Here is a 144,179-nt window from a genome sequence, read left to right as displayed (position 1 = left end):
AAACCATTTCTGGTGGAAGAACCAGGGGACGGGCTTGAGTGCTGTATAGCAAAAGAGGATTGGGAGCGGCATATTAAAACTTTGTATTGTTCAGAGGACACCGTAAATGTGGGGTTAGCCACAGGGGATAGGGGAGGAACCATCAAGTTTGATAACAGGGAGGTGATTGAGGCCATAGAAGGTTTAACAGCAAACAAGGCACCAGGCCCGTATGGGATTCCCCCAGACCTGTTTAAATCAAAGCCGATTTTCTGGGCACCAATTTTAGTGGCAGTTTTTAATGCTGCTGGTCGTGCAGGTTGTCCAGTGGCCTGGGGACTGTCGACTATTGTGCCGGTTTTTAAAAAGGGAGATAGGGGTAGCTCCCATTGTTATCGGCCAATTTCTTTAATTGACTCGATGGTCAAAATCATGGGGAGAATCCTTCTGCGGAGAATTACATGCTGGGCAAATGATAATAATATTATATCTATCTCCCAGTATGGGTTCTGTGTAGGGCGTTCCACCACAACCCAGTGTCTTAACTTGTTTCTTATTCTTAGTAAATATACGGTGGCGCAGAAGGGAACGGTCCATCTCGCCTTCATGGACCTGTCATCAGCCTTCGACTGTGTCAACAGGGGAAGGCTGTGGCAATACATGAGGGAGAGGGGAGTTGACACAGGGATTGTCGACTTCCTGGTGGACATGCACAATCACACCAGCGCCAACGTTAGATACTCTGCAAATGGTGATACCGCTGATAAGTTTGACATAAAGAAGGGAGTACGCCAAGGATGTATTCTTGCCCCTTTTCTTTTTAATTTCTATATAAATGAATTGGATGCTGCTTTACAGACGGTACAGTCAGACTGTCCGAGAGTGGGCAGGCGGGGTATTCCTGTTCTTTTATATGCAGATGATGCTGTTTTAATTTCAAGGACGGAGAAGGGGCTTCAGCTGCTTTTAAATGCTTTTAAGGCTTTTATGACCGACAGGGATCTACTGGTCAATAATTCTAAATCGTATATTATGCATGTTGGCCGGCAGCCAAAAAGGAAATTTGTTTTTAAACTTGATGATGTGCCTATCCCGGTTACAGAAACATTCTCATATCTTGGCGTTTTATTCGACTCTAAACTTAGTTGGGGCCCGCATTTGACCAAGAAAAAAGGGGAAATGTTGAGGGTCAACGCATCAATTTTTAACCTTGCAAAAAAACTGGGGAAGAAACCAGTTAGGGCAATGGTTAAATTGTATAACGCCAAGTCAGTTGCTACTGCAGTGTATGGCAGCGAACTATGGGGCTACGTATCAGGAGAACAACTACAGGTTTCTGAAAATATTTTTCTTAAACGCCTTCTATGTGCCCCCCCTATTACCCCTAACTTTGTGGTTCATGAGGAACTAGGGACACGGTACCTACGTGACAACTTTGCTCTAAGGCCACTGATTTGTTGGGTTAACCTCTGGTTAAATGAGGAAATACCTCTTACACATCAGATTGTGAGAGATCTCGTATCTCAGGATAACTCCATGTGCATCCCCTGGCTAAAATACTTGAAAAACTGTTTTGTAAAGCTGGGGCGTTCAGATCTGTTTACTCGCCCCGGTGGGATTGTAAAAGGGGATGTAACAGCAATTAAAACTGCTTTTTATAAGTATCAGCTGGCCGATGGAGAGAGTGTGGAACTGTTAAAGCCAAGTGTTAGGAAATATGCTATGATAAGGACATGTGCTAGCATAGAGCCCTACCTGGCAGGATCATTCAGTTCGCATGAAAAATTTCTGTTGTCGAGGTTTAGATTTAACATCTTTCATCACCTTTTAATTAGACCCAAGTCGGATACTTTTAGCAAATGTGCAGCTCCCTGTGGCTGCGACGGGAAGTCTCCACAGGATATGCTGTATTTTATGTTTTTATGTAGGTTTTATGAATATCCCCGCCGACGTTATCTTGTTGCCCTACTAAGAAAACTTGGTTTTAATCAAATCAGACCAGCTCTTATTTACCTACAGCTTCTGCATCAGGACAGTGTTCTGCAAATAATATCGTTTTTAAAATTAACCGTTAGAATGAGAACCTGTTTGGATCAATGAGCCTATATACTTTTTCTGTCTAACTGTCAAATCCATTGAACTTCTTTTTAAATTACGCATTTTGCACTTCATTAAGCACTGTCTGCACTTTATAACTATCCTGTATGTATACTGATATTGGGACAAAGGAAATTTGTATTGCATAATGACTTTATATATGGCAATATTGTGTGTAATACTTTTTAACTGTTATTTATATGTACACTTTTATGGTTTGAAATATAACCGAAATAAAGTCTCTTTTGATTGATTTGAGTGACACAGAAGGAGATAGTGAGGTCGGGGGAGAGCCGGAGGAGGGGAGAGTGGGCTCTAAGTCTACTAAAAAGCGACTAGTACCCGGGGACACAACCATAAAAAATAAAGGGAAAAGACAGGGAAGAGGAAAGGGCTTACGTGGCAAAAAAACAGGCGCAACAATCATCCAAAGTAATCCTGAGGTGGAGATCCTCTCAAGATACCCAGCTTAGCTAAAGATAAGGCTGAGGGAGGTTGGGCTTCAGATAATTCCACCAAAAAGGGTAAGGGAGGACATGTGAGTAAGGAGATTGGAAAAAGAAGAAAGGGCAAGGATAAGAGTATACTAAATAACCCGGGCGTGTTACCCCATCACTTCGCTCTTTCTTCAAAGTGCTACCCCAGGTCCTGGCAATCAACCCCGAAAAACTTGGTAGCCCAACAAACCGGTCAAGTATGCATGAACTTAGTCAGCCTGATCTATCTGCAGGTGTAAATAAAGGGGGAACTATAAGTAAGCCTCTTACCCCAGTACTGCCCTCGCCTCTACATGCTCTTGCTTCAGGGGCATTGGCTCCCCCTCTTCCCCTCTCTGCTCTCCCCTCTCACTCTGCTTCTCTTACCTCTGCCCCTCCCGGTGTCATCAAAAGAACTATCGAAGGAAATCATGTTCAGGATAAGGAGGGTATAAACTCTATTCCAGATACCCGAATGGAGGACGGGGGGGGGGGGTCAAATAACCCTATCGAAACTATCTTGACTGCTATGTCAGCTATGAGGGAGGAGATTAGGAGTGATTTCGCAATATCTAAGGCAAACCAAAATGAAATAAGAGCGGCCTGTGAAATACTGGAAAGAAAAGTGGATCGATTGTTCGAGAGAACAGAGAGTTTGGAGGGAGAGGTGGGGTCCATAAAAGCGAATTTGGAGGCGGCCGAGTGTAAGATCCAAGGAGGATGGAAAAGCTCAGGGCAGCTGGGGCCACGGTCCAGATGCGATTCCCCGCCTTTTTGCGGGTAATGTACAACAATAAGATGCACAATATCCGCTCCCCCTTTGAAGCGGATGAATTTCTAGGGAAAATAGGGGAGAGTTCAAGGGGGGGGGGGAGCTAATAGCCTGGGCCAGCTGGATGTGTTTGCATTTTTTTCTCTATAGAAAATTGGTATATCACCGGGTGGGTTAAGGTGTTAGGGGTTTAAGTACTACTTAAAAAGGAGAAAGAGGGGGGAAAATAGTTAAAGAAAGGAAAAAAATAATCCAAAGACAAAAGATACAAATAAAAAAAAAGGGGAAGAAAAAAATAAATATATATAACATATATACTACTATTGGAAATTTAGCTTGAGCTTTAAATAAAGTTTATAACCCAAAATGGAGAGAGGTGAGACAGTAAGAGAAATTATATTCTCTATATGTTATTAGCTTAATGCAATCTTTTTGTGGGAGTAGCTCACTCTATTTCCTACTTTTGTTTTTTTTTTCTTCTTTTTTTTCCTTTTTATGTAGCATCTGTAGTAAGAGGAGGGTCCAAATGAGAAGAGTTTGAACCGGCATATATTATTTATCACAATTTACTACTACTTAATACTTTAAACCGTAAGGAAATCAGGGTGCAGTAGGGTAGGAGGGAGCGGGATGGGGGGAGACGTAAACCTTGCCATTCATTCGGCAAGAGTAAGGAAGGAGGGGTTTTCCAGGGGTGAGGGGAGTAGGGGGGTACCGGGGGGAAGGGGGAAAGCAATAAAATTCCTCAGGAGTTAGACCTCACAAAGGTTAGAAAGTTAGTCTGTCAAGTTTTTCATCATTAGATAATTGGTATATCCTAGCTCTTGTTAAAGTTGTCCCTATGGCAGGGGAAAAAAGTGTAGGGGGACGGCTAACAAAAAAAAAATATATATATATATATAGATGGTCTCTTCTAATTTTTTATCTTGGAATGTCAATGGCCTGCGTGTAAGGATTCGAAGGCATAAAATCCTACAATATTTGAGAGACTCCCCTGCGCAGGTCATTGTCATCCAGGAGACGCATCTACTTAAAGTAGAGGTCTGTGAGATCTTAAGGAAACAAAGATGGGTAGAAAAGTTTCTATGTATGGACCAAACAGCTAATATTAGAGGGATACTAATAATTTTCAAAAAGCCGGTAAAAGTTCAAATTTTGGATTGTAAGGAAGACCGTAGCGAGAGATGGCTAATTTCGAGTATTGTAGTGGAGGGCACACCCTTGACGCTGGTGGGATACTATGGCCCGAATCAAGATGACCCCTCCCATTTGAAAGCAATCCAGAACCATCTTATACTTTTCCAGGATCCAGTTATCTGGGTTGGCGACTTTAACATTGTGCTTAACCCTTTGCTAGACAAGTCCTCTAAGTCAAGAGCCGTTATTCCATCTAGATCAAGGTTGGCTCTGCTGGACATAATGGAAAATTTGGGTCTAGCTGACGTATGGCGGGAAAGGGCAGGAAACAAATTGGGGGTTTCCTTTCAAAACCTGAAGTATAAACACAAATCAAGAATCAATTACACCCTTTTTAGCTATACTTTAAAAGACTCCCTAAAGGGGTTGGCTTACCTCCCCTCACATATGTCAGATCATATGGCTATCACTTTTGATCTCCAAAGGGTTAACTATAAGAAAGAATCCTCCTGGTCTTTTGACCATATGATCCTATTAGAGGAGGAGGAGACTCATTTTTTATTATTGGAGGCAAAGTTATTTCTGGAATCAAATTTGGATTCGGCAGACATTAACGCAGTCTGTGACGCCATGAAGGCTTATATGAGGGGTTGTATAACTAACAGAGCCACCCACAGAAGGAAAGTATATCGGGAGAAAATTCAAAACATTAAGCAGGAGCTGGCCAAAATAGACCAGCAGTTGGGTTCCGCTATGGCATCCCCGTGGGTGGCAGAAAAACAGGCCAACCAAAGAGGTCAGCTAGAAACTATACTACAAGCACGTTTAATTAAAAGATGGGAGGCAAGCAAAATTTTGCATTTCAAATTTGGGGAAGCAGCGGGAATGCTAAGCAGGCCTTGAAGTCAGCAAAACAGATAGCCAAGACTTGCAGACCTTGGGTAGCCTCACCGAGGTCCTCTTCCGGGGCACAGCTCAATGACAATGACCGATCCTTACCATTACATCCCATGCAGTCGACTTCATGGCGGGTGATGGGAGGAATGGAAGTGCCACAGTGATAATGCACATATCACTTCCAGTACTGTTTGTTTAGATGTTCTTGATGCTACTGTTATGTTTAGGCTATGATACATATCTTAGCATGCTGTCAGATAACATCGGAGCCAATGGAGGCTCAACAGCCCGGCCATCCAGCCGTTAGGGTAGGGTGTTAGCCTGGTATCACCAGGACCCTGAGGGATAATTCCCAGTAGTGTTTATGGGATGGGATTGCACAACCTGTTTGGGGGGTAAATGTGTGTGGAGGGTGGGCTAGGACTGGTTGTTTGGAGTCTGGGGAAGGAGGGTGGGAGATTGTTACAGTTTCTGAAAAACTTGGCAAAAAGTCAGGCAATGCTCCTTTGTTGCACATCTCTCTTCTGAACTGAGCACTTGTGAAGCTGTTGGTCCCATTACCAAGAGTCTAACTATATACTCCTCCTGCTATCCCCTAGCTACTCTCAGCAGGATGACTAGCATGTCCCACTTGACATTGAATATACACGGGCTGAATGGTGGCCAGAGTGCTCGACTGGTACACGCTTATCCTATCAGACTCACAATTTACATATGTTTCCTACTGGAGACCTACCTGCTCCGGGCTTTCTCACACAAGGGTGGGGAGGAATATACTCCTCAACATACTCTAACTATGCCAGGTGGGTCACCATCCTGTTAAGGAGGGGACTACCGTGGCAGGCATCACACTGTATCCGTGACAAAGATGATTGTTATGTATTATTAGTAGAGACACACTCTACAGGCATCCCGTTACACTGGCCGCAATTTATGGGCTGAACACTGATGACCCAATCTCTAAAATCGGACCCTCGACTGTACTATGGGGGAGACTTCAATGTTCCCCTAGAGGACTTGAGGGATTGATCCAGCAACTCTCAGCACCGCCAACCCCAGGCAGCTAAAACATTACATGCACTGATTTCTGATGATCACCTGATAGACATTTGGCAGCTCACACACCGCAGTGTACTTGCGAGGGTACTTGTCTCGCCTCGCAACACAATGAGTGGTCCAGAATAGATTTCTAGCTGACTACTAAAGATGTACAGCAATGGAACAGCAATGGTAGGCATCTACCACATGCCCTCTCCGATCACACCACTGTAAGGCTCGTCCTGCTGCTCCCCCAGGCTACGCCAAGCATAGAGACGAGGTCCGTATGGCCATTGTGGAATATTTTGAGAAAAACACGAGTTCTGTGAGCTCCCTCTCTATACTATGGGAAGCCTTTAAGACAGTTATAATGGGGGGTCTGAATTGCCAAGCCAAACAGTATCCTCAAGGCCATCCGAGGGTCACTTACTAAAATAGAAACCAACATCAGGGCCCTGGAGACGGACCTATTCCACTCAAATGAGCCCATTACAATAGCAAGTATTTGAGACAAATTGACGAGTGTTAAGAAAACGTTATACATGAAAAGCACTACCCTGGCAAGGGAACTCTGGCTCTGTAATAGGGAGAAGGGGATTGCCTGGGCTGGACAATGGCCTGGTATATCTGGAGGCCACTTGCCTCAGACTATATTTTGGAACTCTGGGACACGGAGAGTAGGCCCTGCACATTCCCCTCTTATCTTCTGCACGTTATGTCCTCCTTTTACACTATATTATAGAGCACAGGGTTGAACCCATAAAGTCTGTGGGACCTGGGTAGTTAGTTATTATGGACAGAGGGGTCCCAGACTACAATATTAAGTGATTAATATAAAGATAGAGATAGAACATTAAATTCAAAACACGAAAATGAATTGTAGTGCAATGTTTTATTCACAGTGCACTCTTATAGCATTGGTTAGACAATGTTATTTAAACACATATTCAATACCATTTTGTGCCCATAGAGAAAAGAAGGGGAAAGGGAAGGTGTGTGGGGTATAGTTCGGGGTAAAGGAAATTGTGACTCAATTTTACAAGTAGTATGGCATGAGCATATACATTTAGAAATCATGTATAAATTATTAAATGGTCTCCATCTGACGGGACCTTAAACAATGCGCAAACATCTGAAACATTGTTATATGCGGTCAAACCCCTAAATGGCTGTACAAATCACGCTAGTATTAAGGGTTGATATAGAAGATGTCGGTCTACGTTTCGACCCAAAGATGTGTAGGATTGATCATCCTTACAGGGCGGGTCTTCGTCAGGACAAATGGGGAAGGGCAAACCTCCTGCACCCTTGTCGGTAAGGGGAGAACAAGCTTAATTGGAGAGTAGCAGTAGTGGTTCGTCTGCGATCTGATTCAGTAGAAACGGAATGATACGGTGGCTCAGCAGAATTAATCGTTTGGTTTCAGATCCGGGTATTCCGTCTAAGTGTCAGCAGGAACGGCTGGAAACCCGGTAGCGCTGATTTTAGAAGCTTGAGCACGGAACAATCCGTCCAGTGGCTCGTCTGAATTCCCCGTATTCCCCGTTCCTGCTGACACTTAGACGGAATACCCGGGATCTGAAACCAAACGATTAATTCTGCTGAGCTACCGTATCATTCAGTTTCTACTGAATCAGATCGCCGACGAACCACTACTGCTACTCTCCAATTAAGCTTGTTCTCCCCTTACCGACAAGGGTGCAGGAGGTTTGCCCTTCCCCATTTGTCCTGACGAAGACCCGCCCTGTAAGGATGATCAATCCTACACATCTTTGGGTCGAAACGTAGACCGACATCTTCTATATCAACCCTTAATACTAGCGTGATTTGTACAGCCATTTAGGGGTTTGACCGCATATAACAATGTTTCAGATGTTTGCGCATTGTTTAAGGTCCCGTCAGATGGAGACCATTTAATAATTTATACATGATTTCTAAATGTATATGCTCATGCCATACTACTTGTAAAATTGAGTCACAATTTCCTTTACCCCGAACTATACCCCACACACCTTCCCTTTCCCCTTCTTTTCTCTATGGGCACAAAATGGTATTGAATATGTGTTTAAATAACATTGTCTAACCAATGCTATAAGAGTGCACTGTGAATAAAACATTGCACTACAATTCATTTTCGTGTTTTGAATTTAATGTTCTACCTCCTTTTACACTAGGCTGTATTCTGCTATCCCTGTAGCGAGCCCAACGGAGCTCATGACGTTCCTAGATACGATACAGCCGGTCTGGCTGTCTAATGTGTAATTGGAATTCTTAGACTCCCCCATACAATTGGCGGAGATAACTCAGGTGATCACCAGTCTCCTCGGTGAAAGGGCCCCGGTCCTTGATGGGTTACCATCAGCCGTCTACAAAAAATACTCTCAGCTTTTGTCCACCTGACTCCTGGAGATGTACCAGGATTCTATGGAGGCTGGGTCGCTCCCCCGTCGCTAATGGAAGCCGCCATAGTCACAATATTCAAACCTGATAAGCCAGCGGACCAATGCGTCTCCTATTGCTCCCTGTCTCTCATAAATGTTGAAAATAAGATATTTGCAAAGGTACTGGCAAATCGGTTAATGCTACTGCTGACAGTGATGGTGTGGGCTGACCAGTCCGGTTTTATACCGGGGTGGTCGGCATCCTTCTGACTTTATTTGCATCATTCACACCTGCAGATACCCGCCACTTGTGTACTGCTGGATGCAACTAAAGCATGTGATCCATTAGAATGGGCCTATCTTTTCTCACTTTTGCGACAACTGGGAATCAGCACCCGATTTACAGCACCAATCCAACTCCTGTACACACTTTCCAGTGCTCGCGTGTGGCTTAATAGCCATATTTCTGAGCCATTCCCCATCACGTGTGGCACGAGGCAGGGGTGCTCGCTCTCACCCCTACTATTTGTCATTGCCATGGAGCCCCTCACTGCATGACTTTGCCAACGTCATGCAGACATAGGACTAGGTTTTGCATCTAGGGGATTACTGATATCATTATACGCAGGCGATATTACCCTCTATGTACGGAACCCCTGGACCAACCTGTCCCCAATTATGTGAGAGGTTTTGTGGTTTTGAGGCTATTCTGGCATTATAGTGAACTGTGCCAAATCGGTCCTTTTCCCATTGATAGACGCCACATTAACATTCGCCACCGAACACCTTCTGAAAGGGGCCACTGGCCCGATTAAATATTTGGGCATCTGGCTGAGCAGAGATCTTGAGAAACTATAGTAGACCAATTATGAACATGCAGTGGACTGGCTGGAAGATTGAGTTTTGGTATGGTCCAGACTTCCATTGTCTGGTAGGCCACAAAGCCCTGACCAAAATGGACATACTTCCCAAATGTCTTTATTTATTGACCAAAATTCCAATAACACTCACCATGGAGTTCTTTAAATGCTTACGATCAAACCTGAGCTCGTTGGTATGGGCCAGACGGCATCCACGAGCTGCTTACCTATCCACAGCCACAGGTTGGCATGGGAGCTCCAGGCATGCACTTTATATGCCCTGTGACGCAGGCCCCATACCTACACTACTGGATGCATCCCACACCATTCCAACCACATGTCGCTATATAGTGCGATAAAGTGTCCTCCTGGCCGCTCATGACAGCCTTGTTCCTTCCCTATAAACAACCCAGGCTGGAGATTGACACTACACAGAATATGTGCTGGGCAAGGGCAGGGCTCCAGATATGCGCTGGTATCCCTACATTATATGCCTCTTCTGTTCCTGTAGCCAACAATACCCTACTCCCAGCACTGCAAGATAAGGGAGTGATTAGGCATGGAGGCATAATGGGCATACTCACCTTTGGGGATGTGTATCATGGTGACTACTCCCTTTCTCCACTGGGACAACAGACTGGTTTGCTCCTACACTGCTTGAAACTTTTCTATATTTTCAGCTACGAGCCACCTGCAGCCCACTTGATGGGACCTTCCCTACACCCCGACGACACTTACTGTGCTGGATGATGTATATACCAGCTCGACACAGCTCAAGCTGATAACCCACCCTTCCACGCACACATGCAGCAGACCTTAAGGATTCTTACACCAAGGGCCTGTGAGGCCTGGTATCCTCACCTGGACAGCCCCCTGACAGATACCCAGTGGGCCTTCTGCTGTAGGCAACTTAAAATGTTGTCCATGAGTTACTGGCTCCACCTAATACATTTCAAATGTATACATCGAATATATATTAAACGGCAGCACTGCTATGGCACATGGGATTGACCACAGACTCTCACTGTCTGCGATGCCACTCACCACAGGTTGACTCCCAGAGCGGCGATCTTCTGAACCATGTTCTTTATCATTGTGCACACAACACTTTCTGCAGCTTCGCTGATCAGTCTGCTTGGGTATTTGAAGGATGTGCCACACAGCTCTCACAGATTTGTCACCACATTGCTTTCATTGGCCAAACGTAGGGTGGTGATACATTGGGGAAGGCAGCGGGTCCCCACAATCCAAGCATGGCTCAAAGATGTCTCCTACTGTCAAGAGAAATTATCCACATTTTGGGAACTTATGCCACCAAGGTCCCACCCCAGAGATATTTGGGAACCCTTTACCACCTATTTTCAATGCAGAGACTCGACCTCCACCATGATGGTGGAGCATCCGCCGGACAGATAGGATGCCACAACTTGGTCTATGCCCTCCCCACATAGGTATTCACCCTAGTATTTTTCAGCCTCAGCCCTAAATATATGTCAATGTAAAAGACAAGATGTCTAATGTTACCCTGATGACCTATTACATTTGTGATGTGAATGTAATTGGACTGTACTAATTTTCCAGCTGAACCGCAAGTACTATGGGGCTGATTCTGATGTCGGGCAGACTCAGGTCCGTCTGACATCGGTCGAGAGCCGTAACCGACCGACCTGCTGTCGTCCGTTATGGCATGCAAGTATGATGCGACCAAACCCTGTTCGGGCGCACTCGTGTACCTCACAATGGGAGCATACATTCCGAGCGGAATGCATTCCTGCATTGTGAAAAGCAGGGGTGCAGTTCATCCCTGCACCCTGTGGCCGGCATCCCAAGGTGCCTGCTGCCGGAAGCAGGGATCAACAGAGGTACAAAAGGGGGTGGTAATAGACGGAGCATCTGAACCAATCAAACACTCACACCCAGTCAAAAGATCTGGGTTTGACCGATCACCATTCTTTAGCCCACTCTGCCACCCTAATTCAGACATGGCTATATGCAAATCAGTCTGACCCTGGGCCTCATGGGAACAGACCAGCGCGAACTGCCAAGCCATGCCTTCCCTGGACCGGAAACAAGCTTCCGAGGACCGGTTTCTGGCACTCCAGCCGTCTTCAGCCCGGCTTGATTGAATCCAGTAGCAAAGTGAGCAAGGGACTCACGTCTGAGCATACCCTGCCACACTTATGGCGGCCAAAGCGGTACAAAAAGGGGTGGTGATGGACGGAGCATCTAAACCAATCAAACACTCACACCCAGTCAAAAGATCTGGGTTTGATCCATCACCGTTCTTTAGCCCACTCTGCCACCCTAGTTCAGACATGGCTATATGCAAATCAGTCTGACCCTGTGCCTCATGGGAACAGTCCAGCCCGAACTAACAAGCCATGCCTTCCCTGGACCGGAAACAAGGTTCCGAGGACCGGTTTCTGGCATTCCAGCCGTCTTCAGCCTGGCTTGCTTGAATCCAGTGGCAAAGTGAGCAAGGGACTCACGTCTGAGCATACCCTGCCACACTTATGGCGGCCAAAGCAGTAAAAAAGGGGGTGGTGATGGACGGAGCATCTGAACCAATCAAACACTCACACCCAGTCAAAAGATCTGGGTTTGATCCATCACCGTTCTTTAGCCCACTCTGCCACCCCAGTTCAGACATGGCTATATGCAAATCAGTCTGACCCTGTGCCTCATGGGAACAGTCCAGCCCGAACTGCCAAGCCATGCCTTCCCTGAACCGGAAACAAGCTTCCGAGGACCGGTTTCTGGCATTCCAGCCGTCTTCAGCCCGGCTTGCTTGAATCCAGTGGCAAAGTGAGCAAGGGACTCACGTCTGAGCATACCCTGCCACACTTATGGCGGCCAAAGCGTTACAAAAGGGGGTGGTGATGGACGGAGCATCTGAACCAATCAAACACTCACACCCAGTCAAAAGATCTGGGTTTGATCCATCACCGTTCTTTAGCCCACTCTGCCACCCCAGTTCAGACATGGCTATATGCAAATCAGTCTGACCCTGTGCCTCATGGGAACAGTCCAGCCCGAACGGCCAAGCCATGCATTCCCTGGACTGGAAACAAGCTTCCGAGGACCGGTTTCTGGCATTCCAGCCGTCTTCAGACCGGCTTGATGAATCCAGTGGCAAAGTGAGCAAGAGACTCACGTCTGAGCATACCCTGCCACACTTATGGCAGCCAAAGCGGTACAAAAGGGGGTGGTGATGGACGGAGCATCTGAACCAATCAAACACTCACACCCAGTCAAAATATCTGGGTATGATCCATCACCGTTCTTTAGCCCACTCTGCCACCCCAGTTCAGACATGGCTATATGCAAACCAGTCTGACCCTGTGCCTCATGGGAACAGTCCAGCCCGAAATGCCAAGCCATGCCTTCCCTGGACCGGAAACAAGCTTCCGAGGACCGGTTTCTGGCATTCCAGCCGTCTTCAGCCCGGCTTGTTGAATCCAGTGGCTAAGTGAGCAAGGGACTCACGTCTGAGCATACCCTGCCACACTTATGGTGGCCAAAGCGGTACAAAAGGGGGTGGTGATAGACGGAGCATCTGAACCAATCAAACACTCACACCCAGTCAAAAGATCTGGGTTTGATCCATCACCGTTCTTTAGCCCACTCTGCCACCCCAGTTCAGACATGGCTATATGCAAATCAGTCTGACCCTGTGCCTCATGGGAACAGTCCAGCCCGAACTGCCAAGCCATGCCTTTCCTGGACCGGAAACAAGCTTCCGAGGACCGGTTTCTGGCATTCAAGCCGTCTTCAGCCCGGCTTGCTTGAATCCAGTGGCAAAGTGAGCAAGAGACTCACGTCTGAGCATACCCTGCCACACTTATGGCGGCCAAGCGGTACAAAAGGGAGTGGTGATGGACGGAGCATCTGAACCGATCAGACACTCACACCCAGTCAGAATATCTGGGTTTGATCCATCACCGTTCTTTAGCCCACTCTGCCACCCCAGTTCAGACATGGCTATATGCAAATCAGTCTAACCCTGTGCCTCATGGGAACAGTCCAGCCCGAACTGCCAAGCCATGCCTTCCCTGGACCGAAATAAGCTTCCGAGGACCGGTTTCTGGCATTCCAGCCGTCTTCAGCCCGGCTTGTGGGAATCCAGTGGCAAAGTCAGCAAGGGACTCACGTCTGAGCATACCCTGCCACACTTATGGCAGCCAAAGCGGTACAAAAGGGGGTGGTGATGGACGGAGCATCTGAACCAATCAAACACTCACACCCAGTCAAAAGATCTGGGTTTGATCCATCACCGTTCTTTAGCCCACTCTGCCACCCCAGTTCAGACATGGCTACATGCAAATCAGTCTGACCATGTGCCTCATGGGAACAGTCCAGCCCGAACTGCCAAGCCATGCCTTCCCTGGACCGGAAACAAGCTTCCGAGGACCGGTTTCTGGCATTCCAGCCATTTTCAGCCCGGCTTGCTTGAATCCAGTGGCAAAGTGAGCAAGGGACTCACGTCTGAGCATACCCTGCCACACTTATGGCGGCCAAAGTGGTACAAAAGGGGGTGGTGATGGACAGAGCATCTGAACCAATCAAACACTCACACCCAGTCAAAAGATCTGGGTTTGATCCATGACCGTTCTTTAGCCCACTCTGCCACCCCAGTTCAGACATGGCTATATGCAAATCAGTCTGACCCTGTGCCTCATGGGAACAGTCCAGCCCGAACTGCCAAGCCTTGCCTTCCCTGGACCGGAAGCAAGCTTCCTAGGACTGGTTTCTGGCATTCCAGCCGTCTTCAGCCCGGCTTGCTTGAATCCAGTGGCAAAGTCAGCAAGGGACTCACGTCTGAGCATACCCTGCCACACTTATGGCGGCCAAAGCGGTACAAAAGGGGGTGGTGATGGACGGAGCATCTGAACCAATCAAACACTCACACCCAGTCAAAAGATCTGGGATTAATCCATCACCGTTCTTTAGCTCACTCTGCCACCCCTGTTCAGACATGGCTATATGCAAAACAGTTTGACCCTGTGCCTCATGGGAACAGTCCAGCCCGAACTGCCAAGCCATGCATTCTCTGGACCGGAAACAAGCTTCTGAGGACCGGTTTCTGGCATTCCAGCCGTCTTCAGCCTGGCTTGCTTGAATCCAGTGGCAAATTGAGCAAGGGACTCACGTCTGAGCATACCCTGCCACACTTATGGCGGCCAAAGCGGTACAAAAGGGGGTGGTGCTAGACGGAGCATCTGAACTAATCAAACACTCACACCCAGTCAAAAGATCTGGGTTTGATCCATCACCGTTCTTTAGCCCACTCTGCCACCCCAGTTCAGACATGGCTATATGCAAATCAGACTGACCCTGTGCCTCATGGGAACAGTCCAGCCCGAACTGCCAAGCCATGCCTTCCCTGGACCGGAAACAAGCTTCCGAGGACCGGTTTCTGGCATTCCAGCCGTCGTCAGCCCGGCTTGCTTGAATCCAGTGGCAAAGTGAGCAAGGGACCACGTCTGAGCATACCCTGCCACACTTATGGCGGCCAAGCGGTACAAAAGAGAGTGGTGATGGACGAAGCATCTGAACCGATCAGACACTCACACCCAGTCAAAATATCTGGGTTTGATCCGTCACCGTTCTTTAGCCCACTCTGCCACCCCAGTTCAGACATGGCTATATGCAAATCAGTCTGACCCTGTGCCTCATGGGAACAGTCCAGCCTGAACTGCCAAGCCATGCCTTCTCTGGACCGGAAACAAGCTTCTGAGGACCGGTTTCTGGCATTCCAGCCATCTTCAGCCCGGCTTGCTTGAATCCAGTGGCAAATTGAGCAAGGGACTCACGTCTGAGCATACCCTGCCACACTTATGGCGGCCAAAGCGGTACAAAAGGGGGTGGTGATGGACGGAGCATCTGAACCAATCAAACACTCACACCCAGTCAAAAGATCTGGGTTTGATCCATCACTGTTCTTTAGCCCACTCTGCCACCCCATTTCAGACATGGCTAAATGCAAATCAGTCTGACCATGTGCCTCATGGGAACAGTCCAGCCCGAACTGGCAAGCCATGCCTTCCCTGGACCGGAAACAAGCTTCCGAGGACGGTTTCTGGCATTCCAGCCGTTTTCAGCCCGGCTTGCTTGAATCCAGTGGCAAAGTGAGCAAGGGACTCACGTCTGAGCATACCCTGCCACACTTATGGCGGCCAAAGTGGTACAAAAGGGGGTGGTGATGGACAGAGCATCTGAACCAATCAAACACTCACACCCAGTCAAAAGATCTGGGTTTGATCCATCACCGTTCTTTAGCCCACTCTGCCACCCCAGTTCAGAAATGGCTATATGCAAATCAGTCTGACCCTGTGCCTCATGGGAACAGTCCAGCCCGAACTGCCAAGCCTTGCCTTCCCTGGACCGGAAGCAAGCTTCCAAGGACCGGTTTCTGGCATTCCAGCCGTCTTCAGCCCGGCTTGCTTGAATCCAGTGGCAAAGTCAGCAAGGAACTCACGTCTGAGCATACCCTGCCACACTTATGGCGGCCAAAGCGGTACAAAAGGGGGTGGTGATGGACGGAGCATCTGAACCAATCAAACACTCACACCCAGTCAAAAGATCTGGGTTTGATCCATCACCGTTCTTTAGCCCACTCTGCCACCCCAGTTCAGACATGGCTATATGCAAATCAGTCTGACCCTGTGCCTCATGGGAACAGTCCAGCCCGAACTGCCAAGCCATGCCTTCCCTGGACCGGAAACAAGCTTCCGAGGACCGGTTTCTGGCATTCAAGCCGTCTTCAGCCCGGCTTGCTTGAATCCAGTGGCAAAGTGAGCAAGAGACTCACGTCTGAGCATACCCTGCCACACTTATGGCGGCCAAGCGGTACAAAAGGGAGTGGTGATGGACGGAGCATCTGAACCGATCAGACACTCACACCCAGTCAGAATATCTGGGTTTGATCCATCACCGTTCTTTAGCCCACTCTGCCACCCCAGTTCAGACATGGCTATATGCAAATCAGTCTAACCCTGTGCCTCATGGGAACAGTCCAGCCCGAACTGCCAAGCCATGCCTTCCCTGGACCGAAAACAAGCTTCCGAGGACCGGTTTCTGGCATTCCAGCCGTCTTCAGCCCGGCTTGTGGGAATCCAGTGGCAAAGTCAGCAAGGGACTCACGTCTGAGCATACCCTGCCACACTTATGGCAGCCAAAGCGGTACAAAAGGGGGTGGTGATGGACGGAGCATCTGAACCAATCAAACACTCACACCCAGTCAAAAGATCTGGGTTTGATCCATCACCGTTCTTTAGCCCACTCTGCCACCCCAGTTCAGACATGGCTACATGCAAATCAGTCTGACCATGTGCCTCATGGGAACAGTCCAGCCCGAACTGCCAAGCCATGCCTTCCCTGGACCGTAAACAAGCTTCCGAGGACCGGTTTCTGGCATTCCAGCCATTTTCAGCCCGGCTTGCTTGAATCCAGTGGCAAAGTGAGCAAGGGACTCACGTCTGAGCATACCCTGCCACACTTATGGCGGCCAAAGTGGTACAAAAGGGGGTGGTGATGGACAGAGCATCTGAACCAATCAAACACTCACACCCAGTCAAAAGATCTGGGTTTGATCCATGACCGTTCTTTAGCCCACTCTGCCACCCCAGTTCAGACATGGCTATATGCAAATCAGTCTGACCCTGTGCCTCATGGGAACAGTCCAGCCCGAACTGCCAAGCCTTGCCTTCCCTGGACCGGAAGCAAGCTTCCAAGGACCGGTTTCTGGCATTCCAGCCGTCTTCAGCCCGGCTTGCTTGAATCCAGTGGCAAAGTCAGCAAGGGACTCACGTCTGAGCATACCCTGCCACACTTATGGCGGCCAAAGCGGTACAAAAGGGGGTGGTGATGGACGGAGCATCTGAACCAATCAAACACTCACACCCAGTCAAAAGATCTGGGATTAATCCATCACCGTTCTTTAGCTCACTCTGCCACCCCAGTTCAGACATGGCTATATGCAAAACAGTTTGACCCTGTGCCTCATGGGAACAGTCCAGCCCGAACTGCCAAGCCATGCATTCTCTGGACCGGAAACAAGCTTCTGAGGACCGGTTTCTGGCATTCCAGCCGTCTTCAGCCTGGCTTGCTTGAATCCAGTGGCAAATTGAGCAAGGGACTCACGTCTGAGCATACCCTGCCACACTTATGGCGGCCAAAGCGGTACAAAAGGGGGTGGTGCTAGACGGAGCATCTGAACTAATCAAACACTCACACCCAGTCAAAAGATCTGGGTTTGATCCATCACCGTTCTTTAGCCCACTCTGCCACCCCAGTTCAGACATGGCTATATGCAAATCAGTCTGACCCTGTGCCTCATGGGAACAGTCCAGCCCGAACTGCCAAGCCATGCCTTCCCTGGACCGGAAACAAGCTTCCGAGGACCGGTTTCTGGCATTCCAGCCGTCGTCAGCCCGGCTTGCTTGAATCCAGTGGCAAAGTGAGCAAGGGACCACATCTGAGCATACCCTGCCACACTTATGGCGGCCAAGCGGTACAAAAGAGAGTGGTGATGGACGGAGCATCTGAACCGATCAGACACTCACACCCAGTCAAAATATCTGGGTTTGATCCATCACCGTTCTTTAGCCCACTCTGCCACCCCAGTTCAGACATGGCTATATGCAAATCAGTCTGACCCTGTGCCTCATGGGAACAGTCCAGCCTGAACTGCCAAGCCATGCCTTCCCTGGACCGGAAACAAGCTTCTGAGGACCGGTTTCTGGCATTCCAGCCATCTTCAGCCCGGCGTGCTTGAATCCAGTGGCAAATTGAGCAAGGGACTCACGTCTGAGCATACCCTGCCACACTTATGGCGGCCAAAGCGGTACAAAAGGGGGTGGTGATGGACGGAGCATCTGAACCAATCAAACACTCACACCCAGTCAAAAGATCTGGGTTTGATCCATCACCGTTCTTTAGCCCACTCTGCCACCCCATTTCAGACATGGCTAAATGCAAATCAGTCTGACCATGTGCCTCATGGGAACAGTCCAGCCCGAACTGGCAAGCCATGCCTTCCCTGGACCGGAAACAAGCTTCCGAGGATGGTTTCTGGCATTCCAGCCGTTTTCAGCCCGGCTTGCTTGAATCCAGTGGCAAAGTGAGCAAGGGACTCACGTCTGAGCATACCCTGCCACACTTATGGCGGCCAAAGTGGTACAAAAGGGGGTGGTGATGGACAGAGCATCTGAACCAATCAAACACTCACACCCAGTCAAAAGATCTGGGTTTGATCCATCACCGTTCTTTAGCCCACTCTGCCACCCCAGTTCAGACATGGCTATATGCAAATCAGTCTGACCCTGTGCCTCATGGGAACAGTCCAGCCCGAACTGCCAAGCCTTGCCTTCCCTGGACCGGAAGCAAGCTTCCAAGGACCGGTTTCTGGCATTCCAGCCGTCTTCAGCCCGGCTTGCTTGAATCCAGTGGCAAAGTCAGCAAGGGACTCACGTCTGAGCATACCCTGCCACACTTATGGCGGCCAAAGCGGTACAAAAGGGGGTGGTGATGGACGGAGCATCTGAACCAATCAAACACTCACACCCAGTCAAAAGATCTGGGATTAATCCATCACCGTTCTTTAGCTAACTCTGCCACCCCAGTTCAGACATGGCTATATGCAAAACAGTTTGACCCTGTGCCTCATGGGAACAGTCCAGCCCGAACTGCCAAGCCATGCCTTCTCTGGACCGGAAACAAGCTTCTGAGGACCGGTTTCTGGCATTCCAGCCGTCTTCAGCCTGGCTTGCTTGAATCCAGTGGCAAATTGAGCAAGGGACTCACGTCTGAGCATACCCTGCCACACTTATGGCGGCCAAAGCGGTACAAAAGGGGGTGGTGCTAGACGGAGCATCTGAACTAATCAAACACTCACACCCAGTCAAAAGATCTGGGTTTGATCCATCACCGTTCTTTAGCCCACTCTGCCACCCCAGTTCAGACATGGCTATATGCAAATCAGTCTGACCCTGTGCCTCATGGGAACAGTCCAGCCCGAACTGCCAAGCCATGCCTTCCCTGGACCGGAAACAAGCTTCCGAGGACCGGTTTCTGGCATTCCAGCCGTAGTCAGCCCGGCTTGCTTGAATCCAGTGGCAAAGTGAGCAAGGGACCAGGTCTGAGCATACCCTGCCACACTTATGGCGGCCAAGCGGTACAAAAGAGAGTGGTGATGGACGGAGCATCTGAACCGATCAGACACTCACACCCAGTCAAAATATCTGGGTTTGATCCATCACCGTTCTTTAGCCCACTCTGCCACCCCAGTTCAGACATGGCTATATGCAAATCAGTCTGACCCTGTGCCTCATGGGGACAGTCCAGCCTGAACTGCCAAGCCATGCCTTCTCTGGACCGGAAACAAGCTTCTGAGGACCGGTTTCTGGCATTCCAGCCATCTTCAGCCCGGCTTGCTTGAATCCAGTGGCAAATTGAGCAAGGGACTCACGTCTGAGCATACCCTGCCACACTTATGGCGGCCAAAGCGGTACAAAAGGGGGTGGTGATGGACGGAGCATCTGAACCAATCAAACACTCACACCCAGTCAAAAGATCTGGGTTTGATCCATCACCGTTCTTTAGCCCACTCTGCCACCCCATTTCAGACATGGCTAAATGCAAATCAGTCTGACCATGTGCCTCATGGGAACAGTCCATCCCGAACTGGCAAGCCATGCCTTCCCTGGACCGGAAACAAGCTTCCGAGGACCGTTTCTGGCATTCCAGCCGTTTTCAGCCCGGCTTGCTTGAATCCAGTGGCAAAGTGAGCAAGGGACTCACGTCTGAGCATACCCTGCCACACTTATGGCGGCCAAAGCGGTACAAAAGGGAGGGGTGATAGACGGAGCATCTGAAGCAATCAAACACTCACACCCAGTCAAAAGATCTGAGTTTGATCCATCACCGTTCTTTAGCCCACTCTGCCACCCCAGTTCAGACATGGCTATATGCAAATCAGTCTGACCCTGTGCCTCATGGGAACAGTCCAGCCCGAACTGCCAAGCCATGCCTTCCCTGGACCGGAAACCAGCTTCCGAGGACCGGTTTCTGGCATTCCAGCCGTCTTCAGCCCGGCTTGCTTGAATCCAGTGGCAAAGTGAGCAAGGGACCACGTCTGAGCATACCCTGCCACACTTATGGCGGCCAAGCGGTACAAAAGGGAGTGGTGATGGACGGAGCATCTGAACCGATCAGACACTCACACCCAGTCAAAATGTCTGGGTTTGATCCATCACCGTTCTTTAGCCCACTCTGCCACCCCAGTTCAGACATGGCTATATGCAAATCAGTCTAACCCTGTGCCTCATGGGAACAGTCCAGCCCGAACTGCCAAGCCATGCCTTCCCTGGACCGAAAACAAGCTTCCGAGGACCAGTTTCTGGCATTCCAGCCGTCTTCAGCCCGGCTTGCTTGAATCCAGTGGCAAAGTCAGCAAGGGACTCACGTCTGAGCATACCCTGCCACACTTATGGCGGCCAAAGCGGTACAAAAGGGGGTGGTGATGGACGGATCATCTGAACCAATCAAACACTCACACCCAGTCAAAAGATCTGGGTTTGATCCATTTTCTTTTTTTTTTTTTAAACTCTTTATTCAGGACTGTGGCAGGCATTACATTGTACATTTAATCATCTTCCATATTATCAGTCTTTTCCGTTTTCTGTACCTTATCTTTGGCATATTATTCCTTACATCAATTTGTTCGCCATACCTCGTAACATTCCCAGATAACATTTCAGTATAACATGTATTACGCGTCTGTAGAATACTGTATTGCCCATTTACATCCCACCCCTCCCAACTCCCCCCTCCCTCGTCCCGTCTCCTGGCAGTTCCCGTGTACATAGGCCATAAGGTGGATATATCAGCTTTATGTCTGCATGAATGAATACTACAATGGATAGGCGTGGTTATCGGTGTAACTAGGCTAGGTAGCCGCGCATGCAGGCATTCCTCATATCAGGTGTGCGGTCAAACAATATTTTCCAGTGACATTTCTGGGTCAGCATCCTCCAGCTCTATTAACATACGGTCCCAGTCCTGTGCAATAGGGTATTTACGGTGGCCCTTCTCTTCCTCCCTACGCAGCTCCGCAGCCTCTGCCTTTCCCCATTTCAGCATGTCGGACCTCCATACTTCTACATCCGGGGGCCTGGGTGACTTCCATCTCATGGTGATTGTTCGAAGTGCCAACAAGAGAGCCAAGTCTATAAATTTCAATTGTGCCTTACAGGCCTTGGGTCTCTTCCTGTTACCTATCAGGCAGGGCAATGCACCCTCAGGGATCTGCAGATCAGTTATAGTGAACAGTGTGTTTCTAATCGTCACCCAGTAATTACGTATTCTCGGGCATATCCATAACATGTGAATAATATTAGCATCATCTTCCCGACACCTAGGGCAGTTGTGGGGGGTGTTGGGAAACATCCTATGTAGTCTTTGGGGAGTGAGATTTGCCCTGTGTAAAACCATTGGCTGTATAAATTTGAATTTAACGTTCCTGGACACTCCCCTAGGGTGACCAGGGATGGTCTTCCAGTCTCCCCTGTGTCTGTAATCCAAGCCTCCCTAAGTGCGGTGAGGGACAAAGATGCGTGTTCTCTGACGCCCACATAGAGCCACTTCACTAAGTGACCGCCCGTCCCCATATAGTGGAGGAGATGGACCAGTTCGTGTTGGTCCGGTTTAGTGCGTTGTGGAGCCCAGGTGCGTCGAACATAGTGGGTCACCGAGGCGTGTAACAAGTACAGTCGTTGCGGGGCCCCTGTCGTTTGTGCGAAGGTAGCATGATCTAATAGGTTATCGTCACCAAATAAGACTCCCACCCTGTCTACCCCGGCGTCCGTCCAGGGTTGTAATCTGCGTCTTGACAGAGTCCCCTGTGGAGTCGGGAGGCCAATTAGGGGATGTTGTCTGCATAGGGAGGGGTTCCTGCAGTGTACTTTAGTGCTTTCCGCCAACATTTCAGAGCCACGAGTAGTAGGGAGTGACAGTCCCTGGGAGTCCGGGCCGCAGGCAGTAGGAGGGAATGGAGGTCTCCACGCGCCAGTTTGTCTGCCGTGAAGGCGATCTCGTGGAGGTTCCTGCCCGCCACCCATCTTGTCAGCCACTGGAGCTGGCTAGCATAGTAGTAGCTTCGCAGGTCAGGTGCCCCCAGGCCCCCTTGTCTGGTGGACAGCTGTAACTTCTTGAGACTCACCCGCCGTCTCCCCGATCCCCAAATTAAGTTGATTAGTAACGAGTTTAGTGTGGTGAATATGTGTTGTGGGAGGAGGACTGGTAAATTCACAAAGTAGTACTATATTCGGGGAAGAAGGACCATCTTTGAAATTGCCACCCGGCCCATTACAGAGAGGGGTAGGGACACCCAGAAGGTCACGCTACTCCGAAGGCCATTGATCGCTCTCCGCACATTGCCCTCAATCTGGTCTTCAGGGTTCCGCTATACGTTAATACCGAGGTATTTAAATGTAGTTGGAGCTACCTGGATCTCGTGAGCGCCAAATTGTATTTGGGTAGGCTGTTGTCCGTCTCGGAAAAAGAAACCCAGTGATTTTCGGGGGTTCACAGCCAGGCCAGAGATTCTTTCGAATCGAGTAAAGATAGTCGCTAGGTGTGTGTGGTCACCCTGTAGATTTCGAAGGAACAGTATTATGTCGTCGGCGTATATGGAGATCAGGGTATGAGTATCTCCAACCATAATGCCCGCCTCCGCTGCCCTAGTCCGGAGTGCAATCGCCAGGGGTTCTAGTGTGAGCACGAACAGCAGCGGTGACAGCGGGCATCCCTGTCGAGTGCCCCTATGAACATCATAGCTGTCCGAAGTGTGTCTGCCGGTGCGCGCCCTAGCCGTTGGATACGTGTACAATAGACAAATCCATTTTATCAGCGCATCTGGTAAGCCGAAGCGGCGTAAGGTTTCAAACATGAAGTCCCATGCCAGGGAGTCAAATGGTCATCGTAGGTCAAGGGTTATGCAGCCAGCGTGCGGTAACTACGGGGGGGTGGTCGACATTAGGGCGTGTAGTCGCCTCGTGTTCTGAGAAGTGCTTCTCTCCGGGAGGAAACCACATTGATCAGTGTGTATCAGGCCAGGGAGGTGGGCTTGTATTCTCATGGCGATAGCCTTGCTAAGGATTTTATACTCCGAGGGGAGCATAGACAGAGGCCTATAATTACCCACATCTAGGGCGTCTCTGCCGGGCTTCGGGATGGATATGACCAAGGCCTGCATAGTCGAGGCTGACAGGTGGCCGACCTCATAAGCAGTTTTGTATATTTTTTCCAGGATAGGCACCAACGTATCTGAGTAAGTTTGATAAAACTCCCCGGGTAGACCATCCATACCCGGAGTCTTGCCCCGATTTAAAGTGTGGATGGCAATTTTAATTTCCTGTTGCGATATGGGTTCGGCTAGGGCCGTCTGGAGCTCCCGGGGCAGGGCTGGGATTACCAACTCATCCAGGAAGTCCACCATGGCATCCCGATTATCAACAGGGGGAGGAGCATACAATCTCTCTAGGTGGGTCCTGAACACATTGTTAATCTCCATCTGCGTGTTTACCTGTCTGCCCGTGTCGTCCCGGACACTCGTAATTACTGGGGTCTCAGGGGTATCTCTGATCAGACGAGCCAGCAGTGCCCCCGACCTGTCCGACTCCGCCTGCTGTCGTCTCAGGTATTCCCTATAGTCTATAACCCGTAAGGTTTCTAGGAGTTCTGAATGCTCAACATTACAAAGCTGTAGGTCACCTCTGCGACCTGGGTCCGTTCCCACCGCGGTCTCGAGCTCTTTCAGACGGCTCTCCACCGTACAGAGTTTATCATGAACTTCCTGTCTGGCACCCACCAGCCGGCCAATCGCAGCTCCCCGTACCACAGCCTTCATTGCATCCCACACTACCAGGTTCGAGGACGCAGAGTCCCAGTTTTCTCTGAAGTAGCCGGTTAACGTGTCCTCAAGGTGAGCACGGAACGGGCCATCTTTAAGCAATGAGGAGTTGAGCCTCCAGGTGGGTACCGGTGAGGGAATCCTGCCCCACTGTAAATCAAGCGTTAGCGGTCTATGGTCCGAGAACGTTTTGGCAAGGTGGGCTGACGATACACACTGCGCCGTCAGGGAATTGGTGCAAGCGAATCTGTCCAGGCGGGTGTGAAGGTTATGTAGTGGGGAGTAGTATGAGTATTCTTTATGTGTTGGGTACAGTGTTCACCACACATCCACCAACCCCCACCCCTGTAGCCATGTGCCAAATGAGTCAGACAGTTTATGAACTCCTGCCGCCTGAAGGGGAGGGTGCGATCTATCTAGACCTACATCTAGGACCATGTTCCAGTCCCCTCCCAAAATCCACGGGATGTCCACCCAGCCTGCCAGGGCCCTGCCGACAGTTGAGAGGAATCTGTCCTGGTCGTAGTTCGGGGCATAAATACAACCCAGGACTACCATTATACCGTCTAGTGTGCCCTTTACCAGAAGGTAATGCCCTTGGTCGTCTGTTTTCCTCTCCAGCTCCACGAAGGGGACCCCATATCGTACCCATATCGTGGCTCCCCTGGAAAAGGCAGAGTACGTTGTGGAAAACACAGCTCCCCTCCATTTGGTTCGTAAAGTGTGCACCTCGGGCTGTGTCAGGTGGGATTCCTGGAGGAATACGATATGCGCTCCCTGGCGAATCAAGAAGGCGTGTACCCTATGCCGCTTCTGTATCGCCCCTAACCCCCTCACATTCCACGTAACCAGCCTATACTTCCCTTTCTCTTCAGCCATATCCAAATACAGATGTCCAAGGGGGCAACATTATGCAGTGCAGTATGTACCTCGGCCGTGTCAGCCCGGAGACGGTTCCCTCCCTACCCCAAACCCCAACTCTGGAGGCGCAGCCTCGGAACCTTGCTGTGCCGAACATGAAACTGTAAAACAAAAGCAAACATTTAACAGTGCATACGCTCTTGGGGGGTCTGCTAGGCTTGAGCCATATCCAATGGACCATGCCAATCTGTGCCGCCTGCTCAACGGCGCCGCCGGGAGGGTTATCTTTCAACCAATCATTGCTACTGTTCGCCTCTTGGGGGGGGGGCCTGTATCCCCGTATATTCAGTGTTGTATCCCTGTGACGGGTTAGAGTGTGGGTCCCACACGGGCCGCACGTCAGGGACAGTGCATAGTGGACAAGGATAGTTCACCTCAGGAGCTAACAGGTAGTACATAAACACATTTGCGCACTCCGTCCATAGGGCCGGTTTCCCCCCCCACATTTCGGTCGTGCATTAAGGTTACAAGAAAGAAAAAGGATACCAGTTTGACCTGACGATTCAGATCATATCAGCAACAGTCCTTATTCCAGGGCGGTGTCCAGAAGTTCATCCGCTGCTCTGGGTGTCACAGTCGGGAACAGCACCATACTGTTTTCTGAGTCCGAATGTACAGTGCTGTCTTCAGTGTCCGTATTTACTTGCCCTCGGTCTTCCCTGAAGGAACCCACCATCGCAACAGCGTTGTCTTGCCCTTTTTTCTGTTGGTGGACAGGAGGCCTACGTCTCTTCGGTTCCGCGCTACGCGCTCTTGATCAACTCTTTGCATGTTCCGTTCCATCTTTAGATCCACTGGTCGTTGAGCCCTGAGTTGGGTCCAGGTCCTTCTCAATGTCCATCACTTCCAGCCACTCTTCCACGTCCGTGGGGCTGTCGAAGAAGTGGGTTTTGTTATCGTGGATCACTTTGAGTCGTGCAGGAAACAACAGGGCGTATCGGAGTTTGGCTTTTTGGAGTCTCTTTTTAATCTCGTAGTAGGAAGACCTCTGCTTCTGCACTAGATTGGTGTAGTCCGGGTAGAGTGATATGCGTTTGTTTTCGTATTCTATAACGGATTTCAGCCGGGCTTGTCTAAGCAATGTGTCTCTGTCTCGATAGTTGAGGATCCTCACAATCAGGGGTCGTGGTGGCCGGCCCGGGCTCGGCTGACCCGTAGGGATCCTATGAGGTCTCTCCACACAGAAGTACGGGGACAATCCTTCTGCAGCAACATTATCTCGGAACCAGTGCTCCATAAAGTCCGTTGCGTGGGGCCCCTCACATCGTTCCGGCAGACCAATGACGCGTATGTTGTTGCGTCTATTGCGTCCTTCCGCATCCTCCACCCTATCTATAAGAGTTTGTACCTGGTGTTGAATTTGTTGGATGGAGTCTGTATGTTCCGCCACCATCAGGGTAAGGTCCGCCAGCGCCATTCCATGGTCCTTGACTTTGTCGGACAGTTTGGCATGATCGGCTTTAAGCAGGGATAGGTTAGTAGTAAGGGTGCCCATTTGCGCCTCTATCGCAGCCCTAGAATCCCTAATTTCTTTAAGGATCAGGTCCAGTTTATCTCCCTGGTGGTCTTCTGAGGGGGTAGAATTCAATCCCAGAGGCGTGGAGCCACCCAGGGTCGCATCAGGGATAGGTCCCACAGTTGTTCCATCCTTGCCATCTGTCGCCTTCACGCCCTTTCGCCCCATGATGATTATTGCAGGACAGATTCCAACCACGACTCGAGACTCGTCCACTCGGGCGTCTGTCACTTCCCTTAGACTCTCCATGTCGCAGCAAACGGGCAGCTTCACAGAGGTCGTCAGCGTGGCACCGCTGGATGTGGAGACGCAGGCCGCAGTCGTGTCTGCCTCTCACTGTGAAGGCGGCAGGGGGCCAGCACACGGGCCGGCCAGGCAGGGCCGCTGTTTCGCAATTACCAAAGAGGGTCTTGTTACAGTCCCCACCCGGGAGGACGACGGTGGGCTTCTTCGCGCAGGCGGCTCCCGGGGTCCACTCTCACCTCCCCTCTATTTTCTGCGCCAGTTGGCCGTCATCCCAGCCCTCCAGCGCGGCGCGGGTCCAGGCCGGCAAAGCCCCTTCGTTCAGTCCCCTCTCCTCACCCAGGGTAATGGCGGTGGTCCAGTATCGTGCCCCCTGTCTCGGCCTGACCCAGTGACGCCAGCAGTGCGTCTCCGATCCGGCCCGCCGGTGACTGTAATGTCCTCGGAGGAAGAGGGGGAGGAAGAGACCAGAGAGAGGGCAGATGGAGTCAGTGCGGTGCCGTCCTCAGTGCCCCCGCGCCCATTTCCCACGATGGCAGTCCTCTGGGTTCCCACCCGGGCCGTCGGTGCCGCGCAGGTCCGGGGCCCCGCAGGCAGGGCACCCCCACGTGTGACTGCGCAGCTCCCCCAGGCCTCCTGGAGCGCACCGCCAGGGGTCGCCGAAGGGGGGGGTCCTGGAAGATGTGCACTCGCCCCCTCAGTCTCACCAGCAGCGAGGTCGCTCCCCAGGCAGTGATGGCCAGGCAGTCCTTCGGCGGTTCGTCTGGCGGCGCCCTTGCGTCTCGGGCGCAGACCGCACTCGAGTCCCCGGCTCACAGCGTGGGACTAGGCCGCATCTCTCTTTGTCGGTTTGTCTGGCGCTCGTGACTCCCAGGGTCTTAAAAACTCCGTCGAGGCGAGCAGGGCACCGTAGGATCAGGATCCAGTCCTCGATGGCACAGGGCTACCCCCCGAAACGGCGTTCAGGATCGTTTTGCTCCCGGCGGCACCGGAGCTTTAGCAGTGTCCGTCCGCCATGGTGGCTTGCTAGCCACGCCCCATCTGGGTTTGATCCATCACCGTTCTTTAGCCCACTCTACCACCCCAGTTCAGACATGGCTATATGCAAATCAGTCTGACCCTGTGCCTCATGGGAACAGTCCAGCACGAACTGCCAAGCCATGCCTTCCCTGGACCGGAAACAAGCTTCTGAGGACCGGTTTCTAGCATTCCAGCCGTCTTCAGCCCGGCTTGCTTGAATCCAGTGGCATAGTGAGCAAGGGACTCACGTCTGAGCATACCCTGCCACACTTATGGGGGCCAAAGCGGTACAAAAGGGGGTGGTGATGGACGGAGCATCTGAACCAATCACACACTCACACCCAGTCAAAAGATCTTGGTTTGATCCATCACCGTTCTTTAGCCCACTCTGCCACCCCAGTTCAGACATGGCTATATGCAAATCAGTCTGACCATGTGCCTCATGGGAACAGTCCAGCCTGAACTGCCAAGCCATGCCTTCCCTGGACCGGAAACAAGCTTCCGAGGACCGGTTTCTGGCATTCCAGCCATTTTCAGCCCGGGTTGCTTGAATCCAGTGGCAAAGTGAGCAAGGGACTCACGTCTGAGCATACCCTGCCACACTTATGGCGGCCAAAGCGGTACAAAAGGGGGTGGTGATGGACGGAGCATCTGAACCAATCAAACACTCACACCCAGTCAAAAGATCTGGGTTTGATCCATCACGTTCTTTAGCCCACTCTGCCACCCCAGTTAAGACATGGCTATATGCAAATCAGTCTGACCCTGTGCCTCATGGGAACAGTCCAGCACTAACTGCAGAGCCATGCCTTCCCTGGACAGGAAACAAGCTTCTGAGGACCGGTTTCTAGCATTCCATCCGTCTTCAGCCCGGCTTGCTTGAATCCAGTGGCATAGTGAGCAAGGGACTCACGTCTGAGCATACCCTGCCACACTTATGGGGGCCAAAGCGGTACAAAAGGGGGTGGTGATGGACGGAGCATCTGAACCAATCAAACACTCACAACCAGTCAAAAGATCTGGGCTTGATCCATCACCGTTCTTTAGCCCACTCTGCCACCCCAGTTCAGACATGGCTATATGCAAATCAGTCTGACCCTGTGCCTCATGGGAACAGTCCAGCCCGAACTGCCAAGCCATGCCTTCCCTGGACCGGAAACAAGCTTCCGAGGACCGGTTTCTGGCATTCCAGCCATCTTCAGCCCGGCTTGCTTGAATCCAGTGGCAAAATGAGCAAGGGACTCACGTCTGAGCATACCCTGCCACACTTATGGCGGCCAAGCGGTACAAAAGGGAGTGGTGATGGACGGAGCATCTGGACCAATCAAACACTCACACCCAGTCAAAAGATCTGGGTTTGATCCATCACCGTTCTTTAGCCCACTCTGCCACCCCAGTTCAGACATGGCTATATGCAAATCAGTCTTACCCTGTGCCTCATGGGAACAGTCCAGCCCGAACTGCCAAGCCATGCCTTCCCTGGACCGGAAGCAAGCTTCCGAGGACCGGTTTCTGGCATTCCAGCCGTCTTCAGCCCCGCTTGCTTGAATCCAGTGGCAAAGTGAGCAAGGGACTCACGTCTGAGCATACCCTGCCACACTTATGGCGGCCAAGCGGTACAAAAGGGAGTGGTGATGGACAGAGCATCTGAACCAATCAAACACTCACACCCAGTCAAAAGATCTGGGTTTGATCCATCACCGTTCTTTAGCCCACTCTGCCACCCCAGTTCAGACATGGCTATATGCAAATCAGTCTGACCCTGTGCCTCATGGGAACAGTCCAGCCCGAACTGCCAAGCCATGCCTTCCCTGGACCGAAAGCAAGCTTCCGAGGACCGGTTTCTGGCATTCCAGCCAACTTCAGCCGGGCTTGCTTGAATCCAGTGGCAAAGTCAGCAAGGGACTCACGTCTGAGCATACCCTGCCACACTTATGGCGGCCAAAGCGGTACAAAAGGGGTGGTGATGGACGGAGCATCTGAACCAATCAAACACTCACACCCAGTCAAAAGATCTGGGTTTGATCCATCACCGTTTTTTAGCCCACTCTGCCACCCCAGTTCAGACATGGCTATATGCAAATCAGTCTGACCCTGTGCCTCATGGGAACAGTCCAGCCCGAACTGCCAAGCCATGCCTTCTCTGGACCGGAAACAAGCTTCTGAGGACCGGTTTCTGGCATTCCAGCCGTCTTCAGCCCGGCTTACTTGAATCCAGTGGCAAAGTGAGCAAGGGACTCACGTCTGAGCATACCCTGCCACACTTATGGCGGCCAAGCGGTACAAAAGGGAGTGGTGATGGACGGAGCATCTGAACCGATCAGACACTCACACCCAGTCAAAATATCTGGGTTTGATCCATCACCGTTCTTTAGCCCACTCTGCCACCCCAGTTCAGACATGGCTATATGCAAATCAGTCTAACCCTGTGACTCATGGGAACAGTCCAGCCCGAACTGCCAAGCCATGCCTTCCCTGGACCGAAAACAAGCTTCCGAGGACCGGTTTCTGGCATTCCAGCTGTCTTCAGCCCGGCTTGCTTGAATCCAGTGGCAAAGTCAGCAAGGGACTCACGTCTGAGCATACCCTGCCACACTTATGGCGGCCAAAGCGGTACAAAAGGTGGTGGTGATGGACGGAGCATCTGAACCAATCAAACACTGACACCCAGTCAAAAGATCTGGGTTTGATCCATCACCGTTGTTTAGCCCACTCTGCCACCCCAGTTCAGACATGGCTATATGCAAATCAGTCTTATTCTGTGCCTCATGGGAACAGTCCAGCACAAACTGCCAAGCCATGCCTTCCATGGACCGGAAACAAGCTTCTGTGGACCGGTTTCCAGCATTCCAGCCGTCTTCAGCCCGGCTTGCTTGAATCCAGTGGCATTGTGAGCAAGAGACTCACGTCTGAGCATACCCTGCCACACTTATGGCGGCCAAAGCGGTACAAAAGGGGGTGGTGATGGACGGAGCATCTGAACCAATCAAACACTCACACCCAGTCAAAAGATCTGGGTTTGATCCATCACCGTGCTTTAGCCCACTCTGCCACCCCAGTTCAGACGTGGCTATATGCAAATCAGTCTGACCCTGTGCCTCATGGAAACAGTCCAGCACGAACTGCCAAGCCATGCCTTCCCTGGACCGGAAACAAGCTTCTGAGGACCGGTTTCTAGCATTCCAGCCGTCTTCAGCCCGGCTTACTTGAATCCAGTGGCATTGTGAGTAAGGGACTCACGTCTGAGCATAGCCTGCCACACTTATTTGGGCCAAAGTGGTACAAAAGGGGGTGGTGATGGACGGAGCATCTGAACCAATCAAACACTCACACCCAGTCAAAAGATCTGGGTTTGATCCATCACCGTTCTTTAGCCCACTCTGCCACCCCAGTTCAGACATGGCTATATGCAAATCAGTCTTACCCTGTGCCTCATGGGAACAGTCCAGCCTGAACTGCCAAGCCATGCCTTCCCTGGACTGGAAACAAGCTTCCGAGGACCGGTTTCTGGCATTCCAGCCGTCTTCAGCCCCGCTTGCTTGAATCCAGTGGCAAAGTGAGCAAGGGACTCACGTCTGAGCATATCCTGCCACACTTATGGGGGCCAAAGCGGTACAAAAGGGGGTGGTGATGGACAGAGCATCTGAACCAATCAAACACTCACACCCAGTCAAAAGATCTGGGTTTGATCCATCACCGTTCTTTAGCTCACTCTGCCACCCCAGTTCAGACATGGCTATATGCAAATCATTCTGACCCTGTGCCTCATGGGAACAGTCCAGCCCGAACTGCCAAGCCATGCCTTCCCTGGACCGGAAACAAGCTTCCGAGGACCGGTTTCTGGCATTCCAGCCGTTTTCAGCCCGGCTTGCTTGAATCTAGTGGCAAAGTGAGCAAGGGACTCATGTCTGAGCATACCCTGCCACACTTATGGCGGCCAAAGCGGTACAAAAGGAGGTGGTGATGGACGGAGCATCTAAACCAATCAAACACTCACACCCAGTCAAAAGATCTAGGTTTGATCCATCACCGTTCTTTAGCCCACTCTGCCACCCCAGTTCAGACATGGCTATATGCAAATCAGTCTGACCCTGTGCCTCATGGGAACAGTCCAGCCCGAACTGCCAAGCCATGCCTTCCCTGGACCGGAAACAAGCTTCTGAGGACCAGTTTCTGGCATTCCAGCCGTCTTCAGCCCGGCTTGCTTGAATCCAGTGGCAAAGTGAGCATGGGACTCACGTCTGAGCATACCCTGCCACACTTATGGCGGCCAAAGTGGTACAAAAGGGGGTGGTGATGGACGGAGCATCTGAACCAATCAAACACTCACACCCAGTCAAAAGATCGGGGTTTGATCCATCACCGTTCTTTAGCCCACTCTGCCACCCCAGTTCAAACGTGGCTATATGCAAATCAGTCTGACCCTGTGCCTCATGGAAACAGTCCAGCACGAACTGCCAAGCCATGCCTTCCCTGGACCGGAAACAAGCTTCTGAGGACCGGTTTCTAGCATTCCAGCCGTCTTCAGCCCGGCTTACTTGAATCCAGTGGCATTGTGAGTAAGGGACTCACGTCTGAGCATAGCCTGCCACACTTATTTGGGCCAAAGTGGTACAAAAGGGGGTGGTGATGGACGGAGCATCTGAACCAATCAAACACTCACACCCAGTCAAAAGATCTGGGTTTGATCCATCACCGTTCTTTAGCCCACTCTGCCACCCCAGTTCAGACATGGCTATATGCAAATCAGTCTTACCCTGTGCCTCATGGGAACAGTCCAGCCTGAACTGCCAAGCCATGCCTTCCCTGGACTGGAAACAAGCTTCCGAGGACCGGTTTCTGGCATTCCAGCCGTCTTCAGCCCCGCTTGCTTGAATCCAGTGGCAAAGTGAGCAAGGGACTCACGTCTGAGCATATCCTGCCACACTTATGGGGGCCAAAGCGGTACAAAAGGGGGTGGTGATGGACAGAGCATCTGAACCAATCAAACACTCACACCCAGTCAAAAGATCTGGGTTTGATCCATCACCGTTCTTTAGCTCACTCTGCCACCCCAGTTCAGACATGGCTATATGCAAATCAGTCTGACCCGGTGCCTCATGGGAACAGTCCAGCCCGAACTGCCAAGCCATGCCTTCCCTGGACCGGAAACAAGCTTCCGAGGACCGGTTTCTGGCATTCCAGCCGTCTTCAGCCCGGCTTGCTTGAATCTAGTGGCAAAGTGAGCAAGGGACTCACGTCTGAGCATACCCTGCCACACTTATGGCGGCCAAAGCGGTACAAAAGGAGGTGGTGATGGACAGAGCATCTAAACCAATCAAACACTCACACCCAGTCAAAAGATCTAGGTTTGATCCATCACCGTTCTTTAGCCCACTCTGCCACCCCAGTTCAGACATGGCTATATGCAAATCAGTCTGACCCTGTGCCTCATGGGAACAGTCCAGCCCGAACTGCCAAGCCATGCCTTCCCTGGACCGGAAACAAGCTTCTGAGGACCAGTTTCTGGCATTCCAGCCGTCTTCAGCCCGGCTTGCTTGAATCCAGTGGCAAAGTGAGCATGGGACTCACGTCTGAGCATACCTTGCCACACTTATGGCGGCCAAAGTGGTACAAAAGGGGGTGGTGATGGACGGAGCATCTGAACCAATCAAACACTCACACCCAGTCAAAAGATCGGGGTTTGATCCATCACCGTTATTTAGCCCACTCTGCCACCCCAGTTCAGACATGGCTATATGCAAATCAGTCTGACCCTGTGCCTCATGGGAACAGTCCAGCCCGAACTGCCAAGCCATGCCTTCCCTGGACCGGAAACAAGCTTCCGAGGACCGGTTTTTGGCATTCCAGCCGTCTTCAGCCTGGCTTGCTTCAATCCAGTGGCAAAGTGAGCAAGGGACTCACGTCTGAGCATACCCTGCCACACTTATGGCGGCCAAAGCGGTACAAAAGGGGGTGGTGATGGACGGAGCATCTGAACCAATCAAACACTCACACCCAGTCAAAAGATCTGGGTTTGATCCATCACCGTTCTTTAGCCCACTCTGCCACCCCAGTTCAGACATGGCAATATGCAAATCAGTCTGACCCTGTGCCTCATGGGAACAGTCCAGCCCGAACTGCCAAGCCATGCCTTCCCTGGACCGGAAACAAGCTTCCGAGGACCGGTTTCTGGCATTCCAGCCGTCTTCAGCCCGGCTTGCTTGAATCCAGTGGCAAAGTATGCAAGGGACTCACGTCTGAGCACACCCTGCCACACTTATGGCGGCCAAAGCGGTACAAAAGGGGGTGGTGATGGACGGAGCATCTGAACTAATCAAACACTCACACCCAGTCAAAAGATCTGGGTTTGAGCCATCACCGTTCTTTAGCCCACTCTGCCACCCCTTTTGTACCGCTTTTGGCCATCATAAGTGTGGCAGGGTATGCTCAGACGTGAGTCCCTTGCTCACTTTGCCACTGGATTCAAGCAAGCCGGGCTGAAGACGGCTGTAATGCCAGAAACTGGTCCTCGGAAGCTTGTTTCCGGTCCAGGGAAGGCATGGCTTGGCAGTTCGGGCTGGACTGTTCCCATGAGGCACAGGGTCAGACTGATTTGCATATAGCCATGTCTGAACTGGGGTGGCAGAGTGGGCTAAAGAACGGTGATGGATTAAACCCAGATCTTTTGACTGGGTGTGAGTGTTTGATTGGTTCACATGCTCCGTCCATCACCACCCCCTTTTGTACCTCTTTTGGCCGCCATAAGTGTGGCAGGGTATGCTCAGACGTGAGTCCCTTGCTCACTTTGCCACTGGATTCAAGCAAGCCGGGCTGAAGACGGCTGTAATGCCAGAAACCGGTCCTCAGAAGCTTGTTTCCGGTCCAGGGAAGGCATGGCTTGGCAGTTCAAGCTGGACTGTTCCCATGAGGCACAGGGTCAGACTGATTTGCATATAGCCATGTCTGAACTGGGGTGGCAGAGTGGGTTAAAGAACGGTGATGGATGAAACCCAGATCTTTTGACTGGGTGTGAGTGTTTGATTGGTTCAGATGCTCCGTCCATCACCACCCCCTTTTGTACCGGGATCAACAGTAGGGCACCATAGGTGCACCCAGGCCTCCATCCTGTGGCCTGGCACCCATGGGGGCCCTGCTGAGGGCCTCCATAGACAGTTTCCAATGGCCTTTTTGTGCCAGAAGCACTGGTATGAAAAGGCAGTGAAAAAATGCCATTGTACTCCCTCGGTCGTAAAGAGGCGACCGGGGGAGTACTGAAGGATTTCCGGACGGCGGACGAGCTCGTCGTAAGTATTCCAGAAATCGGAGTTGGATTCCTTTCCGACCGAGCCCATCGGAGGGACTCGATTGGAAAGGAATCCGGACGGCACATTCCGATGCGGTCGGAAGGGCTCCGAACATCATTTGGAGCCCTTCCGACCCAGATCGGAATCGGGCTCTAAGTGTTAATACTTTTTTAACGTCGCATGATTTTTGATACTTGAAGCTATGGTAATGCTCTGTCTAATGCCAACTACCAATAAATACACACATATTTTTTAAATGTCTTTAAAACATTCAGGTGGAAACCCATAATCTCCACTAGTTCTATACTATATCAACTTCCTCCAATGTGAGTAATTTAACCAATTCTATGTCAGGTCCGGAGGCCCCGATTATGCTATTCTCTCTTCACTTTAATAACAACATTTTTCCACAGCAGCTTCAGAAAAATTCATCAACATTTTTATCCCAATAAACGGAAAAACAATCCAAAAGAAGAAACCAACAGACTTCATCATCCATGAGTCCACAGGTAGCATTAGCCACAAGTCCTTCCACAGTGTCCATACATCCAAGAAGACCCCTCAGCAACATTGTCCTTCCTCTTTCTTCGCTGCTCCGCAGCACCAGATAACCCACTTTTTCTGGGAGCGTAATTTTGCTTGTGCTTGCAATGTATTGTTACATTAGGCGTTTGGGTCCGCTTTAGTTAAGCTCTCAGGTGTCCTGATATGTCCGTGGGGAGTCTTTGGTGGGGTTTATTCCCGACAGATTCCCCTGGCCGCGGGAGCTTTCTCTGCTCCTTTTGCGGCCTTCCCAAAGTGCAGTTGTAATTCAAGCCACTAGGGGGAGTTCCTGCATCTTGTTGGTCTTTGCGTTGCATCTCATCAAGTGAGGAGATGCGTGCAAATTCAACGGTCTGGTGAGCCTTGTCCCCGTTTTGCCGCTAACCGGAACGCCCCTTGGGGTCTGTATTCTTCATTTTCCGCATTGTCAACACTGTTTACACCCCGGCGGCGGTCCGTATAGTAGCGCAGCCACGAAAATCGCCTGATGGCAGGATTAATGGCACTGGCCTGTTAGAGCCTCTCGCGCGCTTAGGTGGCGGCCAGGTCTGGTCAGTTTTCACTGTGGGCCCGCGCGCTGGAGGTGTATGCTGCTTTACAGTCGGATTTTATTCCTGCCCTAAAGAGCTTTGCAGTCTTGTAGCCTGCCTACATTTTCATGCGGGGAGTGCACACGATCCTGGGGGTATATTATCAACAACTAGCGATAATTTTTGTCTCTAACTTGTTTAGAGACAAAAATTATCGCCGCACATCGGCGATTTTTATCGCAGATAAACCTTGCTATTAGCAAGGTTTATCGCAAATGCGATAAAAAACGCCCGCAATGCATGAATTTCGCTGAAAAGTCAGCGATATTCATGCATTACCGAGCTAATGCTCTTAGCCATGTTATCCACCTCCCATTGGATAACATGGCTAAGAACTGCTCAGGGCAGGTGTTAGCTTTTGGAGATATTCGCGCTTAGCGCAAATATCTCCAAAAGTTGGTAATAGGAGATAGCGATGTTAGCGACTGTTTCCAGTCGCTAACATCTTGGCACGCCCACTTTGCATATCATTAGTGATAAATATCACTGACATGCAAAGTGGGGCCCATGATGGTCGCTATCTCCTATTAGCTGTCGCTAACTGGTGTTAGCGACAGCTTGGTAATAGGGAGATAATTTTATCTCCGCTTTCTTGGCTTTTAAAGCCAAAAAAGCGGAGATAAAACCCCTTGATAATATACCCCCTGGTGATCTCGCTGTTTATGCCCCTGTGTTTTCACCCATTTGGCAGTTTTTGTAGGAATGTTTTGGGTTGACATTCAATTCCTTTATCTGCAGGCTGGTTGGAAGGAGACTGCAGGATTAGTGTAGGGGTGTTTCCCTGGGCCAACTCGTTCTTGGACAGACAGGGCTCAAGTTTGGTGCTAACTAGGTTGTTGATATATCCTTGGGTGCAGGTGACCTTGAGAGATAATGAGCAATGACGAGTATTATGAGAAGGAGCAGGTGCAATACTTACCCTTGGATGACCAGTTTTTTGACTCAGTGGATGAGTCCATTTTCAAATGTGTGAATGATGTGGTAAGTCCGATGGAGGAGCGTTTATCCAACCGCATTATCGCGGAATATGTCAAATTGGCATACGCACGCTTGGGTCTCCTAGGGACCAGCGCCTACTGTACCCCAGGGGGAGGGTCCCTCATTGCCTAAGAAGGGCCGCAGTGGTATAGCATTAGCAAAGCTTGTATCTTCTGCCCTGATAATGGCATGGCCACCCAGGAATAGATCTCCAGAAGTGTGCAATGCATAATGGTTCAGAGTAGGCTTAACAATGGTTTATGCCAATGGGAGCGAGCAAGCGGTTTTCTGCAAGCTGTAAGGCAGAGGAGTATAGCTGAACCCTTCCTAAGAGGCACATTGGACGGCACCATGCCCAACAGGTAGTAGAGAGTGGCTGTATGTCTGTGTGGTCCAATTGTAGCCCCGTGAGAAGGATAGTATTTAGTGTTGTATCTCCCACCAAATCCTGGTCAATACAGTCGTAAGGAAGGCAAGCGTCTCTGTGGTACCAATGATATGCATATTGACACTGGGCGACCAAATAGTAAAGATAAAAGTGGCACACAATATTTATTTTTTTATTTCTTTTTACAATTTGTTGAGCGCGAACGAATACCCGTGGGCGTCTCAGCGCTAGATAATTCCCTAACTTTCCCAAGAGGCTCGTGATGAGTGATTGTACAAAATTACTGATCGAAGAGTCAAGTTTTCAATCCTTTGCGAAACTGTAGAAGAGAGGGAGACATCCTGATATGCTGCCGCAAGGTGTTCCATAGTTTAGATGCCGCGACTACAAAGCGACGATCACCCCACGAAACTGTTTTAGATCGAGGGACCACTAGTTGGTTAAGAGTGGCCGATCGAAGCTGTCTAGCCGGTCTATAGGTATCAGCTGATCCTTAAAATAGTATGGTCCTTGGTCATGCAGTGTCTTGTATACTATGCAAAGTGATTTAAATTTGATCCGATTGCGGATAGTCAGCCAGTGGTATTTCTTGATGGTATCTGATATAGACGAAAACTTGGGTGTTCCCTTAAGCAGACGTGCTGCTGCATTCTGTGCTGTCTGAAGCTTATTCGTAACCCTGACTTGGGCATTTAAAAATAGTCCGTTGCAATAATCAAGGGACGATAACACTAAGGAGCTAACCAGTGTTTTAGCGGCAGTATCAGGCAAAAACGGTTTGATTTTTCTGATCAACCTTAATTTGTGATGGGCTATTGCCACTACCTTATTCGCATGTGCCACAAAGTTTTGGTACGCATCAAAGGTTACTCCCAGGTTCTTAACTTTGAGAGCTGGCCTGGGGGGGCTCCCATGGCTGATGGCCACCAGGTTGCTGACCAATCTGGTCGAAGGGGTCCAAAGATAAGCACCTCCGTCTTTTGGGAGTTAAGCTTAAGGCAATTGAATGCCATCCACTTTCCGATAGCAAGCCTTCCGCGTTGGAAACGGTCTGCCACCTCAAGTCCGTCGTCTTTAATTGTCAAAACCAATTGTGTGTCATCAGCGTAAGAGGTTATGCTCATCCCATATGCTTTGATGACATTAGCAAGGTCCGACACATAGATATTAAATAGTGTCGGACTTAGGGATGAGCCTTGAGGAACCCCACACGGTAGTGACATCTTGGCAGATTGATATGGGCCCAGAATGACTGCCTGTGATCTATCGGCCAGGAAGGATGCAATCAGGTTTCTAGCTAGGTGGTGAATGACTATCTTTTCGACACGGTAGACCAAGATCTTATGGTCGACCGTGTCGAAGGCCGCTGATAGGTCCAACAGTACAAGTACTGCTGTCCCTCCTTGGTCTCGAATTGCCCTGATGTCATCTGCAGCCTTAATTAAAGCGGTTTCAGTGCCATGATATCTTCGAAAACCAAATTGTGATTCATCCAGTAGAAGATGTTTCTCTACATGCTCGACCAACTGTTGATTCATGGCCTTTTCGATCACCTTGGCTAAGAATGTCAGGCTCGCAATAGGCCTATAGTTCTTTAATTCAGCCATATCAAGACTTGATTTCTTCAGCAAGGGCTTCACCAGCATTTTCTTTAAGGAGTCTGGAAAGATTCCAGAGCTTAGTATAGAGTTACAGACTAAGGTAATAACCGGGATGAGTGTGTCCATCACCGGTAGTAAGACTGAGAGTGGGCATGGATCTAGTGTTGATCCCGATTTAATAGAAGAGACAATAACCTTAGTCTGATCTACAGTAAGCGCCTCGAAAGTAGTCAAGGCCTTGTCCAGAGACAGATCAGAAGGACCTGAATTTGTAGGATGCGGAGAAAAAGCCTGATAAATATCATTAACTTTGGAAAAAAAAAATTTGGCCAATGCATCACAAAGTAATTGTGAGGGTCGCGGTGTGAGATCAGGGGCATTACCTGACAATGTTCTAGTGATGTCATATAATTGTCTGCTTGAATTTTTGGCTTTTTCTATTTTATCCGAAAATAATGTTTTTTTAGCTTCTGTAATCATAGCTTTATAGACAGTCAGTGACTCTTTATATTTGGCCTTGCTCTCAGGAGCATAGTTTTTTCGCCACTGCCTTTCCCTATTTCTATTCAGCTGTGTTTGCCTCCTTAGTTCCTCTGTATACCATCGGGCAGAGGGTGTGATTCTGTTCCTAGATAGAGTTTTAGTGGGTACTAACATATTGGTGGCATGGCCTAGCCAGTTATGAAATTGTAGTGTAGCAGTATTAGGATCAGATGACAGCGACGGACAGGTACTGTCCAGTAGCATTGTTAGTTCAGTTTCGTTTATATTTTTCCAAACTTTTATCGATTCTGGGATCAGGGTATCAACCTTTTTCTTCGAGGGTTCGCTTATTGTTAATCTGCTGAATATAGCATAATGGTCAGTCCAGGGCATAGGTAAGATGTTAAATATCTGTAAGCCTTCCTCATTTGAGAAAATACCATCTAAAATGTGTCCGCCTTGGTGGGTTGGGGAGGTAATCATTTGTCTAAGCCCCAGTGTGTCCAAGTCCATGATAAGAGCCCTTGTATCCTTATCATCTTCGTGATCCAAATGGAAATTCATGTCACCCAAAACAGAAAAAGATTCCTCCGTAACTAACGATTCCATTATTGTGCTTAGATCATTTAAAAACGCAGTCCTTGTGCCAGGAGGTCGGTATAAGAGTATTCCCTTAAAGTTATAAAGAGCAGTAAACTTAATGCTAAACTGTAAGGCTTCGCATGCAGTAGCTGGGATGGATGACGTTCTAATAGGAAACCGTTCTCTGGCTATGATTGCCAGTCCCCCTCCTCTTTTACAAACCCTATCCTGTCGATAGACATAGAAGCCTCCTCTTGCATAGAGAAAGGACTAGTGCCCACCAGCCAACCTGTGGTTTGTGACACGCCAATAATAATTCCAACAGGAGACTAAGCAGCGTGTCAAAGAAGGCATTGGTGAGTGTGACAGGGATATTGACAGGGATATTGAGAAACAAGTTAAAAATCGAGGAGGGTCGACCATTTTAAAGATGGCCACATGGCCGGCCACAGATAGCGCCAATTTTGATCCATTCTTCAATGTGTGAAGTTAATTTACTCACCGCTGGACCATAACTCAGTTGAAGGACCTGTTCCTTATCATGATAGATATGGAGACTGAGATTTTTGACAGTGTCATCTTGCCATTGCAATGGGAGATCACGTTGAGCCTGGTGAGTGGTTATCCATCAGTAGAAAGAGCTTGGATTTGCTTGAGTTGACCAGGAGACCTAAAAAAAAACAAATCTCTGGATCTCCTGAACAATGGGATGCAAGTTGACAGAGGGGTAAGGAAGGGTAATATTTCATTTGACTAAAGCGATAAGAGCAGCAAGTCTGTGTTGAACTGTGTAAACGTGCCCTGTGGCTCGCTTTAAGTTGGGGAATTAATTCTCTTTCAATACTGAGGGTCCTTGAGGGCCAAATAGGCCAACAGGTATCTCTAGTATGCGTCAGGGAGCTGCGGTGCAGACAGGTGTTCAGAGGCCACTCCCCTTTTTACACCTCGCTGCAACACAGCTCTGTGGCACTTACTGGAGGTAACTAGTGGGCTAGTTTGACCCTAGGGACCCTTAGGATTGAAGGGGACTTAATCTCTCAACTTAGAACCGTGACAGGGCACATTTACACAGTGGTGAAGGGAGGGGCCTGACGTGATGTGTGCAAACACGCCCTGTGCCGCGCTTTAAGTTGTGGAAAAAATTCCACTTCAAACTTGGGGGAGCATGGGGGCCAAGTAGCCCACCAGGTGCTACCAGGAAGCGCCACTGCGCTGCGTTGCAGAGAGGTGGTGCAGGCCGTGCCCCTTTTTATATCGTTCTGCTACGCAGCTATGTGGCGCTTACTGGATGTACTATGAATTCCGATTTGCTCACCTGTTATCAGGAGAGACCTCAGTGCAGCATCTTTGAGCCCAGTACTGATCCTGAAAAGTAATTCTAACCATACTTACCAGTAACTTGAATGTCCTTCCATAGGCTAACATTGACTGGTTTCACTTGGAAATCCCTCTAAGTGTGGAGTTTTGCAAATTTAAAATATTCACCTAAAATCATCCGAACAACAAATTCTGATTTACTCACCTGTTATCAGGAGATAACCTAATGCTGCATCTTTTAGCCCAGCACAGGCCCTGAAAAGTAATTCTAACCATACTTACCAGTAACTTGTATTTCCTTCTATAGGAATCCATTGTCTGGTTTTCACCAGAAAAGTTTCTGTCTATTTTCACAAACTACAAATATTCCTAAAAAATCGTAAAACGCTTTCTTTCAACTGTTTACAGGAGATGCACCAGGGATGGATCCAGGATCCACCACTGAGTAAGAAAAAGTAACGATAACACTACTTACCTGCTAAGTGAATTTCCTTCCACAGGGTAACATTGACTGATTTCACTTGGAAATTCTTCTAAGTGTGGAGTTTTGGAGCTTTAAAAAATTCCTCTAAAATCCGCCGAAATACGAATTAAAATTTACTCAGCCTTTATCAGGAGAGACCTCATTGCTGCATCTTTCAGCCCACTACTGATCCTAAAAAATTATTCTAACCATACTTACAGTAACTTGAATTTCCTTCTATAGGCTAACATTGACTGGTTTCACTTGGAAATTCTTCTTAGTCTGGAGTTTTGGAACTTTAAAATATTCCTCCAAATTCAGCCGAACTACGAATTCCGTTTTACTCACCTGTTATCAGGTGAGACCTCAGTGCTGCATCTTTCAGCCCAGTACTGATCCTGAAAAGTAATTTTAACTGTACTTACCAGTAACTTGAATTTCCTTCCATAGGATATCATTGTCTGCTATATAAAATATATATAAATTAAAAAAATATATATTACAATTTCAATATTTTTAAAAACATTCTTTTTCAATTTATATTAAAAATATGTAATGTAATTTAAAAAATTAAAATATCTAAAAATAAATAGTTTAAAACAAAGTAGTAAATCAGTATAAAAAAATATAACAATTAATACATTTAAAAATTATCATTTACAAAACCTTTGAAATTCACTGAAAAAACCATAGGTTTCAGCCACGTTATAGTTAGGAATTAGCATTTAAAAAACCTTAGAAATTCACTGAAAAAACCATAGGTTTCACACATGTTAAAGTTAGCTGGACATTTCACTCGTACAAAACCATTGAAATTCCCTCGTTATAGTTAGTTCAGCTAACTATAACTCGCGCGCCCGCAATGCACTGCTGATGACGTCACATATTACATCACTCATGACATGGTCAGTGACATCACTTATGACATCACTGATGACACTCCAATGACTAACTGTAACGTGGCTGAAACCTATGGTTTTTTCAGTGAATATATATATAAATATACACACAAGAAAAGATTGCAGCGCTCGGTTTCCAAACAGTTCAAGCCCTTACATTTTCACTTTGTCACTCGAGTCCTTACATGTTTCGGCTTTATAAAGCCTTGATAAAAGGTAGGAAACATTCGGCATAATTGCAGGTGCTCATTAAACCAGTCATATGACTTCAATTTTCGAACTTCAAGTTCCAAAATGCACCGGTGTTGGTAGTGAACTGGTAGGTAGTGTGGTTTTCTGCTACATAGCGTTGATAACCTTCATTGCACTGTTTAAGAATTGCATCCAGGAATTGGGTGCAAATAAATGAATCACAAAATGACAAAAATAACTGTGAACAGGCGAGTTGTTTGAAAACTGTCCAAGTGAGGTGTGCCCTCACTCATCTCCCTTTCTCACTGCTGCCGCCAGAAATAACACGGCATTCCAACTGGTCTGGTGTAGAGTGAGAGAGTCACGCCCCCATAGGTGTGAGCAGCACCGAAAAACAAGACTCCATACTGGGGGCCCCCAACCCTGCAGAAAAAATATCAGTGGAATATATTTAATTTATCTTATATTAAAACAATATATAAAAAATGTACTGCTTTAAACTCTAGTTATACTAAGAAAATGATATTTTCGTTTATTTTAGGACTCCATGAGTGTTAACAATATTTAATTTTTTCCAATATCTTTGTAGTTACCAACATAAGTATAGGATCACGATATTAGGGTAAACGATGTTTTTTTCTGATATTTTTTGCAACCATATTCTTTACCACGCTATTGTGTCAGTGATCCGATGATGATGAGGCGCTGAAGAATGCTTTCTTGGTCCTAAGGGTCATTTGGAAATTTAAAGAGAACTTAGCTATGTTTTGGAAATAAATGGTTTTTAAAAGACATTGTTAATCCTGGTAGCTCCAAACAATCCAGTGAGTCAAATTCCAAAACAGTGCACAATACATTGAGATTAGACTGTTACTTAAAATAAACATACTCAGTACAATAAATGGCAGAATGCACAATAAATTGTATCAGAATTCGCGCTTTTAAATGACAAGGAGCTAATGTAAACCAACCAGGAACTGTGATGCATGATCAAACTGGTAAACTCTGCAAGCAATATCAGTGGTAGCATTTTGCACCAACTGACATTAGATAACAGGGCCCTGATTACTTAAACAATAAAGCCAGATGCAAATTACTGCTGTGTCATAATTACCACATCCAAGGTATTGCAATTATGGACTACCTGTGGTATGGAAATTACTGCAGTGGTAAATACTTCTAAGAAAACTATTGCTGTCTGTAATATATAACCAGCTAAATACAACAGATTTACCATCTACCACCTCTAGTAACCCTACTGCTTTTCTTAACAAGAACCAAAGTGTTTATTTTCAAGCAATGTCTGTCAAAGGTCTCAGGGCCATATTATCAAGGTCAGGTGTTAGAATTATCGCCGTTTTATTGGCAGGAAACTGCCGATAAAACGGCGATAAGGTCCTTGATAATACGCCTTTGTTAATTCCCATAGAAGACCATGTTATGGTGTTAACATGGGCTTCTATGGGAATTAACAAGGGCATATTATCAAGCCCATTATCGCCGTTTTATCGGTAGTTTCCTGCCGATAAAACGGCGATAATTTTAACACCGGGCCTTGATAATATGGCCCTCAATTTTTCTGCAAGGTTAAGATTTTCATAAAATGTTCTAACATTCCACGCACTTATAAGTCAATAAATTGAGGTAACATTACTTTTGGCAGTGTTGTTATTTTCTAGACGTCTTTGTGTTGTAAAATGCTTGGTAATAGTCTACATTCAGAAGTAAATCTTTATTAACGAAAAGTACAAACAGTTTGCTCCTTCTCAATATAATTATTTTGATTTAAGACCAGCACTCCAGTGTTCATATCATAATACATGTAAAATTCATTTGATTAAAAATAACACGTAAAACTACATTCTCAGGTCAAATTGTCGCCATTTCATGTGTTCACAATTACTTGGAAAGCTCATGAAACACACAAGATCTCTTCCAGGTCGTGTCACAATAACCGGAACAAAGTTATCGTGCCTCATCGATCCATAGTGGGTATGCCAAAATACACGACCTGCTCTCAGCAACAAAAAATAACATTAGCTAACTGTAAATATTGCATGGCTTTTACCATTTAAAAGTGTGCAAAATGTTCAATTTATTAAAATCATTTATATAAAAATGGAATGCAGACAGCGGGCCCATGGGCAGTGCAGAGATGTTACAGGGTACGTGTCAGAGGAAAATTAAATGTCTTTGTGGATGAAACTTTTTGGGGCCTCCCTCATAAAAAAGTATGAGTTGCCAAAAGCTCTACCTCACAGGCCAGATAAGCCCTATTGATTCCCTATAAAAGCAGGTGAATCTTCTTTGGCCTCCATTCGCCGTCACCATGAGGGGAATCATCTTTGCCCTTTTGCTCGCTCTTGTGGGTAAGTTCACACCTCTTTTGATGAGTTGAGGGGTACTGAACAGGGATATCTTCTGTACATGGAATTGACGTCTCTGTTTCTAACACACCTATTTGATATTTTTCCTCACAGGCAGTGAGCAGTACAACTATGGTAGGTCTGTTTCTTATTGACTGAAGTGCATTTTTTACTGTTGGTAGCATGCTGCTAATGAATGCAGAATCAGGAGAGCCCTACAATTTAGTAACTGTTTTTCCTCCTTTCAGAACCCATCTTGAGTCAAAGTAAGACCTATGTGTACCAGTATGAGGCCTTGATCCTGAATGGACTGCCAGAGAGCGGCACAGCCAGAGCTGGAGTCAAACTGAACTGCAAGGTGGAAATCAGTGGCATCGCACAGAAGGCCTATCTCCTCACGGTATGGAGTTCTAGTGTACTTAGATTGCTTAAGGGGGCTGGCGTGAGTTAGCTAATAAGTAAAACACATTAAATATCAGAACTAGAACATGAAACACATTCATAGAATAGCATGAACTTTTTGTTAGGTTTGGTCAGGGGCGTAGCTTGTTCAGGAAGACTGGCAGGGTGGCGTTGGCTTCAGCCACGGCCCATGGAGGTAGTTCTGTGGGGGCGGAAAGGCCGGGCGGGGGAGGGGCAGGGTGCAAGGTACTAAACTCTGGAATATGGATAATTGGAGGTAAGTAAACGATTAAATAAATAAAACAGAGGGGCATATTACCAAGGGATTTATCTCCGCTTTTTTGGCTTTAAAAGCCAAGAAAGCGGAGATAAAATTATCTCCCTATCAGCAACAGGGTGCTAACACGCAAATTCGCATGTTAGCACCCTTTTTCTCTACGCTTCCCCTTGCATCTCTAATGAGATGCAAAGGGGGCGTTCCAGAGAAAAATAATAGGAGAAATGTTGTTAAGCGACATTTCTCCTATTATCAAGGATTTCGCTAACCCTGTTAGTGATAAAAAAAGCAGCGCTAACCGCGGTTAGCACTGCTTTTTTTACACCTGGCATTTTCCTGACTTAGCCATGATAACCTAAGGAAGGTGGATATCATGGCTAAGTTTGTGAGCCCCTATCATCAAGCTAACGCCAAACTTTGAGAGATTATCATTGGTTTTCCATCAATAATCTCTCATTTGGCAGTTAGCGTGAGGATTTTTATCACTACTGAGATAAACCTTGCTAATAGCAAGTTATCTCTGCAATAATTTCCGGCGATGCTTAGCGTTAAAAAATTCGTTGCCAAGCCTCGTTAGCGATAAATATCGCTAATCGTTGGTAATATGACCCAAAATTCGTTGGCAAGGAACTCTCTCCACGGGCGGCGGCTGGTTGGCTTTAGATTTTCAGACAACCCCGCTGGCATATCATGTTAATCATTATGTGGGAAACAGCGCAATGAGGGGGGCTTAAGGGCCAGTGGATAGGGAAAGAAGGATGGATTATGAGGGGTACTTAAAACACAGTATTTTGTAAAATAACTCTGTTTTAAGACCTTCAAAACAGAGACGAGTGTGTATGGGAAATTTTATTTGAGTTAGTATTTAAAGCTCCCAGGTGAAATCGAACCTACCATCTTACCATATCCGACTAGAAGCTCATGTACCCAACTATTTATTAAATAGTATATTTGTTACGGGGTGTAAAACTGCAAGCCCCCAACCCTTCCCGAAGCTACACCCCTAGGTTTGGTATGCATTAAGCAATATCTACTACAAACGAAGTATGAAGAAATATTCCCTTGCTAAGTAATCTAGGGGCATATTATCAAGCGGCAGCGATAATTATCGCTGGCCGCTCTTTGAGCGAGTATAATTATCGCCGGCTATCACTGGATTATATTGCAGAGATAGCGCGTTATTATCAACGCTTATCTCCAATGCGATATAAAATCCAGCGATAGCGGCAAAATTTGTGATCATCGCTGGAAATCCAGCGATAATCGCACAGCAATAGGCAAATCCTTGTAGATAGGGCAGGTTGGTCTCATGCTTATAATCCACCACCCATAGGCTATAATGGCTTAGTAAGATTTAGAGCAGGCGTAATGAAACCTGCGATAAGCACGGTTAGCGCTACTTTTATCGCCACTACCAGGTTAGCGAACAGATTGATAATTGGAGAAATGTCTGTTAGCAACATTTTCCACGTTATTTCTGTCAGTTAAACCCACTTTGCATATCATTAACGATGCAAAGCTGGGCGTTGAGGAAAGGGGCGCAGAGGCATAGAAACACGTGCTAGTGTGCCCTTGCTGATAGTGCGATAAAATTATTGCTGTTTTTTCCCGAAAACGGACGCTAAAGCAGTGATAATCTTATCGCGGGCCTTGATAATATGTCCCTTGGTTGGTTATGGTGGGTTTTAGAGTTGATACATACAGTCCTAACATTATATTACAAAGTCATAGAGCAGACATTCATAGAGGGTCTCCTCAAACCTAGCAAATGTTGCCCTTGTGAAGGTGAGAAGTAGGTGGGGAAAAAGAGGCCACGTCCAAGGGTCACCTTGCATAATATTTAAAAATCCTTCCACTGCACCTGCCCAATGGTGGTGTGTCTAATGCTGTAAAAACATATACCAGCAACAAATACTAGCACATGTATACAAAAGAAGAGGCCAAATGTAATTTATAGGCTCATATAAACCATCAAAAAGTAATGAGATTGATAGAAGAGAGAAGAGCTTAGACAAAGGTTGCTGGTCAATCAGCACAAGATATCAACTTTGACAAACAGAGCAGAAAAGAAACTAGTGTATGTATTTCTTGAAATGTACAGAGGCAGTAGTAAGTCTGCCAGTACGACAGAGGAGGGTTGATCTAGAGGCTGAGTTGGCAAATTTCACCAGTGTTTTTATCCCAGCGTCAGCACGACTGAAAATCTTGTGATTCTATGCAAATCTGATTCGTTTTAAGGCATGGACAAAGTGGGCTCTGGCCCGAGCCCCAGCCTTTGGGGAGGTGGTTCAAGTAAAGCCTTCAATCAGTGGCCATCACAGCAAGGAAAAAATTCCCTGTACAACATGGCCAGTTGATGCTAAATTGGCAATCTTTTAGGCCTTCGGTGCAACCACTTCATCAATGGTGCCAGGAAGGTGGGAACCAGAATTTCTAAATACACTGGGTGGTCCTCTGCCAGAGGAGTGGAGTGCCAGATATCTGCTGCCCTCTAGTTTCTCTATGAACCTGCATGTCTTTAGGTGAATAAAAATTATAGTGGACGCAAAGTGGTGGCAACTGCACAGCCTTAATTATTTCTCTTTGCAAATGATACCTCCAGAGCACTGAGGGGGTCATTATGATGCTGGAAGGACCGCCACCGCTGGCCCTGTGATTTACCCACTGCCAAATTTGGATGACAGTGGGACCGTGGTGGAAGCAAAGTCCATACGCTGCTTCGCCGCCAAAGGCAATCACACTGATTGCCTGGCAGACGGAGTAGGGCCATTAATATGGTGGTGGTGCCTAGCAGGCACCGACCACCACATTAGGATGTGAGCCCAAGAAGGCCTTCCCAGGAAAGGCTGGCGGGGATTGGGTTTGGGGTCCCGTTGTGGGCCCCCCTTGTGTGGGTGGGTGTCGCTGTACTGGGGCATACCCATGGTACCCCACCTCATTTCCATGCACCAAGTGGCAGGCACCGCATGGTGCCTCCCACATAGTGCAGGGAAATGCTGTGCACGCACTTTTGACAATGTTTATGGTGCTGCAGCCAGCAGTACCGCCTGCAATGGGAAAAGCCCAGGATACGCCCACCAGTATGGCGGGCGCATCCTAATCGGAGTGGTGGGACTGCCGCATGTCTGGCGGGCGGGTGGTCCCAAACTCCGCTATGATGGCAGGCCGACATCGTAATCACCTCCTGAGTTCCCCAAAACTGCTTCAGTTGTTAAAGCTGGGCCATTTTTTATATATTTTGATTAAACATAAACTATTAGCAAGTGATCTATTCAGTTTCCAGGAATGAGTAGAATCCAGCCTTTCCAGCAACTTCGCGTTTCCCAGCACATACAAAGGAAAGCAGACAGGGTGCAAGAGAATTTAGATATTTTCCATAAGCCATATGAAAGTAAAAATGTCCCACACAAATGTTAAAAAAGAAGATATAGTCAGTTTCCCTTACATTTGATTCATGAGCCCCGGAAACTTAATTCACTGCAAGGATGGATTGACTGTAACTGACTGGCTCTTCATTGATCTGTAGTTGTCAGCGCTTCATTTGTCAAAACCGTAAGTGCTTGGGCCCTTGTCAGGAGGCCACTGCAGCTTCCATCACCCATTGCCCCTGGAAGCATTGCCAATGACAGTATGAATACACTACTAATCATCACACTCCTACAGGTGTGAGAATTCAGACTATTCCGGGCCCGCAAAGCTATATAAGAAAGGCTTGAGTGGCAAGTATTAGTAATTTGAAAAGTATATTGAATTATTAAACGTTTGTCTCCTCATCTCAAAATTAGACAGACAGCGCCAAAGTGTGGTAGAATGTAATTAGTGACTGAGTTGAGCAATATATGCCCGTGCTGAACACCGGAAACCAATGAGTCAAATTATGCACTGGAAGTTGTGACATTTAACATTGGATTAGTAGTGGCGGAATGCTAATTCTCTACTTGCATATGTTCTCTAGTGTTGAGCATGATATGCAAAACAAGTGCATTGAGATGGAATTGAAACACAAACATGTGTCAATTTCTAAAAAGGTGCCTTTGACGAACACTTTCTTTTTGATACTAGTTATATTTATAGGATCTGTCCTAAACTGGTTCACCTCATTTCTCCACACACAAACTCAAAGAATCAGTCCCTGTCCAAATCCAAACTAGTCACTTTGGGGGGCCCTAAGGGATACTCGCTCTCACCCACTCTCTTTAATCTGTTCATGATGGCTTTAACTAAAGTTCTTAATATAACCAACATCCACTATCACATGTATGCTGATAACACAACTGTATCCGAAAATCTCTTCCTCTAAAAATATCATAGCACTACAAAAAAAGAATTGGCTGACAAGCAACCACCTCAAATTAAACACTCTCAAAGCAGAATTCCTCTTAATCAACCCACAAACGGTCACCCAAAATCAAAGAATGGGTGAAGCAACTTACAGCTCTTAACTGCACGCCATACATTATAGACTCCATGAAATCTCTGGGAATAGCGATTGACAAGAACCTGAACATGCAGGAACACATCAGTACAGCCACCAAAGGAGCGAACTTCCATATGAATATCTTAAGGAAAATAAAACCCTTCCTACCCCTTGAAGACTTCAAATCAGCTGTCCAAGCCTTAGTGATTTCCAGATTGGGCTAAGGAAGTGCAACCCTCTGTGGCCTACATAGACATAGGTTGGCTCCACTAAGGCCCTCCCTCCCTTAGCTCTGCTGCAAGACTCACCACAGGAACTTAGGGAAACAACTACATCACTCCCAATAAGAAGTCTCTAAATTGTTTCTCATATGAGGCAAGGATGCACTTAAAAATTGCTTGCATGACTCATAAATCTCTACACTTCAACACCCCGAGGTACCTTGCACACAAACTGGTGGCTGCAGATCCTCTAGAAACACCAGCGCCATATTGTTGCAACCACAGATGTTTTCTAAAAACAAAACCTACAATCGAGCATTCTTGGGTATTGCCCTGCGAACCTGGAACTCCCTGCCCCCTGAAATCAGACTGAATCCCTCAACTGCATCATTCAAAAAAGAAGACAAAGCTTTACTGATGAGAAAATTCCTGACCTAGAACCCACAAAGTCTACTCACCTGGCCTCGATATGGTACAGTATCTACACCCAGGTCTTTTGATTGCTTAATATTCTCTGACTTGTGGAACTATCATGCCGGCCCTTGTAGTTGTCTCCTCCCTCACCTGATCAATTATTCCTTATTGTACTGTTCTCAATTATGTTGTTGTTTTCTCAAGCTGCTTCTCCTTTTGCCCATTTGTAAAGTGCTCTGATACCTCCTAGGGTCATATTTGCGCTATATAAAACGTTATCAAAATAAACAAATAAGGTGGTATTACACCTGCAACAATATCATCAATATCAGGATGCCCATTTTCTATGTTCAGGTAGTAATTAGTTCCCTTGCTTAAACTCACCTTAACATTTTGCCACTTTTTTACATTTCAAATGCTCTGCATTAGCTAGGAAAATATCTACAATAATATTAGACAGCATCTGACCTCCAGGAAAGGTGTACTTAGTAAATACAGGGCATTGAGTGGAAACTCATGAAGGAGCGCCTCTCTTCATTTATATCATATAATGAGACAATAGAAAAGAAGGATATGACTATGGAGTGGAGACATAGGCCAAAAAATAACTCTGATTAATATTTGAGTCATTTCTAATTATACTGAAAGTATGCCCTGTTATCTTGAACATGTAATTCTTGCCCTAGACAAGACTTTATCATAAGCAAATAATACAACTAAGATAGCAACCTTAACAATGACCAGCCATGTTTTCTGCGCCATAATACCTTTGAAAAGATGGTGGCCAGCTGCTATTAAATATATGTATCTTAGAAATGTAGAATTAAAATGTTACACGGGAAAATAAGGGCCCAACACACTCATACAATTCCAGATTTATAACAAGGTAATGTTTTTCAATATGATCAGCTCACCTTTTCATCTCCGAATATATAGCTGCTTATGCAACATTTAGACTTCAAGGCAAGCTTTCTCAAAATTGATAACAGAAAAGAATGATGCAGATTGATTCACTGCTTCAAGTTTAACAGATTTTGGCAGTAGTCATTCATTTGTAATGTTACATGGAGTGGTCATTTCTGAAATACCTGGTTAGTCCCTATCCAGATGTTAAACAGGAACATCTTCAGCTCTTTGAAGGAGCCATTCAAACTATGTCTACAAAATGTGATGCTAGCAGGATTAACAAGTCGTCAACGAGTGAAACATAGGTGTTTTTAAAAATACCATAGCAGATGAGGCTGTACTGATACTGAGGCAAGTGCTCCAGTTTATATCAAGGTGCGAGGACCCTGTTTGGGGCATGTGGGTGCGTGATTGGTAGTAAAAATTAGCATGACATATTGTGTGTCTTAGCTATCAATGACCTGGTCTGCTCCAACATCAGACCTGTAAGAAAGTCATAAATGATCTTAGGACCAAAACGTGTGATAGGTCGCAGCCAACAGACCATTGCATGGCAATCTCCATGTTGCATGTGAAGGAGATCTCTGCAGTAATAGTGCACATACATACCTACAATTTCCCCTACAGTAAATGAAGATAAGAAATGGGTCATTACATTTTTAACAGTGATTACAAACTAAGTGATCTCAAATACAGATTAAAGTACCGAAATCTCCATGAACAGGCACATACTTTTCAACCAAATTAGGACCATGTAGAGGAGTGTCTCAGCATATCACATTAAACTCCAATGTTGCTTATGACAGCTCAGTTTATGATTGATATACAATATCCCTCAGTGGAATGAATAAAGGTAATTTTAAGCTGTCACGTTATGAGAAATAACCTCCTATCTAAGATACTCTTGCGCCTGTTGCCTGTAACACATACTCTTGGTAAAAGCCACTGTAGTTTCTACTTCACAAAAGGGGTGCCTTTACAGTGTTCATATCTTGAGTGTATGTCATTGATAAAGTATATTGCTCCATTAATATAAAATACAATCTCGTCCAAGGTTTTGTGTGAAGTCCTCTTTAATATTTAACCAATCTAGATAAAGCTGTAAAGTAAGAAAGGTGTCACATCATGGCAGGATGTAGTTTCTTAGGGCCTCAGCTCAGGTTCAGTTAGATGGCTGGTGTATGGGTGGTATAGCGAAGGCACCACCTCTGCCACCACAATGGTGGTCAGCCCACAGAATTCAGAGTTGTATGCCATGTTCGAGTACATTCTCCTACCGAAATGACTCCCATCATATAGGCTGGTGCCACTTACTGGCAGGTCTCTCATATCATGGCCCCATGATAGACTTCCTGCCACTTATATTACTTTGGAAGACAGGTGCCAAACTGGCAGTCTTTCTTCAGAAATAATTTAGACAATATTCGTCATGCCCTGGAGCTTTCTTTCAGCAAGTGTTATATCTTTATTGGTTTTAAGTACAAAACGGCACATGCATTTCAAAGATACAAATACATGACATCTTATGCAGTTTACAGCTTTTAAAGAGGTAGTATGGCCCTGGTGTAGCTTAGGTCCACAGCCTCTCGCAACCTGGTCATCCCTTCTGTTGGCACGAGTCTTGTTCATGTGGTGGTGTTTGTCTGTATGTGCACGTCATCACACCTGGTAAAGTTGCACAAGCCCATCTTGTCTAAATCCTACTAGATTAGTAAAAACAACATTACTACTAATAACTTAACTTTACCCAGTGTCGCGTTTTGTGTCTCTCAGTGCAGTTCCGCCGAGTGTGCTGCCCAAGCGGTCTAGGGCGTCTTCAGCCAGGGTGTATGACGGATGAGCCTGGGATAGAAGAGGGATGCGCCTCCAGGGCACCCGTACATTGTGGCCAGCTGTGGTATAGGTTGCAGGGCATATGTTTGGTAGAATTTGTCTGAGAGGCCATCCGTACAAGGTGTCTTGCCTTGGGCCATACCCTTAATGGCTTCTCGGAATTTCCTGCTCAGTTCATGGGGCACCCAGCACTTCCCGGTTCTCCTCAGGAAATCATGGCAAGATCACTCTAGTCAGGAATAGGTTTAATGTGTCTCTTGGTAAAAGAGCACCAGGCTTGTATATGGCCTGGTAGTAAGCTGTGAAAACGTCATAAATGTCTGTTTGGGAGTAAAGCTTTTCCTACATGGGCATCATCCTAATAGGGGTCCCCCCTACCCTATATCAAGACATCCATGCCAGCAGCCAGTCTGCGTATCCACAGTCAGTGTGCATTGTGAAAAAGTAGTCCCATCTGCTCATGGAGTGGAGTTTCTCCAGTTCCCTCACATCTCACGGAGGGTAGGAAGGGCCTCTGGGCACCCTTTATCTAGATACCTAATATCGTCCTCTACAGTAGACAGCTCTGTGTGTAGAAAGAAGGCCACCCCCGCTGACTGGCTTAGGCAGTATCCCCCGATGACCGCCTTAAAAGGCGTCCCACCCCACGTTAATATGAGAGGCAGTGTTTATGTTTGTTTTGAAGTTGTCCACTATCTTATCACCCAGGGGTCTTGAAAGGTGGGTTCATACAGGTGGCTGGATGATAGTCTCCAGGTGCAGATGGGCCCCAACAGAGCACCATCTGCAACGGGTTACTGTCTGACAATATGCACCCCGGGTACTTATCTAGCCAACACGGGTTGCCAGACCCGCCAAGCCTACCCAACCCATCCCAACAAGTAGGTTGTGTGCCGAAGAGTGGAATTATATTTTGGTCCTACCTGTGTTCCGCAGGAGCCGATTAAGCTTCCCTACCACAATGACATAACGGCCTCCCTCGCCAATGTATGTCTTATCTCCCTTCAAAGGGACTCCCGGTCGGACCCAAATCAATGCCACGTGGAGTACAACAGAGTACCCAGTGGCATGTATGTGGCCTCTCTAGCGTCTCTGCAGTTTAGTTGTCTCGTCTGCCATTAAATGAGTTTCCTGTAGCACAGCTATGTCCACCTCTCTGCGTTCTCGGAAAGCCAAGATCCGACAACCTTTACCACAGGAGCCCATTCCTCGAACATTCCAGGTTAGGAAGAAATAGTGCATCAGTTTCTCCTTTGCACTTTATTTGTAAGGCACTCCTACGTCTGTACCCTCCTCTCCCCACCACCCTGCCTCCAGCCACTTCCTGGACCCCACAGTAGATCAATCATGCACCGGTACTAGGTGCAAACCATACAACCATCCCCAACTCCCTCTCCCCAGGTCAGAGTAGCAATATTCTCTGGACAAAAGAAAGAATCAAACTGAATGGTAACATCCAAACCCCCATATAGCTATGTCGTATGGGTTTTCTCTGAGGGGAAGCAGCCTCTGTGCCTATCTAGATGTCCACAGTGCCCAGACCCACTCACAGTAGGTTAATGTAGGATTACTCTTCATGAGAACTGAACCACCCGATCTCCGGCAAGTCATCATACTGTCCCTTTCTGTGGGTCAGCTCAGGCGCTCTGATTTGGGAACAATGCAACAATAAAGTGGGGAACCCAATAAACCCTTGGAGGCTTGGGCAATATTGATAATATCAAGTACAAGGTGCCTACGAGGATTTTTGTTCCGAAAAAAAGATTTTTCTTCATATTAGAATTAACAAGATTCAATATCTGTAAATTTCGAACCAATATAAATAAATTCAATAATTCAAGCAATCAATGCATAGAGAATCAAATCAGTAACAACAGGGGAATATCTTTTGATTAATATATTTCTCATTTATAATTTTTTAGGGTACAGTCAATACTGAGGTCGATTTCAATGCATACTAATGAAAATGGTACAAAACATTTTAACCTATACTTCATAAGTAAAAAGATCCATGCCTAATAAAATCAAAAAAGTGACATATCTTCATAAATAAAACAGTCACTTAAAGTACATCAATACGTGAGGAAATGGACAATACAGTTAACGTTTCGGTCTTCTATCCCTCAGACCATCTTCAGAACAACAGAATCTGCATTTAGCAATGGCCCTTTCAAAACACTGGTCAATCTATTAGATCTTGGCAGTATTGTATGGACTCCAAAGACACTCACTAGTCTTCCTGGCCTTGTTCGGATGTCTTTATTGCCAGAAATGAAATGAAATGAAATGAAAATGGATTTATTCGAGCGCATGGCTGACCGAGAGTGTCCCAGCGCTATAGAACAAGGAGTACCAGGGACAGCGCCAGCGTCTAGGGATCCTGGGGAAACAGAAAAGTTTTGAGGAGCTTTCGGAACTTCGGATGGCTCGGCTCCATCCGAATCCTGGGTGGGAGAGCATTCCACAAGGTCGCTGAGTTAACTGAAAAACGGCGGCCCCCAGTCCGCGTCCGCCTCACTCTCTGCACAATTGCCAGATTGGCATGATCGGAACGAAGCGATCTAGTAGGCTTGTAAGGGCGAACAAGATGCCCTAAAATGGGGGGTATGTTCCCCTGCAGGGACTTGTGAGCAATACATAGGGACTTAAACTTGACCCTTTCACGAATTGGCAGCCAATGGAGGGCTTTGAGTGCGGGTCTGGCTGATGATCTACGCGAGGTACCAGTAAGCAGTCTTGCTGCCTAGTTCTGGACTCGTTGAAGAGTATTAATTTTTGATTTGGGTGCTGTCAGAAGAAGAGCGTCGTTATTATAATCCAGTCTTGATAGGATCAGTCCCTGAATAAGTAGCCTCCTCGAATGCTCTGGCAGTAGGGGGAGGATTTTACGAGCAGAACGAAGTAGCCCTATACAGATGCCCGCTGTCTTTTTTGCTTGGGTCTTAAATGTCAAATCCTGCTCCAACCATACCCCCAGACTTTTTAATTCCTTCTTTGGGGTGGGCGCAGGACCCAGACAGGCAGGCCAGATGGAATTAGGTAAAGATGTTATATAGTGGCCTAGCAACATAAGCTCTGTTTTAGCCCCATTCAATTTAAGACGGGAGCCATTCATCCAGGATGGATTTCTGAGAGACAGGTGTGAAGATTTTCTGAGCAGTGTTTTTCTTGGGAGAGCGAGACGACCAGTTGGGTATCGTCGGCGTAAGTGACTATTTTAATCCCACATGGATGCCCCACATCCTCGAGGGGGGCCATATAGATATTGAATAAGGTAGGGCTCAGTGATGAGCCCTGTGGGACCCCACACTCGAGGGGGGTTATCTTGGAGCGTGCTGCACCCTCCCAAACCTGGAAGGTATGATTCTCCAAGAAAGATGTGAGCCATCGCCGCACTGTACCTGACACTCCCAAATTGCTCAAATGATGGATTAAGATCTTATGGTCCACCGTATCGAAAGCTGCGCTTAGATCCAGGAGGAACACCATCGTTGATCCCCCTGAATCCAAGATGCACCTTGCCTCCTCCACTATTTCCTGCCCTGGGCGAAAACCAGTCTGGGAGTTACGAAGCAGCTTATTACTTTCTAAGAAAGATGAAAGCTGCTGATTGGCTATTTTTTCCGCCATCTTACTGATGCCCGGCAGCAGCGAGATTGGTCGGAAATTGGCGAACTCTACGGGATCGAGCTCTGGTTTTTTAATGATATCATAATCTTTGTGGAGTATATTTTTTCAATGCGTCCTCCTTCATCCTTTGATATTTGTGTATACTGCAGCCAATATTTTAATATGGCAGACAAAGCGGCGGGCGGTAGTCCCTCTCAGTAGAAATACACGGATTTGGGAACAGCATAGCGCGATGACTCTCCCCACTCTCTCAGCTGGGAGCGTCTTCCAGGGCGAGTACAAGTTCAGACCATATTCTGGGCTATAAATCATCTGCAAACCTAAAAGTTAACATCAGCCCAGGGGAAAGGTCCTCAGATAAGATCTCAAAGTCACCATTCTCAGAGGAAGAGGTAGAGTGGCGGCTCCCGGTGGAGCCCCTGGGGATGTTCTGAGGGAGGTTGCTCTGTCAATCGCTGCCGCTTGGATGTTCTCAGTTTGCCTCTTTGTTGGGAGCAGGCTGCCCATGTCCATCCGGCATCCCATGTGGCAGCACCGCCGCCCCAAAAGTTGTACCCCCCCCCCCCGCCTTCCCCCGGTGGCCTAGGGTCCTGACTGTGGTCTGTACCAACTTTATAGGCTTCCAGTAAATCCCAGGGTATGTACAAGGGGGTTTTACCCAAAATAAGTCACAGGGACCTGGGTCATAGTAAGTACTAGAAGGAGGGGGTCCCAATGTAGAACCAAATTACTTAACACACAATTAAATAATAATAACACAATTAAAGAATCCGCAATGTTTAATTCACACAGCAGACACCGTTAGGATATAGTATCCAGCATTTTTCATTATAAAGACGGTTGATTGGTGCCCAGGAAGGGGGAGTGGTCAAGTGAGGTAGGTGTAGGTAGGGAAAGTGACCATAAAAACAGACAATAATCTGGAAAAATGTATCCTGATTTGGAAAGTACATATGAACACAAATCACATCAAATCAATTAAGCAACACATGCCCCGAACAATACATCAATGTTACAATTTGCGGAGATAGGGGCTGGAATCCAGGGGATTGGTTGTCCCAGGGGATTGGTTGTCAAAGTCACCATTCTCAGAGGAAGAGGTAGAGTGGCGGCTCCCGGTGGAGCCCCTGGGGATGTTCTGAGGGAGGTTGCTCTGTCAATCGCTGCCGCTTGGATGTTCTCAGTTTGCCTCTTTGTTGGGAGCAGGCTGCCCATGTCCATCCGGCATCCCATGTGGCAGCACCGCCGCCCCAAAAGTTGTATCCCCCCCCCTTCCCCCGGTGGCCTAGGGTCCTGACTGTGGTCTGTACCAACTTTATAGGCTTCCAGACAATCCCAAGCCACTGATGGGTCATCAATAAGCAGTGTGCTGCTGTCAATCATGATTTTAAGACATGCAGGAAACAGAAGCTTGTACCAGACAACAATCTCTCTCAGTTCTTTCTTGACACAAAGGAACAACACCCTTTGGCACTGAACCACTGAACTACCAGGTTATAGTTTTCAGCATTTGCAGTTGAAATTTGTGGGTTTCTCAAGCTTTTTGCAGGATTATGTCCCACTCCTTACAGTGCAGGAGACCTTGTGCCAGCAGTGGTCTTGCACGGACCCTATGTGCCCGTTCCAACCCAAAGAAACGGTGACAGACTGTTAGGCACGACCACCGTGGTCAACCAGTTATCAAGAAATGTAACCATGTCGGCCCCTCTGCCTTCTCGAGAACAACAACAATAATTCTGATGGTATTAGGTCGGCTGCATCCTTCTGAGTCCTCCGCTCGTTTATGCAGCAGGTCCAGGTATCTTGCTTTTAAGTACCTCACTGGAGGTGTTCATAGCATTTAAGATCAGGTCCAATTTATCAGGGCAGTTGGTATTTGGGTTCTGTCCCTTCTATGTAACTCAGTAGTAGCTCTAAGGTGGTTACTCACTACCATTTCCCTCACACCTTTGGGGCGTCCTATGCTCACTCCTAGCACTCTTCAACTGGGTGGGTAGCTCTGTCAGTGAGTTACACTGTACTCCAAATGGATGGACTAGTAGAAAGTCCAACAGGTTCTCATGTCACGTATATGTTGCAGCTTAACCGGCAGCCTCTACTTCTTGTTGTGTCTCCTGCCACTATACCATTCGCCACTCCACGCTCATCCTAGATGCCCCATGGTTGTCTCAGCTCTTCTGCACCCCAGGGGAGCTACAGGGTGTCAGCAGCTTCTCCTTCCCCAGCGCCCACCCCTGCTGGCAGGGTTATAACTGGTGAGCGGCCCCTTGATACCTGGGTCTTCCTTAGCAGGCGACTTCTGGCTCCACTCTCAAGGGTCCCTGAGCCCCCTACAGGGACAGCTATTCCTCACCACCAATGCACCATACACAACCATGGAGGGACTCCCCACGCCTCCACCAAGATGTGATTCAACCACAGGAGGGAGAGCCCCAGCTACTGGTGCAGTCCTCACCAGCCACAGGCTCATGCAACAGGGCTGCAAGCTGCAATTTCACCACCTTCGCCTGAGCCAACCTCCCCAGCCATGCAGCACGGGGAGCCACCACAGCCAGAGGTCCAGGCGGGGGGGGTATTCAAGCGCAGCGAGCCCCTTCCGCTGCCCTTAGATCATCACGTGCTCCAGCGCCAGACGGATGCAGGGTCTACCACACACTCCTACCCATGCAGGAGAAGCCCTCACCACAGGAGGCCTGCTTCAGTACTCCAGAGCCAGCCGGGAGCCTCACCACCTTGTGGGTATGCCGCATGCCAATTTGTATGCCACACTGCAGCAAAGGTCCAGGCCCATGCTGTGTCCGCTGCCAGTGGTGAGCCATATCTGTCTTCTCCCTGTTACTGCTCTCCGTTCCCTGGGCCAAGATCTGTCCAGCCAGCTGGCCCCGGCAGTCCTGTAGCTCTGGTGACACCCTGGAGTTAGAGGCAGCCTCCAAACCTCCGCTAATATGCAGGCATCTTGGTTTGCAACTAGCCACCTTCTTTCAGCATGTAAATGCTGGGTCCACAACAAGGATTTCTACAATGGCTACAGCTCTGCCATCAGGAAAACTCTCCTTACCTCTAAATCAGGAACTGGAAATGAGAGGAGGGTGTACAGGACATTCATCAGTTTTTGGACATTAATATTTTACTCCCTTCATCTACATGATGCCCTCAGTTGAAATATAGCTTTAGGGACTTTAGATAAATGACCTGATCCCATGAACCTTTCAATAACTTATCGTTTAAGACTCAGGTCTGTGTCAAAATCTAAGGTTTCTAGAACAGTCTAATGTACTATTAATATCACCAATATTGTTATCAAACACAATACTAATAAGTATTACATACTTACACTACAAGTACTGCTAACAATAATGGTATTAATTATATTACATACTATTAATAACAATAACAATAATAATATTAATAAAGACACATTGCTACTTGATATGTTGACCAAAAGGTTAGGTACCCTTTAATTTTACTCCACTGTATGCTTTGAAGTACAACCAAACTGCAAAGGACATAAAGGTGCTGTTTCAGAGTACTTTGAGACTTATTTACTAAGTGTTGAGCAGGCACGTGCCCACTGCTGTGCAATGTTTTACTGCGCATGTGCACTATTGTAACTGTAGGTAAATAGATGCAGTGCTTTGCATCGCTTTGATCTACATGAACACCTACGCTTTAGTAAATAACCATATGTGTTTCTAGGAGTAAGCATGCTAACAGCTTAGTTCACTACAGCATTACCAGTTTCAAGCTAAGCAGTGCCGAGTGTTACTCTGTGCTCATTGCAATACACAAATTCATGAATTCAAAATAAAATATGTTCTTGAAATGAATTAAAGATTTGCCACTTGTGCAGCCAAACATATTGACCTGATATTTGTTGTAATTTTACTTTTAGATAATAGCTCCAGAAATCAAAGAATACAATGGCATCTGGCCCAGGGATCCATTCACTCGATCCTCAAAGCTGACACAAAGTATTGCTGCTCAGCTGAGCAGACCTGTGAAGTTTGAGTACAGCAATGGACGTGTCGGCAACTTTTTTGCCCCAGAAACTGTTTCTGAAACTGTGATGAATATTCACAGAGGGATCGTGAACATGCTGCAAGTCACAATGAAGAAGTCACAAAATGTCTACGACTTACAAGAGGTTGGTAGGAAATGTTATGGTGACAGTAGAGTTGTAAAAAGCAATGCTATACCTCATAACTACAATTAATTTCTTCCGAGAGTTGGTACATTTGAAATTAGTGACAATTCTACTTTCTTCTTACTTATAATCGGTGCCTCTGTATTGCCTAGATCTCCGAGAGGTATTGTCTATATTAAGCCTTATGGGCGTATGATTGAATGACCAACCATATTTTCCAATGCTTTTGTGGCTGCTATCTCAGTAGGAGTGGTACTGTGTCATTAAACAATGGGGCGGAATATGCCCAGAGCAAATGTCAGCTGCTGAGACTTCCACAAGAACTCCACTCTTCGAATAATGTTGGTTTAAGCATATCGTATGTCACGATGTCAAGGACAACAATATCCACTTAAAATACCATATGTACTTCACCTTTTACTATATTGTCAGTACACATATATGAATATAAATTTATATTTACTTTTTTAACTCCACATCTGCTTACCTTGAAAATATAGTGCTAGTCCATATGGTAGGTTTGATATTTCTGCCCTGCTATATAATACATGCTATTCTGGATCTCATTACCCACCATTTGCCTCACATTCCATCAGCTCCTTATTACTGTTTGGATCTGCTAACAATGAATTGCTCCGAATGGAACATTAATGTGTCTATGTTGATTTCCTCAGTCGGGGATCACTGGTGTCTGCCACACAAGGTATGTGATCCAAGAAGACAAGAAGGCCGATAGCATTATTGTTGTGAAATCCAGGGACCTGAACAACTGCCTGGATAAAGTGGAGAAGAACATCGGCATGGCCTATCTGGAGAAATGTGTTGCTTGCCAGCAGGTTTGACCTTCTTCTTTATCTGTACTATCCTATATCATGTCTACATTTATGGCACATACATTTATCAATATCAATGTTTTTATATAGAAGTCAAAGAGTTTAAGGAGAGCAGCCACCTATACATACAAGATGAAACACAGCGATGGTGGTGCTCTGATCACTGAAGCGACTGCTCGACAGGTGTATCAGTTCTCCCCGTTCTATGAGGTCTATGGGGCAGCTATTATGGAAGCCAGGTAAATATTCTCTAAAATTATAAATTGATTCTGTTCGCAAATATTGATCAAATATTTAAGCTACTATATCCTTACCAACAAGATATATATAAAATCATTCTTTAATTACAAATTCTTCTAGACAAATTGTTGCCCTCATCATTTAAAAATACAATTAGCTGCTTCTGGAGCATGCACCTAAAAGAGCTACCTCCAATGAAGTTTATAAATGCAATCACACTGCAGACCAATTCTAGAAAGTACATTTTCGCCTCACACTGTATTCTGCCTCTTGCTTTTGTTGGCCACTGCAATATTTTATATAGTGTATGTTATAACTAGAGACAAAGCTGAACCAATAGGCAAATATTCACAAAGTAATTCTATTGAACAATAAGCATTACATAAATGTATATTTGTGCAAACACCTTTTGATGTGTGCCCGGGATTGCTTCAAATTCTCAAAATATGTTATGCATGCTAGACTTAGGCTCATATTACAGGTTTGGCGGTCCTCCAGTGGTGGCGGCACCGCGCCTTCTGCTGGAGGACCCCCAGAGACATGGTATGCCTGCCCATCAGATTACGATTGTAATCCTGGTCGGGTGGGCGGAGCAAAGGCGGTGTGACCGCAGCAATATATTAGGCTCATAGGAGACCCTAACATGCAGACCACCACTGTGAGATTGCGGACTGCATGTTCCTGCACGGTGTGGCATGCAGGCACATATCAGGAGGGCACAACATGTGCCCCCCTGCATATACACCAGGCCCAGGAGTGACAGCGGCCTATTCACCACCCTTTTCATGGTGGGCTCGCTCCCATGAAAGTGGCAGTGAAAAGCCAACTCAGAAGATGCTCTGCAGTACCGCAGCGGCACCTCCAGCATATTGTGGCTCCTGACCGCTGTGCAACAGCCGCATGATCTTGGTCCAACAGCCAATCTCGTAATACTGTAGGTAGGCCAATGGACCACCATACACATAATACACATGCACATAATATATATATATTTTCTCCTTCGATATCCATACATTGGGCCTAGTATCCAGAAGGTCATATGGCCTCAGGAGGCATGCCATCGGTGGGTGAAGATTATTTTATTGGCCATTTTTGGTAATGAATATAATATTTCAAAACTGTAGTACAGTTATTTATTATGTTTTAACTGCTTAAAGCATCACAAACAGGTTTGTCTGAAAGGTTGTTTTACAAAGCCAAAAATGTGGTAGCATTGTAGTTGTATGTGAACATATAAAGGAAAAAGCTTGCTGATGAAAATAATTCTCTTTTAATAATTTTGATTTTTGTTGGCTAACATATATGATATACTGTCTTCTGTTGAAGTAAAGGTTTCAATAATATTTTTGCCAAATGGTGACGGACACATAAAAACCCTTACCCACTGCCTTTGTTCCTGCGTCTTCTGTAAAAAATTCTAACTTAATATTTTGCCATTGTTGTCTTTCTCAACCTGCACGCGTCAATTGCTTTGCTCTTCTGGCTGTTTTCACCACTAGTGCGTTATTATAGAATACATTAGTGATACAAACTTTCTTTTTCTTTCCTTCTGTCAAATTACATACATTTCAATTGTGAAAATATCACAAATAAAATACAGTTGTGGAAGTTTTCCACTTATTATTTTTATTGTAAAGATTTTGACTACTTATTGTTTACCACTTTGTGGGATGGAACAGATTAGAGAAGTTTTAGTGTGTTATTTTCAATCCCTTATCCAGTTATAATAGCAGACGTGACAGAGCTTGATAGGGGACTGTATAAGCAGACTAAATGCAGAACATATTAGGGTCCCACATAGTATATATAATAGGATCAACAGGACTTCAAATCCAGGAATGAAATAAAAACAACCTAAACTGGATAAATTACTCAGGCAGGGAAATGCAGACCATATTAGGGTTCCACATAGTACTTCCATCAAAGTAAAAGTGACCCAGAGCTCTCACACTCCATTCCAGGATTTCTTTACATTCGTGGACATAAAGTCTTAATTTTATAATAGGATCAAATCCTAGAATGTGAATGAAAACAACCTAAACTGGATGAATTACTCAGGTAGGGAACTGGAAACCTTGAGAACTCATAATGATCCTATTTAGAAGATTACTTCAACTCTCGGATCCATATCCCACCTTCAACATGTATTACCTAATGCTAAGGACTCTCAGTAAGAAGTGCAATTTATGGATTTGTTTGCTATATTTTCTTTCAGACAAGTGCTCACCTTTGTTGAAACTAAGAGCAATCGAGTGAACGCTCCTCAGACGGAGCTCCAGCACCGAGGTGGCCTTCATTACCAATTTGCTTCTGAAGTTCTGCAGATGCCAATTCATCTAGTTAAGACCAGAAGTCCCGAGTCCCAGGTATGTATAGCACAGTTTAACATCATCCATTCAAGAAGGAAATAGCAATTCCTCATTCATTGTGTGACCATGAATGCTTTGCACAGTCTTGCACACATCACTAGAACTGATGCAAGGCTGATCATCGCTACTTATTACTTTACCTCCTAACTTTAAAATACTGTACATTTTAGTGAATAGAGTAGCTTAACTATTCTCAAACAATATAAACAACATTAATGCATTTGTAGCAAAACATACACTCATTATATTGTTCCTTGCACAGTAAAATACATGCACAATAACATTTATTCTTTGAAATATTAATAAAGCTATGTGATCGGTCACTCACATATAGGAATTCTTCCACATTGTTCAGTGTTTCCTCTTGTGAAATTCAGTTCCATAGAGTAACAGATTGGTACAAATGTTTAGTTCACTGAAAGGTTTAGCAGGAATGTCCTTAGATATCCTGTACCTGGGAAAAAAAGATAAATTCTCCAGATAGCGCCTATTCTACCTCTAGTTTAGAGATTCATGTTGTGTGCATTGAGCATATCTCCAGGTGCTCACTTGTCATGAACGTAAAGACTTGTAGGAGTGTGGGATACAATGGACCACATTTCTGAATACGCACTGCAATACTCACCCCAATGAGGACTTTTCGGAATAGACATGTATTTATTAAGAGGTAAATTTAGCTGCCTCTACAAATATGTTGTTCCTTGCATAGGAAAATACATGTAAAATAACGTGTAGAAGGTACAAAGTCTAACTTGCAAACTATGTAGTTGATGACATAATGGCCTGATAGTACGTTCAATAAATTTCCCTAGACAAATTGCATTTCTTGGACTCTTCTGTCTGTTTCCTCCAAAACCTCAAATTGCCTACCTTCCAGTTGTTTTCCGTCTGAGTGTGGTATTTCCTCTGTGATGGTGGAATGTGTTTGCTGGAAGTTATCTTTCTCACTATCATGGTATTCCCAGAACCCATTCATTACATTTTTATCCCGACTGCAATCATAGAGATGACAAGTGACACTACCTTTATCTGAACAGCTTAACCAGGACACCTACCTGATGATCAAACATGTCTTATTTTTTTACCATCACATTATGCCTTACACCTGGAATATTGTTGCACCCTATGTTTTTGGTTATGCTTTTGAATACAATTTCTTACCATAGATTAATATGTTCGACACATGGTTTTTATAGATATCAGAAACCTTGCAGCACTTAGTGCAGAACAACCAACAACAGGTACATGCTGATGCACCTGCCAAATTCCTGCAGCTTGCCCAGATTCTGCGCATGGCGAACTATGAAAATATCCAGGCCATATGGAAACAATTTGCCGACAGACCTCAGTACAGGTACAGAATACTCAGAAATTAATATGTTCCTTTCGAAATGATGGAATGTTTTCCGTTTGACTTAAAATATTTGTTTGTTTTGACTGCAGGCGCTGGTTGCTCAACACTATACCGGTGGTGGGAACCATTGATGCCCTGAAGGTTATCAAGCAGAAGATCCACAACCAGGAGCTGAGTCCCAGGGAGGCAGCCCAGGCTGCCACTCTAGCTGTCCAGTTCACCAGAGCAGACCACCAGACCTTACAAGTAGCTCAAGTAAGTCAATTCATAAAGCTTTCTCAGATTTCTCAAAAATAAGGATTCCAGAGAAATAGCACGTGACATAAATGTTGTGTCTTAAATACTGTTTAACCAAATTATAATCCTACAGGGTGTAGATTTTCTATTGCTTACTCCAATGTGGATATTATTTTTGTTGACGATATTTCAGGGACTACATCTATATCAGATAATGATATTCAGACAACTATATTCTGGTACCACACCTTTGTGAATCAATAAACTTAAATTAGTATTTTCAAATCTGTCAAGTGAAACAAGGCAATTTTTGTTTTACTTTTGGGTGTCTGTGTCTGCCCCTCAAAAGTCCTTCTCATCCTTTCTGGGTCTGTTGCTGCCAAGCTTGGGAATTACACCAAACTAATTTAATGTACTTCTCTGAGTGTAAAGATCTCGTGTCATGAAGAGGGCGAAGGAATACCTGACAGACAAGCTGTTTGCCCAATTTAGAGATGCCCATCGGCCCGTGGACACCTCTCTACATTGACAGAAACCACCATCATAGCAGTTCCTTTCAAAGCAGGAAACGTTTTAAGGCTGGTACTCTCAGACATGATGGGCAGCTGTCAAACATTTCATAAAGTCGGACTTTGTGTTTGAAAAACTAAAACAATAATGCCCCCTCACTCTGGCAGTGTTTGCCCAGGGTGTAGGGGTCATCATTATATTTTTCCTGTCCCTCACCATTAGGTGAGGGACAGGAAAAAATAAATAATAGGCAGCAAAAAAAGCACCTAATGCTGTTTATCCTGACTAGAACAGATGGTGTTATGTGCTCCCCCTAATTGCCCTACTCCTTTGGACCATCAAAGGAAATCTTCCTATGATGAAGTCAATGGGAGCTCCTCTGATGAAATACTTACGTCTTTCTCACTCTAAATAAGGTCAGTTTAGTGGGTAGGGAAATACATTATGTTTCGGACAGAGTGCTCTATCCACCAAATTCTAAATCAGCCTCTAATTTTGCTGTAATACCATTAATTGTTTTTGCTGCTATAGAGAGCAATGTTTCTTATGTATAAGTGCATTATATATATGGCTACTAAAATTATATTATTCTTTTACAACAGAATTTTCTACATACTATAGTACGTTCCTCATTGTATACTATTCACTAGCTGATGTAGGTTTAATAAACAATATGTTTCTTTCTCAAGTGAATCCTATGGTAAGGTTACCCTAATGAAAAACCTCAAGGTGCTGTAACATATGACAATGTTTCTAATGCCACCCCTGACAAGCTGGACAAAATACTAGAAGCCACTGGAGCAGCTAGAGAGGCACTTGTGCTAAAAGTAGATACAATGGCAGTAGACTCAGTGATCTTGTACATACATTTGTGGAGACAGTGACATATATGGTATCTACACGATAGGCCCACAACCCACAATAATTGACATACAAGAACAATACAAGGACCCTCAGAGCTGGTCTAATTTCTAGATGGGAGTGCAGAGGACACTGAGGGACAGCCTTGATGCAGCAACATTCACATAATGGGCCTTCCTAGGGGATCAAAAGATTTGGACATGATTGGAACATTGACCGACATTAAGGAAAAAGACAAACAAGCCCAAAACAGATCATCAATTCCAACTGGTCCCTTGTTGGGGCAGGCACATGCTGACAAACCTGCACTGGCAGTAGAGTTCTGTGAGGTGGAGTACCGTCAAGCCACCGAAGGTTCTGAATGGTACAAGATGGGACTACTATGGCAGAAAGGCATGCTAGCAATCTCGAAAGCCCTCCTAGAATCACCGCTCAGTCAGCAGAGAATTTGATTTCAAGTAGTCAGTATATGTTATGTGCAGATGAAACTACTGTTCGATCCGGATCCACTCTTATGGCTTTGATGCAAGACTAAGATGGAGACTTAAGCATGTTGCTGGAGGTTATTTAACCATGTTGTACAGTTTCACTTAAACTATGGATCCTGCACAAGAGTGAGGGTGCATATTCCTTTCTCTGTAGACAAGTGGCTAGTGGAAAAGTGAGTACTGAAATCCCCACGGCACACATGCCCTTTGCCTTATTGTCAATTTGACTCCATACATTCATAGGTAGCATCTCTATGGATACCAATGTAGACATCCACTTGCACATTTTAATGACTAGCAAGAGGGTTATGTTCTACATAGGTTTAGGAGAAGGTGGAAGAAAGAGTATTCTAAAACAAATAGGCCAACATAGACCACTTGCGACTCACTCCTAAATGCAGTGGATTTTGTTGAGATATTTGAATTTGTCAACGTAAAAAACACAGATTATATACAGATGCACACCAAAATCCGATTTATGAAATGATGATGTAGTGGTGTCGTTGGAGCTCTTGTTACCTGTAATGCTTTGAGTATTGTTGAAAAAGCAATCATGATTGTTTACATATTGTTCTGCAACATGCTCGGTCCTGGGTGTTTTTAACACAAGGTAATACCAACCATGTCAGCATGAGGCCCTTAGTCTGTCCATGCCATATGCTTGCAGAGGCCATGTCTGTTAAGAATACATTTTATGCTCACCATTGCTCTCTGTCTTTGTTCCTGCAGGATCTTGTGACAGTTGCCAAACATCAGAAATACCCTGAAATATTCAAAGCTGCAATTCTGGCATACGGGTCCATGGTGAAAAAGTATTCAAGTGAGCACTCCTCAGGTTCCGAGGCCGCCCTTTCTGTGAGTAATTCACTTCATTCCCAAATTCAACACAAGCAGCTTATATGAGTAAAATCTGAGTCAAGTCAAAAATGTTGGTTTAAGGAACACATTACATAGGTGGCCATTTGATGCAAGGTGGTGTTCAATAAAGAAGGATATTTCATTTCCACTTTCTCTGTGTAGAATGTGTGCCCTAATACATATATATGAATGATTATTAATGCATGATGTTGGTAACTTAATGAAGGCATTAATTCAATACTATTTACTCATAATTTATATTGCACATTGCTAACATAAATACACTGAACTTTAACCTCTGTGTGTCTCGCCTCTCTACCAATGATGGGGGGATGGGACTGCTCCTCACAGTGTAAGCAAACCCTGACATAACCAGACAAACACTGCTTTTGTGAGAACCATGGCGCAACGGGACCAGCCCCTGTAGTGTAGTTAGATACTTTCAAGCACATGCTTTGAAGAAATAAAGGCACACTTGCATTTGCTCTGGTCTGCTGTACCACCTATCCCATCAAGGCGCACAAGCAGTTAGAATACTGAATGCACACCGTATTACAACCAAAGGCCAGTTCCCTTATACAGAGGTATGACATGCTGTGTGTCTGCTTTCATAGTTTCTTTGAAACATGCAAATAAACATAATTCCTGGAATTAAGTTATGTGTTAGAAGCACTATGTAGTTTGTGACTGATTGGATGGAGATCTGTGTTTCTCCAATGATTGGCATGGAAGCTGGGATGCATAAATGGATGTTTCTATTCTAGCCCCTCCATGAGCTAGCATCGGAGGCAGCAAACAGTGCCCATGAAGAGGACATGTCCCTGGCTCTGAAAGCCATGGGTAATGCGGGTCAGCCGGCCAGCATCAAGCGCATCCAGAAGTTCCTGCCAGGATTCTCATCCAGCTCCTTCCAGCTCCCGGTCCGGGTTCAGACAGATGCAGTGATGGCCCTTAGGAACATCGCCAAGGAGGATCCCAGAAGGGTAAGAGATCAGGAACAGAAGTTCAATAACTGCCTTAGGAAAGAGTAAAGTAGATGTGCACTGCCTCCTTCAATGGGCCTCGGTCAGTCTCCTTGAAAGAACTGATTCAATCTTGCGGACATCATTTAATCGTGGAAAGGAAAGATTGTGTCTGTCTTCACATTTGTTTGAAATAATGTAGTGAGGTTGCATCACTGGTACCTTGTTCCATCTTTGATAGAACATGCCTGATTTCAGTTAATTTAAAACACATGTGCTATCTAGACCTTGATATTGCGACATTTAAAATTGTATTGGCTAATGAGACAATTTCCAGCCTTTCTCTATTTCACGCCTTTTATCTCTATGTGCCTGAGCTGACATAGCTATGACTGATACCCACACCTTTGCCTTGATGCCAGTCTCCCTCCTCATTAAACGGGAAGAATTCTGGTATTCCATTGCTCTTAGAAGGCGCTCATATTCGTTCTCCGTTTTTCTGCAACATTTCTTCTCACCTGTCCTTCCCATAGTATTCCAAAGTGTGCATTGTCTTAGAGGGAAACTTCCGGTTTTTCAGCCAAGAATAAGGATCTGTTTATGTCCTACAACATGAAGATGAAACTTATGCATGAATACAATAGATGCATTTGGGAATAAAGGGGCAGATGTATCAAGCGATTTTTTGTCGCAAACGATGCGATTCGCAGAATAGCAGCGTTTGCGACAAAAAAAGTCAGAAATGTGATGTAATATTGAAATCGCATCGCAAAATTAAGGAATCGCAAAATGGGGGGAGGAGCCAAGATGGCGACCGGAGCGGACGTGTAGTCGCCCGACTCCGCCGGCCCTTGCATTCCGCTTTGAAATTCTGCTATTTTTCCTGGTTGCATCCAGCGGCGGAATGCGTCTGAGGATGTGCTGAGCGCACCGATCCCCTTTTTTGACCTTCTAGCGCGCTCGGGTGCTGGGGAAGCTTGCGGTGCGACTCCCGCCCCGGACCCTCGCTTCAATGGCCGCTCGTCGTCGGCTCCTGGAGGCTCGGAGATGATCCGCTCAACTGGATAGTGCGGATGACTCAGTGGCGGCGCCTTTCCATCTACAGCTATCGCCACCGCACTGACGCTGATGTCTGCTGCAGACTCCGCTTGTACTGTGACTGCCGACTTGGGCAACTCGTGGATGGTGTTTTTGCTCCGAAGGGGAGATGGGCGACACATGGTGCCGGGCGACCTAGCTTAGCGCAAACGATTGACCCTTCCTCCGTTGCCCGGCCCGGTCCGAGACGGCTTGCGGGAGGTGTGCCTGATTTGCTCTCGACGCTGGTGTCTCGAGGACATGCTCGCCCATTCTGCGCCCTCCCCAGATCCACTATCGTGTGACGGCGCCATGGCTCCCTTTGTTCTGCCGCGGCTGAGGAGGAACCCCTCATTCCTGTCTGTGGACAACCTTACCCGGCCAGTGCGGTACATCGACTTGCGAGCACCGGCGCTGGAGCCTACCTCGAGGGTCCTGCTACCTTCACTGTCCCATGGGTCTATCCTGGCCGCCCTTCGTGATCTCCGCTCGGAGATGATCGATGGCTTCCAGGCGCTGTGTGCTCGCCTGGACGCCATGAGGTTTGCCGAGACTCGTGAACGCAGCGCCTGCCTTCAGCCAAGTGTGAGTCTGCTTTTGCCAACCCACGGTGCTACACTGTTTTCCTTTGCCTGTGCTGATACTAAACTTGCGGATTCCTTGCCCGGGGCCGACGGCTGGCGGCCCTCTGATCCTGAGACTGCTACATTGTTTCCCCTTTCCTCCTGGCTTGACTTCTTGATGTCTGCACCACCGAGTTTACTTGGGGACACGACTGAGCGACTTTTACCCTACGTGTCGACTATTGTCTGTTGGCCTTCATCCCTCTCCCCGTGGACCTTTTGCCCTTCGGATGCCCTTATTGAACTGAGTTTGGCGGACAAAGGACCTTGTACAGATGGCCGGTGGCCATTTTGTGATCCTGCTTCGTCTTCTTCTTTTAGGCAGCCATGTTATCCTGATGTGCGCGGGGGGAGGGGCTCTCCTGTTGTACTCTGCATTAAGCTACATCCACGATCGGGCCAGGGTTAAGCTGCTTACTCGCTGCTGACTGCTTTTGTTAACTGAAGGGGATGGGGTTGGCCCTGGCTAATGTGTGTACTGGGCTCATGTCGCATGATGTTTTTATACAACTGCATTGTATGCTCACTTGACTCTGTATCGATGCTTGCCTTCTCTCTCTTTGTTTTATCTGGGGCGGTGTCTAATCCGGGTTAGAGTTTTGGGATGCGCTTGAGATCAGGCCGGGGATGTGATTGACCTCCTTTGTGTTGCTTCTGCTGGGAGATGGGTGGGGGCCCGGGAGGGGTCGCTTCCACGACGCGTGATGAAACGATTTTTGTGTCTCTCCCTACCTTTTTGTGCCTTTTTCTGTTTTGATGCTCTGTTTTGTTATCGTGGGTGGTGGGGAGTTTTCATGGCCGGGAGCTCGGGTGATTTCGGAGATATAATATGGCCCTCCTTCAATATTAGGGGATTCTTTTCCATTTCTTTCTTTCTTCTCTATATTTCGGGTTTTCATTGGGCGACAGACACGCTGGCGGGGGGGGGTAGGCCGTGGCCTCCGCATTGTTGTAGGGTGGGGGGAGGGATTATTGTTTCATTCCTTCTTTCTATGGCCTTCTATTTTCTGCGCTTTTCTCTCCCTTTTTCTGTCCTGGGTCCGGTGCGCCGGTTAGTGGGAGTGGGTAGCACCGCGCGTGGCGTGTATTTCTCATTTGATGCTCCTATTGTTTTGTCTTGATCCGCCATGTTGTTTTCTAGACTGACTTTTGGGGTTAATATCGTACTATGCTGTTACCTGCTCCTGATGCGAAGTGATGATTCGGACTCAGTGCTCCTTGATCTTTATTCTTTACTGTTTATGTTTACGTTATAGCATTTAAAATTAACCTTCACTGCTCCGGTTAGCCGAGCGGCGCGTATCGTTTTTGGAGTTGCTCCTTGATTATTACTGTTTCTTCTGGTGCCGCCGGGGCTTTGTATTGTTCGCTATGGTGCTGAAAGTATTGTGGCCGGCCTGATGGTTGTGGGCCCGTATTTGTTCTTGTTTTTTGCACCAATAAAGGTTTTAAAAAAAAAAAAAAAAAAAAAAAAAAAAAAAGGAATCGCAAAATTTGTGATTCCTTAACTTTGCGTCAGCATTTAAGGAATCGCAAATTGCGATTCCTTAAATGCTATGTATGAAGCACCCAAGTTGTGCGATTCCTAATTAAAAAATCGCAAATTACCACCAACTTGAGGTTGGTGGTAATTTGCGATTTCTTTCACAAATGCCCTTTTTGCTATTTGTGAAGGTGCCATGTGGGCATGTATGTGCGCCATATGCACACACATGTTAATTTCAGGGGTGCATCAGGGTGTCCTTATGACACCCTTGCACCCTCGAAATTATTCTCAATTTGCGAATCGCAAATTGAGAATTGCACATTGAGAATAACTTCCCATTCGTTCCTTTGGGCCTCCTGGCCCAAAGAAATTAATGGGAAATTATTTCTTAATTGCAAATTTGCAATTTGCTATTCGCAAATAAAGAATAGTAAGAAATCGCAAAACAATTGCGATTTTTTTAGATACATACCATTTTGCAATTCTCAAATAGTGATTCTCAAAAAATCACTATTTGAGAATCGCCAAATAGGTATTTTGATACATCTGCCCCAAAATTCGTAGTCCCTCATGTCTGGGTCTGTAGACCGCCAAGCAGCTTCCAAGCCTTGGCTCTGTATTTTTTTTTCAAGTGTGTTAGACATCCTACAGGGGCCTAGCAAAATGCACTCTATCTGCCTGTTACAGGGTCCCATATTGCATTGGGGTCCCCTACAAATATAATTTCACGTTCACTGGTACCCAGCAGATCATCAAGAATATTTCGTGTGGAAAGGTCTTGAGCTGTGTAAGGGGTGTATGTATTGATCATCCTTAACTTCTACTATCCTATTTGCATTTGCACTTTCAAGTATTGCCCCTCCAGGTCATTCTTTATTTCCCCCCAGTTTTGTTGGTTATGTAGTTTTGCTAGCCTTGTGATATCCTAGGGGCTGATGCCCCCAATTATTCCAGGTATCGTCTATGGCTCAAGTGTAATTGGTCTCTGTGTAACATGCTTGGCAATGTCTTTGCCCCAGCATTGTGGGTCTCATATAAGTCACCCCTACCCCTAAAGTTAATTTTGATAGGGAGAGAGAGCTGTAAAACAATATTTGAATTATCCTGAAGTATTTTAATTGTCTCCACATAGGTGCAGGAGATCCTGCTCCAGGTCTTCATGGACCGCCGTGTTCGTACGGAGGTCCGGATGATGGCCACTGTGGTTCTGTTCGAAACCAAGCCTGGTCTTGCCTTAGTGACCACCATCGCCAACATCGCATCGAAGGAGAGCAAAGTGAACCTGCAGCTTGCTAGCTTTGCTTATTCTTACATAAAGGCATTGTCTAGGAGCCGGGTCCCATCTCTCCACCAAGTGTAAGTGGGCATTAGTGTACAATAATAATGGACATCTTTGATTGAACATGTTTTGATCTTCTAATATGCAACAAACTATTCTGATTATATTTAACTTTCTTTTTCTTAGGGCTGCTGCATGCAGTGTAGCTGTTAAGATACTGAACCCAGCTCTTGACAGAATGAGCTATCGTTACAGCAAAGCACTTCATATAGATACCTTTAAGTGTAAGTAAATATACTGAATTCTCAATTTTATACAGGATTTAGAGAAATGGATGGAAGAGGGATTGTCTGGTGTATTTAATTTCCCAGACTTTTGAATGGTATTGTTAATTTGACTTCGCAATTTAATTTAAAAATGATGAACAGAGTAAAAACAGAAAAAGAATGGAAGTTAATAGTTTTGGGGCATATTATCAAGGGGGTTTATCTCCGCTTTTTTGGCTTTAAAAGCCAAGAAAGCAGAGATAAAAATATCTCCCTATTACCTAGCTGTCGCTAACACCAGTTAGCGACAGCTAGTAGGAGATAGCGACCATCTTGGGCCCCACTTTGCATGTCAGTGATATTTATCACTAATGACATGCAAAGTGGGCGTGCCAAGATGTTAGCGACTGGAAACAGTCGCTAACATCGCTATCTCCTATTACCAACTTTTGGAGATATTCGCGCTAAGCGCGAATATCTCCAAAAGCTAGCACCTGCCCTGAGCAGTTCATAGCCATGTTATCCAATGGGAGGTGGATAACATGGCTAAGATCATTAGCTCGGTAATGCATGAATATCACTGACTTTTCAGCAATATTCATGCATTGCGGCCGTTTTTTATCGCATTTGCGATAAACCTTGGTAATACGAAGGTTTATCTGCGGTAAAAATCCCCGCAGCTCAGCGGTAAAATGTTGTCTCTAACCAAGCAATAGCGATAATTATCGCTATTGCTTGGTAATATGCCCCTTTGTTATTAATAATGTTTTAAGTTCTATGGATCGTGTACGAAACTAAATGTAATCTGGCCACCCTTACCGCAGAGCGCATATTACCAATATATGGCAGAAATGGCAAAGTGGGGATCATTGTAGCAATTCCATGACAACTGACTGGACTCTGCAATGGATGTTTGGTCTGTTTACCGCATGCCTGCATCACTTCCAACATTTTCTCCAGCGGTGTGTAAATCGGTCCACCTAGCAGAGTAGTCTTTCTAGTGCTAATCAAAACTCTGGGGGTCTCTGTGACCTTCAAAATACTTTCCAGAGTAGGATCATTTTAAGTCTGGCCTCACTCTTGAAGTATTTTGTGCTCGCTAAGGATACCTCAGGTGCTTTACCTGGGTCTGACCCACATTCAAATGAGGTCCACGCTGATAGGCTCAACAAAGTTGGTTGTTCGGCTGACGATAAAATCATGTCAGTTTGGCGCGGCGCCCTTCTCTACCCACTGGTATGTGATGGCCATGGCCAAATCAAATCTACCTGAATCTATTGTGCAGTGTGTTCAGAAAGTGGAAAAAATAAACATCACTATGGATTTTCACTGCCCCATCATTGTTTGCACATTCCTCTTTTTCTGTTGTAATGCCTTACAGTCACAATTCCAAAGCAATTCGATGTTTGCTTAAAACGTATGCAAGTCACTTTTTTGAGTGAAAAGTCACGTTTGTGAATCACTGAATGAGGGTTTACACTCGTAAATTGATTTATCAAGACTCCATGTTATTTGTTTGAGTAAATCTATCAGCGGTGGGGAGTGGGTTCTCTAGTGAGAGAATGCCTCGAAAATTTGGAAACATTCATAAATGCACATTTGTGGATTTTCACAAACATTCCCCACCCTATTCCAAGAAAAGGCTAAATATATAGTACTCTCAAGGACAGAAATACATGTGTGTCCAGGGTGGGAATTGAAAGAAATCCCCCTAACTTTGTTGGGGTTTAGTTGGGGGGGCTGCCTCCATTGGGAAACATATGTTCCCCAGGGGAAATATGTTAAGACATTTGTGCAAGCTATCCCACACTATGACTGACTGACTGACTGACTGAAGGTATTTGTAGAGCGCACTACTGCCGAGGCGTCTTGGCGCTAGGTGATATGCAAAAACAGAAGCCGACATGTTCAGGGTTGGGAAAAGAGCCATGTATGAACATTCTTACAAGCAACAGTATCCTAGGTGTATTTGAAAACATTTCTGAACATCAGTAAAATTTGAGACTTATCCCAAATGTAGGACGAAACCTGCAGGAGTAAATTTCTTTTTTTCCTGGATTGAGTGCCGTGATCTGGCATCAAAAGTGCTACATTTATAAGTGGGAGGAGTCATCGAGTGATAATGTGTGAACTGCTGTCAGGCTCACCTTGCTGTTCAGTTTCAGTCACAAGATCCTCGTAATTGGCTGAGATATAAATGAAAATTTACCACTATTGCTGTTTTCAGATCCACTGATGGCTGGCGCAGCAGCTGATATATTCATGATGAACAGTGCCACTACCTTGTTCCCCGTGCTGATGCTTGCTAAAGTCCGAGGATACTTCACTGGTGCAGAGGCTGATATCCTAGAGGTAATAAACCACAAATTTGCAAGAGCACTGAAGCCTTCCTTCATGAATGCAGCGCTTGTTTGCAAGCTATTATATGCTGTCTCACTTATTTTCCTTACTCAGGTTTTTGTGATTACTCCAATCCAGAGAACACAACATGTATCAGCACACTTTTTCCATTCACACCCCTTTGAGCAGATAACTACACTAATTCATATATTGCACAAAGTCCCAATTTGCCAGGGGCAGTCAAATCAAATCAAATCAAATTTAACTTTATTCGGTTTTCAATCAGAAATCCATAAAAGTACAAAACATTAATTTCACAACATATAAAATTGGTCAAAATTAAAAAAGAAGATCAGTATTTTGTCAAAGGTCCATGAGTTTATGCGTCTCTGTTATTTTTATAAGTTCGTACGATGTCTGATGCACAACTTTAGATAGTGTGCCACTGGTTTTGAGACCAAACTGTTTTCCAGAAACTGCAGCGCCAAAAATGCGGGGCGACATGTTCTAATCTTCATTACTTTTAAAATTGGTATAATCCACTTTTTTCGAAACGGGGTATAAAATTTACAAAAGAAAACAACGTGAATTGTGGACTGAGGGGAAATAAGATCGCAGGGGCATGGTGTCGAGTTATGTGTCCATACATTCTGGGTGGGGAATAGGACCATAATGTGGAAAAGGTTGAACCTGAAACGAGTGAGAAGAAGTCTTTCAAATTGTGTTAGGTCATGTTGCAGATACGGTTGAATTGATGGAACCAGTTGAATCATTAGACAGTGTTGGACTGATGTCTTTCTTATTTCAGTCATTATTCTCAGTTGGGTTAGGTGAGACAGACATACCTTTTTTAGATCCTTTTTTGTCATGTCTGTTACTGACTGTGGTTCCTCAAAAAACCTCGAAAGGCCAATATCTGAAAGAAACGATTTTATGTAACATAACCATTTTATCTTCTTCATGTGGTCTAGTTTCATGCAATCCTCAATAATTGCTCTTGTAAGATGGCATTCGTCGGTGGCCCATATTCTTCTCCACAACATAATGGGTTGGATCTTAATGATGTCGATAATATGATCCAATCCGAGTTCGAGATGGCAGCCAAAGTTGGTTGTACTCTTTGGAACTGCTAATAAGAATTTTAAGAATGTATTTTCCACTATCTGTATTTGTTCAGCATTTGCTATTCCCCATACTCCTGCTCCGAAGATCGCCGTGGTGACGCATTTTGCGTTATAGATTTTTACCATCTCGGCCAGAGGTCTTTTTCCTAGACGAAGAGAAAATGCTTTTAATGCACCGGTTGTTTTGATTAATGACAACTTGCGAGAGTTTATGGCTGCTTTCCATTTAAACTCTCCGTCAATGGTGATGCCAAGGTAAGAGTAAGTTTTCGTTCTTTCAAGCGACAGTTTGTCCACGAAAATTGTCTTCGGTTTTTTTCCCTTGCTGCCGGCGTGCATCACGTAGGTTTTTTTAATATTAACTTTTAGGTTTAAACCTGACATAAAGGAACAATAATTATTTAGAGCCTTTTGCAGCTGGATTGGAGTGCGCGCAAGAATCACCGCGTCGTCGGCGTACAATAGTGCCGGTAATGGACGCCGGGCGATTTCTGGGTAATCTGTTACGCCCTGTAGCATGGCAGCTTCCAGTCCATTGGTATAGAGCATAAATAGGAAGGGGGCCAGCACACACCCTTGCCTAACTCCTTTCTGGATTGTGAAGCTGTCTGTAAGTTGACCGCTGGTCCCATATCGTACTTTTCCCGTGGCCCCGGAATATAGCTCCCGGAGGAAGTCAACAATGGCTGAGTCAATTCCCATTTGCAGCATTAAGGACCAAAGTTTTGAATGTTGCACACAGTCAAACGCTGCCGTAAGGTCAACGTAGACCATGTGTAAACTAGTTTTTGTTGCTGTTGTATATTTTCCGGCCAGCAATGTTAAGTTCAAGACTTGGTCTACGGTGCTCAGTCCGGCCCTGAACCCGTATTGGAGGTCTGAAATTTTCCCATGTTTTTTTGACCACTCCTGGAGACGGTCGAGAAGTATTCTCCCTGCCATTTTTCCGGCCGAATCCAGGAGGGAAATGGGACGATAACAGGCAGGGCTGTCCCTGTTGCCTTTCTTGAAAATGGGTACCAGAATAGATGTTGACCAGGAATTAGGTAAGTGAATTTCTTTTGCTGCGTTCAGGACTTTTGTTAGCAAAGCAGACCATAGTTCTGGTGAAAATTTGTATAAATCCATAGGGACAGAGTCCGGTCCCGGTGCTTTACCGTGTTTTGCGATCTCTATTGCTTTCCTTGTTTCGTTAACAGTGAATTCTATATTTATCGGGTATGCCACTGGTGGGAGGATAAGCGAGGAAGCCAGATCTGCAGAATTTTCCTCTCTAAAGACCCTCGAGAAATGCTGTACCCACTCTATCTCATTTATTGCAACATCTAAGGAGGGTCCCTCGTTATTTCCACTTAGGAATGGAGATTTGACTATTATCCAAAATGCTGCGCTGTTTTTTTGAGTGGCAGTCATACATGGGTGCAACTGAAAAAAATATCTTATTTTCTAAATACTTATTTTCTAAATACTTTAGTAAGTTTCAATATTAGACGTTGAAAAATACTCATTCCCTCTGCTTTAATCTTGTGGCTTCCCTTGTTTGCCAGATATTGCCTTGTACAATCCTATTCATTGCCAAACTTCCCTTCTGCACACCCCTATCTTCAGCCTACAAGGTAGAGGAATTATCAAATAGGACAAATGATGTATTATGGGAAGGAGGATAATCCACAGAACTAAACAACATTGTCAAATGGAAGAAATCAGTGGAGAGCCTTTTCCACTCTTTTAACATTTCAAAGGTTACACTCTTGCCTTCCCACTGGTCCCTTTAATCTTTAAGTAAGATCAAAAGTCAGTGGGACTGTGTATTCCAATGTATGCCTCATTAAAATTAAAGCCTTCCTAATAAACACAGATGTTTAAAATCCAACCTGAGTGAGGACACCCAATCAGGTACTGGTGATATTGAAAGGGATATCTTAATGACCATGTCCGAGTGTGCATTAGCCACTATGTACCTCTTTCATAATGTAATCTCATTCTGGTCTTTCTCTCCCTTGTCATCTCCTACCCCCCCCGCCCCCATCCCCTCCCATCCTTCTTCTGAACACCGACTCACCAAAATGCAACGGGTAGCATCATTTACATACTGCACCCTTGACCCGCAAAGACATCACTGGATTAATGCCTAAGCTCCTCAGCAGACTCTCATTTACTGCTAAAACTGAAGGTTGTTCTGAGGAGTCACCAGGGTATTTTCTCCTTTTCTCAGTTTTTTGGCAGGTTTTTGTGGCATTAAGTGGTCCTCCGGTCCCAACAGAATTGCCAAACCGACCATGGGAAAGACGCATGTTGGTCAGTCATAACTATTATGTCGAAACATGGTACATTGATTTAACAATGCACGCGGTGACAGAACCAAATAAAGAACATTGGTCACCTCAGACACATTTTTAAACCCTCAAAGACATACTAACCAGTATCTTAAATAAAAGAGGACAACAAAAGGGGTGCCAGTGACATAATGAAGAATACATAAACTGACTAAGATAACCCCCTTCACTAAATACATAAGAAAGACCACACAACCATTAAAAAATACTCAGGTGGTGTATAAACATGGGGCAGTTTTTGAGATAGTAATAAGGGCAGTGCTAGTGACACCAAAGGGCCCAAGAAGTGTATAGCAGTTGATATATTTGTCTACTGCTAATCAAAGCCCATGGTCCTCCTACAGCTACTGTTTGTGCTCCTTTTCGCCTCAGAAGTGAAGGTAACCCGAGTTGGAGGTGTAAGAGACATGCAAGCAAGAAACGTATTTGGGCAGAAAAGTGTAGCAAGGAGTAGGGGTGGAAAGTAGGAAAAGCAAGGATCAGAGACAGGGCAGTGCACTTAGAAGGTGTAAAAACTAAGAGGGCGCAGGAAGAGATGAGACAAATGACTCTGCAAAGTAGAAGGGGAAGGAGGTAGGTGTGAAGCATCTAAAATGAGGGGTCATTTCACTCACTGCTTCACTGAGTTCTCAAGGTGGCACTTTCCATACGTTAGCTATAACATGTTGGTACTGCTTTCCTAATTTCCCACTGAAGTTTTCAAGAGCTTCTTCAAGTCCCCTGTACACTGAGCCCCTGTAGTGAAGGGTAACTAACATCTTCTGCGAATGTGAACTGAGTTTTGGGAAGGAAATCCTTGAAAGTGAAAATGAATGAATGAGGACAGCTTCTAAAGTGTTTTGCTTCTCACGTTTAGGTCCTAGTGCTCGAAATCATTGAGAACTGAAAGGCTAATTTACTATCTTAATAGAAACCTCTGAAAGCTAGTAAATGTATTTGTTGTGTCCAGTTGCCATACTGACCATTCCACGTATTAGGTGCCAAAATGCAAAGCACAGTTCTCCCTTTTAAACTTAGCCGAATTTGGGAACTTGGAGACAAATAAAGGCAAAATGTTATGAACTTTGTATATGGGCTTTGCTAAATCTTGGCTTTTCTACAGACGAAAGGAAATACTGTAGTTCATTAAAGTATTTTTGGTAGTCTGATTGGGAAAAATAATTCTAGCCATTTGGTATCAGGGCAATAGTGTTTGCCATCTCTCAAAATATTATTAGTACACATTGATTCACCCAAATGTAGCATGTATTTGACAGAAAACAAAGATAGAGGGCATGGGCTCAAATTGCATCATAATTTACTTAAAAGTCACAACTTCTGCTGTACCCATCCTGATTTTATAACCAGATCCTTTGAAAATGAATCATCATTTAATGCGTATTTCTAAAGAGTCTTTATTTGTTTTTCTAATTGTAAAAACATATTTTCTTTGTATATATTGATACTGTAGACACCTTGCAGATAATTGTGTATTACTTTAATTAGACTGAAATCGACAGCCCTGAGCCCCAGGGCGACAACAAACAACAGTTGGGGGGAAGGACATCCTTTATCAACAGTGTTCCTAAAATCACAAAAATAAATTGTATTGATAAATCAGCAATGCACTTCGTGGTTTTGGGTGACGCAATTCAGCTCAACCCAATTGCATTTTTTTATGTCAATAGGTTGCTGTCCGAGCAGAAGGCCTGGAACAAACTCTCAGGAAGCAGAATATTCCATTTGCAGATTATCCGATGCGCAAAAAGATTGCTCAAATAGCAAAAACAGTGAGTATTTCATTCTTGTATCTAAAAATATCCCAGAATTACTATTGACAAGCAATGGCAAAGCGAATAGGCCTCGATCGTAAAAGGCAGAGTCCATGGATATGCCAATGTTAGTTTGCATTTCCATTACCTAATGGAAAAACACCTGCCAGTGCATCAGGACACAGTAAGTATCAGTGATGTAATTTGAGATGTCATCAGTGATGTCACTGATCATCTCATGAGTGATGTAATATGTGAGACCTAACTATAACTCGCTTTCCGCAATGACCTGCGGGGGAGCTAGTTATAGTTGGGTCAGCTAACTATATTGACTGAATTTCACTGGTGTGGTAGGATTGAAATCTGATCCTAACTATAATGTCCCTGTAACCTTGTTTTTTTAGTGAATATATATATATATATATGTATATATATATATATATATATATATATATATATATATATATATATATATATATATATATATATATAAGGCAAATGATTGTAAGATTTTGTGTTGTAAAGGCATATGCGTTAGAATGGATATGTAGAAAACGCCCATGTTGTAAAGGTTGTTTCCCCTCTGCTACTCCAAGGAGCAGACAAGGGAAGGAAAAGCAGAGGGACTCCTCATTTGCCCACGGGGAAGATTCCTAATGACTCGAGATAGTCAGGACCAACATGTCACTCGGCTTACCAATTAATACCCTTCAGCTGACCCTACCACATCGCAGTAAAGTCAGTCCATGGACTGGTCTAAACTGTCTACCCGAGACAACAGGCATTTCGTCCCCAGGTATTTGATTCTCGGTTGTACAGGGAAGCCTGAAGACGTTTCTATCCCTCTCTTATTCAATTCCTACTTAACAGACATTGGCTATGATTAAATAGCGTTTGATGCCAAACACAATATGTTTCTATGCAGCCGTTTTCGAGATAGCATTTACCGCGAGGTCATTTTGCACCTCTACCTATATGTCCGCCTGTGTCACAGACAACCTGGGAGAATGGTCTCTGAAGGCTTCAGAGAGGCTCTGCTCATGCAGGAGCACCCTCTCACCTAAAACCCAGCACCCTGCCTTCAGGATTGAGAAGGCCTGCTATAGCGGTGACTTATAAGCTTTATGTGTAATGACCAATAGATATAGTGAACCTATATCTAAAGTAAGTAGTGCAAGCACCAGCTTACACAGGTTGCTGTAGCAGACGCATAGTTCCATTTTGCAGGGCTTCTCATGGGTGGCATAATACATGCTTCAGCCCATGGGAGGCCTCTGGGGTACCTATGCCATGGGTACATGGGTACCATATACTAGGGACTGAGAAGGGTACCCCAGTATCCAATCTGAAGTGTACCAAAGTACATACATGTCAATTTAAAGGAGAAAGCAGATAGACTGGGGTCCTGATTAGCAGGATCCCAGTCAGACTAGTCAAACAAGTGCAACATCAAGCAAAAAGTGGGGGTAACCATAAGAAGCAGATCCGACTTTGCTACACTCTCCTTCTTGGAGAATAACACTTTCCAGGTCTTGTATCAGTCTTGTTACTCAGCCAGCCTCCCCCTTAGTCCCACCCAGAGCCCCACCCTTTTTAATATTGATATGCTTTCCCTTGCTGATATAGTGTGCTTATTTGTGTTCTCTCTGGTTTCCATGCCAACAACAATTAGTTGGTCATGTCAATCTCCCCCGAGCCCAGCTCTAGGCATCTATCTTTTATCCTATGTCTTCAGGAAGTAGCCAATTGGATGACTGGTTGTAGACTATGAGGCAAAGCTGAAGTTATACTGCTGGGCAACAACTTTTGCAGCAGTGCCCTGAACCCTTTACAAGACTGGCTGAGCAAGCTGCCTTTCCCTAAAAGCTAAATAAAGCGCCTTGGGAAGTGTTTAGATTTCAGTCTCATGATGGATAATCAAGCCAAAAAAATTGCTGTTGGCAGCTATGGCATCTTGAGACTCCTGATGAAGGTTCTCAACCGTCTTCCTTCTACAGCTAGAAGAGTGATTGTTCAGGCTCTTGTGCTATCACATCTTGATTACAGGAATGCCTTGTATCTCGTGTCACCTCGCTATGTTGTCAGAAGGTTGCAGACCATGCAGAATGCTGCTGCATGACTTCCGATGCACATCCCTAAGCATCAGTCTGCTGCAAGGGCTCTTAGAGAACTGCACTGGCTCCCAGTTTATGAGTTCAGTTCAAGGCCCTATGCATAATGCACAGAGCAATCAATAAAAAAGGCCCCTCACTGTTAAGATCGCTAGCCTACCCATATCTGCCTGGGAGACTTCTTAGATCTTCTTTAGCACATCTACTAAGTGTCCCTACTATACATAAAACCGAATGGGGTGGCCGTTGTACTTCTTTTTAGGGCCAAAACTTTGAAGTACCCAACCCTTGGAACTGTGCTTACTGGAGCATAAACTACCATACCGCAAAACCTTGAAGACCTGGCTTTTCAGTGGCTAATCTTGCATTACAGCTACTGATGATTTGCGGTCTCGGTTGCAGCACTAGGAGGCCTATGGGTTCCTTGCGCTAAATAAAAACTCCAGGCTAGACTAGACAATCCTAGCAGGTTGTCTGAAATGCAAGTTAATCAGATTGGCTGAAACATTGTTGCACACGGATAATTGAAATAGTCACTTTCCATCTTGTGGCTATTTTGGGTGTTTAATGTGCATTGGAGTCCTGTTGCACCAAGCACATTCTGTCCGAAAAGGACAGAATGGCAAGGAGGGATTGGACCCCATCCGGCACTATTCAGTGCAAGGTTTTGTTGTCCAATCCTCATTAGACAAGATTGTCACAAAGTCTGTCTTACAACATTATAAGCCACCTTTAAACAGCATGTATTTATAAATATTACTAGAGCGGAGACAAAACGAATCCACAAAACAATAATATTATAAAATAACATTCAAAATGGGAAACGTGATTGGAATTTCCAGAGAACAAGTTTGTTTCACGGATGATGTGTAATAGCTGAACAGAGGACGCATTTCTGGGTTCCTGCAGCCTGGGGTCCAAATCTTAGAGCAAAAAAGAATCCTGAAGCTATGCTAGTCATATGAACAGTGCCACCCATATTGCTACACAGCAAAGTGGGAGAACTCTGATCATTATCATGGCCTCAGACATATAGATGTTTAGAACTTTGGATCCACCATGTATTGAGAATAAAATCTCACCCTTTATCAGCGCAGAGCATGGGAGCAAGTTCTTAAAAGAAGCACCGTGCCACCAGTCCGGTCGTTCAGTTACCCATGTTCTTCGCTAACCAATTCAACTTAAAGTCATTTTCACAGAAATCAAATCATATACCAGGCATAATTGCATTCGCACCTAAATGAGATCTTTTGATTCATGTTATAGATTAACTAACAAATACTGACATATGTTTTTTTGTTTATTCTCTTCTAAATAAAACAAAAGGCAAAACAAAGGCTAATGTTCATAGTTCAAACAAGATGAAATTGTAATCTGTGATCAGCCTTACATAGGTCGTGCTCCTTAAAGCCAGTGGTTGATGTGGAGGCACTGACCTTAGTTATCATGCCAGTAAGCTCAAGGAGGTTATTAGATAAATAATACGAACTAAGGAAGAAGTATACCAAAATAGACTATGACCTATTATTTTAATAAAGCCATCTATTTTCATCTTTTAGCATGCAACACTGGTAGGATTACCAATGCGTGTAGTACAAGCATGATCACTATATTGTACAAAGAACACTTGCTTCTTCGAAGAAAAGGTCCTGTGAACATTCAAATATAAACATTTTCTAATTGCTATGTTTCTCACCTTTTGCAGCTTCTGGGCTGGAAAGCATTGCCTTCTGAGGTCCCGCTCATTTCCGCTAACATTAAAGTTTTTGGCCAGGAACTAGCCTATCTTGACATCAACAAGGAATCAATCCAGAGTGCAATCAAGGTAAAACTTCCAACATTTTGACTTTTCTGTTTCGTAAATGTAGCCAATACTTCAGATTTGATCATTCTACTGCATGTGTACTTCTTCACAGGCTGTCAATGAACCAGCAGCAAGACATAGCATGGTGAGGACTGTTATCAACAAACTTCTTAATGGTGTTGTTGGGCAACTTGCCCAACCAGTGGTTGCTGCTGAGGTCCGACATATCGTTCCCACATGTGTCGGTCTACCTATGGAATGGAGTTTATATTCTGCTGCTGTGGCCAATGCTGCTCTAAACAGTAAGTAGTTGCACATGACTATAGTTTGCTATCTAAAATCATGGAAAAGCTAAAGTCTTGAACTTGTTTAGGATAGTATTTAGCAACAGCATCTAAATGTTGGAGCTGCTTCTCTAACTTTGATGTTCATGTTTGTCTTTCAAAGCTGATGTAAAGGTGACCCCCTCCCCATCATCGGATTTCAGTATTGCACAACTTTTGGAGTCTAATCTGCAAATCCATGCTGATGTAGCTCCAAGGTGAGATAATCAATTCTTTAATTTAGTTTAATATGCTACAGTTCTATAGAGTATTGAATAGATTGCCATGACTGTTTGGTTTACTGCTAATCTAGAAAATGAAGCATGCCTGGAATAGTTATGATATCTTTCTAGACACAGTTCCTAGATATTATGAATCTGATCCGAGTGCTCGATGCTAACATGGTTAATAGTGTGCAGGAAAATGCTGAAGAGAGAAAAAATAAGGTAATTTTAAGTCTAATATCCCATACACTCATATCTTGGGCAGACACTAGATCGCCTATGACCTTCATTGCTAATGGGTAGTTTTGTAGTGATTAGATGCCTGGAATAATGGTTGAATCGTTTACAGATTATCAAAAGTCCTCTAGATTTGAGCCTGGCAGAATGAAGCATAAGTGATAGCTAAACTTGTATATGGTCTCTAAAAGTTGAAATGATGATGGTCAAAGAGACCAGAAAGAAAGGGGCTTGCTTCTTGTGGGAAACAAATATAATAATAATGTGTTTGCATGACTGGGATATGAGAGAGTCCCTTCTAAAGACGATTCTGTGTCATCCATTACATGCAGCCATGAAATGGTGTGCTCAGTCTCAAACAACAGTGATAATTGAGTTTCATGGAGATCAAGAGCAGCCTTTTGTGCTGTATTCTTGAATAAAGTCATAGTGTTTGAGTGGGGACTGATGTGGTCAGATATACAGTAGTCCATGCTGAAACAAATGTAGCACTCTGAAGAGGCTGCATTTCTTTATAGGAATATTTGGCAGTCTTTCGTGAAAGAATTTGAATAATATAATCTGATCAGTGCATTTACCACATTCAGCAATATCTGGAGGCACAGTGCGTAATTCAAGGAGGGACGTGGGCTCCTTGTTTAGTGAGAGATGCAGAAAAAAGATTACCAAAAAGTAGTCATTGTACAAATCTTTGGACACTTTTTTGACACTATTATATACAAATGAGTGTTACATGTTACATTTTGATGTACAGTGGATTTGGAGGCGTGGCCGCTTGGCATACATGTACTCAAACTGAATTTGCTCATCTACTGAAGAGTAATGATTAGATGCATATTTTCCCTTCTCTGATGTTCGGTGGGTATGATTCTTTCCTTGTTGGCTGCAAGACACCAAAGAGTTTGGAGGACCTCCTCTACTTCATTGAGTGGAAAATAGAATTTATGTTTCAGACACATGATACATGAACTCAAAATGTTAAGTGGTGAAGTGGAGCCTGACAGCTTAAAAGTCTTAGGGCCAGATGTACGAATCACCAATTTGCGACTCACATTGCGTCGCATTTGCGACGCACAATTTGCGACTCACAAATTGGGATGTATACTAGTGTCTCTGACACTATTAGCGATTCCTCATGGGGTCGCAAATTGTATGCCTCATGAATATTAATAAGCTGTCGCAATTTGCGACCCCATTAGGAATGGGTAGCATTCCCAGGGATGGTGGCCTGCTGGGGTCAGCAGGGGAAACATCACTTACAACGCAACTTTTACCACGCAGTGCCTTTACGACGCAACTTTTACAACGCAAACCATTAAAACGCATTGTGCTGGGGGGCGCTCTAGGATAGGGAATGTGTTTAATGTACTATCCAACGGATGTATGACGGTACCACGTGTACTTTTACAACGCGTACCGTTACAACGCTACTTTTACCACGCGAGTCGTTACCTCGACTTGCGTGGAGGGGCGCTGGATAGTAAATTTTTTAATTTACTATTCCAACTCCAGTCCCCGTGGACTCTAGGGAAGGAGTTGGATAGTAAATTAAACTATTTACTATCCTGGAGCGCCCCCCAGCGCAAGTCGTGGTAACGACTTGCATGGTAAAAGTAGCGTGGTAACAGTACCGCGTTGTAAAAAATGCGTGCTAACCGTTGTATACCCTATCCAACACCTTCCCTACTATCCACGGGGACTGGAGTTGGAATGGTAAATTAAACAATTCATTATCCAGCGCCTAAAAGCATTATGCGTTGTAATGGTATGCGTTGTAAAACTCGCGTTGTAAAAGCATGCGTTGTAATGTCGTACATCCGTCAGCAGACAACCATGTCTGGGACTGCTTTTAAATAAAGCAGTATTTTTTTTAATGCAGCTCGAAACGGGATGCATTTAAAAAAGAAAAATGAAACTTTTCCGTTTCATTTTTTAAGCGCAGGCAGCGGTCCCTGGGACCACTGCCTGCACTTAAACATATGGATGCCTTCATGTTTGTGACTGGTTTACCACCTACTTTAAGTAGTTGGTAAACTGCAAGTGCTTTGCAGCTGCAAATGCAGTAGCAAAACAATTGCACATGGCATAGTGATTTGCTATTAGGAAGGGACGCCCCTTCCTAATTGCGGGAGTCACAAATGCTATTTAGCGAGTCAATGACTCGCAAAATAACATTTGTACATGCCTTTACCCTTTTTTGCAGTCGCAAACGGGAGGAACTCCCATTTGTGGCCGCAAAAAAAGGGTCGTAGATCTGGCCCTTAGATTGTTGTCAAGAGGAAGGACAATTTACTATGTGTGTTATGTCTAGAGCTTCAATGCTAACATACAACTCTTATTACCAATGTTGTAGACTGGACGATGAGTTACAAATAATAATGATCTTGATAAAATTTGGAAAACCAGGTTCAGTTAGCAGGAGGGTAATTTTGTTTTCATAATTTTTATTACCTCAACTTTTCAATATCCCACTAAGTCTGGGTAATACCAAGGGATAACTGCCAAGAAGCTGGTCACATTTCCTTAGTCATTGACCGGAATAAAAACACATTCCTTGAGCTAACATCTTTGAAGAAATAACATTGAGAGGATCGCTTGCTATTACTAACACGTTTTGCAATGTTTTTTTATCATGCACCAACGTAGGGCTGACATAAAATATGCAGTATATGGATACTTGCGGCTTTAACAGCCCCCTTTAATGTAACTGCAACAAAAAGGAGTTAGTACTGGGAGGAGCCACTTAACCTCAGTGTAACTGGAACCTCACTTGGCAGACATTTACAAAGTGATGACCCATTAATGGAGAAACAGTTCAGAATGCATGTGCAGCATAAGGGGTATTTCATACAAATCAGGCTTCTGAGACGGATGTGGTTGTGTGGCCTTGGTGTGCTGCAATATCCTGGAGAGGATGATTGTTTCTAGTGAGAATTTGCATGGTCCTACCTCTCTGTGTGAGCGATCACCTGTTCGAGGGATGTTATATGTATCTAATCCATTTTCCAGCTATGGCGTTATCAATCAACAAAGGCCCATTTTCAATAGTTTTGATTTAAGTTGTGTTGCTTTTCTTGCTCTATCTCTTTATCACTGATGATCTATTACATTAAAAGCTACCAGTGACACCGGTAACATCTTCTTATAGAGGATTTGAAAACATACTAAATATCATATAGACCACTGTTGTATAAACAAACTGCTTTTTTCATACCTTGAAATCAGTGCAGTAGTGGTCTTTGTGGTAGGAAATGTGATCTACTGGCTGGTTGTTTGTTGTGAGAGAATAACCTGAGCTCTGGTACCAAGTTCCATTCCTAACCAAATTGTATAATTCTTGGCAACTCAGTGTATCCTCCAATTACTTATCTAGCAAGATTTCTAGTCACTTTGAAAATCGCTGTATCCTGCATTAAATGGTTTATAAACAGTATGAGGTCCTTCCCTGCTTTGTTTGAAAAGTGTTAAAATAGCTCACCTAGTTTGTGTTCAAGGAGACTTGGGACCATATGTATCAAGCAAATTCGCAATCGCAAAGGCCGAAATTCGCAGAATTTCGGCCTTTGCGAATGCTAATTTGCTAAATGGTATGTATGAAACATTTTGGCTGCAAAATAAGGAATCGCAAAATTTGCCATTCCTTATTTTGTGATTGCACTTAAGGAATCGCAAATTTTGCGATTCCTTAACTGCAATGTATCAAAGAAAAATTAATTTAAAAATGCCCATAAGAATTCGCAAATTACCACCAACTTCTAGTTGGTGGTAAGTTGCGAATTCTTTTACAAAAGCAATTTATTTAAAATCCAAATGTGCCATATGACGCTCATACATGCCCTTACGGCATGTATGTGCGCCATATGCCCACACATGTCATTTTCAGGGGTGCAGCAGGGTGTTCTTGAGACACCCCTGCACCCTTGAAAATATTCACAATTTGCGATTAGCAAATTGCTAATCGCAAATTTCCCCTTCATTCCTATGGGCCTCCTGGCCCATAGAAATGAATGGGAAATCTGCGATTAGCAATTTGCTAATCACAATTTAGGAATGTTAAGGAATCGCTAAAAAGAAGCGATTTCCTACATACATACCATTTTGCGATTTCTAAATAGCGATTCCGTAAAAATCGCTATTTAGGAATTGCAAAAAGGAATGTTGATACATATGGCCCTAAGTGATTATAAAGCTCTGCTACATTGGCATTGAGCTCTGGCACATGGTGATTTAAGTTCTGTCCCTAGAGCCACATCTTACTAAGAATACTTGTGTATTGCATAGATTTTGACAAATGCATCATCATGAACATGGCGGTTTGGTTTGGACCATTTAACTTTCCTCCTGCCACATATGGTTTTTAATCACACCCATGAAATCGTATAAGGAATTTACCTATAACTAAGATAGTCATGCTATATATGTGCATCTGGTTTCTCTTTCAGCGTGTCCATGCACACAGTTGCTACAATGGGAATAAACACCCACCTTATCCAGGCTGGAATTGAGTTGCACGCCAAACTACGTACAAATCTACCATTGAAATTCACAGCTAAGGTCGACATGAAAGCCAAAAACATCAAGGTTGAAACAATGCCATGCCAACAGGAGAATGAACTGTTACTTACAAGGTGGGTATACATTGCACTATCATTTTAATTAGTAGATGGCTCACACCCATGCATATAATGTTACTTAAGCGTATAGTCAATATTTTGGGGAAAGGGCCACTAATTATCCACTTCGTTTGTCTCCATTTTCAATATGGTGTTACCTATATGCAGGAGACATATCACTGATTCCTCTTGAAATATCATGCCATGTACAAGAGCTGATGCCTGATTCTAGGGGCATGAATTAGTGTTTGATAAACTATTAGAGTGCCCCTCTTGCTGCAGCTCACCGAGTGGAAAACAACACAATACATTTAGTAAGGTTTCTTATTTAAAGCGAATTGCAGGCCCTAACTAGCATCCAGAAATAATGCCTTCTTATTTTCCTGAATATGGCCTTGCTTCATGACTATCGTTCCCCAAAAAAGGTGATGGATGGAATGCTTGCAATTTGTTTAAACCTCTGGCAATCACTAGGGGTAGAATCCAAACACACAGATATTTTGCTCACCATGTCACCCTTAGTTTGGACCCAGTGATATGCAATTCAGTCTTGACAATATTCCTCATGGGAATAGTCCCGTCCGAACTGCCATTCCAGGCCCTCCCTAAACTGGAAAGCAAGCAACCCAGGACCAGTTTTGCCCTAGCTATGGGCTCATCAGCCAGGTACAGCTTGGTTCCAGTGACACAGTGAGCATAGGACCCACGTCTGGGCACGCCCATACCACTTAGGGCGATACATGAAACACACAAAAGGTGATGGGAGGCATGCTTGCAATTTGTCTAACCATTGGCAATCACTCGAGGTACTATCCAAACCCATTGCTCTTTTGTTCACCATGCCACCTCAGATGGGAACCAGCCAAATGCAAATCAGTCTCGACCCTGCTCATTATGGGAACAGTCCAACCAAAACTGCCAAGCCAGGTCTTCCATGAACCAGAAAACAAGCAACTCAGGACCAGGTTTGCCCAAGTTATGAGCTTATCAGCCAGGTACATCTTGGTTCCAGTGCAAAAGTGACCATGGGACCCATGTCTGGGCATACCCATTCCACTTAGGTGTGTGGTTCATGTACCACCCTAAGCGGCATGGGTATACCCAGATGTGGGTTCCATGGTCACTCTGCCACTGTAACCAAGCTGGACCCGGCTTATGAGCTGATAACTAGGGGGAACTGGTCCTGGTTTACTTCTCTTCTGGTTCAGTGAGGACCTGGCTTGGCAGTTCAGGCTAGACTGTGCCCCTGAGGAACAAGGTCAAGACTAATTTGGATAGGGCTGTGTCCAAATTAGGAGGCATGGTGAGCAAAAGAACAATGGGTTGGAGTGCTACCCTGAGCAATTGCTAGAGGTTAGACCTCTTGCAAACAGCCTCACATCAGCTTTTGTGTGTTTTATGTATCTCCCAAGTGACATGGGTATACCCAGAGGTGGGTCCCATGTTCACTGTGTGACTGGAACCAAGCTGTACCCAGCTGATGAGCCGCTACCTAGGGCAAAACTGGTCCTGGGTTTCTTGTGTTCTGGTTCAGGGAGGCCCTGGCTTGGCAGTTCAGGCTGGACTGTTCCCATGAGGAACAGGGTCAAGACAGATTTGCATAGGGCTGTGTCCAAACTGGGGAGGCATGATGAGCAAAAGAACAATGGGTTGGACTGCTACTCCAAGCAATTGCCATTAGTTAGATGTATTGCAAGCAGCCTCCCATCACCTTTTATGTGTTTTATGCACTCCACCTAAGTGGCATGGGTATCTCCAGACGTGGGTCCCATGCTCACGTTGTCACTGGAACCAAGCTGTGCTTGGCTGATGAGCCCATAACTAGGGCAAAACTGGTCTGCGGTTGCTTGTGTTCCAGTTCGGGGAGGACCTGCCTTGGCAGTTTGGGTTGAACTGATCGAATGAGGAACAGATTCCAGACTGATTTGCATATGGCTGGGTCCAAACTGAAGTGGCACGGTGAGCAAAACAATAATGGGTTGGAATGCTACCCTAAGCGTTTGTCAGTGGTTTAAACAAATCCTAAGCATTCCGTCCATCACCTTTTGTGGGGTTCGGTGGTGAACGAATCCAGGAAAACAGGAAGGCATTATTTCTGGATGCTAGTTAGGGAATTTTTTAAAGGAGCCTCCCATTACCTTTTGTGTGTTTCATATTGTTCACCACCTTCACAGCCTTTGTGAAATCCTCTCTCTTTGCCGTGTTCCCTAATGAATTGCACTAACTCCAACAGAAGACCTCTGCTCTTTGGCTTATTGCAGAATCCTGTACACTGGCCTTTGAAGAGGCCTCAAGCTAAATAAGAGAGAGTTTACATTACACCTACTTTTATTGCACTCCAATTGACACTGTTCCTAGAAAGATCACAGTAGCAAATACTTTGTTTAGGTTATGATTATCTGTAAAAAGTGATAGCTTCAAGCTAGCAAAACTTATGTTCTACGACCCTACCTGACATCTTAAAATTATTTCATCTTTGTGTTTTCAGGGCTCAGGTGTTTGCTGTCACAAGGAATGTAGAAGACCAGGATGCAGCCAAGAAGACCCCTCTTTTGCCACAAGGAGCTGTGCAAAACATTCTTAAGAAACATTTTGAGACAACAGGAAAGTCCTCAGCGGAAGCTGCTAGCATGATGGTTTGTACACTTGTATGTTTTCACAGCAGGGGTGTAATTTGAAACATAACAGTAGTGGAAGTGAATCATAGACCTTATAACCTTCATTGACAAGATAAGATCTTAAAAAGTGACATCACTAGGGTCCAAAATAAAGAGAGGATTGGTAAACTCGTACATCAAAAGGGTCGCACCAGACCTTATCCTCCTACAGGAAACACACCTCAGGGCAGGAAACTGCACGTTCATAGCGAGGGGGAGGTATAAAGTACTGACTCACGCGGGCTATATGTCAGGGGCCAGGGGAGTCGCAATCCTAATAAGCAAAACACATCCCTTTACCGTCACACGCTCGTGGAGCGATCCACAGGGGACATACGTGGGAGTACAGGGGTTCTGGAACAGGCGGCATATGACAATTGTCTCTGTATACGCACCCCCAAAACTCCAATCACGCACACTCAGGGAAATAGCATCCATCCTATTGGACACGGCTGACACGATGCAGATAGTGGGGGGGGATTTCAACGACGTCATGTCAGAAGCACTAGACCGTTCAGGTACAACACGCAGAGGGGGGACACAAACGGCATTGGCACAATTTATGGCGGAGATGGGACTCACAGATGCATGGCGCTGGCGACACCCGACACAGGAGACGTTCTCCTTCTACTCAGGGGCCCATAAAACCTTCTCCAGGCTAGATTACATCTTTATGGCCAGGCAATACCTGGCAGAGGGTGACGTGTTCGCCTACAAAGCACGGGGGATATCTGACCACTCGCCTCTGTATACACACTTAGGGAATCACACGGTGCGGCGCGAGACTGAGTGGCGCCTGGCAGCTTGGGACATTCAAACCCCCGAGATGACACGAGGGCTGCGGGCTGATGTAAAAGTATATGTGGCGGAGAACGAGGGTTCCGTAGACTCGGATATTACCTTCTGGGAGGCGATGAAACCGGTGCTGAGGGACAGGATCAAAGGGAGACTACGGGATGAGCGCCATAAACGGCACAGGGAGGCGACAGGGCTAGAAGCTGCCATCCTAGCGCTAGAAAGGGAATATCAGGTACACAAAGGGGAAGGCGTACTGAGGCGGTTGCAAGACAAACAAAGGGAATATAGGCAATTGGTCTCTAATGAGGCGAAGACACAATCACTAGCAACACTACACCGCCTATACGATGTCGGTGACAAGTCAGGCAAACTTTTGGCATGGCTCAGCAGGAGAGAACGAGCAGCAAGGTGGGTGGAGAAGATCAGGAAAGACGGGGGCATCATGGAAGCTACCGACAAAGGCATAGCAGAGGAGTTTGCACTCCACTATGAGGATTTCTATAGAGGCAGAGACCTCGGAACAGTTGACGAGGCCCTGCAGTATATGGAAGATGTGGATATCCCAGTGCTGGAGGCAGAACTCAGCGCCCCTTTGGAGGCGGACATCACAGTGGAGGAGGTTAGAGTAGCCATAAACAAGTTAAAAACGGGGAAAACGCCGGGACCCAACGGGTTTCCGGCGGAATTTTTTAAAAAAACGGCCGACTTGCTGACGCGCCACCTGTTAGCCCTATATGTTGAAGCCTGCGAACTAGGGTCTCTCCCACGGGACCTTACACTGGCGACCATAGTACCGATCCACAAACAGGGCAAGCCTGAGGAGGATTGTGCCTCGTACCGCCCAATCTCATTGCTGAACATGGAGGTGAAAGTGCTGGCCACGATTCTAGCAACACGTCTCCGGACGGTAGTTCCTGACCTTGTCCACACGGACCAGTCGGGGTTTTTGCCGGATAGAGCAACAAAGCTTAACCTCCGACGGACACACAACTGGCTCCAAGAAGTGAGAGATAAGACGGAACCACACTGGTTCATGTCCTTAGACGCTGAAAAAGCGTTCGACGCGGTACACTGGCCCTTTCTTATGGCGGCACTCAGGCGGTTTGGTTTTGGTCCACACTTCCAGAAATGGATAGGGCTGCTATACACGGCGCCGAGAGCGCGGGTACGAGTTAATGGTTGGCTATCGCGCGAATTCCGGGTAGAAAGGGGCACCAGACAAGGCTGCCCGCTGTCCCCGCTACTCTTTACACTCACGATAGAAATACTGGCGGCCAAAATTCGGCAGAACCCAAGGATCCATGGCTTTACATGGAGTACTTCAGGGGAGACACAGGAAAAGGTTTTATTGTACGCCGACGATGTCTTGCTGTATATTACGAAACCCGAGGTCTCAGTGGGCACGTTGTTCAGAGAGTTGGAGGGCTTTGGGGCAGTGGCAGGCCATACCATCAACTGGCACAAATCAGTCTTGTACATGCCGCAGGGTCCTGTGACACACGTGCCCCTACCAGACCGTTTGCTCACGACCACGGAAGGGTTTCAGTACCTTGGGGTCTATATCACTCTGGACAAACAGCTCTCGTTTCAAACCAACGTAGAACGAGTAATGAAAGAGGCAGTAGAGGATATGACGAGATGGAGGCTGCTACCACTCACCCTCCTGGGTAGGGCGGCTATGTACAAAATGATCACTCTACCGAAATTCCTCTACGCACTTCAGAATGAATATTACTCACTCCCGGCCACCACGATCGCCAAAATTCATGCAGACTTACGATCGTTCCTATGGTTAGGCAAACAACCACGCATCGCACTCCAAACGCTCCAACGGCACCAATACAATGGTGGGATTTCCTTGCCGAACCTGGAGGCTTACTACTGGGCGGAACACTTGACCCCCATAAATGACTGGTTACATGCACCGGCGGACCACCCGACGTATGCATTAGAAAGACATAAATTGTCAGCACACAATATTCTTCACTACATATATGGAGGGGAGACAGGGAGGACGCTCCTGCCCGCTACCATGATCACGATCCGAGCATGGATGAGGGCCACTAGGGCCACGGGGTGGGAGGAGAAACCTACACGCCAGACACCACTGTGGCATTGCAACTGGTTCGCGGAACTTCAAAAACTGGAGGGCTTCCATAGGTGGGACGATATAGGGATCTCTACCATTGGGGACGTGATCAGGCAGGGTGAGTTGAAGACCTTTGCGATGCTCCGGGAGGAGTTTGGATTACATCACACACAACAGTACAAATACCTGCAGTTAGTCCATGCTTGGCAAGCACAGAAGATAGCTCTACAAGATATACCGGAGTACTCACCCTTAGAAGGGAGACTCCTGCAGGAACAAATACTACACCAGGCAGTGTCCCTCACATACAAAACACTCACGAATAACATGTTTGGAAGTTTGCCGACACTCAGGGGCAAGTGGGAGGCAGAAGTGGGGCAACTGGAAGATTTAGACTGGGAACTGATCCTGATGCACCCCCGGGAAGTGGCCATTAAGTCACGGCTGAGGCTGATTCAATTGAATGTGCTGCACAGGACGTACTTTGATAGGAGGCGTCTCCTCAAGATGGGCAAAATAACAGACGACACCTGTCTGCGTTGCAGGGCCGAACAGGGGGACTTTTACCACACAATCTGGTCCTGTGCGGAGATTCAACAGTATTGGTCTCACATCTTCACGGAACTGGGGGAGGTACTGGGTGTAGAGCTGACACTGGACCCGAAGCTGGCACTACTGGGACTGGTGGCCGACGTAGACCTGCCGCGCCCGCATATTATTTTCTTGGTGCTGGCATTAGTAGTGGCGAAAAGGGACATTGCCAAATACTGGGGGGCAGCGGAAAGGCCGGAAGTAGAGGAATGGAGGAGAGGGCTGGACCTCTATATGGCTGCAGAACGAGTGACGTACAAGGCGAGAGGTTGTCCCAGAAAATTCCGAAAGGTATGGGGTAAATGGAGACATTACCATGGCCTAGAAGCCGGGCGCTTGGGAGGTCCCTCATAAGCGAACGGGGTGTATGGGCGGGAAGGGAGATCACCTGATGAAGATTTGTAATTGGGGGCACTCTGGCACGCTGAGAAATTTAGGGCCACCACACATGTGAGGTTATGTACAGCATCATGGGACAGGAGATGGGCATCAGCAGAGTGGACACGAATGGTGTTGATAGACACGTGCCACTTAATTGGCCGCGCATGAGACCGAACTGTAACCGCATTGAGATGGCAACCAACTAGTTTGTAGACAGGGGTGGGTGGGAGGGGGGGGGGAGTTGTGGGGGGAAAACCACTCAAAAAAGCAGGTTCGGGGAGTTATTCACAGAGCTCGCACGTTGTGAAACAACAGCACGTTACTCAACGAAAACAAAAGTCGCCGCCCGGCCTCCGGGCTGTGGGCTTGAAGGCTGTGGAGATAGAACCATGTTGTACGTTTTCTTATGCTGAATTTGAGCTTGCTGTGACAGTATTCTTTTCCACCTGCACAAAAATAAAATTTATTAAAAAAAAAAGTGACATCACTAACCATTGACACTGATGATTTGCTTCATATGGTTCTAGTAAATTTTAATCAAAAACTTCCAACAGACACAAACAATGAACTCCTAAAGCTAACAACATAAAGACATTTGTGGAACATTGGGGGCCATCTGACATCAACTGTTATTTGTTAGTGCTTTTTGACTGTCAGCATTATTGGCCATTTTATGTAAAAGGATTTGTGTTAAGGGTATTTTAATTTATTGGCTTTAAATACTGTGGAAACTAGTGGATTCTAATCAATTGTGAAAAATTGAATTTAATGGAACACTACTGTGGCAATTATAAACACGTTATGAGATGCAATAATGGCTGAACATCAAACAGTCTGCAATTTACAGACAGAAAATCCTGGCTAAACAGTTCTGTTTACCTCATACAATCAACACCACCAACAAATGCTAAGACAAAACTGTATATGCAATCCGGCGATAATGCCAACTTTTTCATCTGCATAACGTAACTCTGATTAAACGAATCCACTAATCATTGGTACCTTATCAGGAGTAAATAATAAATAGCATATTCTGCTGCTCACTGCCAGATATTAGCCAGCTTGCTCTTTGCCGCTCCCCTTTTACAGTCATGTTTACATGTGCACATATGTCAATGTTTGTGTGTGCACACACATTTCTTTTATTAAGAGTTAATATTTAACAAATTGTGGCTAAAATTCAATTTCTATTATTTATTGCATTTCTTTACACTTTTATCTATCGCCATTCAACCAGAAAGTCAACTGTGCACTTACATTGAAATTAACTTTGAAGACAGTGCTGACAAGTAATACAATTAACAGCCATTTAGGCAAGATTAGAAACAGCACATAATGTGAAACCAATACTAGATTCTGAATATTTAAAATTATAGACATTCTATACAAAATTCTATCAGGTCAGACTTAGATTAACATTACAAGTAAACTATAAAACAGAGGGCATGAAGGTAGTAAAGGTTTGTAGCTGAGTTAAGGTAAAGAGGAAGAGTCAGAAGCAGGAGTGAATAAGGAGGGTAAGATGAAGAAAAGAGAAGGCTAATATGAGTAAAAGTGGAAGAAGAATAGTAGAGCTTATGGGGAGCTAGCAGTGAAGATGGAGACGTGGTAAAGAAGTTAGTAGGTAAGAGAGGTAGGAAGGGAAAAGGGAAGAAGAAGGAGGTCAGGGAGGGTCAAAGATCCAAGAGAGAGATGGGGATGTAGGAGGATGGCAAAGGTCAGGGCCTAAAGAAATCCAACTTTAGTATTTGAAAAAAGTTCTCGTACACAAGGCACATTTGTCAAAGGAATAGAGAAGGGAGGAAAATACATTTTGGGTGACTTCATTGAATTATCATAAATATGTATTTGTTCATATTTTCGGGTTTATAGAGTATTTCAAGGAAAATGAATAACTATAGCTACGTGGTAATCCTTGTAAATGGAGGTATTAGGTTGTTGACACTACTATGAATAGAAAACAGCTAAAACAAGTATTTATTTATGTTCTATGGATTCAGGATATGTCTTCTGAACTGATGTCCAGAAAGTATACATACTCTGCAGATGAAGGAATTCACCACTCTGCAACAATGAGTTCAACCGCCTATCGCTCTTGTGCCAAGGCCAAAAACTTTGGTTTCCAAGTCTGCCTTGAAACCAAATCCCAAAATGCAGCTTTCCTCAATAACGCACCTCTCTACAAAGTAGTTGGAGAACATGAAGCAAAAGTAGTGATAGAACCAGGTAAGAATGTTTTTAAACTAGAATTTGTGTTCATTTATGCTTGTTGAACCCGTGAAATGGAAAGTATGGAATGAGATAATGGTCAACTAACACAGAGCAGAGCATTCTATAACACATTCCTTTGTGCTCTTTGCAGCACATACTGATGCAGCTATTGAGAAGTTGTTGTTGGAGATACAGGCTGGTCCAAAGGCAGCTTCAAAAATAATCACAATGGTAGCTATGGAGGAAAATGAGGGTGAAGAACTTGAAGAGTCAGCAGTCCAAATGAAGCTAAAGAAGATTCTGGGAATTGATGAAGAATATAAGGTATGTATGTCTAACACCTCTATAAATAGATTTTCAGTATTCAAGTATGCCATTTTAAATTTACTAGCTCAGTTATTTGATTCTATGAACAGTCATATACACATTTATCTAGATATGTTGTAATCTAAGGGGTCGGATCCATGCCAGGTTCCTAGTGGAACCCCTGATTTCTCCTTATTGGGATTTTCCATTCACATTTATTCTCTGTAAATGTATCCTTTTGAGAAATTCTGACAATCTGTCATAAATCCTGACCTCTTAAACACAGGTTAATCAAAACTTGATCCGGGTAACCTTTTATAGACAAGTACTGCAGGACTATGGACGTAGTTTTAGTAACTACATTTGTAAAAGCACACTATTCATCTTCACAGGGCAAATTTCTAAATATCACCAAGTTAGGCTAAGTCTTTCATGTCCCTAATTTTGAAAAGAAATATGTGTGCCAACTTTTATTGGAGAAATATAATTCTTTCTACTTGCATTTATATGAAAGAGCAGGGATAAAAGACGGGTTTGGAGTCTGAATGTTTTGTTTATTTGAAGGTAAAGCATTGGAACTTTGAAACAGGTAGTGCAACACTGCCCATCTTCATTTTTACCTGTTCCAGCCTCTGTAAATAGTATTTTTTACAACCAAACATTTTTGGTGTCAAATACCTTTTTTTCGCAGCTGAAAAAATCCCTTTAGTCTTTGCTTTAAGACATAACCAAAAGCTCCACCTACTTGTTTAGTGTAGTTTTTTTTACAACTCTTTAGATACAGCGGGAATATTATCCTTCTTCCTTTACACCAAGTCGCACTCTGAAGCGCTCAGTCACATTAAGTACAACATACGACTTTACTGTATCCCACAGTTCAATGCAAAATAGGCAACAGAGCCCACTTCACCTCTTTCATGGCATGTATGTGTAACGTGTAATGCTGGCACCCCTTCTAATCTCCCGAAAATAACCACATATCTTTTAAATGATGTTTTAACCATCAACGTAAGAAAAGTGGTGTTTATTTTTTTCTTACACTCTTTCATTGCTATTTATTTTTACAGAAAGTGTGTACACATTAAATGTGTGTGATTTACAGGATATCCATTAAATGATTCTAATTTTGATCATATAAAATATTATTTGGTTAACATTTGAACGTTAAGTTGGATGGAACCAACATCATTTTGTGAACCAAACTACATTATTATTAGGCTCCATGTCTTAAGCTCACAGTGACTTTTGTTTTGTAGGTTAGGAATGGAAGCTTAAGTAAAAGACATAAGAAGCATAGAAACCCCAAACAACCCAACGACGATACACCAAATGTTGCAGAAATCTTAAGACCTGGAAATAGCAGAAGCTCATCCAGTTCATCTAGCTCATCTAGCTCCTCTAGCTCTTCATCCTCATCCTCATCATCTTCATCTCATGGTTCAGGAAAGAGACAGCACCATCGCCACCGCCATTCAAGCAGCCTGTCAAGCAGTAGCCAGCAACAAGACAACAAAGACACAAGTTCAAAGAAGAACCAACATCGCATTGCCAGCAGCAGCAGTAGTAGCAGCAGCAGCAGTAGTAGCAGCAGTAGCAGCAGTAGTAGCAGCAGCAGTAGAAAGAGCAGGAACAGTGGCAGTAGTAGCAGCAGCAGCAGTAGCAGCAGCAGCAGCAGTCAAACAAGAAGAGTTAGAGCAAGCCCTAAGAATACTCGTCGTGGAAGCCAACAACATCACCAACAGGACCATAAAAAACAATGGAGCATTAGCAGCGCAAGCAGCAGCAGCAGCAGTGAATCCTCCAGAAAACGGGTAAATTTGATGTTAGCACAGCACGTTTGAGTTTTTGGGTGAAATATAGTTCTGTTGTTAACTATGTTAACTTAAGGATACATTTCTTATGCTATAGTTTGGGAAAATATGTAGTTTTCATATGTTATGGTGTTATGTTATATTGATTAACTATACCTCAAACAGTTCTATCTTTGTCCCTTCAACGTTGTATTTTACTTTTTTATGCAGTCAACTCCTGAGATTTACCAGCTTCGTTTCAATCCAACAAACAGACAGAGAGTAAGTATTCATTTATAGTAAATTTGAATTAATGAACTAAAATATGGAATCTCAAGTCAGCTTTGACGGATGCACTGATTAATGTTTTTAGCTTACCATCACTTACCCCAATGGCATAATGAGAGTGGGAGCTGCCACTGTCAAGTGGAGATGATGAATCACCCACCAGGGATATATCTGCACATGCAAGTGGCACAGTGTGAGGGAGCATTGGGGAGTGTTTCAATAGGGAGATTCCACAATGCTCTGGGGACAATTTACAAATAATTTAGTAAACCACACCCGTGAATCTACTGTTAAGAATGGGTGCAGAAATAGTAGTTCTTGGAATTCACAAACTTTCCCACTGGAAAGCCTGGAAAGCTTCCCTATGAGCATATGGCCATGCATACTACTGGGAATGTCATTTGATATATTCCCTGACATCCATTTACTGCAAATCGTAAGTCTAGGTAGTGCAGACTTAAGGACAGGGGAAATAGTGTCTAATTTTTAGTTTCGGTTTTTCCATTGGGAAAAAAAAAGAAAATTCTACACTCGGAGAAATGCATTTGCTTAAACATACATGCCGACATTCCGAAACAAGAAAGAGGGAGATTTTGAAAAGAAAATAGGGGCATTATTTTCCGAATCAACATACATATAAGCAAAAGGAATTTTAGTTGTTAGACCGCTAACATAAAATCATTTTTGGCTCACGAAATCAGGAGTCACCTGCCTGAGCTGGGTCTGTTGGCATGTATAAAGTTTGGTGGTGATTCTTTCCCCCTTGCCATCTACATAAACCTACGAAACTCCTCCAAATTTCCACGGTGTGGGAAAGGGTGGTTTGGAGGTGTTGAATGCCCTTGAGAAGACATGTTTTTGGGCATTCACAAATTAATTGCTAATTGTGCCTTGTCTCTCCCACACTCTTGAGTGGGAATTACTACTGTGCATTTAGTGGAGAAGTGTGGCTCAATGGTTAGAGCGGCAGACCCTGATGCAGAGGTCTAGCCCGGGACCAGGGTTCAATTCCCCGCCTTGGCGGCTCTTGGGCTCAAAACTTCCACGGACCTGATAATTCTCACCTCGGTGCCTATTCCAATCATGGAGTCCCACTCTGCAACTCTGGGCAATAGCTTGCTTAATCTCCACAACGGCCCCCACAATGCTAAGGATGCCAGGCCTCCACCTTGGGGGTGCCCAGGAGTGGACACCTCACAGGGAAAACCAGGATGGGTTCCACAGCGGTATTTGTACAAGCGCCTTGAGACCCTTGCGGGTGAGTAGTGCGCTATGCAAGTATCCATTTTTTTTTACATTTTTCTGTGAGCAAAAAGTTCACAGTTGTAAAACCATGTTTTCCTGCTAGGATTCCCGTTCTTAATTACTGGGAGCGGTAAATGTAGGTCTTTTCGGCTGTAAGCGTGAGTTTATGGCCAAAAGGCTTTTTGCGAGTTGCCCCCACAGCCTCTAGGCTGCACTAGGATCAAATTCACCAGCAATTCTTTCACCTGATTATCAGCTGAGACAGAGTGAAAAGCAATACATCTCTTCCCACTATGCTAGAATAAACCAGGCCTGCCCACCACATGAATCTGAGCAGATCTAAGAGCAGATATAAAGAACTAATGCAGTCAGCGAGTTGTTGACCTAATCCATTAAGAGATGTAAAACTTCCCTTGATGTGAACTACAGTTTGTCTGCTGAAGAAATGCACCTCTGGAGAGCCTGACATCCAAGTGCATTGAGAATGTCTAGTAATAGAAGATGTTGCTGACCAGTTTTGGAGATCCAAATTAATTGGTATGCTGCTAAGAGGACTGTGGAAGACTGCAGTGGTTATAGAATGCCCCATAAAACTGGTTTTGTAAGGACTGAGACTCCTTAAGGCAAGACCAGAATAAAATAGCTTCAAAAACTGCTCAAGAGGTTCATTGTGTCTGCCGACCTTTGTTTTGCAGAATATGTGCCTGATTTGTTTGTAAACATTTGTCAACTCCGGAAGTTATGAGCAACTTGTCTCATAGCCACATCTTCCAATCCTGCTCTCAGATGTTCTTCTTTCCTGCAAAAATATGTTTTCAGTGAGTCTTACTGCTGGTTTGAAATGTGGTGCTGTTGTGATATAAGCCCTTCATCCCCACCCTCCACCGAGTGGGAAAAAAGTTAACAATTTGTAAATCTTCACCAGGCCTAGTGCTATAACCAGCTATAGAAATTAGTCTTGTTGGCCATCTGGCTCATCATTTCATCAACAGTAGTGTTGTTTGGTTGATTCGTTTCACACATTAACACATATTTTTGAGTATTGTCTTGTGGCATAGGCCACATTTCCAAATGGAAGCTAAGTTTGTCCTTACTGAAAAGTTATTCGTCTTTGGGTGACAATATAGGTGCACATCACCCATCGAAAACCTCACCCCCAGTGCACCAGAGTTACTTCCCTTTATCCTACTCCTGACAGGAAATGGAAGAATGACATCCATGGATAGGAGAAACTATATTGCCTGGTAGCCATCATGCCCCCACCGTCCTCATAACCTTTGCTGTAAGATACCCCCAGGTCCCACTCAATGAGTAAAACAATGTGTGCAGTAAAGTTCAATGGCTGAGGGTTCCCTGCCATTTTGTAAAATAACAGTACGTCCTTTATGAGACAATGTTAACACAAGTTAGCATAATGTTTAACAAATTTCCTAAAATATATGTTTATTTTTTATAATAATGTAGCTCTGCATCCCTTAGAAAATACTCCACTGAAGTTTAATAAAATAATACATCCTTTAAAGTAAGTCACATTGGGTAGCCATCAATGTTTTATTGTTATTTGTGAAAAAATAGAATTCCAACAAGAGAGTGTCTGGCCACAGATCTTCCTCGCAGTCCAGCTCCAGCTCTTCAAGCAGCAGCAGCAGCCATGGATCTAAGGACAGGAGATCTCAGAGGGTAAGTCCAACCTTAATCCTGTTACTTGAAAACAGGATTACATTTTTACATGTGTGATTGAATGTGCCCCTTTGATGCTTTTCTATTCTTGACGGATTCTCCTGCTGCCTGAATAATTGTAAACGTATATTAATTATTAAGTGAACGTAGTCACTTTTAGGATCATACCTTTGTTAGTATTCAAACCTCCATGAATTATATAACAGATTGTTCTAACACAATTGTCTCTTTAAAAGATTGCCTTCATATTTCCTTTTTGTCACTGTCTCTCCTGGCTGTAGCCTGCATTTATGGGAGACAACAAGCCCCCAGTGCTGGCAGTTACTGCTCAAGCTGTGAGAAATGACAACAAGAGACAAGGATACCAGGTGATCGTATACGCCGACTACCACGCCTCCAAGCCCCAGATCCAGGCCTATGCAGTGGAAATAGCCGCCTCCAGCAGATGGCGCGCTTGTGCAAATGCGGTTGTTGTCAACTCTCATGAAGCACAGGTGAGGCAGCCGAGGATATTCATGGAAGAAGCACAAAAACATACAGTTCTAAAATCTCCTCTTCTATGCGATCTGTTGTAATGGTTTATTTTACATTTAAATCTAGGCTTCTCTGAAATGGGGTCAGAATTGCCAGGACTACAAAATTGCTGCAAAGGCTCAAACTGGTCACTTTGGCAGTCAACCTGGCTTGAGGCTGAAGGTGGAGTGGCCAAGAATCCCATCAAAACTGAAATCAGCTGGAAAATGGTAATTGTTCATCATTATTAGTACATTTCTCGATTCTTTCACTTGTATAGTATATATAGTACATCACAAAAAAGAAATGCATAAATAGTTATTACTTAAAGAGAAGGAAGGTAATTTAATTATTACGAGAATTCCATAGTCCGTACAGTAACAAAAAACTGATGTCAGTTTAAAAAAAGAGTTCCCTAAAAAGATTTGTGTCCATGCATTTTCTAAAGGTAATTGCCCATTATTCGCAGTTTTTAATGATCATTTGTTTGTGCAAGTTTTTTACCTCATTTTCCTAAATACACGGTTTAGCCTTCACTTTCTATAATCGTTTAAGGCTGGCTAATAGCAGATCAGGTGAAATAGCCAGCCGTCCTCTTTTCCAGTTGCGGCAGGTTTCCTTTTAGACTAGGATTTTCATCCTGGATGCACATGTTCCATTGTAGATGCTGTAAAAAGTGTTTCCTGATTGATAATTGTATGCGTCTTGATTATTTATCGGTGTTGTGAGTGCGAAGAGACTGCGGGGTATATTATCAAGGGGTTTTATCTCCGCTTTTTTGGCTTTAAAAGCCAAGAAAGCGGAGATAAAATTATCTCCCTATTACCAAGCTGTCGCTAACACCAGTTAGCGACAGCTAATAGGAGATAGCGACCATCATGGGCCCCACTTTGCATGTCAGTGATATTTATCACTAATGATATGCAAAGTGGGCGTGCCAAGATGTTAGCGACTGGAAACAGTCGCTAACATCGCTATCTCCTATTACCAACTTTTGGAGATATTTGCGCTAAGCGCGAATATCTCCAAAAGTTAACACCTGCCCTGAGCAGTTCTTAGCCATGTTATCCAATGGGAGGTGGATAACATGGCTAAGAGCATTTGCTCGATAATGCATGAATATCGCTGACTTTTCAGCGATATTCATGCATTGCGGGCGTTTTTTATCGCATTTGCGATAAACCTTGCTAATAGCAAGGTTTATCTGCGATAAAAATCGCCGATGTGCGGCGATAATTTTTGTCTCTAAACAAGTTAGAGACAAAAATTATCGCTAGTTGTTGGTAATATGCCCCTGCATTGCTTATTGATAAGTGCTAGAATGCATGCTATGCTTGCAGGGTCCAGCTCACAAAAGTATGTATGACTACAGAAAGTAGTACTAGAGGAATACTCTTTCACGTACTATTACATATTTTTGTAAATTGGCCCCGAAATGTTCAACATCGTGTTAGTGTAAGTGCAAAAAGTACTCTGACCATTCAATTTGTAATAACTTTATATGCATATTCCCATTTTACTGTCATTATTCCCATTTAGAATTTTTTAAGATCGATTCCCAAAGTCATGTAGGAGTACGTAAAAGAGTTCTACAGAGGTACTACTTGACTTCTCCAAAATGCTCTTTACAACCCAGAACAGAGTCCTAGACTCTGCTATGCACGTACAGCACTGTGGGCGATAGGCCAGACGGGTAAGAACTCCACATGTGAATGGACTGATCACTTAGATCTTTCTGACAGGGCTGCCATTACCTGTGGTACTTGCGGTTTTCAGTCTGGCATTTAGGGCTCCTGTTCTGAGATAATATCTGATTCCCACAATCTGCCCTCACCTGGGGCCTAATTTATGAGGCCCTGCGTCACTTTTACGCCGCCGGTGCGTCACTTTTTGTGACGCACCAGCAGCGTAAATAATGTGCCTTGTTGCACCATATTTACAAAGTGACGCATCTAGGTAGATGCGTCACTTTGTAAACCCCGGCGCCACATTCTACCTGTGCCAGGTATAATGTATGCAGGGGGGGGCGTTCTCCCGCAAAAAGCCTCGTAGAAGTAACGCAGTAAAATCTATGAGATTTCACTGCGTCACTTCTAGGACGCCGTTGCGTCAAAATCTTGCGCCTGCCTCACAGCAGGTGTAAGACTGACGCAAGCCCTTTCACATGGGGCTTGCCCCATGTGAAAGTGTGGTAAATAAATAAATAATTACCGGTACTATTTTTCTATGCATTAAATGAAAAGGATAGCTCAATAAATAAGAGGCAAAATCCGTGGTGTCTGAGTCATATGGGCTTTAATCAGATGGCTCGAGCCAATGGACCATCGGGTTCCATCACCTGCAAAGGTTCAGGAAGGGACAGGAATGACAGTCTCAGGAAAAGGGGAATGGCAGCTGCAGCATCTCATTAACATCATACAGTATATATAGTAAAACAGTACAATTGCATTGAATACAGTAGGCGTAACAAGTGACAAACGGAAGATAAGAACATATGGGCGTAAAAAGAAGGCGTGCACAGGGCGTGCACGGAGGCATGTGATGTAGACGTCACAGAAGTGTCATAAGTGGGTGGATACATGGAGGGGGCTACCTGGGCAGCTGGAACCTTTAACCTACTGGTGCGCGCAAAACGGGCCATGACGTGTAACTGGGGAGAGCTGGGGGCTCTGACTTCTGGCACTAGAAGAGGAGACTAAAGTCTGGAATGTCAGAACGACCCGTACCTATAGCATATCTGATATCTTGTGTTTGGAGTACATGTTGCTTGAATCTAAAAGTCATCAGGGCAAAGGCTACTTGTCACTAAGCCTAATGCATACATATATTTCTTTATGTATTGCGTGTGCTATGAATCTTCTATGGATATTAATTCAGTAATTCTCTTGCATGGAGACAGAAAGACTAGACTGTAGATGAAGATGTTTATACGGTTCGTTAGCTAGGAATGTGAAGCCGGGGAGCTGAACTGATAACTATAGGCATAACATATTCTTGGCAGACAGGCAGGCAGGCCAGGCCGGGCACCGCGCTGCTTGGCAGGAAGTAAGTGAAGGGTCAGGGATGCGGGAGGGGCTGCATCGCTCCTCGGAGTGGTTTCAGGAGACTTGAGGCTTGAATCTGGTGTCCGGGCCCTGTGAGGCCTAGAAACGGGTGCAACTCGATGATTTAACGTGCACAATGTAAAGATGTTGGCAACATAGGCCTAATACTTGTTGCTTTCAGGAGGGACTGGATAACTAACATACTAACGTTGGACACAACTAAAATTGCGTCTTTATTCAGTCAAGGGGGTAAATATGCATATTAATCATGCACATATAACATATGATGGGGAATACGTAGGGACACATGACAGGGCAAAATTCAATTTTCCTCAAAAGGATGCATTGCTTTGTGACACACTCCAGCAATGCGTCACTTTTGCGCTTACAGATACGTCAGAAATACTGACGTATCTGTAACTCCTTGCGACATGATGCGTCATACTGTAAATATGACGCATCAGGTATGTCGCAAGGAGTGCGCACTGAGAAGTGACGCATCGCTGCTTTCACGCAGCGATGTGTCACTTTTCATAAATGAGGCCCCTGATACGCCACAACGTATTACAGGTTTACCTTGACCACTTATCAATGCATGGTCCTTATTAAAGCATTGCCTTGAATTTAATCTGTTTATCAACACTTTTAAGCCTCAAATCATTTTTATAACAGAAATTTGGGCGGATATCCACTCAAGCCCAGAAATCCTCTATTCCTCATGGTTTCTCGCTCCTTAGAGCAGACCGCTCAGGGAAACAGGGCGACAGTTTAGCAATAACATCCTGCTCCAACTTAAGAGTTCGGTGTTCCACATTAATGACTTCTATCTGCGAAGCAATGCCTTTTTATGATGTAATATCTAAAACTCAACCCTAAAAGGTATTCTTATCTATCGGCCCCAGGGCCATGGGTGAGCTTTGCCCAAGAAGTATGTATTCTCTAGGAGACTGATGCACTGCATAGAAACCTATTAGTCTTAAATGATTGTAATTTCTATTTTGAGGCATCTACTGATCCAGAAAGTTCTTCTCTGCTATCCACCTTGTCAGCTTCCGGTCTATCTCAAAGGGTTGAAGGCCCTACTCATATGGCTGGTCACAACCTTGATGGACTCTTTTCAAATAGTACAGCAATAATTAAATTACCTTAAACACAGTTCCGCTAGTTTGGTCTGACCATAGCACAGTCCCATTTGAGATTCAGTACTTACACACTGCTCATGTCCCACTGACCCCTTCAGCCTCAACAGTATCACGAGCATGGCACAAAATTTATGCTGAAGTGTGTACCTCATGGTTGAATAGTTCCTGCCCTATCCTCTCCAACAATCCATAGATAGCAGCTTTACAATATACTCAGGGGCTCGATGGGGTGTCTCAAGCATTGGCACCAGTAAAAAAATCTGGGTGAAAAGGAATAACTTATCAGCCCCCTTTTTCTCTGAGGAACTCAGGAACCTCAAGGAGAACTGTAGGTAGAAAACAAGAAAAAAGATGGCGTTCCGCCTGTAGTAATTTGAAAAAAGTCAACTATAAAATATGCTGTTTACAAGACCCAAATCAGTAAAGCAAAACACTATAATATAATAATAATAATCCACATTTGTATAGCGCACAATCACCCGTTAGGGTCTCTAGGCGCTGGGGGCCGTCGGGAAGATTAAGCAAGCTATTGCCCAGAGTCGCATGGTGCTGGGCTAACCTGCCGCCGGAGCCGGGGATCGAACCCTGATCCCCAGATTCCAGCGTCAGTCGCCCTGGCCGCGGCGCCACACCACCACTATTTACTTCACAGCAGAGATTGAAGAAGCCAGTAACTCATCTAAATAAATGTTTTTGACTATAAAAAAAATACTCCAAACACAAACTCTCTCAAGGACTGCTCACCGTCCTTCCGTAATGCAATGGCAGATTCCTTCTGCCCTAAATTGGAGGATTTCTTTAGTAATTTTAAAACTCTTACTGCAGCAATGACTCCTGATACAATTAACCCTAATCATCAAGTCACACTCACTGAGCTTGACAACTTTATCGCTCTCTAGGGAAGAAATTACAAAGCTGATCAAAGAATCAAAGTCGGGAATGCCATGTGACTCTTGTCCTCCCTAAGTGACTGGCCTAGCAGCAGCAACTATAGCACCACGTTAACCACTATTTTCCAGAAGATGTTTGCTACAGATACTTTTCCCACCAGTTAGAAGAAAGCCTCAGTTCTGCCTCTCATAAAAAAGCCATCTCTTGATCCCCTGGCCACAAACAGCTATCGTCCAATTACTCACCTCCCCCTTCCAGCAACACATATTGAGAAAGTGGTGAATATGCGACTAGTAACACACATACAATAGAATAGGTGTCAGGACACAGCACTGAAACAGCTCTTATCAAACCCACCAAAGAAAATTCGGATGACCAGGAACCAAGAAGGAAGCGCTGCTCTTGTCCTGCTTGATCTATCAGCAGCCCTTGATACAGTTAATCATTGGCTGCTGATGGATCGTTTGAGGAAGATAGGGGTATCTGGAGTAGACTGGGAACTTCTGAGTTCTTTTCTCAGTAAGCGAGAACAAGTGGTCAACCTAGGTGGTTTTACATCACCTATGTACTCTCTTCCTTGTTAGCCTGATGCTTTTTAATCTATATGTTACCCTTACAGCAGAGCTCATCAGATCTTTTGATATTTTGTTTTCTCGTCATATGTTCACAATACACAAATCATCGTCTCTCTAACCCTGGTGCTTTGGGTTGCAACTGAAAATTCAACTAATGTATGCAAGTGATCAGTGTCTGGATGGCAAGAAATTGCCTTAAACTCAACTCAGCTAAAACTGAGGTATTGATCTTTGGGGCAGAACCATCTTTCTGGTCTTCATCCTGGTGGCTCAGCTCTGCTCTCCCCCCATTCCTGTACGTCAGCAGGGTTTTATACGCATAGGCTGCTGAAGAAAAGTTTACCATTTATTCCTGCCCAATTGCAGAAACTAACCGTCACTGCTTTAGTGATGGCAAAGATCCACTTTCGTAAGAGACTATTTCTCAACACCCACCAATCTGACATTAATAATTTGCAGTTACTGCAAAATGCAGCATCTTGGCTCCTGTTTAAATTTCCCAAATATCTAGATTTTTAGGAGATCTGCACTGGCTTCAGGTCAGACAGAGGATTGTTTTAAAGCACTTTGCATCACGATCAAAGCGCTGCACGACTACTGATCAGTCTTTCTTAGAAAATGCTTTAACTGGAGCATACCTGGCAGGTCCATCCACTCAGGCATTGCCAATGTGGTGACAGAGTTTAGATTCCAGACCAGTTCCTGGGGTGGCAGGAACTTTGTGCTGGGAGCTTCCAAGGCCTGGAATGAGCTTCCTTCACACAGTGAAACATTGCACAGCCCATTACCCTTCAGTAAGGCCTTGAAAACTTGGCTTTTCTCAACATAATAATTGGTCACATGGTGGGACACCACTCAGTCATTTCTCAGCTAACAACAAGATGCTCTATGGCTAATCAAGTGCTTTAAAAATAATAACTTAACGTAACAAAATGCCTTTGCGAATAGGCCGGTGCTGCTCACACTGTCATTCATTTTACAAAAAAAGACTCCAATGCTACTGACTTTCTTTGATTTACGCTATACTGTGCCATACCCTCATCTCCTCATTTAACATGGCCTTTCTTACACAAACCTTAATATGGAAATGACCAATGTGGTTCAATCTATAAACAATGATACTGCATTAAACCAATCTGCACTCACCACCAACATCAATCCCCAATAGGCCATTTATACCCATTGCATTTGACCAGTTTAGTCAGGTTAGTCAGTTTGTCCAGGTGATTGTTGACAAAGGGACTGGCATAAACATGCCACAAACTGTTGGGATACATGAAAATGAATTATTTGAGTAAGTGTAATTTCTTTAAGGCGATATGATGAGGGCCTAGTTGAAAAAGAAGCCAACGTAATTATGTTTCCTGGTCTAACATTTCACCAGAGGAACCAGGAGTCTCCTCACATTGTCAACCAAGCTGCTATGCCAAAACATGTGATTAATATTGCAATAGTACGTAGCTGAAACAGGTCTTCTTCATCAACTCTCAGTGTTAGCTAGGAACCATTTCAAATTTTTAAGCACTTGGATGCTGTAAATGTGAAATGAAAGTTTGAACTATTTGATGAGACTCAGCAATATCATTTAGGAAGCCAATGGATTAACACGGGTTGATGTATGAGACTCTAGTTTGATTCTCAGCCAATGCAAACGTGAGCGCAAAACCTATTGGCCCCCAGTGCAAACTACTCATTCCCAGGGCAAAGCATGTAAACTGGCCACTTGTGATTAAACTTACCTTTAAATAATCCACCTACATATATATGAAGTACATGAGACTCACGCTGACTGAAGTGCGTCATACTAAAATATATATTACAGACCAACTTTTGGTGGCCCTCCTCCAATTCTCCCACAATAAGAGAGGCCATTCCTATCTTCTTTCACAGCGCTGGAGCACAAATGGCTGCCATGAGCCAATACAGGTGTCTGAATTGAAATCAGGTTGTTTTTGCAGGAGAAGGGGCACCTTCCCACACCAAGACAACCCTTACGCCATCCCTGAGGAGGTGTAGGCTTTTGATGAATTCCCAGACTTACAGCATGTTGTAAATCTGGGAATTTGTCTAATGCCATGGTGTTACGTTGGAACACTCACCACAACACCCATTGCATGCATCCCCAAAGCGGTGTGTGGCAACACAGTGACTTGCGCTGCGTTGCCTCACACCATATCTACGAGGCAATGAAAAGCAGCAACATCATAAAAGGTGACGTTCTGGGGGCATACTGGGCTTGTAAACAAGCCCCTGTATTTTTATATAGCAGACGTTCATGGAGTAGAAGATCCTCTATAAATGCTAAAACTGGGTTCAAAGCTACAGCCCTAATTCCATCTACTCATGTTTTGATTGATGTCTTTCATAACTTCTACCTACTCTTTAACGTTTAACATTTTTCTAGGATGTTGTTAAATATACAAATTCAGATGTAGAATCACGGTATACAAGCACCATATAGAATACTGCCCATTCACCCTCAATCATTAATATTCACATGCTTTAACTATTACAGCATTTGGAGGCATACACATATGGTTGCATTATATTATAATTAAGCACTCATTAGAGTTCATTTTCTTTTCAGGGTTGCTCAGTTTGTTCCTGGAGCTGCACTTATGGCGGGATTTTCAGAAAAGTTACAGAAGAATCCATATAAACAGGCGAAAATCATTCTGTCACTAAGCTCTCCAAGAACTTTTGATGCCCTGATACTAGTGCCAAGGGTAAGTATTGGAATCAATGGCAGCACTAAATACTCTTTGCAAAAATATTTTGGTTCCACATATAATGTTTTTTTTCTCAATTCTCTGCAGCTCACTCTGTATTACAGAGCCGCCCAGCTCCCATTCGCGCTCGCTGCTGGGCACCCAACCCAGGGCTCAGCCATTCAATCCCCAAACTGGAATATCTTTGCTGAAGCTCCACACTACTTCCTCAATCAACTGAGAGGTGAACATTTGGCAATATCATCCATTACATTTCTTATTTATTGTAGCCACTGGCTTGTTTCTTGAGTGTTGACTCATATCAAAAACATCAATTGTAAATTAAAATGTGCAGTCCGTATATAGTATGTTAAAGTGGTGTGCTGTACCACACAACAAAAAGGTTATAGAGTGATTGAATATACTTTTGTAGACAAAGTAAGATGTGCGCGTCAACTCAGTGAATACAACCGCCTGAAGAATATATGTTGATCTTTAAATGTAACTATTATTAGTGTCAATGATTGTATAACTAAAAACGTTTTTTAAATTTACTTTCACATGAGCCACACATGACTATTTAAAACATAAAACATAATGTATTAATAGTTCTTAGGTCTTGAAAACAATGCGTTATTTCTTCATAGGTCACTGCACAGTGTCGAACAATAAAATCATCACCTTCAACAATGTTCAGTTTAACTACTCTATGCCTGGAAGCTGCTACCATGTCCTGGCCCAAGACTGTAGCCCTGATCTTAGCTTCCTGGTGATGATGAAGACAGCAGAAGGGTCTCCTGATCAAAAAGCCATCAATGTCAAACTTGGCAGTTAGTAAGTGCATGACGTTTCTTATGCATGTCAATATATAACATACACTGTGAACATGTGTGTGGTGGCAGCAATCCCAATCTCTACACAGTGTTGAAATACGACTCCAGTTCCCTTCCTGCTTGGGTCTTAACATGCAATTTACATGAAATGTTTATTGTCCAAAGGATGGAATTCTGGAATGCAAATGCAGGCATGCCAGAGTTCATTCTATATATTTGCCAGTCAAATGTTAGATAATGCACGTTATTATACCATTACTGAAAAAAATATTGAAAGATACTAAAGAGTGTGCATTGTCCGAGCTGGATATTAACGGTAATGTATGTTAATATGTCCTAGTGTCTTCAAAGAGAAATATATGATGCCATAATGTAAATAAAATACAATTTAGCATTTTGAAATATTGGCACTAAAAATAGAGATGTCATGGATTTCTTTTTACATCAGCCTAACTTATTTAAACTAGTTTGAAGATGTAATCAAACCGCAATATTTTGTTGTTTTTTTCATAATGTCAAACACATTGAGAGCTAATATAAATATGCATTATTGTTTTACTTTGTTATAGAGGTATGATGGAATAATCTGGCTCATGATACTTTGCCATTATAAGACCCTCATTAGCAGAGTTGATAGTAATCTCGAATGAGACTATTAACGGTTATTACTAAATCAATTTGGATTATGAATTTTTCTGAAAATGTAAGGCTCAGGCAGTTTCTCCTTGAGGACACGGTTGCTCTAGGCTACCGAAATCTCTGTGTGAAAATACAGCCGGGAATAAAAAATAACCAGAGGAATCAGGTGTGTTACACCCAATTCCCCAGTTGTTCACCGTATCTTAGTGGACTCTCAAGATACATCTCATAATGCTGTAGTTTTATACCCCCCACCCCCTTAAGTGCCGTCTCAGCCACAAAAGATAACACCGGGGCTGTAAATATTGACCCAATAACTGGTGACCCACAATTGGGTCCAAGATGTTGTATGGCCCTTAAGTGTCCCTGATAAGCTACACAATTAAACTGTCTATTACATAAGTGAAAGCAATGTTTCAATATTTCTTCTGCTCCGATGATTATATATTTAATCCTACTATCAATGATTTAAGCATGACCTCTGCAGGCTGTAAAAATGGTTATTCTGTGCTTTACCTGTAGTTATCCCTCTGCTTTTAAATCTTGTTTTAGCTCTGTGGAACATATATTCTGATAATCTGAATCCATGAGGTTACCTGCATGTACTCAGGTGGCTGTTTCTCTGTGGTGATATTGCCCATAATATTTTTTTTAAAAATGCATTGCTTATTACTTGACTTCACAAGCTTTAACTCCCCTTCAGAAATATAGAAAAAGGTTTAACCCAAGATTATGTTGTTTTCCTTTTTAAGCGACATTGACATGTTCCCATCGGCGGAGACCTTAAAATTGGCTATCAATGGCATTGAAGTGAACAGTTTGCAATTTCAGTCTTCTTCTGGTAAACTTCATTAATTAAATATGCTCATGTTGTAATTCAGTGTTTAAAATGTATTTGGCAAAAACACAAGCAACATTTACACAGGCCATGTAGAATAGTGAAAAAGTCCTGAATCTCTAAGAATCACCACCAATACAGATTGTTCCTTGATGATGTCTGCTTGGGTTCTGAAATTTGGTTCCCAATAATTCACCCTTTGGCTTCTGACAAGACCACATCATGTTTCACATTTCTATATGTTAGATTGTGGATATACAACAAAAAATAGCAACATCTGACAATTATTGTAGCAACAATCTTTGGTATCAGGAAGTGTTCTGACTGGGTTACATGTAAGTTGTCAGATGGTATGTGTTATTACTTAACTGATTCTCAGTACTACATTTACACTGCATTTCCAACTCATTTATTTATTTAAGTAGTCCCTGAAGGATATTTGTTCACATTGGTACTGTTTTTGGACACGGTCTCTATCCAACATGAAAATAATTGCTACACTTTTTCAATAAGTCATTGACATAATGAGTATTTCCTTAATCCTGCTTTTATGTTTTTTGTAGAACTGGACAAAGTGATTTAATGTACTGGTGATGTTATAATATTACAGATAACGGCAAAGATTTTAAATATTGGCCTTAAAAATACATCATGTCAAGAAATACATTCTGCGTCACTACTTCACATGAATAACCTTAAATTCTGTGAAAGTGTACTTTAATTTCAAAAACTCATATGGCACTCTCAACATTTCATTTTAGGATTAGACCTGCATATTGCACATCCAGCTCTCTTGATGACGTCTTGCATCATCTGGGCAGATATATTTTGTTTCACACAAATCTGTGTTAAAATGAATTTGTCTCCTGCATAGAGAAACAGTTGTCATTTGTGAATAAGTAACAGCACACTTCTGAGACTAGACATCAGCCACTTATCTAATTAATCTTTGACTTCATCGTTTCCTTTAATCATGTACAGTGATCTGAAGCCTTTAGCTTAGGTTTGCACTATACAAATAACACATACATGCAGCCACTGCTCTAGGGAGTCAGAGAGGCATTCAGACCATTACACTAGTCAATAGAACAGGTGTTTGGTAATCACTAATTTGAAACCACTGAACTATTAGAATTTACATATGCAAAGATCTTCCTGTAGATTTGTAATGGAATGTTCTCAACAAAACACAAGCCAAAACCTATATGGGTGTATATGACCCTGGCAGATGGAATGCCCGAAGTTGAATGCCATGGCTTCCACCACCATGGAAAATTACTGTCATCCTTAGTTAGATATTCTTGTGTGCATGGCCATTCCCTTCCCAGCACTGAAGGTTTGCCAAGTGGATGCAATGTTTAAAGCATCTACTCTTCAAGACTTTTTCTTTAAAGAAAACTAGCTGCCAAAACAGATTTCTGCTTTCTCCTAAGAAAAAGCAAATGGCCCATCGCAATGGGGGTTGGGGGGTATCCTGCATTGTCCCTGCACAGCTCCTCCATGCATTGAATGGCAGACATGGGTAGGGAAAACAAGTGACTGTCACTCACCCTTCCTCAATAGGGTGGGTTGATTGACACTGTGACCTGTCCTTTATTTGTTGATGGGCTTATTAGTCATATGTTTACACTGGCATAAAGAGGGGATGTTCTGTGGGTGTTTCACCCAGGTCTAAATAGAGTGGGGAAACCTCATGTTTAGTGGGGTCCTGGCACTTCCAATTAACAGCATTGCTCTTACTCCACCATAATCTGCAATTGTGCATATTTCTAAGCAAACCCATGATAGAGAGTTTGGTTCATTTCATTATTAGGAAACACCTTTCTTTCACTTAGCTGTTAGCATAAATATGAGTTCTTTTGACAAGGCCAATTATAGAACTTGCTATTCAAATGTCTGCACTCATTCACCCACTCAAATATATTAATACAGAGGCCAACATCACATATATTTATCTGCATGTAACTGTGTCTTCGAGTGCATTAAAACAATACTGCGTCTCCTCTTAATGAGGGCAATTTGCATTCTTTCATTACAGATCTTCATGTGATGATTGAAAAGGAAGGTGATGGTCTGTCGCTATCTGCTCCAGAATTTGGCATTGAAAAGCTCTTCTATAATGGAAACACATGCCAGGTACTATTTTGCCTGATCTATACTCCCATATTTTCTCAAGAATATACATTTATTTACAAATTAGTTCTCTTTTATTTTGTCCTCGCATAGGTTGGAACATCTTTGTGGATGAAGGGCAAGACATGCGGCGTTTGCGGTCGTCATGATGATGAGCGGGAACAGGAATACCAGATGCCAGATGGATTAGTAGCAAAAGATGAGGAGAGCCTAGGCCACTCTTGGATGCTCGAAGAAGAGTCCTGTTCTGGAGGTAATATTACTTGCTGCTGCTTATATGCCTGAATATCAAGTTTGTATGGTCTGTCCAGACAGCACAGTCATTGCCAGCTAAATATGTGAGAATCAACAGGAGAGGGGCTTTATATCCCCCTACATTTTGGGATCCAGGAGTACATGTTTGGATTGTGCAGACTTTGTGTACTTCCACACAGAAAAGTGCATGCCCTCCACACAGCTGTGATCATTTGTTTATTTAAACAGCAGACTGAGCTTGAATTTTCAGGGGCACACATGACTTTGGAAAGTGTCTAAGCTAACTAGAAAATGAATGGTGTTTTTCTTTGCCAGTGGCACAGAAGGGAGAATGGCAGTGATTAACCTACATAGATGTTTAGGTTTAGTTTGACAAACCTGATGAAGACCTGACACAGATGCATTTAAGTTTGCACTACTACATAGGGTCGAAGCATCGCGTTGTTTATGTCAATCCGTCTATGCAAAGTCGCAACCCAAATAAGTAAATATTTCATTTTGTCTTGGCTATTGTTTTCAGAAGTGGACACTCAAGAACATATGTTTTGTTTATATGTATGAATATATGTCACTTATTGTATGCTTGTTCAGCACCCTTGTCACCACTCACGACCAGTCACCAAGCATTTCACAGTTTATGTGTTTATTTGTTTCCGACAGCCAGCTATCAATTGATTAATACTGACAAGGTATATACTAAAGAATTACCTTTGGAACTAAATTCAGTGTTCTGTGCGAGAATACAATTGTAACTGATGAACTACACAGTAAGAACAGAATCTCTGTGACAAAAGTAGTAACACAGTGAGCTATGCACAGAAAAAACTGTTTTTTTAAAGGCATGGTACACGTTCTTTGCAGCAGGCATATTAACTCTCTGTGTTACCTTAGATTTGTCAAAGCTGCAACTGGACAAAGCCCCCATCTCTCATAATCACCAGAGTTATCTTGAAGCTGTTATTGTTGCCAGAAAACTTGTGATTAGACAAGGAACGTTGCAGTGCTTTTAAAACGGCTGCTTACAGACCACTTGGGAATGTGTTCGGACCCCTGGGGTTCCACGGACCACAGTTTGGGAACCACTGATTTACACCAATATTATTCTACAGATCTTTGCTTCCACACATAAGCATTCCCATGCTATTCACTTGTAATGTATAACATTACCATTCAACATTGTTTTGAAGCCAACCCTATTGGCAATGCCAATGCTTGCTAATATTGTGCTAGAATAATACCACAGAAAAATATCAATGACCAAAATATTATCAAGGTAGGTATATAGAGGTACATTTGAATTTACTATCTTTATCTTCACATCTACTTACCTTGAAGATACTTATATATCGTCATGGTACATATGCAAGGCTTACTTCCCTTATTGAGATTTTGGTCAACAACAATTTTACAAGGATTTCATGGTATTGAAGATTGATACCCTGGTATTGTACCTTTGATGCTACTTCACCCAGAATGCCTTTGGTACAGATTAGTAGCACGCAAGTTTCATGTTTGCTAAGTACAATAGAATACAACTAAATTTTTGTTTCTGAAAAATATAGTTTGAACATGAAAAACTGTTTTGTGGAAAATAAATCTACACTACAACTCCTAAATCATATTCAGAAGGTCAAATGGGCCCTGTCCTTCAAGGATCCACTTTCTTTTAGGCTTTTAATTTTTGGAATCTTCCACAACACTAGAATATGTCCCTCCTGCGACCTAAGATTTAATTTGTATGCTGATGATGTCCAGTTACACATGAGGCTTGATGGCAGTTCTGATAACTCATAAAAAGTCGTCAATTGCGTACCCAGCTCTACTGTTGGATACAGAAACCCAGTCTGTGCCTTAATGGTGAGAAAACTAAAATTCCGCTTTTGGGAGTCTACTCTGTGGGCCATCTTTCCTTTCTCCAGCCTGGTTCCTTGGTCTCAACGTCACAATCAGTTAAAAAAGCTTATAGCCTGTGTGTGCTGTTCAATGACAGCTTCTCATTTATTCTCTGAGGACTCCTCTCCCCTACTCCACCTCACATAGACAATTGCCATCTTACTCTCTGTGGTGATACCCCATATTAATTATTGTAACAGCTTCAACACCCGCCTTCTCAAAAATAAACTGGTCCAAACTTCAGTGGGACCAAATCCACGTTGCCTGTATACTCTGTACTGATTCACCACCATCACTTCTAACACATACTACTGCCTTCCAACTGGCTAACTGGCTTCAAGTGAAGGAATGTGTCAACTTCAAGTTCCTATGTTTCATCCATAAAGGTCTGCATGATCACTCACCAGACTTCCTGCCTAAATTGTTACTTCCCTTCCTCCCATCCAGAAAGCTCTCTAGATCTACCAACTACAAATTACAGTCCCTCTGATGATACTGCTATAATACGTTTGGTGAAAGAACTTTAATCTCATGGATCCTTCCTCTTGAATGCCATCCCATTGCCTTTAAGTCTTGAACCAGACTCCATCAGATTCGTAAATCTGCTAAAATACACAAAATTCACAGTCATTGAGCTAATTCTTTCTGCTGCCAGTAACTTCTCCTAAGACGGACAGGTTAGAGACTTAAAACCACCCAACCTTTGGCAACTCGTGTTCTCTCCATTGAAAGGCTATATCATCTGATTATCATTGCTTCAGCATTATGGAACCTATTTAGATAACTTGTAGTGCTCAATAAATCTTCCAAATATATACATAAATAAGCAAACAACCCCCTTATTGCACAAAACCCACCTTTTGTAAAAAAAAAAGTAATTTATACTGCTGAAGTGTTAAGATGCTGAGGTCGCTTTTATGTTCTTCTGCTCGTCAATGTTATTCACATGTTACAATGGATGTTGGAATTAGTGACCATAATAAAGTTTCCTTGTAAACTTGTTCATTTTAGTTAGAGTGCAAACTCTGCCATTGTATTGCAGTGTCTCTAAACATCTACTAAAAATGTTGTAATGTTATTTTTATTTATAAATCACAAAATCTGTAATTGTAATGCATCGCAGTGTTTTGTAATATTTAATGAAACATCTTTTGATCGTTTGCAGCTTGCAAATTACAGCGCACAATGGTGAAACTTGACAAACCTATCCTTATTAATGGCGAAAATTCCAAGTGCTATTCTGTCAATCCAGTTTTACGCTGTGTGAAGGGATGCTCACCAATCAGAACTGCTCCTGTCTCTGTTGGCTTTCATTGTCTAAAATCAGGTAAGCTTAAAAACAAAGGATGATTTTAAAAGCACTTAGGGCCTGATCAACAAAGGTAAACTTACATTTTTGTGTATGTTAATGATATTTTTCCACTTTACAAATGACAAGTTAATAGTAAGTTTATGACTGCGAAGACTCAAGAGTCAGGGCGAGATCTACGCACACAAAAAGATATGACAGGCTTATCTTTATTAGCTCACAGCTTGCGAATAGCAAAAATATAGTAAACTTATACAAAAGTGTAAGTTTAACTTTGTGATTCAGCCCCACTATGCATTAAGACAATGACCATTCAAATCGCTATTGCTATAAACGCTATTTATTGTAACAAATATTTAACAACTAAAAATGTTATATATAGTCCAATATGTACTTATCATTTTCTTTGTGGCATATTATATAGATTTTAGTGAGGAGCATTGCAGGTCTCCTGATGGTGTGCACTTCACCAGACCTGGGTATTGTTCACTGAGTTTTGCTACGCAGAACTTCGCGAAGTTACAAAAAAACTCTGCGAAGTCCCGCAAGTGGAGGAGTGCAGTGTGAATTGCAGTATGTGCTGATATTCCTGCTGCTCGGGTAGAAATTCTACCCAAGCGGCAGCTCGTGCTTGCAAACTTACCGTTCGCGACCACAAACTTATTGTTTGCGATCGTGAGTGTGGAAAATTCCGCTGCACATCGTGAAGAGGAGTTTTCTGCACTCCGCGAGCTCCGCAGAGTGCAGAGTGTAGAAAACTCTGCAAACTCCGAGAGCGGAGCAAAGTTCATCACCCACGCCTACAGTTCACAGTGTTTATTTCATACAAATTCAAGCATTGGCAAAGATAATGAATCTTGCTTTGCCAATGCCTATTTGCTGATGGTATTGGCTTTTTCATTGCTCGTATAATTGTGGTGCTAGCATTGTCAAGGCAGCCAACTTGGTGACTTATTTTCTATTCTCCCAATCTTGGTGTCAGGTTGCGTCTAGACACAATTAGATGGCCATCTGGAATAGTAGAGCTATAAGTGACAAAAGGATACTGTTCCATGTTGTGTATAGGTGATGGCCATCTTGAAAGTGTATTAAATTACATTTCAAAATTAAAGCACATGCTATCAGCTTTGCTCTGCAGTTTTACAAGCATTGAAAAGTCAACAGCAGTAGTGTCCGTGGCAGGTAAAGAGTGGGGAGCAGAAGGCAGGGAGACTGAGTGGAGAGGTGGAGGGAGTCTGTGGGAGAGCTGTGTGCAAGGAGGGAGAGAGTCACAGATTGAGAGAGAGTGAGAAGGTGGGACTCGTTGGAGGAAGGTGCCGGAGTGATAGAGTGGCAGTGAGGTCATGACTACAGATAACTGTTAGGCAGGGGTTGGTGAGAGACTGAGAGAGAGAGAGAGAAAGAGGGAGGGGGAGGAGAAAAACATAAACGTCAATCAAGTGCTAAAGTTCAAATGCCAGACAAACCTAATAAATGAAAAATTGTTCCCTGACGTTAGCAGTGGAAGGATACATTCAACCAATTTAAAAGCAGGGTGAAACTAGAAGTCTCCTGCCGCAGGGTATATATAAGAATGTGGAAGCAAAAACATCAAATTAGGAGCAGGCAAGCAATTGGCATAGACAAGAAACATAAGCAACAGGCAGACCCAAGAGTACAAAGCCAAAGGCTTGGTTTCGGTCCAATGGTAACCAGCCTCCAGTGTGCTCCAATATTTTGTGTTTTATTACTTGAATTTTTTTTTTGCAAGTAGAAACCCTAACCGCTGCACATAATTTAGCTCAGCATCCCAAACTGCATTGCAACTCTGTTGTGCTTAAATCATATTTTCTAAAAGGTTACACCACCCAAAAAATGTAATTAATACGTTTCGCATGCATGCTGTTACATCAATAGTCCATAATAGAATTGTTTACTTTGCGGGCTTTTGAGAAAGCAATTGAAGAATGTAGTAGTGAGAGTTACACTAGAAGCAGTCTAAAAATAACAATAGTTGCTACTTTGTCTCTATATAGTGCTGCACACAACACTTTGGTTCTTTCTAAATACTGTACAATAACATTTTCTATATTATTATGCTCCTCAGAAATCCAAACCAGAAATGTACTGTTGTTTAGTCCAGTTATTCATTCCTTCACCTGTTGTGCGAATGAAATGATAGCCTCTTTGCATACAGTGGAAAACATTCAAAATTAAGTATTTGTTTTGTTCATAAAATGTCACCTTCTTTCTTTACAGATGCTTCTCTGGATCTGGCTGAAGGGCAGGTGAAACTGGAGAAGGCAGAAGATGTTGTAGAAACTGTTGATGCACATATTGCATGCTCTTGTGGAGCACTGCCATGTGCAGCATAAAGCACAAATTGATGCACTTGTTAAGTGTAAATATAGGTTTTACAAAATAAGAGCATAATCAAAATGCTGTTCTAATAACTTTATTTATTTGTTCTATAAAATTGGTGACATAAGTAATTTTATGGGCTACTTTTCCAAATGGCTGCCGAATAAATGATTTCTTCATGCAGACAAAACTGTGCTTGCATCATTTAATGAAGAAAGATCACCCTTTTATCTTTGGTTTTAAGCATCTTGATACAAAAACCAGGAATCATTATTGTATGAAATCAGAGATTTGATTAACAGTTTGGAAGCCCGACTCAGGCAACAACCATAACTCATGCCAGGGAGAACCAAAAAAAACACTAAATTAACCTGTGCTTAACCCTTTGATAGCTTAGAGAAAAAGCAGTCTGGCATAACATAGAGGTAAAGTGTACATTTTTGAGCAGCACATAAACAGTAAAAAAGTGAATACACAATGCAAGAACAATGCCAAACCAATTAAGGACATTTGAGTACATTGTATTAAATAAAATGATACCAGAATGACAGAAATACAATCAGTATAATTGGAGAAATTTAAAGTTTTAAGTAGATATAGCGCCAAAAAAAGCACAAAGTGCCACATGTGGTAATTTCTTTGGGTGAGACCAGGAGAAAGTCGAAAGTTCAGGCCAACTGGGATGGTGCACAGGCTGCTGCGATTAGCCTAGTCCTGCTGAAAGTCTGACTAAATGAGCTTCATTCGCTATGGAGGAGGCCACAAAGACAGGGACAGCATTATGGATGGTGTTTTGCTGTGGAGCACAGAGCACACAGAGTGGCGTGTGCTTTCATCGATGCAGTGCGAAGAGCCGATGGGGCTTTGTGGACAGTTGTTGCTGGAGCTTCATGCTGGTGGTCACTGCAGACTGTCTTTGCTGTAGTGTTAAGTGCAGATCTAGTTTTGTCGGTCGTTGCCGGCGATTGCAGTGACATGAATAGTTGAGATCACCAGAGCTTCATGTTAGAGGTCATTGTGGACGACAGAGTCTTGGCGAGAACGGGCCTGTTTACGGTCACAAAGAGCCCAAAACTTCAGGATTTCAATTTCGTTCACAAGAGGATCTCAACTGACACAAGCCAAGGTTCCAACACCTGGGGAGGCACCTATTGGGGATTGGGAACTCACTCCAGCAGAGGGCAGCACGGCTCAGGCAAGTCCAGTTGCCGATCCAAGCAGGTCCAGTGAAGGAGTTCCGCTGGCCATGGAGGCCTCTGCAACTTGTTTCTATGTAGCTCAGATTAGAATAGAGGTCAGCCAACATACCCTTTGAGGTCATTCCGGTAGCTTATGAAGAAGGGAGCAGGTCAAGTCTTCCTTCTCAGTGACCAGGGCATTCAAGCAGCAGGTTAGCCCTTTGAGGATCCATGCAGCCCTCAAGCAGCAGCAGCAGCAGGGCCGTTGTCTGGTAGCAGCAGGGCAGTCCTCTGGGGAACAAGGCAGCCCTTCTTCTGTAGTGTCCACAGATCCAGGAGTGTACTTATGAGTAGCTCTACAGGTCCAATATTTATACTTGGTGCCAGCCTTTGACGTATTGGGATTCCTTATGCTACTGACACATCTGGTTCATGAAAGCTCCTTCCCCTGTCAAGGCTGCATTGAAGAAATCCTAGTAGCAAGTTATTTTCTTAGAGCTGCAGGCAAGCCCTTTGAAATGCAAGTGGGGCATGGAAGAGCTCTGCTCTATTCATCCTGGCAGAATGCCCAATTCTGCCCACGCTGAGTCCCATTTTATATCACTGTTTGGGAGGAGTGCACAAACCCCAACAACAGAATAATTCAGTCATGTTGCACAGGACACTGGCAAAAAGCACTAATGGTTAGGACAGAAAAATTCTCTTAAAGTGGCATTTTCAGAATTTTGACTGAATACCCAATTTGCCATTAAATTAGAATCCAGCTGAGTGTAAACACCATATGTCTATCCGTTCTCAAGGAAAAGTTCTCCCTTATGAAACCTAATATGGTACCCCAATGTTAGTGAATGAGAGAGATAAGCCGCACAGTAGTAAAACAGAGTTTAGGAGTTTTTCACTATCATGACATTGAAAAGGAAGGAAGGTTTAGGCAGGGTATGTTTTAAAAGGCTAATTCATTGTGTGGGATTATCAGTGCTGAAATTAATGTACATGCTCAGGATACATATATAGTACCATTTACTATGGACTTACAAGTAAATTAAATGTGCCAATTAGATATATGCCAATTGTACCATGTTTTAGGGAGAGAGCACAAGCACTATACCACTGGTTAGGAGGTACAAAGTGGTAATGGCAACAAAAATCAGGTGAGCAACAGAAGGCACCCATCTGGGGGAGACCCTGGAAAAATGGCAGGTCCAACCATTACATAGATTTTAGATTTCTTTCAGGGAAAGATCCACTTATCCTGTTCTGTGCCAAGGTGTTTTGCAAGGGGCTGATTTGTGCTTTCATACTTGTAAGTCAGTTCTTCAAATAGACTAGTGTGTCAGGCCCACTTTAAACAAAGAAACTGTGTGTATCTATCTTCAACAACATGACTTGAACTAATCAATATTCTAAACTCTCCATATACATCTGGGACAGTATCAATGTTTACATAGGACTTTGGGACTTCCTTATAATTATGACCATGTTTAGTGATGCTTCTAATGATCAAATGAACCCTCACAAGCAAGGAGGGCATGGTGGATGAGTCTCTTCTGGCTGGCAATTCAAACAAAGTGTAGTCTGGTATCAACAGATGTAATATGAGTCATCTAAAAACTGATCACGATTTCCATTCTTTGATGAAAGGAGGCGTGAAAGAAATATACCAGGGATTATTAAAAAAATGGTACCTTTTCTAATTATACACAGGCTGAAGAACCCACATTTGGAATGACAAAATTACATTTTCAGACTGACTCTTTGAAATGAAATGAAAATAGAATTTGTAGAGCGCAAGTAATACCCTGGGGTATCCAGGCACTTAATTCTCTATGACCTTGATGGAGCGGGATAGAAAACAAAAATTTGTTTAAACCCGTGAAGTCACACTTCCATAAATAAATTAATAATGCTAACAATTTGTGCTGTGTGTATAATAATTCAACCTAGTTTTAAGTTGCATTTTCACAAAACACGCGGGAAACTAATATGTGTGCTCATAAATGTGCATTATGTTGCATTCTCATGTATGTGGAAAATAATAAATTAATTTTGTCTATTGTCATGTCATAACTAATAGCAGCTGTTTTTAAAATAATGGCATGTGCTTATTTTGCTTCCCTTGTCTATGTGATGTCATTTCTACTATTCTAGGTGCACATAAGGCTTTATGGATTTATGAAGACTGGTAAATATAAAATGCTGCTTTATTTGTGCTTTACTGCTAGGTAATTTAGACTAATGGGTTAATAATTAGCAATGATGGGAGGCAACAGAACAAACTGTATTTCTTTCATTAATTATTCTTTGTGTTTGTTTATATAATAGTTTTACAAGTGAAGCTTAGAGATGGCTGCAGGAAAATAGTTCCCTTTTAAAAGTGGCGCAGGGACAGTGGCGCAGAAAATTGACGCTTTCTGAAAGAGGCCTAATGATGAAAATGGCTCAAGTGAAAATAATTCCAAGAAGGATGGAAAAGGCCTCTGAGCTTTTATTTTGAAAGGTTTTGGATTGAACTGCTAAAAAGATGACTTTTTGGAGAAATTTGCTAACGTTTGCTAACGTGCCACGGGAGTTCAGAGCTGACTAGCTCAAGGTTAAAAAGGAAGTTGTCGCTACAAAATGTAGCAGTCTAAGGAGAGCTGCCAAGACTTCTAAATGAACAATGGACTAGTGAATTTGCCCGGGCATGTAAGAAGGAGGTGTCACAGTTTACTGTGGTACGAGGTGGCTCAGCCAATGGAGAACTAGAATTCGTCTGCTGGAATGTGAAAAATAGTTAGCTCAGCTAAAATTAGGGTATAAGAATAGGTTCAGAGAACACATAGTTGGCTTACGCTCGAGAATTCTGGAGGACGATGTTATGCTGATGGACTTTACACGTGAGGACAGGAGTTTTTATTAATTACTTTATTACTAGGTGATGAGGGTAGAGACAGAGATATAGTTAGGATTTTGGAAATGCTTAATTTTACTTATTCTTGCTAATGAATAATAATTTTTGATTTATGCTCTTTTTATTAATACTGAATAAATCTTTCTTTATGACTTTTTCTAATGCTTGTTTAATAAAATACCAAAACCTAAGTTTTTCTAGATGTGTTAAAATAAACTTTCTAAAATGACAAGCTGGTCTTGATTATTGCAGATGGTTTAAACAACTATATTTAGATCTTATCGCCTCATGATTCAAGCGCTCTATTGTTGTTATGGGCCTAGTGTTGTAGTGTAAGTTTTGTGGTAGTAAATAGTGTCATTTGTGCAATATTTTGGTGAGAGCGCTGGATCAATTTCTGGTAGCCATCGGACGGTTTATATATGTTGTTTTTGACATACATGTTACATGCATGATACATATATGTTGGTAAATTCATAGGATTAAGTTTTAACACATGTTGAGTTTGTTTATTTTGTGCTATGTGTGTACCGGTACAAAAACTGTGTGATGAGAAGGTAGTCATGCAGAATATCTGATCTGTTTCTGTGATATCGCCGAGTATCACTGTTGGTATCGCCGTGTACCAGAAGTATTGTCGCCGTGCAATACAGTGTTGTCGCCGTGCAACACAGTTTTAGGGCTAGGTGTGAATCTTGTAATAGTGAGGGTTTTCTAAGAAATTAGAGCAGCATGAGAATAGGGACAAAGCGCCTTCCATAAAACTCACTGTGATAAGAGTATTAGTTATATTCAAGCTTGAGTGAAGGGCAGGGTAATGTCGGTGCATGATTATCTATAAACAGGTTAGAGTCCTGTACGGGTACATGTTTTATATCTATAAACAGGTGAGAGCCCTGTACGGATAACGGTGTTATTTTGCTAACGGTGCATGATTTCTATAAACAGGTGAGAGTCCTGTACGGATTTCATGTGTGACTGAAGTTAGGGAATTTTCAGTGTGAAAGTGCGTGATTGTTTTGTAAGGTATGTTCAAGTGGAACTCTTAGATACTTTCACTTCGCGGTGGGTTCAGAGCAAAATGAGTTCATATTCTTACGTGTTAGAAGGGTAGAGTAAGAGTTGCTCTACTGGCAAATGGAAATTATCCTTAGTGTGAATAGCGCCGTCTATTCCGAAGTGTGGATACTTGAATGTATGTAAACTATCCTAATTAGAGAAGCAGACAGATGTGTTTCGTTTTATATATTCACTAAAATGTACCAAAAGTAATTCTAAGGTACTTAGGAAAGTTCAGGATAAAGTCTGTACCATTCTAAGACTTTTTATGATATTGTGCAGTGTTTAAATACATTTAAAAGCTCTGCACGCTAATAAAATTCAATTGAAAAGTATTCAGCATAGTTGAAAAGTATAAAAAGGTAAACTGTGCTATTTTAAAACATTCAGGAGCATTTTAGAATGTTTTGTGTTAATTAGGCAATAATTAAGGTATTCCACGTTATTAAACTCGTTAAAATAAGTAAAAAGCGATTAGAATTAATTTTATAAACATTCCTAGCTTTAATTATAATAATAAATCATTCTCCGTAGTTTAAATCCATTAAAAAAGTGCCCCGATCGAAAATTGTAAGGGAGGGGCTGTTTTAGGAGTGAGAGCGAAGGGGAGAGCTGCCATCTGCAGCGGCTGCTTGCGTCAGCCGCCGCGCTCCCATTGGATGAAGTCCCGTCGCGTTATAGCCACAGCCGCGCTCCCTTTGGTCCAGAGGCCGTCGCGTCATTGGCAGAGCCGCGCTCTGATAGAGTGAGGCTCCGTGAGCCCCGTTCTGATTGGGCGAGAGGCTCCGTAAGAAGTTTAGTAATTGCAAATGTCCAAAAATTAAATAGTTGTAGTTGCCTCGGGATGTGTATTGACATCAAATGTTACACGCATTAAAGGGAGCGTGTGTGGAAGAAGACTGATTGCGAGTGAAAGGGAATAGCTGCAGCGCCTACCGCCGCGCTGCCATTGATTAGAAAGCCGACGCGTCATCCACGGAGCCGCGCTCTGATTGGGCAGAGCTCCGTGTATTGAATGGGGACTGGCCGTCTAGTGTGGGTTATATAGGAGAGCCGCGCTCTCATTAAGCAAGGTACTGGTGAGGTCTTTGCGTATAAAAACGCTGTGTTTCTATGACCTGCTGGCATCCCTCAATATCAAAGTAGTTACGAAGGGACCGCACTGTGACTGGTGGAAGTCCCGTCACGTCACAGAAAAGGCCGCGCACCCATTGGATATCGACGCGCAGCGTCATAGCAGGGCCGCCCCTTGATTGGTCTAGACGCCGTCGCGTCATAGACAGAGCCGCGCTCCTATTGGGCGAGGCTCTGTAATTGTTTATAGGTATCTTGTTATTGAATAAAAATTAAAACCCTGCGTTAGCCCTTTTCCTCAACGCTTTAATGAATTAAAAGAAAAGCGTGTTGTGGGTAAAGTGAATGAACGAGTGCACGCTAAATAAATTTGCATAAATAAATTAAGTTAAAGCGATTGCGCGTTGTATTTAAATAACAATTTGGTAAAGCGCGGAGAACTGAGAGCTGCAGCAATTGTGTGATGCCGCCGCGCTCTGATTTGTTGGAATATCCGAAGTGTTAGGGTAAAGCTGTGCTCTGATAGGTTAAGGCTTCAGGAGCGTCAGAGTAAGGAAGCGCTCCGATTTGGCTGAAGCTTTCATAACGTCACCGCAAAGTCGTGATTGTGATTGGCTAGAGCTATCGAACATTATTATAAAGCAACTCAATGATTGGCTAGTGCTCCGAGTTGTTTGCAATTTGTCCCCGTTTTGATTTTTTCCTAAATGCGCTAATAAATTAAAACAGAGTGTGTCACATCATATGAATAACAAAAGTTGCGCGCTGTATTTATTAAAAAGAGGTTAAGCTTGAAGCTGCTGTGGTAGGGTGTGATAAAGTCGACATGTTCTGATTAATAGAAATCGACCAGCGCGTCATAAATAGAGCCGCGCTCCTATTGGGTGAGGCTCCGTAAGCCCCGCTCTGATTGGGCGAGGCTCTCCCATTAGTTAATATATGGTCTGGAGTGTCTTGGGGCTGCCTCGCTCATAGGAAAGACATGCTGTGATTGGCTGGAACCGCGAATGTCCCCGTTTTATTGATTGTCTAAGTTGTAAGGGAAAAAGAGTGTCACAGCTGATGTGGGCCAGAGACTGTGCGCTATATTAAAATATTTCTTGAAGCATAGCGCGAGTGGGGGGAGAGAGATTACAGCAGCAACAGCATACATTAGCATCAGTTGCTGTGTTGTGATAGGCTGATGCGATGTGTTGTGATTGGCTGATGAGCTATTGATGAGTGTTAAAGCCGAGTAGTTACTTTAAAAGGGAGATTAAAATGCTGTCATCGCGCTAGTGTGAGGTGATGTTTGTGGGGGCATAGAAAGGCTGTGGAGGCATTTAAAGGGCTGTGGATATTGGAATGAATGCTGGTGAGCGCTAAACAAAGTGCAGTAGTGGTGAGGTGGAGGAAGGCAGATTCACAAGCTGGAGATTATAAGGAGTGGTTTGAAGTTTTGCAGCAGTGTCACATTAATAAATAAAAAAGACATTAAGCTTTCTTTTTACAGATAATGTTACAGTAAGGTGTGTAAGTGCAGAGATACATTCTAAACATACCCAATCACATTTAGGTGTTTCTTGTTATAAAAATAAATGTTTTATATTGCTGTTTTACAAATACATAATTTCTTTTTAAGGTTTATAAAAATTAAATACAGGTTATAGCAGAAACAGTAAAACATTGTGTCACAAAACGAAAAGTGATAATAATATATAATTAATGTTTAAGGGGTAAAAGGTTATTTACAAGCAAGAAATTATATGTAAATTAAGGCAAAACAGATTAGGTTTTCTTTTTCCACAGGTATATGTTGCAGAAGGTATGTAAGTGAAAAATAAGTACATTTAAAACACGTGATTATATGTTGATATTTACTGTTATAAAATAAAATTTTGCATTGCTACTATTTTTGCAAATTGATATTTTTCTTTCCAGGTTAATTATAATTAGTGATACAGGTAAATTAGGAGATACATTAAATTGACCAAATTATAAGGTTTTCAATATTTGATAGTGTTAAATTAATTAATTAATTGATCAGCAAACGCTACAAGGCAAATTTAGAGAGTACATTTACCAAATTATTTAAAGAAAATGTCTTCCTTGTATAAGAAAATGAAAAAGGTTGTAGCCAAATGCGAGAACAAATTAAAGATTCCCAAATTAGCGAAAATAAATAATAAAAGTATCAGAGTAGAAAATGTTGATCAGTGTACAATTGATGTTGTAAATATTGATCAGAACAGAAATTCACGAAGACCCCTAGAGCAGATTAATGCAACGCCAAAAGTCAAAGATCAGATTGATAAAGTGCCAGCTCAGACTTCTACTAAAAATAATGCGATTGAAAAACATGATGAAATGTTTGGTACATCTGGAATTAATATTCCTGATCATGTAAATTCATCAAATGATTTAAAGGAGTCCATGAAAATTATGGAAACAGAGATAGTCCCTGTGCTGGGAAAAGATGAAATTAATTCCGCAGTTTTAAAAGTCCCATTAACTGAAAAAGTTTATTCTATTGTACTTGAGATTGAACTGGTAGGGATCAAAACTCAGCAAGAAACAGAAATGACTTCAGTTCTGGTAAGTGAGAAGTCTGATACTGACCTGATTAAATTGACACAGCCTGATGAGTCAAAATTATGGTCAAATGAAAAGGAGATTGAGATAAATGAGCTAAATAAAGAGCTACAAATACAGCGACAGGTAATGGTTCAGCAGAATGAGATGGCTTCACTGCCATTGCAAATTTTTGTTAATGAACAGACAGAGAAAACAGATACAGGATTAATTAAAGAACAAGAAAACGGTCCAAAAGGATTAAATGCACTTCCAGAATGTTGGAATGAAAATAATGTTCTTTTGAGTGAAGACATCAAAGTAAAGGACACAATTGATAAACAGATTAAAACATTGACTTCTGCAGGTTCACTTTTCAGAAATGCAAATTTAATTAAAAGATTAATTGATGATATTCAATTGGCAGAAAGGTTTGTTGGCATATGTACAGCACACAAAATGAATGATGAACATGCTTTGAGTTCACTAATACTAACATCTGTAGTTGAAACATGGCAAGTAGTCAAAGGCTTACAAGATGAAGCAACTCATGAGGAGAAAAACACATGGTTGAGAAACACATGGTTGAGAATAGATTTTAGACAGCGAGATGAGGATGAGATTTGGATACACAAAAATGACAGAGTAGTTTTGCTAAATAGCATGATTATTGTCATAGACAGAATGTACCATAAAATTGCAGAATTTCTTTACCAGAGGTGTCTGACTTATCAGCAAGCGAACACAATTAAGAGAACAATTATGAGATTGGGAACTGAATTACAGGAGAGTGGTTCATTGACCAGATTACAAATAGATTACTGTGAAATGTCACTACATGATAAACTGTGCTACATTTTTGTGATTTTTTGTTTGATTACAAAATGGGTTGAAAAATTTCAGATACGACATGATGATGAAATTACTGTTGCAAAGTTATCAGATAACAGAAGACATATTGAAAACAGACTGTTTCATTGTGCAGATAAACTAGAAATTACAGATGTTGAGGAGCATGAGAATGTTACTATAAAAGACAGAGATGCAGAAATGTGCCTAGCTGCAGGTACAAAGTGGACAGATATTCTTCCACTTGTTTTAATGTTTCTGAGAAGTACTATTGATAAAAAGACAGATTTCAATCCACGTGAGATTATGATGGACAAGGTCATGAGACAGACATTTATACCAGAGAAGAAAATGATGACTATCAATGATAGCATCAATTTGGAGAACTGCAGGAATTTATCAGATGAAATGATTTCTGTGTTTGATGAAGATGAAACTGAAGTACAAACAAGAGAAAAAGAGCAAGTACTTGATCAGTTACCAGGTAAAAGAATGAGGAAAAAGGTTCGTCTAAAAAGAAATTCTCTAGTGCCAAGGTGGCAGAAAAGGAGGTCAGTCAGTCTTGTCACAACAAATGCAGAGAAGTGCAAAAGACTGAAGAGGTGGATTGACACTGGCCATACTTTTCGTGTATCTACACCTGAAAATCCTGATGAGGATAGTGTCACAATTGATGATTCAGATTCTGAAGAAGAACCTGAAGAGAATCCAGATCTTGAAGATCGACAAGTTGGTCGATATCTGGAGAACATAAATAGAAAACAAGCCTTGATTGAAGAAGACTTGAAAGTTGTGACTGAAGACTCAGAAAATAATGGAAATCTGCCAGAAAAAGAAGCAGAAGAAGAATGTGATCAGATTGTGATTCAAGACCAGGAGAGTATTGAAAAGCAGAAAAGTAGCTCTGAAAGCAGGAACAGGAATTCTGAAACTGGGAAGTTGAAGGTAATTGAAGAAGAAGATGAATTGCCAAGTACCAGCTACAAAGATGACGTTCCTAACGGAGTGAAGCTGCCGAGTAAAGAAGTACCTGAGTCTGAAGTTGAAATTTCTGACACTGAAACTGATGAGAATGATGAAGATTCTGAGATAAGAAAATTCAGAAAAGGAGCTTGGAGAACAGAATGTAATGTGACCAAGCAAAAGAAGAAATTACCAAGAAAATGTGATGAATGGCCAGAAGAAAATGAAGGCCTAAAATTCAAATTAAGATACAGATCAAAGAAACAGATTGATGAAAAATCAAGTCAAAAAGATTCTGTAAAGAAAAGTGAGACAGGAAAGAAAATAGAAGTGATACCTGTAATGGAGGTAAATGATGAGAGTCAAAAAGAGATTGAAAACAAAAGTGACAATGATTGAAGTACATACCTGTTAAATTTTAGGTTTTTGTTTTTGGCATAAGGCTGAAGAAATCTTGTTAGATGACACAAGGTCGAAGAAATACTGTTAGCTGAAAAATTAATTTGTGACATTAGGTTGAAGAAAAACTGTTAGAAGGTTTAAAAAAAAAAAAAAAAAAAAAAAAATTTTGAAAAAGGGGGGTGTTAGAAATTTTTAGAAAATTTAGGTAAAATTTTTAAAATTTTTGTTTTATTTTTCTTTGCAAGCTTAATGCAATTATAATTCTGCTTTGGATAATTTAGGTTATTGTTCTTTTAGAAATAATCAAGGAGAAGTTTAAAGTTTATTATGACAAGCAAGATACAGACATTTTATTAGTTATAGTTTTTGCAACACTTTTATTGAAGCTCAGTTGCATGTTACACAAGAGAATGAAATAGAACTAGAGGGGTTTCCTAAAACTCGAAATGAGAATTGCAGATAAACTGACGAGATAAGTCTTTAGAAATACTAACACAGGTGAAATTGAATCATGTTCATCTTAGATAAAATCTTTGCTAAATTTTTGGGTGCTGGTGTGGTGATTTGTTAATCACCAGATGAGGGAGTTGATGGAGCGGGATAGAAAACAAAAATTTGTTTAAACCCGTGAAGTCACACTTCCATAAATAAATTAATAATGCTAACAATTTGTGCTGTGTGTATAATAATTCAACCTAGTTTTAAGTTGCATTTTCACAAAACACGCGGGAAACTAATATGTGTGCTCATAAATGTGCATTATGTTGCATTCTCATGTATGTGGAAAATAATAAATTAATTTTGTCTATTGTCATGTCATAACTAATAGCAGCTGTTTTTAAAATAATGGCATGTGCTTATTTTGCTTCCCTTGTCTATGTGATGTCATTTCTACTATTCTAGGTGCACATAAGGCTTTATGGATTTATGAAGACTGGTAAATATAAAATGCTGCTTTATTTGTGCTTTACTGCTAGGTAATTTAGACTAATGGGTTAATAATTAGCAATGATGGGAGGCAACAGAACAAACTGTATTTCTTTCATTAATTATTCTTTGTGTTTGTTTATATAATAGTTTTACAAGTGAAGCTTAGAGATGGCTGCAGGAAAATAGTTCCCTTTTAAAAGTGGCGCAGGGACAGTGGCGCAGAAAATTGACGCTTTCTGAAAGAGGCCTAATGATGAAAATGGCTCAAGTGAAAATAATTCCAAGAAGGATGGAAAAGGCCTCTGAGCTTTTATTTTGAAAGGTTTTGGATTGAACTGCTAAAAAGATGACTTTTTGGAGAAATTTGCTAACGTTTGCTAACGTGCCACGGGAGTTCAGAGCTGACTAGCTCAAGGTTAAAAAGGAAGTTGTCGCTACAAAATGTAGCAGTCTAAGGAGAGCTGCCAAGACTTCTAAATGAACAATGGACTAGTGAATTTGCCCGGGCATGTAAGAAGGAGGTGTCACAGTTTACTGTGGTACGAGGTGGCTCAGCCAATGGAGAACTAGAATTCGTCTGCTGGAATGTGAAAAATAGTTAGCTCAGCTAAAATTAGGGTATAAGAATAGGTTCAGAGAACACATAGTTGGCTTACGCTCGAGAATTCTGGAGGACGATGTTATGCTGATGGACTTTACACGTGAGGACAGGAGTTTTTATTAATTACTTTATTACTAGGTGATGAGGGTAGAGACAGAGATATAGTTAGGATTTTGGAAATGCTTAATTTTACTTATTCTTGCTAATGAATAATAATTTTTGATTTATGCTCTTTTTATTAATACTGAATAAATCTTTCTTTATGACTTTTTCTAATGCTTGTTTAATAAAATACCAAAACCTAAGTTTTTCTAGATGTGTTAAAATAAACTTTCTAAAATGACAAGCTGGTCTTGATTATTGCAGATGGTTTAAACAACTATATTTAGATCTTATCGCCTCATGATTCAAGCGCTCTATTGTTGTTATGGGCCTAGTGTTGTAGTGTAAGTTTTGTGGTAGTAAATAGTGTCATTTGTGCAATATTTTGGTGAGAGCGCTGGATCAACCTGCAGCACATACAGGAGTCCAAGAGCAGACAGATAATTTACTGGTTAAATTGCCAAGTTTTAAAACTTTTAATGAAGGCAGGCAGATTTGATTTAGTCTTACGTGCTAAAGGTAGTGTGTTTCATAGTCTTGCTGTACTTGTGACAAAGCGCTTAATGCCCCATTTGACTCTTAAATCTGGGAATAACAAGGTTTCCACTGGAGGAGGAATGAAGAGATCTTGTGAGAACATATGGTTGAAAGCGTTGTGACAGCTGTAAAGGACCCAGGCTGGGTAAGGACTTTAAAAGCAATACACAAGGCCTTGAACCTAATGCGTTTTACCACAGGGAGCCAGTGTAACTGCATTAAAGCTTGAGAAGCAGAGTTGTATCTGGGAATACCGAAGAGCAACCGAGCCACTGGATTTTGGAGGATCTGTATTTTTTTTAAGGAGTGTTTTTGAGTGCAAGTGAATAGCGCATTGCAGTAGTCGAGTCTCAAGGTAATAAGTGCTGTAACCACTGTTTTCTGCAAAGCAAAGAGGAAAAACGGAAGAATCTTACTAAGTATTTTGAAGATAAAAAACAAGAGAATGTGTTATAATTAATCTGGCCCTCGAAAGATAGTTTGGAATCAAAAATCACCCCCAGGTTTTTCACTTTTGCTCTTGGTGTTAGAAGAGAACCTAGCTCATAAGGACATCAATTAGGAGACCAGAATGAGGGTTTGTACCAAACAGTATGACCTCAGTTTTTGAAAAGTTTAACTTTAAGCAGTTGTCCCTCATCCAGTTGCCTATCTGAAGCATGCAGTCATGGAATTTGACTGCTGTGGATTCTGTATTGTCAGCGAATGACACAGTGATCTGAGTGTCATCCACGTATGATACCATAAAGAAGCCAAAGGATTTAATCAACACTGCTAGGCGGGTAACATATAAATTAAATAAAGTGAGACTTAATTATGAGCCCTGTGGCACACCGCATGGCAGGGAGAAAGAGGGAGAGAGAAAGTCTCCTAAGGCCACTAACTGGACTTGATCTGTGAGAAACAAAGTGAATAGGGCTAAGGCTTCGACTTTAAGCCAATGGAGGCGAGGCAGCAAACCAGAAGATCATGGTTGACCGTATCCACCATGGCCAAAAGGTCTAATAAAATCAATGCCGCTTTTCCTCCATCATCCAGAGCCTGCCTGAGTTTGTCGGAGGCAGTAATTAGAGCAAGCTCTGTACAATGATGACTGAAAAACCTAAACATGTGTTGAGTCCAGAATCCGATTAGTATTGATGAAGGTAGTCAGTTCATGATTGATGGCCTTCTCAATAATTTTGGTGGAAAATCCTAAGCGAGATATAGGCCTATAGTTTTTTGGATCACTTACCTCTAAATTAGATTTATTTAAGAGCAGGACAATTGAGGCCATTTTCCACTCCATTTGGAAGAGTCCTGACTGAATTCTTTGATTAAATATGCATGTAAGGTGCCCGCTATAGCTTCAGGTGCCAAATGCATGATTCTGGGATTACAGGGATCCCGTGGGGCTCTGTATTTAACTCGTTTTAATAGTCCAGCATCTGATCTGCAGTCAAAGCAGAAAAGGAAGATAGGATATTCACTCAATTTTATGGGAGGGACTAATCAATGGACCAAGTACTCTACTGAAGACCTTGTTGAAAGCAGATCTCCTTTTTATATCTGCGGTTTGAAAGCCCGTTCGCTAGCAAAATTCATAGACCACCAGCTTTCTTTTCGAGCATCTCTTAACCAGTTGCTTGAGTGTCAATCCTGTGTTTGCTCAGGTCAATAGAATATTTATCTCTTGTCCAATGCTATTAGTTGGTTGGGTGTGTCCTCCCATCTTCCATTGGAATGCACATGGTGCTATTTTCATCTCACCTTATGTACACTTTCCCTGTGATGCAGAGTGCTCCATTCAGTCATTCCCAGAATGCCATTGGCCCAATCCTGCCTCCTCCACACAGGAAGCAAGCACACATAACTTATGCTCTCTATGCTGAAATGCCATATTTTGGTGTACAAATGTGAGAGCCAAACCAACTGTACACTGTCACTTTCCTCTCGATGTGCCTGGTAAACAGTGGACAACAGTTTGCCTGTACACTATCATATTTTTTTGATTTAACAAGTGACCTGTGTGTATTCATATCAGTATACCAGAACAGAGTTCGAAAACATGTTTATGTGTATCTATACATTAATTTCATTCCCTCATTTATTCTCTATTTGAGGGGGTGAAAACCCTACTCAAACAACAAACACAATCCTTGTCAGGGTGACCCACAAAGGTCACTAAATCAACCTGTGCTTAACCCTCCAGCAGCTTGGCACAGAAGTAGTCATTGTTAACTCAGAGGCATTGTGTAAAGTATTTTTACCGTGCTCAAGTAGTAATAAGGTGAAAATACACTCAAGAAAAAGCTTAAACCAATTTAGAAAGATAGATTACATTTAATGAATCAAATGACACCAAAATTAATTTAATCCAATTACTAGAACCAGTGTTATGAATTTGTAATGCTTTTAGTACAAAATAGTGCCAAAAAGATGAAAGCTCCAGACCCGGGCAAAGTTAAAAGTTAAGGCTGACCATGATGGAGCGTGAGTGGGATACACATGGTGGATTAACCCTGGTCTTGACTTACCTTCAGCCTAAGAAAAAGTGTCAAAGAAAAGTTTCCTAGAAGGTCGAGTGTAGCTGGGTAAGTTAGAAGAGGTGTATGAGGAGGATTCATAGTTGTCGGAGAGCTGCAGGATGGAGTCGCAGTGAACATTTTTGCTTTCAGAGATTGTCACTTTTTAAAAGTTGAACAATGTCTCTGTCATGAAAAAGCTAAAGGATATAGCCAATGAGAGATCCACAAGGCTGGACACCTTCAGCAAGAGGTCCCACTGAACAGGATTTGCTGCTGTGAAGGTGAATATAGCGGGAGCTGTCGGAAAGTTAGTTCACAATGGCAATGCACCTTGAACTGATTAGCTGGCAGGTAGGACACAGTCTTATGTCGGATATCAGGGCACTTCTTGGTGAATTTCTTTTTAAATGGCATGTTTTATTGTTAGGCAAGTGCAGCACCTCTAACACTACTTCCAAGAGTCCAGGACCTAGGGGACACCAATGGGGGGGGGGGGGGGGGTGGTTAGGACTCACTCCACCAGAGGCCAGGTACCTGGTTCAGGTTCTCTGGAGCATATGTCACTCCAGCTCACACAGGAGGCCAGCAGACACGCCTTAAAAGTCACTTCTGGTAGTCCTATGTTAAAGGAGCTGTTCCAGTACTCCTTCCAACAGCATGAGAGCCCTAAAAGCAGCTGGGCATTACTCTGGTAGCAGCAGGGCTGTCCTCTGGGGGTCCAGGTAGACGGTAAAATTTCCACAGCTCCAGGAGCTACATTAAAGTGGTTTTTAGAGGGTCTAATATTTATACCTGGTACCAGCATTTAAAGTGGAGGGACACCCTGAGCTAACCTCACGTCTGGTTCTAGAAAGTTCTTACCTTCCCCTGCCAAAGCTCCAAGATGCCTGGGGTGATAAAAAAAAACTGATGTCATGTTCTTATGAGTGTGCTGGAGGCAAGCCCTTTGAAGTGTAATTGGGATATGGAACAGCTCCACCTCCAGACATCTACGCACAGTGGGGTTCATCCTTTGTATCACGGTCTGGCAGGAATATAAAAACCCCAATGGAAGCACCATTCACAGTCACGTGACCCAGAACATTGGCAGAGGCACAAAAATGGTTATGGCAGGAAAATGCCAACTAAGAGTCAGTAAACACAAAAAGTGCCTGTACCATTTTAATTTTCAAATTATCGACTTTAAGTTCAAACGCATATTCTTTTGGTTTGCACCGGTATTTTATTTATACCTTTTGATTTCAATTTTTTATATATCTCTTTTTATCACATTTGTGTATGAAAAGGAAAAACCATACATTCTGTACAACATTTACTCCAATATACAACGTAATTTACAACCACTTATTTACATTCCACATAATTACTGAAACATACTTAACATCATACATCCTAGATACAAAACTTTATTTATATCTTTATATTTTGACTGAATGAATCTATAGATTCTATATTTGGAATTTTGAACAAACAAAAATATGGAGCCCTGATTAGATGGCTAGCTTCCTTTGTACCCCAAGTACTATTTTTACAGGAGACACAATTTTTCTCCCAAGAATGTATTCACATGCCTTTTTTGCTTCTGCGGGATTAGCCAAGCAAGGAGTAGCAATTTATTTCTCTAGGGGTCTCCCATGGGAGTTTGGCCAAGTGAAGAGAGTTCCTACGGGGAGATGGATTTGGGTCGAGGCCAAATTGAATGGCACAATATTGCAATTTATCAACTATTAGGGCCCCATTGTGGGTGACACTACTGTTCTATGTAAAATTAGTGAATTATTAAGGGGTACCCGGGAAATTAATTGTTCTAAGTCTTTTATCCTGGTTATATATTTAATTCTTTTTAGAACTGGTTTTAAATTGTAAATATATATATGTGCTTATTTATTAACTGTGTTGGTGTAATAGCTGTAAGTTTTAGATTTATTTTAATTTCTGGTGTATTTTTATGGGTGAAATATATAAATATCTGAAATCACTGTCTTTTATGATGAAATATCGCAATAAAGACTTAATGAATGAATTAATGAATTAATTAATGAATTATGGGAGGGGATTTTAATTTTATTCAGGACTTAAAGAAAGATACCTCGAATAAAAGTAAAAAAGAGCTTAAACCAAAGACTAAAAAGGTGATTGAGGCGTTAAAGCAGGAGCATATTTTGATGGATCATTGGCGTGTTGCCAATCCATCAGAATTCTCATGCTATTCAAATCAATTTCATACGGCGTCTCAAATTGATTTCTTTTTAATATCACAATCCCTTGGCGGTACAACCACCGATATAGACATTAATCAATTTTCTAATCACTCTCTTATTAAACTTTGCATAGAAATTGGGTTAAACAGGAGGCCAAGATCCAGGTGGCAGATGGATCGGCTCCTTTTGCAGGACCATCAATGGGTGGCAGACACAAAAGATTGGATTGTTGAATTCTTTAACATCAACGTGAATACGGCAGACATTTTTTCAGTTTGGGGGGGGCGTTCAAGGCTGCCCTTCGTGGGCAAATGATTGCACTATCTGCCTCTTCTGTTAAATTAAGAAAAGAGAAAATTCTTAAACTCCAGCAGGCCGTAGTGGAAGCCACAAAGATATGCACCATTTGTGGGTATAGGCGACGCTAAAGCAAAGCTAGATAGGGCCAAATATGAGTTAAAAGAGTTCTTAACGCTGGAAGAGATTGCTAGTTCTAGAACCTATTTACAGCGTGTATACGAGGAGAGTAAGATTGGTGGCAAGCTGCTCGCTGGTAGCGTGAAAACCAAACGTGAGGCATCCACCATTACAGAGATTACAGACCCCAAAACTAGATTGTATGTAACAGGCAAAGAGGAGATAGCTCAAGTCTTTTTAGATTATTACTCCCAATTATATACAACTAGATATAAACTTGTAGC

At 43.9% G+C, this 144,179-nt stretch overlaps 1 protein-coding gene across 1 annotated transcript; it reads left to right on the top strand.

Annotated features, from left to right (window-relative positions):
• Positions 1-45,807: 45,807 nt before the first annotated feature.
• Positions 45,808-125,825, top strand: LOC144756204 (vitellogenin-A2-like). The gene is made up of 35 exons (XM_078645816.1): positions 45,808-45,939; positions 46,051-46,071; positions 46,185-46,336; positions 61,929-62,180; positions 62,855-63,016; positions 63,104-63,252; positions 65,469-65,619; positions 66,819-66,976; positions 67,066-67,231; positions 69,802-69,927; positions 70,695-70,913; positions 75,211-75,434; positions 75,544-75,641; positions 77,851-77,975; positions 83,091-83,192; positions 86,991-87,110; positions 87,202-87,391; positions 87,537-87,630; positions 92,316-92,501; positions 94,975-95,122; positions 101,003-101,228; positions 101,365-101,537; positions 102,776-103,330; positions 103,541-103,591; positions 106,418-106,522; positions 106,804-107,016; positions 107,123-107,265; positions 115,275-115,413; positions 115,504-115,639; positions 116,043-116,229; positions 117,620-117,708; positions 119,744-119,841; positions 119,932-120,091; positions 123,152-123,313; positions 125,534-125,825. Exons 1-35 carry the CDS (start codon positions 45,900-45,902, stop codon positions 125,647-125,649), a joined length of 5,436 nt encoding a protein of 1,811 aa, XP_078501942.1. The 5' UTR covers positions 45,808-45,899; the 3' UTR covers positions 125,650-125,825.
• The last annotated feature ends 18,354 nt before the right edge of the window (positions 125,826-144,179 follow it).

Source organism: Lissotriton helveticus, chromosome 1_1 (assembly GCF_964261635.1).
Source record: "Lissotriton helveticus chromosome 1_1, aLisHel1.1, whole genome shotgun sequence".
In the NCBI taxonomy this organism is placed as follows: Eukaryota; Metazoa; Chordata; class Amphibia; order Caudata; family Salamandridae; genus Lissotriton; species Lissotriton helveticus.
This window is presented reverse-complemented; position numbering and strand designations above follow the sequence as displayed.

Coding starts and splice junctions, on each gene's coding strand:
- LOC144756204 (XM_078645816.1), top strand. CDS start 45,900: ATGAGGGGAATCATCTTTGCCCTTTTGCTCGCTCTTGTGG. Junction 107,266..115,274: donor CTGAAATCAGCTGGAAAATG/GTAATTGTTCAT, acceptor TTTTCTTTTCAG/GGTTGCTCAGTTTGTTCCTG. Junction 115,414..115,503: donor CCCTGATACTAGTGCCAAGG/GTAAGTATTGGA, acceptor AATTCTCTGCAG/CTCACTCTGTATTACAGAGC.